The sequence below is a fragment of the Pangasianodon hypophthalmus genome, chromosome 4 (assembly GCF_027358585.1).
Source record: "Pangasianodon hypophthalmus isolate fPanHyp1 chromosome 4, fPanHyp1.pri, whole genome shotgun sequence".
NCBI classification, from domain to species: domain Eukaryota; kingdom Metazoa; phylum Chordata; class Actinopteri; order Siluriformes; family Pangasiidae; genus Pangasianodon; species Pangasianodon hypophthalmus.
This window is the reverse complement of record NC_069713.1, coordinates 25,795,184-25,917,079: the sequence shown is the minus strand read 5'-3', so window position 1 is coordinate 25,917,079 and position 121,896 is coordinate 25,795,184. Positions and strand designations below refer to the sequence as shown.

General features: G+C 37.4%; 1 protein-coding gene across 1 annotated transcript; it reads left to right on the top strand.

Annotated features, from left to right (window-relative positions):
- The first annotated feature begins 202 nt into the window (after positions 1–202).
- On the top strand, positions 203–116,985 carry brinp2 (bone morphogenetic protein/retinoic acid inducible neural-specific 2). The gene is made up of 8 exons (XM_026937242.3): positions 203–861; positions 46,475–46,793; positions 63,377–63,567; positions 66,752–66,933; positions 73,295–73,400; positions 79,396–79,632; positions 105,782–106,004; positions 110,760–116,985. Exons 2-8 carry the CDS (start codon positions 46,525–46,527, stop codon positions 111,871–111,873), a joined length of 2,322 nt encoding a protein of 773 aa, XP_026793043.2. The 5' UTR covers positions 203–861; positions 46,475–46,524; the 3' UTR covers positions 111,874–116,985.
- Positions 116,986–121,896: the final 4,911 nt, after the last annotated feature.

The following is a 121,896-nucleotide window of genomic DNA, read 5'->3' as shown; positions in this document are numbered from 1 at the left end:
GCACATTTGCAGCCTACAAAAATTTGACTAAAGCGTTTGGGAGAAAGCTGTTTCTCACTTTCATTAGGCAGCTTTGCCTTCAGCGCTAAACTCTGTGCTCTGCGCTCTCTCTCCCTCTCTGCGTATGAACCCACCCATCATGCTGCTCGACCAATCACAGCGCAGTGGGCGGGGCCTCATCTCAGGCTCGCACGGAGCGCTTTGAAAAGAAAGAGCTGCTTTCCCGCTTTGCTGGCGGAGCTGCGCGCGCCTGTGGAGCTCGAGCGCGGCTGGACTGTGCGCTGCTTGTGTAAGGTTTCTGTTCAGTCTGAAGGATTGACGCGCCGGAAGCGCTGAGCCTCTTCCTCTCTCCGGTGTGACACAGACTGAGGCATGAGGAGGTCAGGGCTTTTCCTCAGCAGGAGGCAGCTCTCTGAGAGGTGGGGAATGGACGCGCGCTGAGGAGAGTCAAGCTCCCTGTGGATTTAGTATTTTTTCCGCCTGCTCTCGTGCGGATGTTTTTTCCCCCCGCGTGCGATCTTGGCGCTCTCACCTGCACTTCTAAGGAAAACTTTAACGATTGCAAGTAAACAGCGCCTCATTAAAGCGTCCTGTGGAACTGCACGTGAGCTTGACGGGTTTAAGGACCGCGTCTCGTTATTGCGCAATCCGAGGAGCAGAGCATGTGTGATCATGACCGGATTACCTTTTCTTCAGCTGACCTTTCTCTCAGCCCGCAGAGGATGCTGATGACGAGCTGCTGAAGAAGACAGCATTCATCCCAGTAAACTCGCCTACTTACTCCAGGAGTGGGACAAGATCTCCACCTGCCATTCCAAGCTGAAGGAAAAGGCGCAGACCAGAGCCAGGAGTGCAGTTTGGGTATGCATGCTTCTTCTAAACATGGATGCTCTAGATCAGTGAGCAACAACCTTCTTCCAGAGTTTATTACCACAATCCAACTCACTGCTCCAGATACTCAGTCTTCATGATTAGCTGGATCAGGTAAAATGGATTAGGGTCCGAACTCTCTAGGAACCTGCCTGATGATTGCTGGTAGCCTTTAGTGTGGTATAAATTATGGATGTAAATCCTTGGCTGGGTTTATCTTCCACCAAAAAAATTATTTGTTCCATTTCACATTATATTAGTCACTATACATCTGCAAACGAACTCTACAGGGTGATAAATCTCCAATAATGGGGTTAGGCATTCCTGCCCTAGATCTCAACACCCACCCAAATTCCCATTCTTGTATATCTGATTCAGCTAATTAGTATATCTAAAAGATCTTAGTGTGTAGGATTAGGAAGTCAAGGCTGGAGATCTTGGCTATCTCAGGCCATCTGTCCATTTATCAGCAGGAGGGAGGATCTCCTGAAGCTGAGTTGGTGACCGCTGACCTAGATCTTGGATCTCAACCCTAAACACATCTGATTAAACAAATCGGTGCATCCTAACGAGTGCACTTGATTAGGCGAAGGTGTCAGATTTAAACATGAATGTAGCTCGGTAAAGGATTAAGTGCCCTTGGTATAGTTTATATCCAGCACATGCATTGTGTGTGATTCAGCTCTATGTAAGTAGTATCTTCAGGAGCTGATTAAAGTTTGCGACATGTTTACGTTTTTGCTTGCTGCTGTCTTGCCTTGTCTGCTCTTCTCTGCTGTTTGCTCCTGTAATATATAGTGAAGGGATAGCTGTTCAGGTGCATTGCTAAAAGATCCATCACAGTTGTTTAAAATCAGATTGTGGTTATTAGGATGTGGTGATTCATTTGTTTTTAGCTGTTGAGATGTTAGTGACAGTAATGTGTATGTGCATTTCCAACCCACCACCCTCACAAGGTTGCAGAGGTATTCTCCTTCACTCTTTGTGCCCCCTTGGAGCACTTGTGGGTCAGCCAGCCACAGTTCATACAGAGTTTAATTATGATCTGCTAATCGTAATTTGTACCGTGGTGTGACAAGATGCGTTTATGTTGCGAACACAGAGGCTTGTCTAATCACTTTTCATGACTGGCGTATCAGCGGTCTAGGGGGCATTTTTTTTTTTGCCAGCGTCTTATTAAGATAGATTTGGTTTCAACCACTAAGGCATCCTCAGGCTAAATCGAGACCTCGCCTCTGAGGAGTAATTCTCCTTGCTATGAGGATTGCTCTCAACACAAGGAGAGCCTCTGGCTTGGCTTTCTAAACATTTTTTCCGTCATGTTTTTATTTTGGAGGCTATATAGACGAGGGCACTTGAGCACAGGCAATGCAAAGCTGCCTCACAGATCCTTCAGCTCTCAGAGTAAAACATCCTTGTTGTGAGGCTTGGCCAAAAGCCCAGGCATTGCCAGGAAGGAGAGAATAAGCAATGTGTGGATGTGTCTCTTCTCTCTTCTTCTCTCCCCTTGGTTTTTCCTTCATTCATCAGGGGCCACGGGCATCGCAGCACCATAGGAGGGGTTAAACCAAGCACTCTGTAGGATCACACATGTATATTAATCTTCTTTACTCAGTTCTGGCTGAGACAGACAAGGAACAGATTGACATTTCAATCGAAAGAGGAGTGGGTGTTTAAAGCTCTTTTATCTTCTCTGAAAAATAAAGCGGCTTGCTTATTATTTAATCCGGTGTGGGATTGCATAAGCTGCTCACTGTTCTCTCTTTTGCTCTTTCTTGCTGCGATTAAACCATAGATTTCAATGTGATTCATTTTAGAAAGCAGCTACTTGGTGAAATGGCGTTTGCCATGGCTTCAGAACCTGCCACATCAGGCTTTCTCTTCATGGTCAAATAATAATCAAATCTCTGCAGGCAGATAGTTTGTAAAACAGTTTGTCTAATGTATTTAACTAGATGTGGAAAGGGAGCCTGATCTAGGATCAAGGTTACTTTTCAAATCCTCATGGATAAATTGTTTAGACCTAGACCAAATGAGTACACCTATCACAGTTTTATTCAGAGAGATACTTGCCAATTTTTTTGCACTTCTTTCTTTAGCCTACAGAGGGAGCATGGGACAAATGGTGGCACGTGCATTACCGTGCAGCAGCAGTGCATTATTATTCCCAGCCCTTTTACAGAGCCCATATACCACAGCAAGCCTACATGAAAAACGATAAGAACAGCTTCCCGGATAAGGTGGCTAAACATGGCCAAATGATTATCTGTTTCACGTATTGATCTGGATATCAGAGAGCTCTACGGAGAGCTCTATTTGCCATCCAAATGTGCAATTGATTTCCAACACTATTGCCAGAGGAGATTCAGTCCACGTAAGATGATATGCTGCATATTCTCACATTTGTGCTGGGAACTCCTGGCACACTTTAATGAGATTCAGCTCTGTGATTCAATACTGTATGAAAGTGAATGCAGAAGTGCATGGAAGAATACAGGACAGTGTTTCCTGCACCTGAGGGCATGCTGCTGCTGGTGGTGTGTATGTCATGTGGGTGTCCAGGTATTGCTCTGTGAAGATTTGAGTGAAATGTTGATCATATCCAGTAGATCCCAGCAGAGATGGAAACACAATTTCTGGAAGGACCCACTGCAAATAAAATCATTTAGTATTTTTACCTGTTTACTGGTGGATAATATGTGAAATATGCAAATATGCAATACTACACACTCCCATTTAGAGGGAAGAAATGGAAGGACCCAGGACTATTGCTTAATAAAATTATAGCATTTTTATAAATTCAGCTATGCAAAACTATGCCAGGTAGAAAACATCATTGCTTTGAGCCACAGCATTCAGGTCATTAAATTGACTCTAACAGCAGAAAACAGGAGTTTATTGAACCATGAATGTGGCCAGAGGTCTTGCACTGGACTGCATGCACAGAAATAAGAAACAATATGATTATGGAGAATAAGCACAGGGCGTGTAGAATGGTGTGTGCTATTAAAATGGTATATGAAAAAAATATTATTATTATTCCACATTTGCACTGTTTGGAAAATTAATTACAGGGTAAAGGGCCAAAAACTCATAACAGCACCATCACTGCAAACTGCAATTCCCATGATCCTCAGCTGACCTTTTTTTTTTCTTTACTTTTTTTTTTTAATGTTGCATGCTGCCACTGGCTGCAAGCATGAGCCAGATATTACACATGTATTAGTTCTTACCACAACCAGCTCATGAATAATAAATATAAAATCTGCATTTGGGTTAAGTAAGAAATAAGTGAAATAGAAAAAATAATCAACATAAAAATAGTTTAATATATTGTGACCAACGAGGCATACGCTTGGCACATAAAGTTAACCTGAAAAACTTTTTACATTTTAATGTGATGTTTCATGATGTTTTTAATACAATGTGTGTCTATATGAAGAGATTCCTATTATTTTTAATTCTCAATACACCTGATCTGTCTTATTTATTCATTTTATTTGGATAAACATGACATGAGATATGATGAGCTGAGCTCATCCAGACGTTGGGGAGCAACTGCAGCACCTAGCTCTGAAAACTGCTTCTGCCTTGCTCACGTGAGATTGTCATGGTGTACGTCATCATGGTGTGCTGTTGTTGCCAATTCAAGAACCAAAAAAAAAAAAAATCTAACAGGAATGCGTTGTACCAAGCCAGGGCTGTGTGACTTTGTGAATGACAAGGTTGAGGGCTGAGGATTATAGGAACTGTAGTCTGCAATTTGTGACATACATACACACGCTAAGTGCACAACCCTAACTAAATACACACAAAATGACAGAGATATGAATGGTCACATACACATAGAGTCCTTGGGTGAATTCTGCACATTCTGCACATTCCATTGTATAGGCTGTTCAAAATCATCTAAATACAAAGATTTTATTCTCTGAGTCTTGCTCAATGCTATTGCTTTGTAGCTATTGTTCAAAGAAAGGATTTGTTTGACCATTTGCATGCTTAATTAAATAAACCTCAAGCCTTGGGCAGCTTGTCAATGTGAGCTGCTCCGAACTTACTTTAGTGAGCCATGGCCAGTGTGTGTGTGTGTGTGTGTGTGTGTGTGTGTGTTGATGGCACTTCCACAGTTATGGAAAATATGTACAAATGTATTATCATTGAGGTTAAAAAACAAAAAAAAGCCAGTGGGGTAGAAATAATCTGTTCTAATGTCTGTCGAAGCAGATGAATGACAAAACAAGACACCCAAAGCAGAATAAAGGGGAAAAAAGGACTGTGCTTTGAGAATAAATTCCACATCCAAAAGTACAGCATAAAATAACATTTAAATAATGTTCCTGTTAATTTCAAAGTAAACTTTTGACTTTTTCTTTGGAAGTAAATGATACTTTCCTTGGGAAGCTCATTTAATTAGTCCCCAGTAGGTGTGCAAAGGGTCATTAATGGCTGCACATGTCTAATAGAATTTTTCTTTTCATAAGGGCCACTTCCACTTACTCTAGAAAAAGGAAATAAATTAAGATCAATTAGCATGAGCTGTTTGTCTACCAAGCGAGAGCCAAATTACTGAACAGGAAGATTAAATTAAAGGCTTCGTGTTGGTTATCGTATAGTGTATTAAGCCATTCATTAGATAAGCTTGAGTAGCCTACAATCTAATTTCAAGGGGGGATTCCTGTTCACTTAATAGAGGGAACAGTTAATTCAAATGGATTGAATAATTCCCTGTCCAAACCTGAATAAACGCACTACAATAAAAATACACATCAATTAAGTACTCTCTTCAGCTGATGTACTTGACGAGGAGTAATTCTAGCCCAGCTCAGCTGATCTCACTCTTAACCCCTGCATTCCAGCTTTATTATTTATGAGAGAAATGACTGAATGCAGTTCATATAGATGTCATAATTCATAAACTGTCATACCTCTTAATTCTTGAATCTGCCAGAACCTTAGTCATAAGCCACGACCTTTGTGGAAAATCGGCTCTTATCAAATTAATAAAGAAATAATTATATTCACAATATAATAAACTCTAATATTGATCACCAAAAACAGTTTGATCATTTGATCAGAAATAAAACCAAAAAACTAATTAAAAAGTGTGAAATATATTGTGTAATATGTTGTTAATAAATCTACATTTTATATAAACTAAATAATTCCACTTTTCATATACAGCAGACTGATAACAGACTTCCTATAATTTGCACATTCATTTAAATTGAAAAATACATTAATCATATATATTAGATAAAATAAGTATTAGATAGGCTGTATACTGCTATGCATATGAGATGCATGCAGTTATTGCATTTTAATTTATAATTGTATGCATACATATTGTTGTATAAATCTACATTTGAGGACGATCGACTAAACCTGAGGAAAAAAGAAAAAACAAATATCAGCATGTATCTATTGGACACTTTCTATTTGTGTATAGCCTTCCAGTTACTGAAATGAAGTGTTGTATAATTTTCACTGACAATTAACATAAATCATAGCTTTAAGTGTTCTTCATACAGACATGCTACACCACTCTACACATCTCAAGGGGGCAATATTTTGAGTAATCATGAAGGATTTGACCTTGGGGTTAAGGCTAGCATTTTAGTCAAGTTAATAATAAAAGGCCATATGAGGAATGCAGCGTAAAAGGCAGTGCAACATGCTGACTGAACCCTTTACAAAATTTCAAACCCATCTGAGACTACTGCAACATCATCCACTCCCCAGTCATAACCAACTGATAGAGCAGGCAGTAGCACAGTGAGTCTGACCCTGCATCATCCGTACTACAGTAGCACACACAGTATTACATATATTACAATATACTGTCTTTAAAATATATATTTCATATACATCATGAGAATGTATTTCAGTATATTCATTACCATACTGACATGTATTAAAGTGGATTTTTCCATATCACCATATATTTATAATTTATAAGGGTGTGGCTTTTAGCTATAACAGGAATATTCAACTAAAATTGGTAACAATCAATCAATCAATCAATCAATAAATAAATAAATAAACAAACAAACTCCTTGCTTATAAAAGTCCAGGACTGAATGACAAAAGCTTTTAATGCGGACCCATTAATGATTTATACAGTACACATTCAGATGTATACTTTTTAAAAACAAGCCATGGCATCAGTTTGTTAATCAGACTAGAAAGGGTAAATAAAATAATAATAATAAAAAAAGTCTGTGGAAAAAACTCCACTTTTCTGGGCTGTTGTCCCTGGCGCTGTATCTAATTTCTTGTCTGATGAGCTTCCTTCAGCTGAATAATTTACATAAATGCATGTGATCAGATAAGCCTCAGCAGAGGATCTGCTACAGAACACTGGCTCATATGTAGAAAACTAGAGTTCATAAACTATGCCTTTTTTCTTTTTATACATTTATCGGCTCTGCTACTATATATATAGTTTTTCATCTATTTGGTTTGATCCAAAACCTGACCAAACCTGTGCTGTATTCTTGAAAAAATATGACTACAGTGTACAGTGCATTAAGCAAATAATCTAAAATTGAGTAATGTTAATTATATAACAATTATATAACGTTACAGAAATAAATCTAACATTAAATAGATATAACATTAAATACTTATATGGGTACAGATAGAAGTCAGAAATGAATGCTATTTTCAGGTGTAACAAATGTCTTGCAATAGGAAAATACTTCTAAAATACTTCACCTGACAAGCAATTCTCTTAATAATGCGCTTAACAAGTTAATAATTGCACTTCTGCTACATTTAATGTCCCTTTTTTAAACAATGTGAAGTTGTAAGCAGGTGTGATCATAATACCAAAAACTGTGATATAGTTATATGGTTATCATACCTGCTGTTCATGCTGTTCGTTAATATACTACAAAATATATTTTCCCTCTGCTTTGTTGCTATAATTGCTGAAGCATGTCTGTGCCACGGAAGGTAAATTCAATGAGGCTGAGTTCCATGTTAAGCTCTTTTCCTGTGCAGATGTGACAGTGTGATGTCTGGTATGTGCTGCCATTTTCACTCGCTGATGGTGTATTACACATCATTGCATGAAGCCTCCTTGCCAGCTGCGGTCAAGGGGCCGAGGGGAAATGATTCATTTGACTGGAGGCTGGGATCAAAGGCCCAGAGCTAACTCAATGCGATGAGCAGCCGATATCAAGAGGGGTCTACACCAATCGAGTCAAGCAGCAGGGCATTTTCCCCGGATTTTAATTGGCTCCTGGGCACCGGGTGGCCTTTACACACTTCACACAACTTGAGATGGAAGCCATTACACATGGTGACAGGGTTACCACCTCCACTGCTGATGATTTGCTCACTATAGTGTTGTATATGGGCAAACACAGATAGATAGTACTTTCTTTTTCTGGAGTGGTACAAATGCTGGATGTCCATTATTTTGCTAGTAATGACAGTTATGCACTCTATGCCTTTGTGTTTAATTAGATTAATCTCCCTTACAAAATGTATTCATTTATTTTAGCAAAGCCAAGTGTGTCACAATTATTGGCACCCCAGATTCTTGTTCTTAAATTCTGATCAAAATGTAACTGAAGCATTGGAACATGCATGAAGAGGCAGAAAGCAAGTGCATAAACTGTCATTTATTATGGGAAAACCAATAATCGCCGCCGTAGTCAGGAGGGATGGTCAGAACACAGACAGGCAATGCAAAAATGGGATAATCCATGATGGAAATGAAAACAGAAATAAGGTCAAAACTGAGAGACAGGAAACAGGACAAGTAGGCTTAGAAACACACATTAACTGAACAAGACTTCACAAAGACACACACACACAAAGAAGGGTATAAATAAGAAGATTAATCAGGAGACTAAACTGAAAAGGAGATACGGAAATGATGAAACGGGTGGAGACGAGACCAGGAAGTGAAAACAAAGAAAGTCACAATAAAAGTCCAAGCAGTGCACATTGTGCTGGGAAATGTGCCATGCACTGAGGGGATTTATGACAAGCTTGTTCCCATTTATATTTTAACTTAATTAAAGTTAAAAAAAAGGTTAAGGAACTCTTAAGCAGTTATCCATGACTTCCTGCTAGACTGGGGGATAAATATGAGGTAAAACAGAGGCCAAATTCCCTTAGTCATTTACCAAGAAAATAAGCAAATGAAATCAGAAAACTGAAAACTGTGTTGACCTTCATAAATCAGGCACCAACAACAGCACAGGCCTGAAAATGCCCATATCCAATGTTAGGGTAGAAATTAAGATGTTTAAAACAACTACAGCAGTAATGAGCCTGCCTGGAATAGAATGCAAGTGCATTTTGCTCCCACGCACAGTGAGTTGGTTAGACAGGCAAATATTTTCCCAGGGATCACAGGGTGGTCTGCAGAAGAGAGTAGCATTCGAGATCAGTAAATCTCCAAATATACAATCAAACACCACCCAAATAGCAAATAAATTTGGTTTAAGGCATACCAGAAAAATGCAGTGGGGCAGTTTTACCACTAAATTTTTTTTTCCCCCCCAAAAGGCTGTGGAAACCTTGTTAGGATACATGGCACCATGGACTACATGAAGTACCAGGGGATTTTAAATGAAAATCTGGCTGCCAAGAGGCTACCCATGGACCATGGATGGATCATCCAGGATACTGATCCAAAACATACATCCATACATCAATACAAAAATGGTTCAGTGACCACAGAATCTAGCTTTTAACATGACTATCCTTGTCCTCTGACCTGAAGCCCAGTTTTTTTTTTGATGAGAATGAAACTTCACTTAAAGGTTAGATTTAATATGAGATATGAGAAATACGGGATGATGTGTACCACAAAGAGTTTTTTTTTTTTTTACCCACCTTTACCAAAGTTCCCAATAATTCTGGACCTAGCTGTGCATACATAAGGTACAAAAGATGACAAACAGGTCCAATTTAGTAGCGTTTTTCCTGGAAGGTATAGCACATGCAATGCAAATATTTATTCATTATTGTCCTGCAAAATTAGTGGACCTGCAAGTGATCAGCCACATAAATCTAGACATTCCTCTGTCTCAAACAGCCTTATCGAGCATGTGAAGTATGACATTACATTGGTACACATTCATTTTGGATACTTTGCATGTGGAACCTTAAGATATTTGTACTCTTAAATCTGCTATCTTCTTCAGAGGTCCATTTCATTTTTTAATCTGACTCTTTTTATTCTTCAGTTCATTAGTAGCAGCATGATCAGCACAAGTGCCCGATAGCTATACTTTACAGCACAAGCAGAAGAAAACAGCATATTACTTTGCCAGGTTTTGCCCCATTCTTTCTGATGAAGTAAGAGAAGATGGAGGGATATGATTAGCCAATTCCCATCCAAGTAAGTTATGCCTTTTTGCTTTTGGCACTATGAAACTTATAACCAATCAAGTGGCTTCCATCTCTCTGAAGATGATTATTGCACTGTTACACATTTGCAATTCTTTTGACTAGACAAGAAGCTAGAGTTATGAACAAGATGGGAACCATGCATTTATAGATGCAATCATGGCCTCTATAAATCCATAGTTATATAAATATTTATTTTCAGAATGGTAACCATCATTTCTGAAAGAATGAATGGTACACGACTTGTCATTTTGGAAACACAGCCAATGGCTGAATTTACATACGCTGTTAAAATAACTTTCAAGAAGATTTCTGTAAATGTAAGTAAAGAAAGTAAAAAGACAGCAATTCTCATAAGATTCTTGTGAAAATAAGAAAAGTATTTCTGGGATTAAACTGAAATTGACTGCTCAAATAACTTCCAAACACATACTGGCTCACACAAAGGAAAAAGGAAATAAATGAAATCAAACAAAGTAGAGTATAAACACAAGGATTTAATGGTACAGAAATGCATTTCCACTAAATATATTCGCTTGTCAGATGCTTTTATCTTAAGAGGCTTGTGAGGGAGAATATAACCCAGTCATACATAAAAGCTAAGTCGTTGAGGGTTAAGAACCAAGGGTTCTGTATAAGCCCTGATAAAGCAGGCAAATTGTTTATACTCGGATATAGAAAGTAATTCTGTTAGTTGTAGAAACAATTATAGTACTTGAAGGGAAGAATAAATTTAATGCTCCTTTTTAGCTTAAATAAAGAATAAAACATGACAGGATGTGCTGTTATAGGAAAATAATCAATGACAGGATGGTGTGATTCAGTCCAACCAATTAATTTTTTAAAAAATTTATTTAAAAAATGACACATTTATAGTTACGTTTAATGCTATTGGCTGTCTATGAAAAGTTAGTTTCGTTTTTTTTTTTTTTCGGTTTGGATTTAACAAACATATACATTCACTCCCTCACCAGCCTCTCTTTTTGTGCTCTCTCTTAAGATAATCATTAGAAAAATGCAGTCTTTCACATAACAGGGAAACCTTAAAGCACAAAGATCTCTGTTCCCAGACTTTCCCATGTTGGAAAATTTAAAGTTACAGCGTTACCTCAGAGTACCACATTTATTATTAAATTATGTGAGCGTCCACCATACAAGTCCACCATACAAGTCCCTGTGAATGAGTTGTTACTATTGACACAATAATATGTGATAAGAATAATGTATAATAAATGCATTTAATTTGCCCTGCAGTTGACACTACATCATAGCTGTCACATTAGACTGTGACAGCTGATCATACAATGCACTAATTATCCTAATTAGCAATTGCCACCGCCCTTTCTGTCTGTGGTCTGGATTTTAAAAAGGGCAAACATGACAGGCACATTATGGTTTGTTTTATCAGATTTCTGTAAAATGACGCAAAGGAGATCCTGAAATGTCAGGCCCTGTATTATTTTGACTACATCTTTTTACATCATTCATTTCTACTTCATTTCTACTCTTATGAGTGTTGTGTCCTTACGGAAATAAAGGTCAATAAATGTATCTAAGAATTTGGCATTTGATTAAAGTCTGGGAAACCAAGTTAATTAATCCCCCAGGACATACTGACATATTTCTTATTTCAGAATATTGTTTTCCAGTGTTTCACACAGATTTGCAAGATCATGGGGTATTTTACATCCATTTTACATACATACATTTTGGATATGATGGATATAACCAATATAATAGATATTAGACATATTTACTACGTGTCTTTATCACCTGCATCAGCTCAAATGTGTACTGTAGTGTGGTATTTACACCTCTCTCTCTCTCTCTCTCTCTCTCTCTCTCACCCCACACTCTCAGCTCTTTCACCTGTAATTTGGACTGACAAAACCACTTACAAATGTTTAGATTTATTTCCATAATTTTATTCTATATTTACATTGCAATTTCACATATAATTAATATTTACATAACAATAATCAGAATTACTACTGCTACATTTCCTTTGTTTTTTTTTTAAACTTATTAAGACATTTATTAGGAGCATTGTGCTGCAGTTGGTAGCATTTCCACCTTGAAGCTGCAGGGTGCCTGGTTTGATCTTGAGCACTGGGTTACTATGTGGAGTTTTTTATGTGATCCCTTTGTCCCTCTGCGCTTCCTCTCACCTTCCAAAACATGCCAATAGGCGTATTGGCTATACTAAATTGGCCTGTGTGTAAATGAGTGTGTGAATGTGTTTATTGAAGGTGCCCTGGGCTGGCATCTCCAGGGTGTATTCCAGTCTCGTGCCTGTTGTTCCAAGGATAGGCTCCAGATCTACCAGTATAAAGGTGAATAAATGAAAAACAGTCACTCACTTTCAGCAACTGCTTTATCCTGGTCAGGGTTGCAGTGGCTCTGGAGCATAGCCGAGGAACAGTGGGTATGGAATACACCCTGGATATGATGCTAGTCTATCACAAGGCACAATGCACACACAAATTCACACAAAAACCTGGAACAAACTTATGTGAACATAAGGAAAACATGAAACTGCACATATTTCCGCACAGACAGTAACCCAAGCTCAGGAAAAAAAAAAAATTGTTATGCATTTCTGTGTTGAATCAGAGTGTTCCACCTTCAGTAAAATTCATTAAACATATGGTGTTCCATACAATTCCTTGCCATATATGCTTGATAAATATGCATGCCATCTAATTGTATTTAATAAGATTAAACTAGCAAACTGACTGCCAAGCACAGGTGCTACATTTACACCGATGCAGAAAAAACTTAAAAAACGCAGAAATCATAGGGATTACAACCGTTATGTTATCTAGGTCATGTTGGACATTAGGTACCTTGTTTTCTTGGAATGTATTAATAAATATACACTCACCAGCCACTTTAACAGGAACACCTGTACCCCTGCTCATTCATTCAGTTATCCAGTCAGCCAATCATACGGAAGCAGCACAATGCAGATACAGGTCTTCAGTTAACCTTCACATCAAATATCAGAATGGTATGGTTCTTGGTGCCAGATGGGCTGGTTTGCATATTTCAGAAACGGTTGATATCCTTGGATTTTCATGCATTGCAGCAAAAAACAGTCTAGCAGTGAGAGGCGGTTCTGCGGGTGGAAATGCCTTGTTGATGAGAGAGGACAGAGGAGAATGGCCAGACTGGTTTGAGTTGACAGAAAGTCTATAGTAACTCAAATAAGCATTCTTTACCACTGTGGTGAGCGGAAAAGCATTTCAGAAAGCACAACACATCAAACCTCGAGGAGGATGGGCTACAACAACAGAAATCCACATCAGGTTTCACTCTTGTCAACTAAACCAAAAATCTGAGGCTATCATGGGCTCAGACTCACTGAGACTGGACATTTGAAGACTGGAAAAAGACCAGGTGATTTTTTTCTAAGCTTCAACTGTCCACTTTTGGTGAGTCTGTGCCCATGATAGCCTCAGATTCCTGTTCTTGGCTGACAGGAGTGGAACCTGATGTGGTCTTCTGCTGTTGTAGCCCATCCGCCTCAAGGTTAGATTTTTTTCTGCATGCTGAGATGCTTTTCTGCTCACCACTGTTGTAAAGAGTGATTATTTGTGTTACTGTATCCTTCCTGGCAGCTCAAACCAGTCTGGCAATTTTCCTCTGACCTCTCTTATCAACAAGGCATTTCCACCAACAGAACTGTCACTCACTCAGTGCTTTTTTTTTTTGCACCATTCTGTGCATTCTAGAGACTATTGTGTGTGAAATTCCCAGGAGCTCAGCAGTTTATGAAATACTCATACCAGCCCATCTGGTACGAACATCCATGCCACGATTAAAGTCACAGAAATCACAATTTTTCTTCATTCTGATGTCTCTTGACCTGTATCTGCATGATATTTTTTGGATTGTTCTGCTGCCACATGATTAGCTGATTAGATAACTGCATGAATGTGCAGGTATACAGGTGTTGCTAACAAAGTGGACGGTAAGTGTATATTTACATAAGCCAAAGATACACGGGCAGCAGTCAATACCCCTGGGTGCCCCCCTCAAATACTACCTATATGTAGGAAATGTGGTTTGTTAGCTTTTTTTCCCCACAGTGTAAATAGTGTTCTTGACTAGTGTAAAAATAATGCAGGCATGTTAATTTTATGAACCATATCCATTAAAAATGCACTGATTGCACTGCCTTTTGAGATGCATATCATGTTTATATTATCATATGGTGAGTAAATCAACAAGACTAATCAACAAGACTAAGACATGGCTTAAATGAGACAAGGCAGGCAGGACATTTAACAAATCCCCTTATGGACTTGCTGAAAAGATGTTAAATTTAAATATGTTTACCTACAACTACCTCCAGACAATGTCCTCAGGATATTGGCTTTAAACATTACCTTTTCCTGGGCTGAGACTCCCATGACCTTCTTTCTGGAACACAGAGAGAGCCTTCTCAATTGAGTTCAGTTTAATTCAGATCAATTCAGTTTTATTTATATGGTGCTTTTAACAATGGACATTGTCCTAAAGCAGCTTTACAGAAATCGGGATATGGATTGAGGTTTACCCCTAATGAGCAAGCGAGAGGCGATGGTGGCAAGGAAAATCTCCCTGAGATGAAATGAGGAAGAAACCTTGAAAGAAACCATACTCAAAAGGGAACCCATTCTCTTCTCTGTGATACCTGATAGTGCAATTATAATCATTACTCTTTCATAACTTTATACTATAGGGTGAGTGCGAAGTGTGTTAAAGGGTAATCAGCACGAGCATCAGGGTAACTTTCGATTTCTTTAGAATTTTAGCTTTAAGCCTGTAAAATCCAAGTGTTATCCTCTGTGTAATTTATGAGACTTTAGCATTATCTGTGTTTAGCATGCCATCTTTAGGCTATCCAAGTGAGAACATCCACAGTCATCTTTAGGGTATCCATGGGGTACTATCCACAGTAATCTCATAGCAAACTTTAGGCTAGCCAAGTGGGGCCATGCTCAGCAACAGGTGAAAGAGGCTCCAGGCAGAAGTAGAGCATCACGATGGATCAGGCAGGTCCATAGGGCAGGCATCTCATCAGGCAGCAGTAGTAATGCGTAGCTTGACAGATAGAGGGAGAGAAAGAGAGAGAACACAGATTATTAGGTATGCTCTTGTCATGTAGTGGCTTAAGAGGATAAGAGGTACATTGAGTGCAGAGTGCAAGCAGGGACTCCGACAGGACTAGCTATGACAGCATAGCTAAAAGCTAACATAGGCATTAGAGCACACTGCGACAGGAAGTGGCCAGCCACTCCACCATCAACAAACCTAAGTTGAAAGCGTGAAAGTGAGGCGAGGGGAGCATCCAAACATCAAACCCTCCAGATCTGCACATTTATTTAAGAGAAAAGCTATTTACAAAAGGCCTGAATAAACACACACACTGGAGATTTTCAGTCTAGACTTAAATACTGAGACTGTGTCTGAAGCCTGAACACTAATTGGGCCTTCGTAAGAAAAAGCTCTGCCCCCTGCTGTGGGCTTCATTATTCTAGATACCAACAAAGGGCCTGCACCTTTTGAACGAATCAAGGGTGATGGATTATAAAAGACCGAAAGTTATATTAATGGGTCATTAGTAATATTTAATATTTTACTGCAAAATTTTACTGGGAGCCAGTGCAGTGTGGTTAAGATAGGGGTCAATATGGTCAAATTTTCTGATTCCACTAACTCCTCTAGCTGCTGCATTCTGGACTAACTGTAGCTTATGCACCTGCTGGAACATCCAGAGGCATCGCCATAGTCCAACCTAGAGGTACTACAAACAGCATGAGCTCATTTTTTTTTGCATCATGTAATGACATCTTATTTCTTATCTTAGCAGTATTTCTGAGATGAAAAAGGCTACCCTATTTATATTATCTACATGAGTTTCAAATGAGAGACTGGAGTCAATAATCACAACGAGGTCTTTCACTGCTGCGTATGACTGTAACAGAATTACTACATAATCAGAAAGCTTTCTTCTACTAATTAATTTGCTAATTAAGTAAATTAAGTTACTTAATGTAATAATTAAGTAGGAGGAAGTTACTGAGCATCCAGTGTCTAATGTCCTTTACACATTCCTCAACTTTATTAAGCTGGTGTCTGTCATCTGGCTGTGCTGAAACATACAGCTGTGTGACATCAGCATAGCAGTGGAAACAAATACCATGTTTATGAATAATTGTACCCCAAGGTAACATATATAGAAAGAAAAGCAGTGGGCCTAAAACAGAGCTTTGTGGAACAGCAAACTTTTAAATTTACATCTACAAACTGATAATGATCAGTCAAATAAGACCTGAGCCAGGAGAGAACCATTCCCTTAAGTCCCAACAACATGTTCTAGTCTATGCAGAAGAATATTCTGATCAATTCTATCAAAAGCTACACTAAGGTCAAGCAACACAAGCAAGGAGATCACAAACCTGATCGGATACCAGTAGTAGGTCATTTACCACTTTAACCAATGCTATCTCAGTACTGTGAGGCCTAAATTCTGACTGAATGATTTTATGAATGTTATTCCTATGAAAGTATGTGCGTAACTGTTGAGTTAAAACCTTTCGAAAACAAAATGTACCCAAATGAGTGATGTTCATGAAATTATGAGTTGACTGGAATGGAAACTGTTCACTGATTAGATGCCCATCAGCCCAGACTTAACCTATGCCTCTGATTATTAAAAGAATTCTTTTACCTTTTCCAGTATATAGTATAGTTTATAGTATATTACTTTATAGTATATTGCTATTATAGTAGTTAAATACTGCTTGAAATCTCAAGGCTGCATGCAGTCTTATTACAGTGAAATTCTACTTCCCTGATCCTCAATCTTGTATAATGAATGTCACCCAGGACAAAATTTAAATTCAACCCTGAGTAAAGACCTTCTTCAAATGAAAAGTTGAATTATTGTGGAGGAAAAAAAAACAACATTATGTTGGTTAATATTTTTGTACAATTTGTGCTTGCAGGGATATTTCTGAAAAGATATCTTCACATCCATGGATAGATCAATGTTCAACTCGATTCAGAATTCCACTGATAGAAGTGGACAGTGCTGTGGAGAAATAGAGCTCAGTGAGAAGGTATACATTTGGTGTATAAGTATAGGACCCCTCTCTCTACATATTTCACTCTGGCAGTCAGACAGTAATGGTCTACATGAGAATTGACCCATTCGGCAGGTCTGCTTTTTTCGGGTGTTATAAAGAATGTGCGCTGTCTTCATTTTTTTTGTGTGTAAGGCTCAGCTAAATGACTCATAGTTCCTCTTGTGCAATAGCTACAGGCGTAAATCAGCCCAAGCGGCATTAACTAGAATGTGAACAAGATTAAATGACTTTGGCAACTGGCGTGTCATTCATCTTTATAGAATTGGCCCTTGGTACAGACACTCCAGTCCACTGTCACTTTTTCTTTCAGCCTTTAAAAGAGTCAGCCATTAAACAAGTCTTCTTAAGAGCAGGTCTCCTGGACAGTGAAATGTAGAGAATGTGCAGCCTTTTTTTTTTTTTTTTTTGTACGAAATTTAATATTTTAGGTAGTTCACAGGTAGTATAGCCCTGTAACTCTGGGTTTTGTCTGGGTGAAGAGTTATTTTGAGATATAGGTAATAAAAATTTAGACATTCCAGCTAAAAAAAATCCAGTGTACTGCAATCTACGTTTACATCACAATGCTCACATTTCAAGATTTCTTTAAATTTTTACTATTATCATTCTAACACATTTAGATAGTGGATTTATGAACAGACGACAAACATAGACTGTACTTTCTTATTTTGTGACCTCAAATACTGTTTGGTTTTATGATGTTCTGTCAGCTGATTAAGCAAATCCTCGATCTCAATAATTGACTAACTAATAATCATACATGCTTTTCAGTGCATTTTATTTTTCTGAGTGTGTCCTGCAAGAATTAAAATGCAAGAGGTAACTGAAGGTATCTGAAAAGCAACAAGATATTTTACCTTACCTTTTGTTGTAAATTATTTAAAGTATTGTAGTACATAAATATAATTAATAAACAGTACATGTCCCTGTCACTGGGGTTGTGCCATCAAGGGTAATCTTAACATCAGCAACCAAAAGGAAGCTTTTTGGCTCTTCTATTTTTCAAAATTGTGGGGGCATTTTTTACAAAACAAACAAACAAACAAACAAACAAAATCATTTTCCACATGGAGAAAGCCAAAACTGACAGATGTTCCTATGCTTGTGGGGACATTTGGTCCCCACCAAGATAGAAAAATGTGTTCACACACACAGCTTCCAAAGCCTGAAGTCTGCTATCTGACATAGTCCACGTTAGACAGAAGGGTTTATGTTATTACGCATATTGCATGTAGCTAACTAATGTCAGTAATTTTTAATGATAATGGTATCTGACATTAGATGGAATATTATCTTCCCACTGTGCTAAATACTTTCTAATATGCCAGAATGTTTACACAGTGTGTAACATGAAGAACATGAAGAACATGAATAAAAACCATTTCTATTTTATACACATACATTTATCTACTCTTACTGAGCATTCATACAACATCCATTATAGTTTTTCCTCCTAAATAGAGCATGGATATTGATTGACCACAGCTGCCTTACATATCCTGGATGATGATTGTCTGGCTAATAGCACCCAACCTTATATGTAAACTTTTATGTACCACTTTCCCCAACATTGGTATTCTCACTTTCTTTCTTAGTGCATTAATTTTAGACCCTTCAGAAAGTTCTTGCTGTTTTTCTGGAGCTTCAGTGGGCAGTGGAGATGAACGTCATTCATCATTGTGAAATTTTAAACACAAACCTTGGAAAGGTCACAGCGTTGTTTGAGATTAGTAGAGAGAGAAAGGTCACTGAGATCCCACTTTTCCTCTAGATAAGAGAGGGCATAATACTATATCTTTCTTTTATTAATGTGGGTAATAACATGGAATGCCTTGCTTTTGTTCTGCCCTCAGCGATAGAGAAGCTGCTCCTTTGTTACAGTGATTTTCTGAACAATGTAGCTTTAATCAGAAACAAATGAGTTTTAGAGACAACTTTTGGAGATATATTTAGTGACAGGGGTTAATTTGATGCATATGCGACAATGAAAGGCAGAAGAACATGATGCATGATGTACAAAGCCAATCTTACACAAATTGTGTGTAACACAAAAGAGTGATTTTGTGAGAATGAAGAGATACTGTGTTGGATGACAAACTACATAAGATTTATAGCTTGTGTGAGATTGCAATCATGAAGACTTATATCTCTATGGGTGTGTAAGGGTATATGAATATCTGCAGAACTATTTTAGGCACCAGTATTCGAATACTGAAATCACTATTCAGGTATTATGCCCTGCGAACACATGAAGACAGTGAGAAAATATGAAAAAGAAAAGGTGCACACTGGGACTGAAAAAAAGTCTAGGCAGTGGGTGGTTTTCACTCTCATGTGGGTGGAAGCATCTGGTCAGACATGAAGCTCACAGGGAAAGAGAGGTTGTGTATTTTTCAAGTTTGTCTAATTCAACTCCATTAAAAGTCTAGCAGATTAGCATATTTTACACCAGAAGTGACAGCACGTTGCAACCTCTTTGTGTAAATCAAGCACTGCTCTCACCAAGAGTTTCATTTTTTTCAACTTTCATATTGTTTTCAGTCATTGATTCAGTAAATACAGTGTGTAATTATCTGTACTGGCCATTAAATAATTATAAACATGTTGTTCCTCTTTTGGCTGCTCCTGTTAGGGGTCGCCACTGCAGATCATTGGTCCGCACGTTTGATTTTTGCATAGTTTTTAAGCCAGATGCCCTTCCTGATGCAACCCTCCCCAGTTTTATCCAGGCTTGGGACCGGCATTGAGAATGCACTTTTGCACTAAGGTTGGTTCCCTGGCTGGGAATCAAACCCAGGCTGTGTCGGTGTGAGCGCTGTGGCCTAACCACTAGTCGCCCAGGGACCCAGATAATTATAAACATGTAATGCATATAAATGTGATCACAGAAGTTCTGTTGGTCTGATGAGATTTTCAATCCTAAACTCTGTGGCAGTTATAACTTTCAAGAAGTTTGAATTTTAACCTATGCCAAAGCACGTACTGCTAAATTACAATTATTAAATTGTATGCTGGAATATTTAGCTGTGATTAATAAGGGTGGCCTTCGCTAAAGGCTTTGGCTTATGATTAATATTTCTGTTCATTATTTCAGTATACACTCACAGTCCACTTTATTAGCAACAGCTGTACAACTGCACATTCATGCAGTTATCTAATTAGCCAATAATGTGGGAGCAATGCAATGCCAAAAATCTTGCAGATTCAGGTCAAGAGCTTCAGTTAATGTTCACATCAAACATCAGAATGTGGAAAAAGTGTGATCTCTGTGACATTAACTGTGACATGGATGTTGGTGCCAGTATTTCATAAACTGCTGATCTCCTGGGAAGAGGACACACAACAGTCTCTAGAGTTTACACAGAATGGTGCGAAAAACAAAAAATCATCCTGTGAGCAGAAGGTCTGCAGGCTGAAACACCATGTTGATGAGTGAGATCAGATGAGAATGACCAGACTGGTCTGAGCTGACAGGAAGTCTATAATAACTCAAATAAGCACTTTTTTCTCAACCATGGTAAGCAGAAAAGCATCTCAGAATGCACAACACATCAAACCTTGAGGTGGATGAGCTACAACAGCAGAAGACCACATCAGATTCTACTCCTGTCAGCCAAGACCAGAAATCTGAGGCATCTGAAATCATGGGCTCAGACTCACTGAGACTGGACATCTTCAACTGTCCATATTCGATGAACCTGTGTGCATGATAGCCTCAGATTCCTGCTCTTGGTTGACAGGAGTAGAACCTGATGTGGTCTTCTGCTGTTGTAGCCCATCCATTTGTTGTGCATGCTGAGATGCTTTTCTGCTCACCATTGTTGTGAAGAGTGATTATTTGTGTTACTGTATCCTTCCTGGCAGCTTGAACCAATCTGGCCATTTTCCTCTGACTTCTCTCATCAACAAGGTGTTTCCACCCACAGAACTATCGCTCACTAAGTGTGTTTTGTTTTTCACAAAATTCTGTGTAAACTCTAGAGACTGTTGTGTGTGAAAATCCCAGGAGTTTAGCAGTTTATGAAATACTCAAACCAGCCCATTTGGTACCATCAACCCTGCTATTGTCAGTGTCACAGAGATCACACTTTTCCTTCAGGCTGATGCTTGATGTGGACATTAACTGAAGCTTTTGACTTGTATCTACATGATTTTTTGCATAGTGCTGCTGCCACATGATTTGCTGATTGGAGAACTGCATGAATGTGCAGTTGTACAGGTGTTCCTAATAAAGTGGAGGGTGAGTGTATTACATCTGTCAAACACATAAACATGTATACTGCCACTGAGAGCAGTGGGGAAAAAATGTGACTACACATGAAATAGACTTTCCTCCTCTCTCCTAGTAGTTAACCAAAAAATTGTTCATTAATGCTTCAATATTAAAATTAGGTCGATTTTTGAGCTATTTGTTTGTGATGTGAGTGCTGGTGTATTGTACACATATTTGCCAGATTCGGCACACCACTCACTGGCCATCAGCATCACAATTTACCAGGAAATGCTCCCAAACACCAGATCTTAGATTTGAGGGAATCTTTCAGTTACTGCTTGCTCCTTGAACGTAGGTGCTAATATGCTAGTTGGTAGTAGCCTATTATTCTAGCAGGTTGGCTTGTGAAAAATAGCAAGCTTAGCAGCAGCGTTTTATTTTTTACAAGCCCCCTATAGCCTCGTCTGATTGTGTTTTCAGAGGAGGGAGTGTGAGCTTGATTAAGTTTAAATCTTTATTGCACCTCTTTTAATATAAGCAGTATTTTATGATGAATAAGCAACTTTATGATGCTGAATATATTATTTGATATGCAGATGTATAAAATTGAGAGCCTCATATCAAAACCATATGGTCTATCATGCGAACGTATCAAATGTATCACACGAATATGGAATAATAGACCATACACTTCTATTATCTATTTAAGTAATACAGGCGTGACTAAAAGTCCCCTGCCGGGAAAAGGGATGATGCTTAAGCATACCAGTTTATGTATATGTAAGAACATTGTCACATCAGTTTATCAGTTTCAACCATTTTAAATTTTCCACATCATTATAACTCAGTGTTCATTACCATGTACTGTGTTGATATGAATTTGTATCTGGGAAATCTCACTGGTATCAAATATGCACTGAAAGATTGTGATAGAGTGAAGTGCTCATTCAAACAATAAAAATGATTAATCAAATAATAAAAAAAGATCAACAGATTTTCTCTTTTTTAAGGTTCATTGTCCTTCAGGAAATTCTATTAGAGTCTCTCAATTGGAGACCAGCCACCCATGACACTACTTTCCTTTCATCAGCTTCTCAAGGCTCCTAACAAAAATCATTGCACGCTAACAAATAGCACAGTGGCCAACAGTCCCTTTTGGACATTCCACATGGGATATGGTGTCTCACACACACATCTAAAAACACACATAAACAACAACTCTCCTGTTCCCACCGGTCCATCAGTCTCAGCCTGAGACGCATGAGTGGGTTTAGTGTTTGGCTAAGTGAGAGAGACTGATGAAGTGGCCTGATATTGATGTATGGACTTCTCCATTGCTCTGTGGTACTCTGTCAGCAGCATCACTCCCCCGCCCCACGCCGAGTCGATTCACTTTACCTGATCAGTGCTGAACATGCTCTTTCACCCTGCATAATTAAAGGCTCTCACTTCAATACACCATTTACGGCTTGTAAATTCACCAGGTTGCCTCTGGAACTCCCACAGTGCTTCAGCCATTCAAGCATGGCATTGCTGTTTGTCTGGGCCGGATGCTTCATACAGCCTTGCTGAAAATGCTGAATACCAAAATCAGTACATAACGCTCTTGCTGTGGCTCCTTTCTGTCCACGTAACAGCTATGCTTTGACCTGCCCATCTGCTCAGACACCTTGATCTTTTTTCATATTTGTCAAATTTGTTCCTAAATGTGAACCATAATCTTTTATAGGTGAGGGATCGAGATAGAGACAGAGATTGATGGCAGTGCAGAGTTTGTTGATGGATGTTTTGGCTTATCTAAGAAGCGTCTGGTAGCCTTGGCCTGATCCACCAGTTGGCATGTGGGACATGGCGGCCTAGGCAGAGCTGATGAAATGTGTATCTGAGAGTCAATCCACCCAGTGCCAACTTAAATGCATAGAAGAGATGCCAGCATGCCAGTGCAGCTCCAACTCCACCTCACACCTCAGCAGCGACATCGACAGCTCGACAGAATGCATAATAACCTGTCATATTTTGAAAAAAAAAAGGTATTCATGCAGTTTTAATGAACTTTTATATTTTCTTCTTCTCATTGCTCACCATGCTGTTTTTAAAAGCTCAAACCCAACGGCTTTTAATATAAAACAGAAAAGCAAATACGGAAGAAAGTTTAGGTAATGTGATTACCGTTAGCCAGTGAGGTTATATAAAAATGCAAGATGATGCAAAGGAGAGCAAGCTTGTGGCATTAACACACCAGGATCTTGCTGCTAAGAGTGTTATGGACAGGATGCATTGGTGAATAATGACTGCCCTGCTTCTATCTGCAAGCCAGGAACTCTCTGATGTGTCAGCATTCCTACCTAAAGTGCTCCTTAATGACCCTGCTATATTAGTCCAAATAGCCATCTACAAATGAGTGCCATAGTCAACTGCCAGCTTGTTGGCAGCACACAACTCCATTTTCTTCCAAATGGAAATTTGATTTATTCTCAAGATCATTTGGCATTAACACTAAAGATTGCCAAGATGAGGTAATATTTGTATTAGTAGGCAATATATTTGGTAATATATTGAAAAGTAATATATTCAGCCCTGGAATTATATTGGACTTAAATTGTAAAATACACATTTTCTTTTTTTTTCTTACCCAGAAACCATAGGGGATGCCAACTTTTGCAGTATGTATATGTAAAAATCTGTATTTTATATGAAAAATCCACTTGCATGCATTTACGTAAATTATTTAGAAAGGAAAGCGTTTCCACAGTCTTTAATAGATTTTTGAAGTGGTTTGTTAGTTGACTATGAATGTTTAAAGAAAAACTAGTATGCGTTTATTCTCCGCTTCCAGTTTAAAACAGATGTCTTGTCCCTGGTGTTAGTCAGAAATGATCACATGAAGCACCACTATGATACAAAACATAACCACTTCAAATCGGTGTGCATTATTTATAGCTATGAACTAATCACTAATGGTTCAGTATTAAAAGGTTACTATTGTCGACATTCACTCATGCCTGTGCAGTTCTCTGGACCTTGCTATACATGGAATTTTATGTAACTGGATCTTTACAAATTTTTGTTGAATACCCCTGATATACAGTACAGCATCATTTATAAGACAGTACTTCACTGATGTCTTAGGAAACACCAGAGATACTATACAGTATGCAGTTAAAAAAATTCTTTAATTTTTTACAAAGCTGTGAAAATGTCATTTAATACATTAACTGCTCATTAAATACATTACAATATGGTTAGTATATACAGTATGTCTGATTTAATGCAGTATGATATTGTCAGTTTTTGTGAAACAGTTCAGCAAGGGTTCCATTAGTACATATTTACCCATCAAAAGGGAACAGGAACACACACACACACACACACACACCAGTGAGGTGTGAAACAATCCATGTGCATTAATTCCATGGCCTCATTAGCATGTGGAGAGAAAAAGTACACCACTCACAGCCTTTCACTGTGGAGAGGAGTGAAAATGGCCTGAACTTGTGCAGCCAAAACGAAGCCAAAAACCAGAAATGTGCATTTTAACATGTGCCTACAATTTTTAACGTCTGCATCCAACTTCTGTTATACGTGCTAGGAATATAGAGATATGTTGCATGGCCTTTATAATGTTTTATGTATTTTTAATGTAAAGCTTACCTAAATCTGCAGCATAATGGAGGTGTTTCATGTGGACAGACTTGAAAGCATGTTTTCTTTATGTATAAAGGATAGATTTCACTGTCTTTTGAAGATCATAGAAATAGCCATCTGTAGAGCGTGCAAACACGACAAATAAATGGTAAATGAAAAGCAGCGAGCCTTCGCTTTGTCATGGAAGAGAGCAAGCTCTTAAGTGCTTTGGCAAATTATGTTCTTATGTTCTGTTGAAGTCCAAATTACTCCTTTTAAATGTTTACTAAAAGCATAACAAAAAACAAAAAGTGCATTATCTGCATAAATCAATATCTCTCATGAGCATGAAAAATTATTTTAAAAGAAATCCCTGATTATTACTTGACCCAAGAAAACATGAAGTATAAGATAAGAAGAAAAGATGAAGTGAGTGGTCTCTGTAAATATAAAACTAGAAGGTAGTTTTAATAGCTGCCACATGTCTTCTGTCTATTACTAACACTCCTTCCTGCCATCAGGAAAATCGGTTTAACTGCTTAGAAAAGAGCTAGCAGAATGGAAGTTTTGTTTTGGGCTTTGACTGAACAAACCTGTACACAAACAAGCAAATGAGGAACTCTGAGTTTTTCTATCAGCATAGTGACACCTGGTCACCTCAAAGAGAGCAAAACAAAGCACACACACGTTTTCGCTTGCGTTTGTTTTGGTTGCAGGTCCCTCTGGAGAATTTGCACAGGTCATAGATTGGTGCATGAGTGGTGTTGACATAGCAGTGTTGCCCTGCGGATTCTTCTAGTGTTCCCCTGACACTTAAACACTACAGCTGTTTCCTTTTTCCGTTCTCTGGCTGTGATTTCCCTCATGGTTTTTAATGCAGGCTCCTGCTCTCACATATACCTCTACTTACATGTACTTACACACAAGATCGAAACCTTTCTGTGTGAATGGCAGGTTAGTAAGTCTAGGTTTTAGAGCAATCAGCTGCACTCACATTGCCATTAAATGGCCTCCATAAATGAAAGAATGTAAAAGGGAAACATTTTTACTCCATCAGTGGGAAATTCTCTGATGGATTTGTTAACTAATCCTGTGTCAAGTTGGTGTGGGTTATCTTATTCATTAATTCTGAGAAATAGTAGTGTTGGGAACAGAATGCAAGCTGGAGTTGAGTGTGATGGAAAGATGAAGCATTTAATGTTAGGCCTAAATACTGCCTGTATAAAAATAATCAAAAAAATAATAATAATATGGCATAATACCCCATGTCCCCTGTGCAGTCTACTTTCAGTTTGCAGTGCTGAGCAAAAGTCAGATATTAAAAGTTCCTTCAATGCCTGAGAACTTGCAGGAGAACAAATGAGTTCTGGCACCCTGTAAAATCCCTGGTATGTTTAACCATCAATATTGATTGATCGTTCCTAGTTTTTCTGGCGTTGTTTTTAATTATGATTAAAAATATGGAAGAAAAACACAGTGGGGTTCAAAAGCCAGAGAGCACTAATGAAAATGCTTCCTGCATTCTTTTCTAATTTAATACAACAATTTTTATATTTATTGACAACTTGAGTGAAAAGTAGAATCTTTTAAATGCTTACATGAATTTCAGAGTTTCTTAGTATTACTGGAGTATTTGATATGGCTCCTTTTGCGCTTTAATGACAGTGTACACTCAAGCTGACATGGACTCCATGAGTTTGTATAAAAGCTTATGATCCATTTTAGATCAAATGCATTGGAGTGTTGTCTGAACACATGCTTCAATAGCAGAGACTGGGCGTGAGGAAAATCTGACCTTCTGTACAAAGCAGTTGACATGGTCAGTATCACACATCTGCCTGCATTTAAATAGGGACCTAGTGCAGAATCTTGAATAGTAAATAAATATATATGATCATTTACTTTGTTTTAAATATTTCTAAAATCTTGTTTATTTCCAATTTCCAAAAAAATTTCAGATTTCCAATGTGGTCTCCCACTTTGGACCACATTGTGCATTTATCATTCTGAATATACCGTGTTTTGACACTAACAGTTAAAATATATTTACTGTATATTAACACACATAACAACTAAACAAAGCAGGATTTGTAATATTACCTCTGCATATATCCCATCATTGCTGAAACCCCTGCATCAACTTGTGTTCATTCCTAATGGCAAAATTCTCTTTGCTCCTACATTAGTAATCAGCAACTCTATTTCATCATCACAGATTTTTTTTTTTTCACTTAGAAAGTATCTTTTGCCATTTCGTCTTAACAAGAGAGCAGAGGTTTCTAGGTGTGTGTTTCAGACCCACATCATGATTATCAGTGTGAAATCTACTGTACTTTTTTTTTATAGGTAACATTAAACCATTCATAATAAGCTTTACTAATCAGCTCTTTCACCAAGATCCAAAAAAGTTTTTGTACTATTATACTGTACATGTTATGAATAAAGAATAGCTGTTAGAATAATTTGCTGTTGCATAATAATAAATGTGTGTGCACAATGAGATGGCCGCTGGTGAAATAATTATTCTCATGTAAACAAAGTGCCCAACTTCTGACAGGACATCGGTTTATAAGTTCCCTTTTTTGTAACCATGGAACTCGCAACAATGCAAGAAAGTACAAATAGCTGGTAACTTTTCACATATGCAAATTCCAAATCTATAGTGTCTGTGGGTGAAGACTAGGCAGTGCGAGAGGCACAAAGGGAAGCTAATTACAGTGCTCCAGTCCTATGAAAGTCTGGTTTCATATATCAGTACCCATAATAACCCTTTCCCAGCATAAAAAAACAGGAAGTAAGATGGCAAATTGAACCAATCATGTTACTTGACATGCAGCCTCAAGTGCAGATAGCTTCCACACCTGATGTGGATCGTGGCATGGGTCTGTAAAAGTGAGCCCCAGACCACCGTGTTTCAACAGGACCAGGGTATGAAAACAACCCTGTCAAGTCCTTCTTGGACAATACCACATATTAAGAGTTCATGCAATAATTGAGACAACTCGCTTAGTTTCATGTCATGTATATTAACCTATTTTTTGATTTATCAGCCTTATTTTTTTCTTTGTATGTACACCACGTTTTATTAGGTTGTATACATGAGCACCCAAACCTCTGAAGGTGTTGCTTGTCTGTGCATTAAATCAAAGTAATCCTCAATTTTTTCCATATTGAACTGAAAATTGCAATAGTTACGTCAGACGTAATATTTTGGAAAGCCATGTGAACACGGGAAGAGCATGTAAAACTCTAAACACACGCACAAACAAAAAAAAAAACAGGATCGAACCAGTGACCCTGGAGCTGTGACAGTGTTGCCCACTATGCCACTCCAATGCTGAAAAATAATTGTATAAAATAAGTGTTACACATAATGTGAAAAATAATCCATGCAAACATAATAACAATCTCTTTCTTTAATTAATAGTCTTATCTCTCATGCTATGCAAAGATGCAATAGAAACAAATCGTTATCCTTGGGGAAAAAAATAGCCTCAGAAGTCAGGTAATGGATGTTAAGAGCACAATAAAGCACAATCACAACAATTATAAAAAAGTTTCAGAAGTCAGGAATTTGCCAGGAAGAGGATGCATGGCTATATCAGTATCCAGATATGAAGCCTACTCAAAATCTGTGGTCTGAATTAAAGAGGACAGTCCACATGGGCAAATGTAAAAATATAACGCTTAAAATGTTCTTCAAGAAACTGCCAGAAGGAGTGAGTGGTCCAAAATCCCTCTTCCTTGTCTCCAACCTTGTTAGATGAGGAACCGTTATCAAATATTGTTTATGGGATGCCGATAATGTTGAAATCAGAAACAGATGGTACTACTTAAGAACTTTTTGTTTAGAAAGAATATTGTGTAAAAATAATCCTACTGAGTGCCCCATATCATTAAATCTTCCTCTGTGGCTTCAAGTAAGATAATAAGTTTATCTTTTATATTAATTCAAACCTTTGACATTGTTAACCTCTCATACCAGATTACATTGCATATTTCCTGATAGAACGATATAAAGTACAATTACGCACACACAGCACAAACGTGTACACAAGTGACCATGCTCCTTTGCATTTACCGTCAGGGGCATTACTGTTTCCTCATTGTGAGCCCCATAAGGGTTAAACTGATAGAATTGTCCTTGCTTTATTTATGAAAGATGCATAATATTATGAGAGTCTCGATGCATATGGGAAATTAACAATTAACTTATATATATATATATATATATATATATATATATATATATATATATATATATATATATATATATATATATATATTAGGGATGGGCATTTTGGTCATTTTGTCTACTCAAGTACTCGTTGAGTACTATGTGGACGAAGTACTCGAGTACTATATGTAACATGGACATCTTTTGCTTCTGCAACGCATCTGGTTGTTGTTTTAGTGTCTCAGTTGTTCAATATTACATCAATATTATTGACCAGTGCTGTGACGCAGAGTTGCCAAGTTGAAAACAGTTACTTTAAATAACCAGCCATAAACACTTTTAAAAGGTGTGAAGCACACCAAAAGAACCTACGTTCTGTTGCGCTCCATCTGGTGTGTGTGCTTGTCCATCATGTTGAGTGTCTAGGTTGTAACCTTATATCATTAAAACCATGATCGTGCAGTGTTTTCTCCCTTAAAATGGATCAATCAATCATTGATGTCTCTTCCGAGTACTTGAGCCCATCCCTAATATATATATATGTATATATATATATATATATATATATATATTCAGATATGCTTTAAGAATGATTTAAGAATGAATGAAATCATTCAGGACCCTGTTGCAGGGTTGAGTTGGACTTTAACAGGAAACATGGCTAGCACATCACACACAACGCTGTTGCCAAACTGGGAGCCAAAGTTGGGAGAGACGACTCTGTGTGTATTTACAAAGAAATGGCAATCATGTAGAGAATGTTTTATAAATAACTTTACAGTTTGCTAAAAAGTGTTAATTTCCCCTATGTATGGAGACTTTTGGGACACTCTGTATAAAGCAAATTATGTGCCTTAGTACTGTTTGTTCCTTGGGCTGCTCTTGTCGCTCAGATCTGGCAACCCTGGTTAAAGCACATATCCTATATCATGAACACATACAATATATTTCATATCTAGCATAGAAATTCAAAAATTCAGACAGGACTTTTTGATATTTTTAATGAAATTTTATAACGGTTACAGGAATCACAATAAAAATGCAATACGATGTAATTACACACTTTTTTGTTCTAGTAAGAAGTAGCTTTTTCTTTGTACAACACTGTCTTTTCATTAGGGTTAATCCAATTGAGGATTTAATGGCATGGAGGACATAATGGATTTAATCAGCTGCCCTCCACACTGTTTACTTGTTCTAACACAAGAGTCTTTATTATTAAAACATTTGTCTCTTTGGTACTGACCTTGCATGCTTTAGTCCCTAACTGTGTGCCAGCTTTATGGTTGACCTTTGCCACCATTTTACAGCAGGTTTTAAATGGCAGTGCACCTCATGTAGATTTCATGCAGCAGTTGTTCCCAAGTGCAGTTTGCATAACGAGCTATAGCCTTAGTAAATTGAATATTAATGTCAGAAACATCACAGCACATTTTGTGGTTGCACAAGTCATGCTTTTTGCTATGCCTCCTCATGTACATACATCTGTGTAGAACCCGGGCGGTTGTGGGTGGGAAGGAGGACTCGAGAGACAGGCAACTTTGTACAAAGGTTTGTGCTTCTTTTATATTTAATTTGTTCTGCGAGCGATTTTCAGCATTTTCTCACTCACGGACACACATGCACAAACACTGAGTTCAGCTCCACTCTCTCTCTAGTTATCAGCCTCCCTACAAAAACAAAAACCACGCATAAGTAAATTCGCCTTGATTACATACAGGTGAGAATCATCACACGTTACCTGGCAGTTCAACCTGCCTCCTCTCCGTCTGCAGCTGTCGCTCGACCATGCCACTGTTGCCAGTATGTATTAGCATAAAATTCTGTGACAGCGAAAACAAAAACAAATACAGGCCAGTATTTGCTGTAACTTATATTTGCAGCATGGTGGTACAGCAGGTAGTGTTGTCACAGTCTAGTGTCCTCAGTTCCATCCTGAGCTCCAGTGATTGTCTGAGTTTTGCATGTTCTCCCTTATCTGTGTGGGTTTCCTCCTCAAAAAAACATGCCAGTAGGATGATTGCCTAAGATAAATTGCCCCTAGGTGTGAATGATTGTGTAAATGTGTGTGCGTGGTGCCCTGCGATGGAGTGGCACTTCATCTAGAAGCTATTCTTGCGTCTCACCCACTGTTCCTGGGATAGGCTCTGAATCCACTGCAACCTCGATCAGGATAAAGTGCTTAAAGAAAGTGAGTCTAAGTTCTGTTGGTCACTAAAAATCAATATAAAATCTCTAAGTGAAATTTAATGGTATGGCATTACAAAAACTTTACTGTGCTCACTGCACGCACTTTATTTTTATTAAATGAATGAAAGGTTCATTCAAACTGATTCAACTGGAAATCACAGCAAAACACCTAACCACACCTCTTAATAACATATGTTTTTATTTTTTTAATATTTGCTCTACTTTGCACTATGTTGTAACCTGCACTAATGGTCATGAAGATAATAAAAATAAAAATAAACAATACCATGACTTTATGCCTTGTGTGTTCCCTGTGATCACGGAAATAGAGCCCATACACTCATACTTGTTGTAATATCCTAATTTGGCAGCAGAATGAATGTGATAACAGTTTTGGGCTACTTCCTGTGAGGATTATCCACAGTCAGCTCAGGGAGTTGTCCAACTAGACTGCATTACTTAATAAATTGCACAACAAGCAAAATAGGAGTGAGAATATGATGAGTTCCTCATGCCTCATTCCCTGCTTTCTGGCAGGTTGTGCAAAGTAATAAGGGCCCTAAGCTCCAGCAGCCATCCTAATAACAAGCTCGAGGTTATTATTCACTGACTTGTGCTTCACCTCAGCCTGCTAACCTTGAACTACCTGTGTGTTATATTTCTGTGCAGAGCTGCTGGGTGAATGAGCCTATAGCCTCAAGGCCAGAAGAATAGCACAAATTAATATGACACATGCACACACAAACACACACACAAACACCATACCCCAGTGTAATTTCTTGCCATAGAGACTAGACAAACAACCCAAAAGAACGTAAAAGGCAAAACTCTAGGGGGTCTCAGACGTCATCAGTTTAGCAGGGTAACAGGAGCCTGAATAATAGAACTGAACATTTTACTCCCTGATGTTTTATCCTTTGGTCCTATGCTGGTTGGCATTCTTGCCATAAACTCTGTAGCTGATGAGTTGTTTATGCCAGATTTCAGACATAGTGCCCCTGTTATTCAGACATTGTATGTATTTTTTTTTAAACTATAAAAGCATGGCATGGCTGTATATAGGTGGAAGTACTGAGCATGACTCATAGCTAGTCACAGCTTTATATTATAGCATTTTTACTGCACTAAGCATGCTATATTTAGCTACCAATCCATAAAACTCAGTGGTCTTAGCTCTAATAGTGATTAAAACCAACCTTTTATATATAGTAATGCTCTCAGCTCTCAGTAGTAACTTGTAACCAGTAACTCATTTGATTTAAGTATAGTATAAGTATACTCATGCTTTTTACATGAAGTACTGAATGGAAAGCAACATCCACATCCTACTGAATACGAGACGAATCCTTCAAAGGGAATCCTGCAGAGCGACACAGAATTCAAGTCCCATCTTGTGCCCTCATTAATATGAAGCCGTCTTACTCATAAGATGAATATAATTATGATTTGCTGTCTAAACAATGTAAAGAATGTCTACACTAATAATACATTGATATTGGTTTTATTGCAGTTCCAGACCCTAAAACCAGTTCCTTCTACCAGTAAAATTCTCTCCTGTAAAGATAAACTACTATACAGTAAACAGGCTTTACTGTGATATTAAAGTTTTATTTAAGCTGATGTTGGAATCTACAGTTGATGTAGTTGATTGACCTTGGCATTGATGCTGCAGTACTGTTTTACCTAAAACACTAAAAGCCCAATGAATGAGTTCAAAGGTCAGATTCTTTCCAAGAATGGTGTGAAGAGAAGTTTCGTAGGCGCTGGAGAATAATGGACCTCAAGCTGGATTTATTGACTGTTAGAGAACCTCTCTGGCCTGGGCTTTTTCACCATGCCACATCTGTCCTGACTCATTACCACATTTCCAAAGACACTTGAGCAGTCACACTTTGCCTGCCAATACCTATTATTAGGACACTGACTCACCGGTACGAACACATGAATTCATGGAGACACACCTGACTGTAAGCAGAGGTGGAAACTACTTGAGTAATTGTAATTCATTACTATACTTAAGTATTATTTTGGCATATTTATACGTTAGTTGAGTATTATTGAAATTGAATACTTGTAATCTTACTTAATTACATTACCAAGAAAAAACACAACTTACTTTTTACTTCTTACATTATTATTTAGAGATACTTGTTACAAATCACAGTGTTTTCTTCTTCTCTCATCCAGCCAATGACTGTATGTTATATGTTTTTATATGTATATATGTTATATGTATGTGTTTATTCCCAGGATTTCAAGTGCAGAATCTCTTTGTACATTCCTGTAAAAAACTAAATATTTAATCATCTCATTTATATTATTCCTTTCTTTTCTTAGCATGTTGACTGAGACTGTTAGGGAAAAATGATTAATTTAGCACTTGAAAGTTTAAGGTATCCAAAATACTTCCAAATAAAGCCAACTGAACTGTTCTGGGAAATATGAGGGAAGAACATGCAGTACTTAAATTATACTGCCAATGTGTGAGGAGGATTAGGCTCTGCACACAAATATGACTCTATTATGAAGTGTGGTGGCAGTGTATCATGAAATATTTGCTTTTTTTAAAAAAAAATATACCATCTTAAGAGAGCCTATATGCTTTTTATGAGAAGAAGTAGTATCCACAGGCATAATAGTTAACAATGGGTCAGTCATCAGATCACAAACCATGACTAACTGTAGAACTGACTCCTAACACTGTACTAACAAAACGAAAAAAGGAAATGTTTTTTCTAATTCATCTAGATTATTTATGTTACATAGTGTAATGAAATGGCCCAAATAGTGTCAGCATTGACTATACCAACACTGGCTACCTTATACACACATGATAGCACAACTCAAGCAGGTAGCTGTTAACCAGATGGCATTGCTTGTAAACTAGAGATGTACTGCATGAGTCAGTAGGTACCTTCTCTCAGCTCCATTTTTTTTTGTGTGTGTGTGTGTCTGTGTGTGAATGCAGGTTGTACAGGGTCAGGTTGAGGGTCTGCCTTTGTGTTATAACCAGGTATTGATCCTGCCTTCTTTCGGTACATCTTTCCCTTTCGCTCTCCTGCTCCTCACATCATTAAGAATTCTAAAGCAGTCGAGGTTTGGAGAACAAAAGGCTGGTACGGAGCAGTAAAAGTTTACTTGCTATCATAGAAAAATCCAGATGTGATCTATTTGTACGGTTAACTGTTTGTGCTAAGAGAACAAAAAATATGTAAAAAACAGATAAATGTATTTGGTCCAATTTATAAATGCGTTTAATATAAACATGCTGTACAGTTGTCTTATGACATTACACAAGATTAATTCAAGATTAGTCAATGAAGCTGACTGTCTGTTTAATCCAAATACATTATTCAAATTGAGCAGACAATGCTTCCTAAATGAATATGAATACAAATATGCTATTTGTATTTATTTATTTATGGAAATCTTACCAGTGTCAGAGATCAGGATCTCGCAGGATTTTCCAAAAAAAAAAAAAAAATTGTAAAACATTGTAAAAATTGTTCACTGCATGTGCTCTTGCATATTCATTCTCTGTCGTTCTGAAAAGAAAATGTTATTATATAGGCGTCATAACGAAATGCTGTTATTTTGACTGGCAGAAGCTCCGTAGTACACACTGATAGTGTGTTTAGCAAACTTTCTGATCTTTCGGCAATGTTACAAGCACAAAAACTGAAGTAAATTTGATATAATCTAATATTATTAGATGGATATTGTCTACTGTAGCCTAAATAACAGTTTCTTGATTTGGGAAAGACATTAATGCTTGGAAAACCAGTTAGCTTGCTTACTCAGTCACATTAGATAGAAGATAAAAGCTTGCCAGAAGGTTCCACAAGGTGCTTGGGTGAGGAGGTGAATGAAGTAATGTTCTGCAAATTGCTGTTTTTTGGTTTAATTTGTAAATGAACAGTTACTTCTTTCTCCAACAGCCCTGTTTTCAGTGTTTGCTTCCAGTGCATGGTGGTAGGCTTCACATAAAACAAACAACAACAAGAACAACAAGAACAAAAGTTCCAGTACAGATCATGCTCACTTCTAGTAGAAAAATTTGAGTATGAAAACAGATACAAATATTTGGAACACTAAACAGATACAGATAAAGATAATGGCATTGTGTTACACCCCTACTATCTATCTATCTATCTTATCTATCTATCTATCTATCTATCTATCGTTGCCTGTCTGTCTATCAGTCTGTGGATGTGGCAGTTTCGGGGCAGGGTGTTAAGCTTATTTGTGGCACAACACGTCAGGAGTACACACAGCTCCAACAGCTTGTGTGGATGAGAACGGATCTGAGAGCAGATGTCAGAAGCAGTGTGTGCAGAGGGGAAATAATCTGAAGGGAAAATTCAATACTTTTCACTGAGGCTGGTGAAGTGTGTGGAGTTTTGTTTGAACAACTCGAAACTAAACCATAAGACAAAATAAAAATCAGCATATATTAGAACACACAGGACAGCATTGTAATAATTAAGCAATACTGCATGAGCAAGAGTGCTGATATACTGAATATCGGCATGGCTGTCATTTGGCTGTAGGCACATGGCCGCATTTCAGACATTTTAGACACAACATGGACAATTTTTTTTGTTTATTTTTGCTCTGTCAACGAAAATGGTTCCTGAAGAAGCCACAGCTGGATAGAGCATTGTGTTTTGCCATGCAACGCACAGACTGACTGACAGCCAACAAGTGTATTAAGGGTTTCAATTCTATAACAAACTGTTGCTAGAATTGGAATTGTACGTAGTGAACACAGACAAGCGGAGTGACACAAACAGTGAAATTTCCCAGTACAGTTATACTAAATATAAGCACTCTTGGAACGCCACTTGACCAGTCAAATTAGTGGACCGGAACTAACTGTTGTTTAAACATGATTTAGTGTTAAATTGTAGGAAGATTGCTCCTGATTTAAGATTGAGGTAAATATAGTGTAAATGTTACGAATTTAAAAAAAAAATGTGTCAAAGTTATGAATGTTTAAGTGTCACACACACAACCAAACAAGAAAATAATCAAATTTGTATCCACTTATAACTAACTATTTCCTATGACTGCCCATGAATTCATCATGATCCCAGGCTGACACCTTTACTCTTAAAGGCAGATAGATGAAGTCCTCATATACACGTGTCAAAGCAGCTGGTACTTGAGATAATTGGAGACTGATACAAGGCAACTATAGGAACAGGACTGAAGTGAGTTTCTTGTGTAGAAAGTATGTGTGTGTGTGTGTGTGTGTGTGTGTTTCAGAGCCTCATTCCCTCATTAGAAGTGTGAGCGTTCCATAGGTGTGCGGGAGTCGTGTTTGCACAGGGCTCCAGCTTGTTCCTCAATTACCAAATGAGTTTACACAGTGTTTGACAAAGCCTGGCTCCAAGTCCAAATAATTTACGGAGCAGTATGAATCAAACAAGAATTTTCTGAGATCCTTCCATCGTTCTCTTTCCTTAATGAAATGGTATGTAATATTGATCTTACGCCTCACAATTTATAAAAAATGTAGAAGAATTCTAGACTTCAACTGCATGTAAAAATGGCCTTTACAGCATTAAGTGTCACTATTATTGAGTGTATCGAGTATTATCACATGATCAGTTTATGTATAAATGAGTAAAAAGTCACAAGTGTTTCTTTTTAGTTCAACCACCAATTAGGATTTTGCTCGATCTTGAAAATTATTTATATCATTAAAAAGTACAAAAACAAAAGGGCATGCTGTTATATAGATTATGTGATAAAAAGTTGATTAACATCACATCCTGAAGCATTTTATTCCAGCAGTTTGTACTACAGCAGTTAGTCAACGCTAATAGTTTCTTATTTATTAAAGAACACCTCATACTTGTTATCCATTTGTAGTTTCGTTTAATCTTGTGTGTTCACTGGTGGACTAGTGGCTCGCGTGTGGCGCTCTCATTGCTGTGGTCCAGGTTCGATTCCTGGTCAAGGTACCAACCTCAGCCACTGGAGGGTTACACGAGCCAGTGCACTCTCAGTGCTGGTCCCAGTGTGATCTGCTGTGGAGACCCCAAACAAGAGCAGCTGAAAGGGGGAAAATTTTCTTTTAATTTTGTGTAGTGTCTGGGAAGCAAGTTAATTCCAATTGTCACTTACATTCTAACAAGCTCTAAGCTCATAAGACAAACAGCTTGTCATATTACTGAGAAACAGCAAGGCACACTGTCCTGAAGACTTTCCTGTTTCCAAAAACGTAACGTTTACCTTACAGCTTTACTTCTGACTGTTACAATGCGCTAACACTGGACATGCCTTACAAAAAAAAACTAAACATCTCCTCACTTCACCATTTCAACAGTTACACATGTGGATTAGGCTTTACTATAGAAATGATTAGAAATTAGAATAAACGCATTAAAATAAACCTGTGATTTGTTATACAGCAGCACTACTGTCAGATCTCTTGTTAAAGAAAATGAACACCTTCTAAATAATCATGATTATGAATTCAACATTGCTGTGGTATAATTACAGTTATTACACACCTTGTTAAACAAAACATGCAAAACATCATGAACAGACTGACATAATCACTGAAAATAAAGTTGAATAATAAGTTGATCGTACCACACCATACTCACACTGTGTGAAAAAAAAACTTTTGCCCTATAGGCTATACAGATCAGTAAAGCTGAATATTCTCAGCATATGCTCTTTTATGGGAAATCTAACCTCTCCACTTTTTCACTTTTCATGGGATTACATGCATGTATTACGATCATTATTTCTTCTTGCAGTTATGGTGACAGCAGATGGGTTGAAGGCGAGGTCACTGGGCTTTCACAGCTTTTTTGCCAAGCGAAGAATGATTGCTTATTATAAAATAAAATCATCGATAATTTTTTACACGTAAAATGAGGAAAATGAAGTTTCATTGAATGTTTGTGCATTTAGTAATCAGAGTATTATGTGTATAAGTCAATATTGTGGTAAGATCGTGTAAGGAAGATTGCATCGTTAATGTTTAAGAGATTTCACCCCAGCATGGCTAGAACAGCTGGACAGCAGAGCACTAAGAGATCATTTATACTTTGATAGAGAGATATCTGTCTCACATCATAAAGCAGCTGGATTGTGTGAATCTACCCTCATTCTATGTCAACCAGGTCAGCTTCGACAGATAGCCTTCTCCTATTTAACATTCAGCAACATCTGGCTTGTGCTTTGCTGATTAAATTAAAGAACATGCACACACATATACACACACACACACACACACACACAACTCACGCAACTTCAGCAGATAGGTGTAGATGAGTCGAATGTGATTGCTTTCACTTTAATGTGCATTCACGCCTCTGTAATTGTATTAGCAGATTAACTAGCCATGCTTATATGTTTTAATTAAATGCTTCTTTTCTAACTCACTTATTGGATCATGCTTTCTCTATTTATAAGGTTAGATCTGATAAAATTTATTGATCCTGAAGAAAATCTTCAACTTGCTGAAGACACTACAAACGAAATGATGAAAAGATGTGGTAGATGGATATTTTTGCTGGAAAATAATATTTAATTATCTTCTCAGGGTGAAAGTGCATATAAAATATTGGCACTGCGAGGTTGGCCATGTATAATGCTGGCCCTTATTAAAACTTTGGCTCTGAAGCTGGTTCTCGTGTTCTACTTTGCTGCTTCCAATCTATATCATTCTGACATGTCCATGTGCTGTAACAGTGTGATGCAAGGTTTTAGGATAGGATTCATTCCTTCTTACCTGCATTTCTTCTTATGAGAACAAAAGGATCTCACGCCCCCAGGCCACCCTCTTCCTGCTTCCTTCTGTGCAATATGTGTGAAATGTGGTACTGCTAAGACAGCCAGCCACTGTAAATTTGATTCCTTAAAATAAGATTTGGTCAGAACAGTTGTCAGAGTGGCACAGCTCTAACGCTGCCTACTGTATCAACGGAAATCCAAACAGATGTTTGGAGCCCTGTGGCAGGGGAGGAAAGCTCATAATTATTCTCAAAGTGGTGGGAACGTATATGCTGAAGAGATTATCTCCAGTTTAATGTCTTTGCAACAAAGTGGAAGAATGCTCCTGGTATCACCGTCATAGTCCACAGCAGGGGTCAGAAGAGAAGCTGTCTCAAATTAAAAGCTAACATTTTCTGGAACACAGGAGCAAAAGGAGACTTTTTAAAACCAAAATGTATGCTTTCATTTTATTTCTAATCTCACTATTAGCCTTTTAGTGCAATATAACCCATTACATGCTCTGGTGGCTCCGCCCCTTCTGCTACAGTACATAGATCAGGCTGTGAGCCTGTGTTCATACCCGCAGTGATTGTTTACTGCATGTCACTCAAATTGCATTATATGGATGCTAGGTTGCGTTCCCATCTTTAGTTTCTGCCGGTTGTCATGGTTTTATTAGTAGAGCCAGAATGTATTCGAATTTGACAAATCAGATGTCTTTTTGCTAAATATAGAAAATCTGTAGGAAAATGCTTGTTTATAAATTGTATTCATGCACTGCACTGTCTATATTCTCAGAATAAGTCTAAAACTCTAGCTTTCCTACTTGACATGCCTAAACAGTTTGCACCTGAAATAGAATGGTGCTGTGCAATTTTGGGTAAATCAAACACATCCAGCTAGTAGTGTGGCAAGTCTCACTAAGTGTCTTAGGAACTCTGAGTAGGAACAAATATGTGAGAGTGAGGGATAAAAAAAAGGAAGCAAACCACCATTTCTCACTCCTATTGGTGGTCACCAAATTGCTTAAGCTTTGCTTAAATTTGTCACAGATGCAAATAATGGCCCTGTCCCAAATGGTGCACTCGCAGCCTTGTGGTCTTCATTTGTGTCTGCCAAGTAGGTAGAGAAGGCCGCAGGGTGTCCCATTTCTCATTTTAGGCTTCTAAAGTGTGCTCATCAGTGCCCTCTATGCACCCTTATTGCGCCATTTAGCGATGCCTGCAATGAAGTAGACTCAGCAGCAGTCTCTGAACCCTTTGCCATTATTAGTGAATGCCAATGGCCAAAAATATCTTCAGTCCTTATATGTTATTCCTTATTAATTTAACTTGTCATTAGGCAGCATTGGAGTAGTATCTTATGTGAAACAGATGATGATTTAACCAAGTGTGATCAGTTACCTAATTTATGTTTAAAGCCTACACATTGATTTAAGTGGAGCTACTGTGTGCAATCACCTGATTTTGCCATGGAACATCATTTGAATTTGTCAGTATGATCTTATGTGATTGTTTTTTTAGTGGGAATGAGGAAATTATTTTGAGCGTCATTTGTCTCCAAATGGAAAATGAGGTTTAAAAAGTAATTGGTCATCATAGCAACCACTATCTCTATATATGTTATAATCATCACAAGCATTTGAGTGTAATTTTGTGACTCTTCACGAGCAATCGTAAAAGCATCTCACTGAACACAAGCAAAATGTAATGAAATCTTGAGGACCGTCCTAAATGTTCACTTTTACAGACCTGAAAACTGAAACTGTTCATGACAATCCTTTTCATACACAGTTTGTTTATTTCGTTCAATTTAGTGACACTAAATTCAGATGGTAACATATGTATTTAGACCCCTAATAAAAATTTAATTCTCAAATCTGATTGGACAGAAGGTGTTGCTTATTTTTCTTTAATCAGCTCTGAGAGTAGTGCCAGCTACAAGAGGTTTATATTAAGGCACATGTTCTAATACATTATCATTTCTATAGTAACAACTTACACAGGTACTTGTATGCTAGAAGCTCCACATAAATGGGTTAAAATTGGTGTGTAACTGTTATGTGGAGTTTTCGGTGAGGAGAGAGTAATTTAGCATTCTTGGAAGGAGTCTCCAGTGTCGCTGTTTTGTAACAGTTAGGTAAAACTGCATTTTTTTTTAAATTAATTTTGAGAGAGAGAGAAAAAAAGCGAGGCTGGTGAAGGAATGATGCTATAGCTATTCTAACAAAATATAATTGTTACGTGGACACTAAATATAATACTGTGAAATATATACACAGTGTATATATATATATATATATATATATATATATATATATATATATATATATATATAAATATATATATATATATACAGAGTACTGTGCAAAATTCTTAGGCACATGCAAAAAAAAATGCTGTAGGGCAAAGATGCCTTCGAAAATAATGAAATTAAATGTTTCTACATTAAAAAAATACTATAAAGAGCAGTAAACAGTAATAAATGAAACAAAGTCAATATTTTTATTGTGATGACCCTTTACTTTAAAAAAATAAATTGTGTAGTCTCAGGTACGTCTTGTGCAGGTTTATAAGGGAATAAGCTGTAAGTGTTACTGAGCATCTTGCAGAAGCAGCCACAGTTCTTCTGGAGACTTTGACTGTCACACTCGCTTCTTATTTTTGCAGCAAAACCCAGCAGCCTTCTTTATGTTTTTTGTCTGAAAAGTGTCTCTTATGTAATCTGCTGCTTTCTTTACTGACATACAAACATTTTTCTGTAACATTTTATTTTGAGCTGGAAAATGAATGTTTGGAAATCTAAAATGTTTTTGTACTGTGTGTATATATATATATATGTATATATATATATATATATATATATATAGCAAAGATTTTAAAGACTAAGCGGTAAAAAAGTGTCTTTACACACACACATATATATATATATATATATATATATATATATATATATATATGTGTGTGTGTGTGTGTGTGTAAAGACACTTTTTTACCGCTTAGTCTTTAAAATCTTTGCTAATTTGGCAAAGCTAGATTTTTTTTGTGAGAAACATGCAACGCAGATCATTAGGAACTGTAGAATATTCTCAGCTGATGGTTTGATGTGTTTGCGTTTACATCTTCATGTGCTTTGCAGACTTGTTCAACTAATCTCAGACTAAAATGCATTTTATTTATTACATTGCAAACCCAGTAGATATGTTGCACATCCTTTCCTGGGAGACGTGGAAACCAGAAAAACAACCTCAGCAGGATCTGAAAACATGTTGTTAGTCTAAAGAATTTATACTTTCTGCCATTCCAGAATTAATGAGAAACCATTTTGTTGAGGAATTTACCAGATATATCAGTCAAACTGACTCTGAAATAGATGTCAATTTAAGGAGCTGTTAATAACAAAATTGATGACTGGATTATGATCTGTCTGCAGTTTTCCAGGAGGTAAACATGTTAAAGACTCTGTAAAATATATGTGTGTTCAGGAAATGCTGTGAGAGATTTGCCCACTAACATGGAGTTTAAAAACATGCTGACAGATAAGTCCTTGACAATTCACTTCTTGACTCTGCACAGATTCCCCTCTCCACATGGCATTTGCTCCAGATGGGTAATTCTACATCACTAAGGATAAAATTAGATACAAATGCACCACACTACAGAGACTTTGAACCCCGTTAAGCACTAAGATAATCCTTCAGAGCTCCAGAGCACACAGGCCGTCCACCGATCTCGCAAACCTCCTGATGAGTGTTATCTGATCAATTAGTTCCAGTGCCATTATACCGCACTAAAGCCTTCAGGTGAAGTGAACATCTTGCAGAAGCCCAGCTGGCTGTCTTAAGCTCACCTCTAAAGCGCTTTTAAAGGGGGAGAGCATAAATGGATGCTACGTGTAGTCTAGAGACATATACCATTGCATGTCCCAATTATGCACTAATAAATTCGAAGCAATCCTGTCTTATTCCCAGATTTCCTCCGGGGTGCTGAGGGTAAATATAAAGACACCTGAATTATGCAAGTTGAGCATGTAAATGTCACAGCTAAATTCAGCACTTCTTCCATTGTTTCATTGGCATTTTCAATATGTTTTATGTATTTTATAATTAGTCAGGATCCCCGGAGGCTTTGGAGGTACGAGCCAGAGCATCAGTCTACGATGTCAGTGCTCAAGCACAGGGCTTCATTTGAAAGGCAAATTTGAATCAAGATTGGAAGAATTCTGCCAAGATATTGTAGTACAAAAAACGTCCGTAAATTACTTCACTTCACTCCTTCTCCTTCCAAAAGATAAAGGAAAGCGCTCAATTAGTGCTCATGGCACGAATTTTGGAAGCTGCCTGGATTTGCACCCTAGTTAACACTCAGTGGAATTAGCATCAGTCTTGCCTTTTTTTTCTTTTTGAGATGGCAGACAACACGCAGAGCTGAGATAAAGTAATGCCAGCAGGAGTGAAGTCATTGGAATGGGGTGCGATAGATTGATAGATAGATGGAAAGAGAGAGAAAGAAAGAAAGATTATTTGGCTTGAAAAGAGCTGGTTTGGCAACTGTTAGGCAACCATCTTCTATGCTCCTCAGCAGTTGAATGCAATTTGCTTCTTTTCCAGCATAATGAGCCGCGAAAGAGGAAGAGCTCTGAACTCAACCTCGTAGCATTACTGTGTGTATCTCATAGATCTCTCATAGGTTCTCTCTCATTCCCTGCCTTACTTATCATGCATCCAAAGCAAGCGTTAGAAACCTTTTGTGTGAAAGAATACTATATGAAGCTTAGTTACGGTGTGCTCACATTGCGGCGGCACATTCATTTTGTATAGAGACAGATGAAAATTCTATGCAGAGGATTGTGGGAGCAAGAGTGGTGGAAAACAGGCAATGAGAGCAGAAATAAATGTAAACATTTGTGAACTTTATGAAAATGAAATCCAAATGTCACGGGGCAACAGCCGGTCAAATTATTTCATGTGATTTCATGTGTGAGTCACGCCCACAATCACAGTCAAGCTGCACTAATCAGACTGAAGAAACTAGCAGTGCAATAGAAACTATCCCCCAAAAATATAGGCACAGTGACTGAACAGCAGCTTTTATACCGGTTTAAATGTTTAATCTATTCAGCACTTTGAGTGGGAGATAAATACATTGGTTGAGGAAGGTACATCGGTACATTCGGAATTTAATCAACATTAAGAAAAATTATCAAAGTTATCCAAAGGGTTCATAATGATTTATCCTACAACTCTGCATGCACTATACTCTGGACAGCTAAATGTGCTTGTTTTTAGTCACACGCTCCCAAAGCGCAACTGAATCTACTGTTATGATCACTGAATAAAGGTTCTGAACAACAAAGACGAATTCAACCTTGTCCTTTGATTAAATCCTAAGATCCAGCATGTGTGGAAATTTTTTAATCTACAAAACATATGCTCCCTTGCATCATAAATGTGTATCAATACTCTTTATCTAGTAAATTAGGACCATATCTGGCAGTGGTGTTGGAATGATATTAACATCATTTTCTCTTAACGACTGAGAAAGGCACTTTGTTAGCAGTGGCTCTGTTTTAGTTTGACAAATAGGGTGGCATTTAGGGAACCTGGAGCAGCATTGCAGGATTTGATCAATGTTATCAGCACAGTAATGTAGTTCATCATGGACACTCTCTCTCTCAAACATACACACATACCCTCTCTCTCTCTCTCTCTCTCTCTCTCTCTCTCTCTCGCTCTCTCTCTTCAGTTCCTCTGTGTTCACTATTGCCCTGTCTGAATTTACTGCAGTACAAACTGAAGATACTTTGTGTGTATTAGTTGCACACCACACAATTTAATTTCATAAAAGCTCTGTTCAGAGAAGTAAGGTTCTGTACAGCAGAAACTAATCTGTAAATGTATTTCTCATTAAATCACTGTATTGTGAAGTAACTACTGCTTACTCTTCAACTGTTACTCTAAAAAGGTAATTCATTCTCCCTGTTGAAACAGTGCTTTTATTACAGAGCCATGGAGGCAGTGGACGAAACAGAACAATAGTATAAAGGGAATAGAAGAGGTCTGAAGGAGGATTGGAATGAAATATGTAAGGGAGAATGGGAGGAGAAATAGAATAGTGACGAATTACATTAGTGAGAAGATTGCTGGGCACAAAGCAAAGAGAGGGAGTAGAGGAAAGAAAGGGAGGAGAAGGATATTCTACAGAGGAATGAGGGTATTTAAATTTCCTGTATTAGTACTACCAGTGAGAGAGTGGAAATACGATGTTCTTACATAAACATAAACATCATCTCTGGATATCCACTGGCCTCAGGCAGCTTTATGAATTGTGCCTGGATAGACTATTTTGAGTAAATAGAGCAAATGACATATGCATTATACATGGAAGGTTATTAGTGGGTTACAAAGCATGCCTTGGATTTGGATCCCGACTTGCCACTTGCACACTAATTGCTTTTTTTTTTTCTAAGCTCACAGTAGTGTCTTGCTCTACTTCCAAATGAAAGCAAGGTAGTTCATACATCATTAAGAATCCATGTGCACATCTGGTCCCAGTGAAATTAATTTTCATTGTAAATTTGGTAAAGATGAGGAAACATTGTCAGGGAATATTGATGGTCCCAGAAACCCCCCCAGGATACTACGTGCATCAGTGCATTGGCATTAGTAAGTTCTCTCCCAGATCCCATGTTGCAATGCTGAATCTACCACTCACCTATTAATATTTGGCCCATGATAGACCCTTCGACTTTCGGACTTGTTTATTTTTTCCCTCCAGTGAACTATTGAATAATTGAGTGTTTACTCTGCCTCACAAACTCTTCTGCAAAAGTCCTCTTCTGCAAAATACACACAGCCATTCATATTACAAAGTTGTATGAAACATACACAAACAAAAAGATGAATTCAGAACCACTGCCTTATTCTCCTGTAATTCCTTAATAGATGTTTTATTAGAGCAAGAGTATGTTTCCTTTTGCTCCTTAACATTTCATTGTCTTAGTTTAAAATAATATTTTGAATAATAAATATCAGGAATGTAAAAAAATTGCTTTTCATGAATAAGGAAAGAGACCCAGTTCTTGCTAATGTACTCAGATTTTTTTGACCTGGCAGTGATCCATCTGACATCACCTGTTTCCTTCCTCTGGTTCCAGGTCAGGCGGGATTGGCAGAAGAATGCTGGTCCCAGGCATCCGGTGGCAGGATGGCGTCGTGTTGGCAGAGCGCTCTGGGTGTTAGATGGTTCCTCTTGATGCTCGTGTGGCGCTGGGCACCTCTGGGTGCTCTGAGCTGGCTCCTTGCCTCAGCCGAGCGCCCTGAGCCTTTGTCTTCCTCCTCTCTGCCTGGCAAGGCAAGTCCGGCTCAGCTGGACTGGCTCCTGTCTGACAAGGGTCCTTTCCACCGGTGCCCGGAGTACACTGAGTTCAAGGAGCGCTTTCAGCAGGGCTTCTCAACACGCTACAAGATCTACAGGTAAGGTGTAGTTCTGCCATGGTTGAAACTGGAACAAAAAAAGTTTTCCATGTTGAAAACAGCACAAAAGATTTTTCAAGCAGAACAAAACACGAGCTGTAAAATCTGCTTTACGAGTTCAACTTTTTAAAATAATTTAATAATACTACCATGAATACGTTCTGCAGGGGTAGTGAAATGCGATTTTTAAAATCTTGGCTGGGCTTGATATTTGCATTAGTTAGGCCTACGTAAGAAATCCCTTTACTGACTTATGTGGTGCATCATGGAGAAACAATATATCTCCTGTGTTCTGTGTATGTGTATATGCATAGAATGACATTAAAAATGGATTTGGATTTATTTGCCAAGGAAGAAACATTTTTCTGCAGAAGTCTGTTTGAAAGAAAAATAAATTACAAACTATATGAAGTGTAACTGCTACATACAGATGAGAAAAACGGACATTAATTTAATTAGAAAGGTGTTGGCCACCATGAGCCATCAGAATAGCTTTATTGCACCTTGGCATTGATTCTATAAATCTCTGGAGCTGTACTGAAGGGATAACCATTCTTTTAAAATGTATTCACTCAGTTTGTCTTATGGTGATGGTGCTGGAGAGCACTGTTTAACACCTTGCTCCAAAAATCTCCCATAGGTGTTTAATAGGGTTGAGATCTTGTGACTGTGAATGCCATAGAATATGATTTATACTCATCATACCATACACTGAGTTCTCAGACCATACTCCTGGTTTTCATCTTGGAACAGGCCACGCCTAACAGGATAGAAATGTTTCATCATAGCATATTCATTACAGTGACTAAGGGGACAAGTGGATCCAAACCATGCCAGCAAAATGCTGCCCACAGCGTGTTGTGACCGTCCAAGGTTGTGGCATCTGTAGCATAAAAAGTAGCATACAAATATAAAGACAGGTGCAAACACATGACATAAATGGGCCAGACCTCACACAGCTTCTCCTTCATGTTCTGCACTAACACAAGTGACATTCACATTTATTTTCATGGTTTTCACAGCACCAGAGTGAATCATGCTAGTGTGTGCTCTATGCAAAAATAATGGTTATATAATCTTAATTTGGCCAATCATCAGATTGCTAATGGGTGAAATGCATGATAATATATTATGGAATATTTTACTGGATGAAAGATACATTTGATAAGTCAATAAAATGAGTAGTTTGGCTGATTAAAGCTTTTTTTTCTGTCACATCTATATTAGTGACACCAAATTGACAGCAAATCACATTATTTAAATTCTGAGTGTTATCTGCAATACAGCTCTGCTGAACGCAGTGTAAACCTAAAATACCTAAAATATAAATTCTCTGGAGGATAAAACATCTGGAAAATAAATGTTTTGAATACTGAAACATTATGTTCTATATACAGTTTCAAGCCTAAATGACAATATAAAAAATCTGTTTGAAAAAAATCTGTAAGTATTTAAAAAAAAAAAAAAAATGTTTCAGTGGTTCAGATTCACACTTCTTTATAATATCCCAGAAATAAGGATATCAGGTGTCAGGTGCCTGCAGATACCAATATACCTGGACTTCCTCTCTATTCGGTTATTACAGTGCACTGATGTGTGCACTATGTGGCATAAAAGCTATTCCTTTTTCATTCTTGGTTCTTTATTACACTTTTCTTTCTTGGTCTTAATATAACAATAGGGTATATATTAAAATATAAATAGGGTCTATATAAAATATAGATGAAAACCTAATACATGTTTTTTTTTTTTTTTTCAAAGCCAAACTATGAGTTATACATAAAGCAATAGAGCACCACAGTACCTACACTTCTTAATCAATTTTTTTGAAGGCAGGACACAAGTGCATAAACTCAGCATATGTTTTATTAAGGGCAGTCCAAGTATCATTGTAGTGCGCTTCAGAGCACAGGTAGACAACACGAAAACAGGACAACACATGTTCTTAAATACGAAAAACAGAGGGAGGTCAAAACCAGGAAGTCATAGAATTAAAAACAAGGCTTAGACCTAATAACGCAGGTGCACAATAAGACTTTGCAATGAGATTAAGACACAATGAGACATAAATAGACAAAATAATGAAGGTATAAACTCCAAACAGGTGCACACATTAGATAATAGACCAATGATAGGACAGGAGCAGACTAGAACCCAAATAAAGAAACATGACAAAACAGAAACAAAAGCACACGGAGTAAAAAGAATCACACGTCTGCTGAGAGAGGGAATTCATGCCATAATTAGTCTCATATTCACGGATTTATATATTGGATATTGAGTATATTGAGTACATATTGTTTCAGGTATATGTTTATGATACTGTTACAGGATCACATACATGATGGTTACAATACAAATGTTTTAAAGTAACAAAAACTGTGTGAATAGAAACTCCAAAATAAAGTGTAGATCACTGCAAACCAATGGAAGATTAATATAAAAACATATTATTTTGCTTACTGGCAAATGTTTGTAAGATGTGTATGTGTCAGTTATTAAAAGTAATGTTACATGTAATATTACATTATAGCGTATGTATAGTTTTTCAGGTTTTTGGAATATCTTTAAAGTGACAGTGACAAGCTGTTTTCTTGACAAGATATTTTCCTGTCAGCGACATGAACACTGGACATGGACACTTCTGACACAGTTTTCACCTTTGGTAGTTCATGGAATATTAGCATATACTGTGTTAATGGTATTGATGGTGTGAGTAAATGAATGAATTGAAGTATGTTTTAAAGGAATTTAAATATAAATATTTAAAAATATTTAAAAATATATTTAAATGTAAAATTGATCACCTATAAATGTTGACTTGCATGTGACTTTACTACATGGACAGTAAATATGCAATACACAGTTATTTGACTTTAATTAACACTGAACCTTGCACAATTAATAATCATAGTGTAATACAACACATCTCTAAATACCATGTAAGATGAATTATGAATGAGGTATATGGGCACCTTACCAAGAAAGTGTTACCCATATTTTTCCACTTACCACAATGCTCTGGTTCAGTTTCATTTTATATTAACTTTGCCTATTCTGTTGTCCTTCAGTGTAATTATACGACAGGAAAAAAAAACAAAAACAAAAAAACAAATGCACTCCATTTCTGCTGACAGCATTCTCCACATATGAATTACCCTCAAAAGGTACTAATTAAGTAAGGAATAAAACAGGATGGGGAATACTGTTATAGGAAAATTATCAATGACAGAGTGACGCAGCCCAAGGGGTTGTGGAGTTACTGTTACCATCGTGAAGTTACTTATTTTCCAATAAAACAAATTAACATTTGTTTTAATGTCATGAAGTTTTATTCCTTGATCATGCCAAAGATTCAAAATTTTAATTTATTGTACTATTTAATGTTATGGAATTTCCACGATACAAGTTCCTAATAACTGACATCATATCAGTTCCCTCTCTTTTTTTGTCTTTCTTGAAATTAATAAGACAAAAAATGTGACAGAGAAACTAGAAAGCACAAAATTCTCTGCCACGAAGACCCCGTGGCAAAAAATGTACTGAATGATACACAGTCCTGATACTGGAGACTCCTTCATTAACTATTACATAAATGTCTCCTTAGAGGAAACTTAACCATATCAACAGTTATATGATTTTTAATTTTTTTTTTTTTTTTGTTAAATAACAACACGCTGTTAAATGTCTGTTATATCGACAACAGGTGGTGAGGGTTATACACAAGTTCATGGCATGTGGACAGTAGAATGTGGAAAGTACAGTGGGGTCCAAAATTTAAAATTGGAGATAAACAGAATGTTTAGAATTTTGAAATATTTAAACCAAAGAAACCAAAAGTTCAATATCTTGAATATTTAATATTCAAGATTCTGTGCTATTTCTAAGTCCCTGTTAAAAAGTAAGCAGATTTGTGATATTGACCATGTTAACTGCTTTGTACAGAGGTCAGAGTTTCCTCAGGCCTAATCTCTGCTCCTGAAGCTGTGTTCAGACGGCACTCTGATGGATTTGATCTAAAGATTGGCACTACTTGTGGAGTCCATGCAGGCTCGAGTGCACACGGTCATTAAAGCATGCATAAACAAACAAACAAACAAACGACTAATTAAATAACTGAAAACTATAATGTTTTTGGATCATTTGTTTAATTTAGGACTAAGATGAATATCTGAAATATATGAAAACTTCCTAGTGGAACTGTATATATACCATATGTGTGTATATTTTATCTTTTTTTTTGCTAATGTTTTCACTAATAGTCAGTCAATATTATTATTATAGGAGAGTTTTAAATATTTTTTTTTATTCTTAGAGGCTGCACTGTTTTTGCATTCCTTTCTGATTATTTTGGACAGATGATATTTATATTTAATATTTGTTTTTAAGGCTGATGCATCGATTGGCACGCTGTACCATGTTAAGTCATGATGAGAGAACAGTGAATGTTTTTTTCTCCTTCACTGTGGCTGACAGCAGTTCCGTGGGTGGATTTTGGCTTTTTTAGGCTGTTTCTTCTGCCCCATACCTGTGTGTGGTTGACTCTGATCAGCGCCTCAGCATTTGCCTGCAGAAAACTGCAGAGAATACCCCTGCTGATGCATGATGCGTTTGCAGAGAGCAAAACAAGGTCTTTTCGTAGCTGTTTGAAAGGTTGTCTTGCAAGTTGTCCTAAGGACCAAAGTGTGCATTTGTTCTTGCAAAGGCAGTGTGAATTTGTGCGTGCATGTGCTATGTGGTTCAGTGGAGGTACATCAACATCACTCAACTGACTGGGCCAAACATGGAGGTTTTTACCCCACAACTTGCTGTTTCAGATGCCCTGGCCTTTAAATTTGATAACAGATCTCTTTCTAAAAGCACAAGTGGAGAGAGAGAGAGAGAGAGAGAGAGAGAACAGGATGCCTCCTATGAGTCTGCATTTTTTATTGTGTATCTCAACACAATAAAAAAACACTACAACGCTACACCTATAAGAACGCTTAATGATCTGAATTTAAGTACAAATGTATTAAACAGATACTTTTATCCAAAGTCATAAAAGTTCACTGGGACACATACAATCTAAGCATATAGCATTATTGATATACTAACTTGTCTGCATATACTTGGTGAAAAGTGCAACTACAGCTGTTAAGTATGTTTTCAGTTTACATTTATATGTATTAGTATACAGTATGGTACAATAATATGGTTATGAAATGTATTTCTGAGTGTGCTAAGCTTCAGATTCTTCACCCATGTGATACAGAGCATCGTATAACTTTTCCAGCTACAAGCTTCAGGATCTTGAAGGTTATGATCTGATTGGCTCGCTACTCTTTATACATAAAGAATTTATACTGTGAGCTGGTTTCCAGCAGGACAGCAAACAACACAATGCGATTTTTGGAGCAAGATATGTCACTGGATGCAAAACGTTTTCACAGAGTTGTGTGTGAAGCACTTAGTGGTGAGTAAACAAGACAAACAGAAGGGATTACCAGAGGGTTATGGGAAAAGGTCTGTGGTTGGCCATCTGCCATGTCAGTCAAATATCACTGTACAGCATTTGGGGCTACCATTTAAATGCCCCATTTAATTACCTGGCATGACAGTAAAAAAAACAATGATGAAATGATTTGCTTTATGTTATTGAGTGATGAAATGCTAGCTCGAGCCTAGATCACGAATTCTGACAATGCCACAGCAAGGACAGTCTTACTTTTCAATCAAAAACAATGAAACGAATATGTTCTGGAGAAATCACTGCTAGATTGGAAGCCTTTTTTGTGAAGAAGAATGAGCTAGATTTTAGATTGAGCCATACATTCAAGTCAAGATGTCATTGTCATTCTCACTTTCTAGTAAAGTAGTCATTAAGTGTACTAACTAGTATACTAATAACTAGTGTACTAATAACTCACAATATTATTCAGAGTGAATTAAAATATAATAATAAGTTAAGAAGAAATAAGTTCACTTACAAATATACTTTTTGTCCCAATTTTGTCCAAAGCATGTATAGAACTACTACACAGACAGTATTTAGTTTTAGTTTTTTTTGTATACTCTGATATAAATGCTAAATGCACATTACAAATGTAATAAATTATACTATTTTTTAAGCTAAGAGAAGAAGGCTCTAAACAGCATTCATGAAAAAACTCAAACTCATGACAAAGTCATGGAAAACAAGGTAAACAGGAAGCATTATATAGTTCAGTAAGCTGTAATGGCAGGCAAATTGGGCTAAAACATCTGACAGAGGTTAACTCAATTTAGACACACTGTGACTGGAAACAATGAAAACAGAACTTTTGCCTATTGACCTCCTGCTGGCATGAACTGAGGAACAGCTGCTTTTGCACAGTGGTCTGCTCTCTGACAGCATGTTTTAGGCTAATTAATATTTAATTTTGTCTTGAAAACAGGCTAAATAAATGCCAGCACAGGAGAAGTCAGTTCTTGTTATTTAGCTGCAGTCAGATTGGAATAGAGACACATGCAGTGCAGGGTTTCCGTTAGCTGGTAAATAACGATATTTGACTTGTAAAAACTCTGTGTGACCTGCAAATGCAAATCCTGCCAGACACAGTGTCCAGGAAAAATAATCAAATATTCACATAAAGGACATAGAAATTTCAAAGTAAATAAAGTGCATATAATTTCTAAGGTAAGATAAGTTATGTTGGTAAAGTATTTTTTTTCTACACCTCCTTTTATTAATGCATGTCTCTTTAAATGAATATAGACGATATATTTCTATGTACTTCTAGCCTCTAATTCATATAGCCACTGCTGTGGAATTGCTGCTTTCTAGTAAATCATAGCTACAGAGTTCAAAAAAACAAGACAGGGATTAAAATGGAATTCATATAGTTTGCTAAATGGTTGTCAGTTCTCTTTAATATCCATTTTATCTGAGAAAATCAGATAAAAGCAAAGTACACATCTTAGCTAAATAATGCTAACAGGCATTTGTTTAAAGGACAGACTCTCTGGTTGGTCTTATAGGCAGAACTTTCTCCTGACATGAACAGAAAATCCACATACTTTATTTAATTACAGAATTAACAGTTCCTGACACACAGTCATATACACTATATTCAAGTCAGTAATTAAATGTTCCTCTTACCCAGTCAGATACTGCTTTACTCAATTCCAAAGTTCAAATGTCCTCTTCCCTGTGGATCTCAAGGCAGCTGATACAGAGACCTATCAGCAAATATTCACTGTACAATCCTGCAGTTAAACAGACATTGGCAAAACAGTCGACTCTTAAAAGTTTCTTGCTAAAAGCAATTGATTCTGATTGGCCTAAGGAGACAGTGAGGGACGTGTTGAGGTCACAGAGGTCACAGAGACATATGATCCTGGTCCAGCTGCAAAGAAGCAGAAAACTTGTACATTTGAGAATATGTGTTACAAGGTAACGTTTGAGTGCGTCATAAAATACATTTCAGTCTAGTTAAAACAAAGACAAATAAAATATTATTAGCAGCAGGGTCATAAAGTAATATTTTTCATTAATAGAAAGTTTTCTTGTTCTCAGCTCTTTGTTGTTATCATAGGCCTGTTGACTATTTTATTTATGTTTATTTAAATGTTGACTGTGTGCAAAAAATGTTAATTAAATGTTAATTTTAATTGATGGTGTCATTCTTGTATAGGCCAAAATTTCAGTGTTTTTTGTATTTGTGCAGTAAACCTCCTGGACTCCGTGATGGCACCAAAAATACTGAATAGGGAGAGAGACAGTGTTGGCACTTTTTTATGTTTGTTGTTACGTGTTCTTCCTTTTTACTATTTTTTTATTTTTTTATTTAATAAGCCTTTTTATGGGGAAAAAGTAAGACAGGATGGTTATTAGACACATCAGTAAGGGCCATGGCGCCACAGAGTCCCTTAGGGGAAGTTTTGGAAGATGGATGAAGTCCCTTACGAGCCGTTACCTGTGGGCTGCCGCACTTTCAGTGACAACCAACGAGGGCCTAAAGGAGCAAGATTTAGTCCCCATGGGCATTGTAACCTAGTAACAGCTGGTTTCCAGGGGTAGTGTGCATCAGCAAGAAAATAACACCATGCCATATCTTAAGCTGTAATGGACAGGAAGGGAAAGAAAATACAAATTGGTCCTATGGAATTCGTGAGACGTAGCACAGGAACTGGGAGACCTTTGATAATGTGAATCATGATGACTGCAGCTTTTTTCTGTAAAACATGAGAGGCCAGAGTTTTAGATTATGGAAACATCAGCCAACCTTGGAGATGCATGAATTAAAATAGGATTTATTTTAAGTAGGTTTGTATGTGTGTGTGTGCGTGCGTGTGTGTTGTGCCTTTGTAAAAACTGGTGACTTGATGCAATTTGCCACTTCAGTCTCTCCTCTAAGACTGATTGAGATAACACTATTCAAGCTTCTAGTATCTAAAATCAGATTTCACATTCACTATTGATGTGTTCCTTTGTATGTGAGTTTTGCTGAGTTGCCTATTTTTTATTTTGCATTGTTTTGGATTTTTGCTGAAAGCAGGATTTTGTCATTCCTTATTTATTTAGCATTGAATACTTAGTGAACTCTTGTTTTTTTCTTTTTCTTTTAAATACAGTGCAGTGGCTCGAGAGGGGGACGAGACTTCGTTTCTCAGCGGTGCTTTCAAAAACAACTCACACTAACTCTGAAATCTTGTATTAAACAGAAGGCAGGGAAAAAGATTAAATTGGCTTCTGATGCATGGATCCAGTACACAGATGAGAGGTGACAGATCAGAAAGCATATGGACTACAAAGGCTTATTTATAAAGTAGACTGAACAGGGTGAGACAGTCTGTGTTCAAAATACTCCAGCAGCAGTCTGCTCAACATATGCTGTTGCCGTTGTTCACTTTTCATGTTTTTTTTAACAATCCATTTTTTAAAAATATATTAACTTTTTTTTTTTCTCACTTTCTCATATTTAGCACGCAGTGGGCATCGGTGCTGTCTGTGCTAGTTAAAAAATTGAGTTGTAGGTTTAATTAGCATGCTAGTATTGGTGTTCTGCTTTACTTACAGCTTTAATCATTGTTGGGGAGGGAAATTAGCAAGCTTTCTGAATCTAAAAGCTAATTTAATGTGACTGGCTACAAAATAACCATTGTAGTGAAAGTTTTACTTCTACCTTTAAACGCATTTTATCATTAAAAGTACATTTTTCAGATTGACAACACAAAGCCATTGTTATAGACAATGATTAGCATTAGCATTGTGAAATAATGACAGCTAACTATTAGCTTTTCGGTAGTTTGTACCATAAATGTTACAAACATAATGTTATTAGCATGCTAGCTAACACATGAGAGAGTAGAATAAACTGCTATTATTTAGCCTTAGCTAATTTTTCTCATGTTCACTGGTTCCATGGTGAAAGGGCCAGATTTACCATCCGTCAGTAAAATCAGAGTGTGATTTGAGGCAGATGTCTTCTTCCTCTTGTGTATCTTTCTTGTCCTTTCAGACTTTAAGTATATTTAAGAGCTTATACTCTTCTATTGTAACTTAAGTGAAGAATTTGAAACTGTACCTATTGAGTAGCTGAGAGTTTAGGACCCGGAAGCAGAACACAGATGTGAGGACAGAGGGTTAAACAGGTTTTATTAAAGGAAAGTGAGGGTTGGGACGTGTGAGGAAGGCAGGATGGCGGGTGGGCGGGCAGAGACTTGGACCTGGAGCACAGGGAAAAAAACAGGGTTACATTAGGTAAAGACATGAGGCAGCAAAGAGCTGAGCAAAAACGTGAAAAGGGCCTTATCACTGATACCGCACTGGTAGCCAGAACGATCTGGCGAGGAGTGACTGGAGAGCCGGGGTTTTTAAGGGCTGCATGCTGATGAAATGGTGAGGAGCAGGTGCATTCGCTGATTAATTAGGAAGAGGCACGCCAGGCCCAGAGACACACACATAACAGGAAGAGAGGGAGAGAAAAACACAGGAAACACGAGAAAGGGGAAAAAAACAGGAAAACACAAGGGAATGGGGAAAACAGAGGAGCCTAGCCCGGACCATGACAGTAGCAGACTACTTACACAGATGTATATTGCACCTTTACTTGTGTAAAGAATTTAGGGACTTTAATCACCTCTGAAACTAAAGGGGTGTCGAGACACGATTTACATTTGCTATGTGTATTGTTTCTCTTAAGTAATGAACATAAACTAAACCAAAACTGACTTCACACCAAATAGATTATACTGTATAACCTGTTTAAAAAAAAATCACTTTCTTCCCTAACATCCTATCTAACTAATATGCAACAGAAAACTACGTATTTAAACAGAAATACTTTACCACTAGGAATACTTCACCGCTGTTTACCATGTGTCTATTCACAAGTGTCTGTCTGTTATATACAGGCTATATCAAAGAGAATTAAAGCAATCTAAATCCAAACGGGCAAAGCACAAATGAAGTGAAGAACAGGCAGAGGGTCATACACAGACAATAATATGAAGTGATTTGTGAAATACAGCACAACACAGGCTACACGATACAAAGGCAATGGTCTGTATAGGATTGGAGTATGACGAGTCATCAAATAGAGATCCAATGACAAACCAAGGCACACTGCAATGGGATAAACCTGAAAGACAAGACACACCTCCTATGCAGACATACAGCACATGGAACAGACAGAAAAAATATGATGAAGGTTGTAACAAATGTAGTTTCCGGTTTCCAGTTGTTGCTTTTTCAGACTTTCATTCAGACGCAATATTATTTAAATTATTTTTTTTAATTAATTAATGATGAGAGGTAACAGATAACAGCATATGGACTACAAAGGCTTATTTAAAAATTAGACTGAACAGGGTGAGACTGTCTGTGTTCAAAATACTGCTCAACATATGCTGTTGGCATTTTTCACTTTTTATGGTTTTATAATGCATTTCTTTTTTTATAAATATATATTTCCTTTTTTTTAATGTAAAATATGTCATGGGCCTGGCTAGGTAGCCAGGCAGTGAAAGCAGTAGCACCAGGCATTAGTGCTGTCTGTGCTAGTTAATATTACTCTAAAAAAATTAATTATTTAATTAATTATTACTAGCCACATATTATTCTAAAGCAGTATATAACCAGTGTTTCTTGACATTTCCATCTGAGAGCTATCTGCTTTGAAGTGGTAAAGCATTGATCAGTTCTAGATTACGCACCAGCACCTTGTCAGTGAAACTGTGCTAAATATAGAGCTACACTGTGTGAGGTGGAGTGGTGCACAGGACCGTTTTTAAATCTTGCTCTTATCTGCTTCCATAGTCATCTCCATTTGTAGTGGTCCACAATGATTTCGAATAAACTCAGTATGTCCAATTCTCTGAAATATTAACAATTAAACTATTATTAATTAGTGTTTTTCTTTGTAATGAACCAAAAAAAAAACAAACCAATTGCTTTGCTGAGAGCTTCCAGGAAAATGAGTTATTCAGGGGTTCTTTAAGGGCTTCTCTGGATAGTTCTGTGTTCGTAGCTTCCTAAAAGGGTTATACTTGGAACCTCTTCTAAACACACAGGAAATACAGCGTCGCACAACGAAACTTTAAGGGTTCTCTGAAAGGGAAAAGCATAGAACTCTTTAGCATTTAAGATTACTCCTTTTTTCTAAGAGTGCAGGCTCAATAATTATAATTGATGGTGAATGTATATTTCCAATGTAGTTTACATCACCTGAGATATTCAAAAATATATGATATCTGTAACAAAACAGTTTTTGTGAAAATTGGTTGAAGATAAACTGAGGAAGAGCTGATTTTACCTGGGTAAGCTGGCATGTCTCTATAAACTTGAATTGGTTCGCAGTAGAATCTGACCCCTTCCAATACAGCATACATGGTGATGTACTGTATCATAGCTACTTTTTCTTTTTCTTATGCTTGATAAGGTAAATAAACGGTAACACCATTGCCGATAACACAAGGACATCCAGTTCCAGCTTCTCTGTATTTCCTAAGGGCTGTTTTTGATATTTAGCTTGTTTAAATGACATCTGATTGTTCTCTGTTCAAAAGCGAAACCCCACTGGACCAAAACACATAAGAAGTAATGGGGAAAATGACGGCATAATGAGTGGATTTGGGTTTACCCTAGTCAGGATAAGAAAATGGTTTGCAATAAGATGGTAGAGGCAATTAATGATTTGTACCCTCTCATGTGAGACACAATGGCATGTGCTATCAAAATGTCAGACACAGTTTGCCACGTTTAAAAAAAACACAAAAGCCACAGACAAATGAAATAGTTTATTATTTCTGTGTATAACAACTGGCTATATTACAATCTATACACGTTTTTATCAATATTGATTTTGCCCCAGGTGGAGGAGATATTGATGGAGATATGTGATTACATATTAATTCTATGATTTGAAAAGGGTAACGTCTTTCTATGCTTTGTGCGTGCAGTTGCAGTTTTGATATGCTGAAGAGCGAGGCTCACATCTTCAGAGGTGTTGTCACATCTGCAAGCACTCCTAAATACTTACCCATTTAAGAGTAATCTTTATGTTGATCTTAATTTTTGTACATTTCTCTTGTTCGTAGCCCTAAGTATAGGAGTAAATTTACGCCGGGGTGTTATGCAAGAGTAGTGCTTCACATGATAAGATAACAGAGTGTATGAGTAAATTGCATCTCGGTCATTAACGGTGATGTTTACTATAACATGCTGTTTTTTTAATTGATGGGTTTGATGAGTTAGAGGATGCAAGTAAATGACTATGATGCCAATTAGAGCCATACCCCTGAAAAATCAAGGGAATTTACAGCCATGCCCCCTGACTATGATGGAGTTTAGAGCCATGATCCATATGATGGAATTTATCGCCATGCCCCCTGACTATGATGGAATTTATCGCCATGCCCCCTGACTATGATGGAATTTCGAGCCACGCCCCCTGACTATGATGGAATTTCGAGCCATGCCCCCTGACTATGTTGGAATTTCGAGCAACACCCCTTAAAAACAATAGTATTTAGAGCCATGCCCATTGACATAATGGCATTTGTGTGCCTTTAAGACTGATTTTTTGATGAAATAATTGTTTAATACATATATGAAAATCATTTACTGTTAGATTTTGACTTTCATACACAAAAAGTCACCACAATGCAGGAATCAAAATAATTTTTTTCTGGTGAACCATAAAAACGTATTTTTTTAAATATGCTGTGAGAAGATGCATGTTCACGTCATGTCTGAAGAATCTGTGTTTTTATTATGTTCTTCTCATTGCACACCACAGAGGTACTAAAGCAGAAAATCTTATTAAGGCACTCAACGCCAAAAACTCCCAGCAAGCAATTAATGAGATTCAGTTTAAATCCAGTGAAGACGTGGCGTCTCGGCTATTCAGCTTGATGCAAAGGCAATGGGAGGAATGCTCTGAGCTTTTGGCACACGGCACAATAGTTTATCCCATTTACAAGAAACATTCTAATTACAGTAAAAGAAAGAAAGAGATGCTTATAAAATCCTGCAACTTTGCAGCTGGAGAATTTAAGGTTCTCCTAGAGGGAACATTTTTGAGAAGGCACGGATGTCACTAGGCTCATATTTTCTTGCTGAGCACAAACACTGTGAGAATGCTCTGTAGAGAAGAAATAGTGTCTAATTATTTGTTATTCCTGAACTTGCACATGGTTGTGATGACAGCTGAATTCAAGATGCCAGTAAAAAATAACCCCAATTATATGTTCTTTGTGATGGTCTGGGTCCTTGTTTTGTGTGATTTTTAATAATTGGTAGGTTTTGACAAGAATTCAGTGTTTTTAGGAGGGGGAGAATAGCTACGTGTTTGACTGACAGCTTAACACATGCAAGACTGAAGACCCAGTTTCTATCCGACGGAGTGCAATGTTGCAGATCAGCAGTTCTGTCTTACAAACTCATTCTCTCTGTATTTCTCAGGTGGATGTGAGCAGCACACAAACCCATCAGAAGTGAAACCCCTCAGCTTAATGTTATTTTTGAATTGCTGCTTGAGCATCTTCAGTTGCACAACAACACTGAATCATACCCTAAATAACTGCAGTGCTAGACTGAAAATCTAAATGTAACTGACTACAATCTTCTCCAGTTAATAATTCTGGACTTACATATATGTGTGATATTCAAGACAAAGAGATGCCATTTTGCTTGCATAAAGGAGATGTATTTAAAAGTGCACATTCACTTTCGACCTGTTAGACATTACAATAATGCTGTAATGCATTTTAACAGTACTGTTTTATATCCTTACAATGTTCTATTATGGAACAATATTCATTGAGGACAAATATGTAGTGCTGAGAGTATTTACAGTAAATGTATTGAAAATGCAGTGCATCCTGGAATGTTTATCTGAAACATCAGGACATCTAATCCTAGTGCTTTATTTCAGTCAGAAGTCACTGAGACTCATCATGCACCTTCAGAGTGTTCTGTCAGCTATTTATTAATTAATTAATTTATTTATTGATGCAAATTAACTAGAAATAACTACGGTTCTTTCTTTTTTAATATGCTGTTTATTACAAAAAAAAAAAAAAATCTAAATTATTTAGCTAAGTTAGCTAGATATCTTTTTTGATCCCCCAGTAAGAGTTTCAGATCATTCTCCTACAAACTGTTCACATTATCTATGATTTCATGAAGCTGGTGTACTGGAAAGCAGAAGGAGGACTGTTTGAGCTAATAGTGTGTCTAAGAGCCACTGAGTGTCCTCCCACTTGCCTGTTCTAATAATATTCTTGTTTTAGCTTCAGGTTACAGGTAAGGAATAAAAACACAACAGGGTATGCTGTTATTTAACAGCATTTAACAGCATTTCTCAAAGTGTTTTATTCCTGTTATATGACATCAATTTTCCAATGATTACATTTTTTATTAATTAAAGATCAACACATACTTTTTTAGTTATTTATACTTACATTTACTGTTGTGGAATGTCTGTGAAACGAGTTAGTTCCTGTTATCACTTACATTGTATAAATAGTCTTCCCCTCACCAGCTGCTCTTTTTTTTCTCTGTCTTAAATTTAAGACAGTAAATAAGACAATTTGTCATGTTACAGAGAAACCGGAAAGTGCAAAGTCCTCTATCCTGAACACTTACTGAATGATACATAGCTCTGACACCTGAGACTCCTTTATTGATTATTAAATATAAAATCTCCTCACAGAAAGCTTAGCCAGATCAATTCTTATATGTTTTTCTTTGGTAAACAACAGCACTTTTTCCCCACACATTCTCCATTCAAGTTCCAGCAAAGGAGCTGGTACTACAGATATGATAATGTATCAGAACCTGTGATTTGCCTTGCTGTGGCGACTGTCAGAGCTGCGCTTACAGAAAATTAATCAACATCTTCTGACTAATCAGATTTGAGATTTCAGCAGCACTGTGGTCAGCACTGTGTAATGTGGAACAAGCCAGTCCAAGTCTTGCAATCGAAATCCAAAGAGCCCATTTATAGAATTTTACAGTAGACACCATGAATGTAAATTAAATTTAAATAATCGTAGTTTTGCCTCATTTTAACTATACATTTATACTGTAAATTAAAATAAAACATCCTATAAAATTTTAGTAGCAGTAGCCAATAAACACCTTTTGGTTTACAGTCGTATAAAGTATAGTACTATATTTCTAGTAATGGATGCAGTAAACAAATCTTATTTCACTGTAATTCCATTGTACAGTGATTTATTGTAATTTCACATTATTCTACTGGGCTGTTAGTATTTTACTGTAAAATGTACAATAAATATTTGTACATTAAAGTGTAGTTAATATATTTGGATTAACATTTTAAGCATCATTTTAAGCATCATTTTAAAGTGTTGAGGTTCTCTTTTGCCCAGGTTCTTATGAGGGTACTTTAGATGCCCTGTACTTTATCTGAGGTTCTCTCTACCAGCCGAGCTCAAAGTGCAATCAGTTGGTGCTAAAACCCTTTAATTAAGACCATCGATCATCATTAGCTTATGCATGGCTAGCAGGCTTGCTTGCTAATTAACTCTTTGAGATCAGAAAGAACAGCCCTAAATACACTGTTCTGTTTCTTTAGCTAATACTTTAAAGGCAGCTGATCTTGCAGTCTGTGTGTACAGCAGATTTGTTCTTCCTGAAGGCAATTCCAGTATGTTGCTTACAGATGCTGCATTGTGAATTTTCTATATTAGAATAAATTTCAACAAGCAGCAAGTCTATACCTGGAGATACTGATATAGTAAAATATGGGTGGAAATGAGAAAGCACAATGTATAGATGCAGAGAGTAAAACCTGCTATCAGAGTAATTCTTGTAAACTGTAAGGCTTTTTAGGAGCTGTATTATGCTCACCCCACTTTAAATTCAAAGGTGTCAATATTCAGCTCCATGTTTTTGATGCATATTTATGTGAGGTTAGCCTGTTTTCTGCTGATATTCACGTTTTTGCTTCTACATATTTGCACACATACACACTACACTAATACTTGGCAGCATTTTCCCAAAATCAGAATGCAAATTGAATCCCAATCCTCAACACAGCTAAATTTAAGCTGAGTCCTGTATGTTTTTTTCTGTTTGTTTTCCCCTCATGCAGGGAATTCAGTCACTGGAAAGTGAACAGCTTGGCCACAGAGAAGAGAGATTTCTTCAAGGCTCCACTGCCTCTGTCTCCTGAATTCCTACGCAACCTCAGGCTACTTGGAAGGAGGCCGACTCTCCAGCAGATCCATGAAAACCTGATCAAGAAATACGGCACTCACTTCTTAGTATCAGCTACACTTGGGGGTAAGTTGTCAATATGAGAAATCTCTATAAATGTATGGATCCACATTCTGTGACAGGTTCTTGTTGAAATTTAATTTGATAATCAATAAGTAATATTAAAGGTATTAGTGCAGTTTCTATCTGTCCCTGTTATGATTTTCTCCTCCATTAGAAAGCAGTAGAAAGTACAGTTTGTGTTACACGTAATCTGTATTCTATAAACATCATTTATGGTCTTGAATGAAAAATGATTGGTAAATACAGGTTAAATCTATAGCAACAAAGTGTTTTTTTTTTTACTTAAAAGGATTATGAAGCTTTAAAGGTTTCGTGTAGAACTCTACAACTGAGTGTTTCTCAGAGGGAACCCTTAAATATCCAAAGAACTCTTGAGGAACAGTTTTTTCTATAGACCAGTATCTTGAGCTTTATTTTAAAGTGTTTGCCAGTAGATTTCCCCAAAAACACAATAAAATTGAATGGATTGATTTCAGAGGGAATAGTTATAATGAGTTACATATGAAGTAATGCCATGCCTTTACAAATAAATATCCAGTTAGATATGAAGTGTATATTGACTTTGACAGAGAGAGCTAGGAGAGATTGACAGAGAGCTAGGGCACATCTTCCTATCTGGTTTGGTGCAAAGTGTGAAATTAATATAATATGAATTCATCTCTTTGAATCAGATATTGCTGATTCCCTTTGGAGACTCCCCATTTATATTGGCCTTTTCCAGTGTCCCCCCTGGTATGTTTGACACCACTTTACTCAGCATCAGAAGAAACTCTACACTCCTTTTTCCTGACATTCCATTACTCAACTGAACAGATGGGTCCTAAGACTGGTTTCTAGCAGTGATATTAACTGAACCTTGCCTTTCTAAGATGTGGATGCTAATTATGATGCCACTTATTGCTAGGTGTGTGCAATGAAGCTACAGTGACAAGGGAGACTAATGCAGTGGCAAAGCTATAGTGAATGCTGGTAATTAACCAGTCAAGCAGGAGTGGAAATGAGGATAGGACTGCTCACTGCATACGAATGACATTGCAGTAGTGCTCATGTTCCAATCTGAGAGAAAGAAAGACACTCAAAGTATTCTGCTGGTGGTGTCTACTGAATTTGATCTATGTTCTTCTGTTATAATGTAATAATTCCTAATTCCTAAATCCAAACTAGTGTGCTGTGCATATGGTCCAGTGGATACACACTCCTACTCTCTCTGTATACTTTTAATAACTGGTAAACTGAAATATAATGTTTTAAGGTTTTAAGTAGTATACTTCTCAGCCATTTTAAAATTATTGGTACATTTGATGTCTGTGGGATATGTTATCGATTGCATTTTTTCACCAATCTATGTATCTGATTCTTATTGATGTAAATCATGAACATATTTCACCAAATAACTTGAGTACAGCTTGAAATATTTTGAAATATTGAGATTATCCTGCCCAAAAACATTAAAATGATCTTAAATATAAATTATTTTCCCTAAACAACTGGGAAAAATGTATGGCTATTAGGCATTTATTGCAAATATAATAATACCACTTATTGTGAAATTGCATAATTTGTGTGTCCGTGAAATCATAATTCCCAATTAGAAAATCTCTATAAAGAATAATTTTCTGTATATTATATGAGCTGCACCACATTCTGGCATTACTTGAGGAAAAATGAACTGAAGGTATGTCCACACTTTCCTCTCTAAATCTCAAAGGCTGGGTTTGAGTCAGGTGTTGATTTAATAATGATTTAAAATTGATTGAATTTTGAAAATTTTGAAACATTTTTTAAAAACAAAAATCAGTGTATTTTTTTATGGAAAGTTTCCAAGTGTATACGTAGGTCCAAAATCTAAAAAAAGTGTAAATTATTTCAACTTATTATTTCAACCAATTAAGGGTAACATAGTGAACAAAGGGTAATATAGTTGTGACTATATGTCACTAGTTATTATTATTTCTTATGAACTTCTGAAGCAGTAGTTCTCAACTCAGTCCTGGGAATCCACTTCCTTATACAGTTTCGGTATTTCTCAACTTACACAACCTCACAAACACATCTCACAAAGGGCTTACTAATTATCTCCTGAGCTGAATCGGGGTGTTCTGAAATAGAGAGAATGTTGAGAACAGAGAGCTGCACAGGAATGGTGACAGCAATAGAACAGCAGTGTTCTGCAGGCAATCAGGAAAATGGATACAAAATGAAAAATATTCCCGTGGTAACAGCGGAAATGGGGCTAGGCTTTACATTTTTCTCAACGGTAATGAAATGCATATTAACACCATAGGAATGGTGTTTGAAAAAAAAAAAAAGCCATAAATCCAAAATGCAAGAATTAGCACCAAGCATAAATTTCACATTCATATTTTATACAAGATTATCACAGAAAAACAGTACCATTATTCTGTAAGAAAGACTTTAGCAATAGATAGACATGCAGTTATATTTTATAATTATACTGTATATCGTATAGCTTTAATATTAGACTAAAATACTTGTTTTTACAGCACATGAATAAATGATATTGTTCACAGCTGTTTCATTAACAGAAACACTGAAAATCCCAATATGTAAATAAACAGTTAAAATGTCTCAGTGATAGGAAAGCATTTAAAATAAATACAGTTTATCCATTCATTATGCAGTTTAATACCTTTTAAAGAATGTAAAGTTTAAATCATAAATAAAGGCATTCATTTTATTTTGTGGAAAATTGGAAAAATGCCCAATATACAGTTGGGGAAAATGGGTGTTTAAAAATGAAGCCTGGATGTATAAGTATAAAAAGCTTGTTTTCCACTTATGCTGTAAAAAAATCCAAACTCACTTCACATATTTCTTCAATTGCATCTGCCAGCACACCTGAGCCAGGTGATCAAGGGCTGCAGAGTGCTTTTTACCTGGCTCAGGTGGGATGGGAACTGAAATAGACCAAAATGTTGGCTAACTGAATTGGAAAATTCTACTGCACTGTATTCCATATTTGATGTGCTGACAGTCTGAGTTTGAGCTGCTTATCCTCCATTCGGATCTCGTAGAGGTGCATTGGACAGCTCACAGCTCCCAAAACTAGTTTTCTAGCCAGAGTAGGATATGCTGTCACTTCACATTGTCTTGTGACAATGTGAAACCTCCTGCCTCTTCCAGCTTTTCTATATCACACTGGGCTCTGTGTGGATCTCTTTTGAAGGCGAGGAGTCTCTCACCATCTTCCTGGACAAACAGAAGCTCAGCAAGAAGTCTGAGGTCAACGGCAACAGCTCGACGGTGTCTCTGGAAATCCTGCACCAGCTGGCTGCATCTTATTTCACTGATAGAGAGAGCACGCTCAGGAGGCTTCACCACCTACAGATTGCCACCTCAGCCATCAAGGTATAAGAGAACAGTTTCATCTACTCAGTCTCACTCATCTCTCATAAATATCCACCATTGAACATAATACTAGCTGTATTTTTAACTGATCTTGCCATGTGACATTGCTAGAATATCTGAAATATTGTGTGGTTTTTTTTAGTGCTTGTATTTGTGCATAGATACAAATTGCAGAACATACTGAGTGTGGTTTTAGATAGATATATTAAGTTATAAGCAGTAGGTTTGCTTGTCAGAGTAATTCTCCAGCAATTAAATTCTCTTAACCTGTCTTTTAGGAAGTGGTGTATGGCATGAACTTTGGTTTAAACCACAGCTGAATGAGAGTACATAGATTACTGCATGTTGAGTCAGAGTCAACGTTCTCAGGCTAAAAGTCCTGTTTACATGACACGTCATCATCCTGGCATGAAGCAGCACCACCTGCCAGATGTGTTTATGGTAGGGAAGCTAATGAGACGTTACAAGGCCATCAAGCCTACTCTGCAACACTTTTTTTTTTTATTAGTACTCATTGTGCAAATCAGACTGATGAATTGGGCACCAAAGCAAAAGTGGGTCTTAACAGGCCCATCAATAATCCCATAAGGAACGATCAATCCCACTCTCCTTCCCCAAAATAGGAGTGTGATGGCACGCACAGATGCTGCTTTTAGAGACTTCCCAGCCTCTCCACATAATAAGGCACTTATTATGAAATATATATAGAAAGCATCACCGAGACACGTATCATATATGTGTCCTGTGTTCTGTTCACTGAGAAATGTTACAGTGAAGAGCAGACTGTGGCATATGCACATGCTGGATAGTTTTAGGAACTTAAAAAAATCCTAGTTCTACCTATTATTATTAAATGAAAACCTATGGTGTTAAACTTGTCTGTGCAGTACATTTAGTCATTATGGAGAATGGGTTAAGAACTACGATTTGAGTATAATTCATCTTTTTGCCATGTAGTTCTGCTCCTGGTTCTGCTTCAATAATGTTGGCCTAATAATATAATTACACATGAAGGCACCTCCAAATATATTCATTTGTCAAAATGACATATTATTAATAGTCACCTCTACATAGGACATAGTTGACATTCTTTCTGAGCTCTGACCTGGAACATGGAAAAGTTGTAGTAAAAAAAAAAACAAAAAAAAAAACATGAGCTCAAGAGTTATATTATGGGAGCCATGAAACGCTCAAGGGCATTTTACATGTCTGTTTAGTCTCCCTTTCCCCGATGGGTAAAGTGACAAAAATAGCACATGCATTACACAGTTGCAGCACTCTGCTGTAACGCAGACCAGTTCACTATATCTTGTCATGAAAACTGGGTGATCATGAGTGGGTCCCCAGAGCAAGCACAATCATTTTAACTAGGGGAGAAAGGGGACCCTTCACCTCATCTGTCTGGAGATGGCTGTAGATAGCCAGTGCTGCCAAGAGAAGTGGCAATGGTGTCTAAGTAATGTCAGCTGTCAAGTCCAATGAAGTGCGGAGAGTCCGTGCTTAAAATCCTGTCACACTCGGCAGACTCCTAAACATCGGAATTCAAGCTTATGCAGCGTACTCAAAGTCCTTAGCTAAACGTCCCTTCAGCACAGGCAGTTTTGATAAATGAGCCTCTCCCATATGCATTTTGCCTGTGACTCATTCCACAGCCAGCTCAGCTTATTGCTCCTGGGGGAGCACGCTGCATTCTCACTACCTTTGACCATGCAGCTGGGCCTGATGGGTTTGGTGAGAATCTGCAAAACTGGAAATGACAATAGTGCTACAATACTGTGCTGTTCAGTTACAGGGTTGTGTTTTAGATTTAGGAGGTACTATAAAGGGGTATTTAAAGGGTACATGTATGAAAATAACAGCATTATTCTTTTACATGAAAAAGGTACTGAAGATGGATTTTTTTTTTTTTTTTTTTTTTTTTACTCTGGGTGTTAAATTGGTTTCAGAATGAGTCCAATAGTATTACAGTAAATACAACAATTCTAACAAAATAGCATGTTTCGTGGTGTGCATGATGCAAAGATAATATTGTTTGGCTCAGCTTGGCCTTATTTGAAACTGAGATATTTGCTTGATGGTTTTTTTTTTCCCCAGCCTTTCTTTCAGCCAAACAGTGAAAGAATAGAGATGAACATTGACTACCACTTCTTCAAAGACCTTGGCTCCAAAACAACCTCTATTTGTTTTGTCCATTCATATTACAGAAAATTTTTAATACAAACCAAACCAACCAGCCCAAGATGAGTCATGACATTATAATAATTATATCAAAGAAAAGAAAATTGGGGGGTACACAACTGTGTGCTTCAGGCAAATTCATTTAACATTCTATAATTTGTTTTTTCAATTGTTTTTTCCTGTATTTTATTGTTTTGTAGTTGCATGAACTTATAAATTCATGGTTTATATTATATATTTATTATATTATATATTTTTTGTTATTAGACTGTCTAATTAACTAGCAGGTTTGCTAGCTAGATGAAGTACCATAACAACCTACTTTGCATTGACTTATTGCACTTACTGATTAAAGACATAGGACTTATTGATTAAAAAGGCAAAAATAGTCAGAATGACTTCAAGTAATACGTTATAATAGTGACTGTTATTCATGGGCAGGACTATACAGAAGTATTTTTTGAAGTTCAGGGAGCATGGTTTCATAACGTGGAAGATAGCACAGTTCCCTGTGACAGAGCCCGAGTGTGTCTTTCCCTGTGTACAGTATACAGGGTAGATTAAACCATATCAGACCATACATGAGTAGTTACACCTTGTGCAGTGAGCTTTGTTGATATTCATCATACTGTTCATTGAGTTCATAAGGATTTATTGTGTTATTACAGCCACTGTATGTGTTTCTGAATTATGTGTTTTTCTATGTATTTCTGTGTTTATTGTACACTGCTTTGTGGACTGGGGAAACACTATATGTGAGATTGTAGTAGGGGCTGTGGTAATATTCAGAATTTGTCATTTTATTATTTAAGGCATGATATACCATCAGCCAACCTTGCCATATTAAAAACATTAATAGGCATGAGAAATAAACGGCTACTGTCACCTTTATGACAGTTCCTTTAAAAAACATTGCATGCTAGCAATAACTTGCTAATAATATGGAGAAACCAACCCCATGCTTTATAAAACCAGATCTCCCTTTCTTTATCTCTTCCTGCAGTAAACCTCCAGAATTTCAGTGCTTGTTACCTTGATATGCTCCAAGCATAGCTAGGGAGCTAATAGCTTTCAGGCAGAAACAGGAAAAAATGTGTGATCCTGATTAATCCTGGTTCTCACCATAGCAGCTGGTAGCCAATAAAATGTGATTAAACAAAATAAGGGATATTCATATATAAGTTCAATATAGAGCAACTGCAATGGTGATTTAGTTTATGAACATCATTGTAGTGCAAAACAATGTTATTTGAAATGTATATAATCAGCTGAGAAGGTTTGTTTTGCATAAATAAAATACTTAAAAAATGTTTTTTTTAAAAAAATATATATATATTTCAGAATGGATGATCAGATGATTTCACAGAAATAGAATTGAAAATGAATCGAATTTTTACTTCTGGAGTCTCGCTGTTCTGCTCTTGAATATGAAAAATATTCTAAAAGTTTTCATGGGCACCAATACACTGTGGAGACGCAAGGACTGAAAGTTCAGCACATGCATCATTCAGTGCTCTGCAGAAATTCTTCTTGAAACTAACTAATTCATATGAATCATTTGCTATGTTTTCTGTTCATTTCACAAGACCTTGAATATGTCTTAGCAGGACAACATGAAACATGAATGAGGTGAATACTGAAAAGTATAATTTTTTTATATATAGTGTATATATAGTGATACAGCTGGCTCACAGTGAGTGGTAAATTACAAGACATTCCTGATTATTTGGAGCAAACCACAAGATCTTCATTTATTACAGACTTGAGAATGATACTAATGATGAATAGCATTATGAATAGCATTGCAGTTTTATTAATTGATCAGTAGGGAAATTATGCAAAAGTAGTGTCAAATATTTTGAAATAAAAAGCAGTACTCTTTTTTTCACACTAAGAAAAAGTCTTAAGTGCTGCATTGAATTTCAAAATATTCTACAAGGGAAGTCTATCTTCAGAGTTTTAAATTCAACCTTGTGCTGTTGGTATTCGATTCACTAGAAAATGAGGTCTTGGGTTAAGACTCACACTTAGATACTGTTCAATTGGCAGACATTTTTATCAAAAGAAATGTACAAGTAAGTCAGATTATGAGCCAGTCATAGAGCTGAGGGGAAAGGGCCAGCAGTGGAAATTCTCACTCCAAGAATGTATTGTTTTTTATAAATAGCAGTCCTAGGATTTGAGCTTAGGTTGCTTCAAGCACCTTACCTAAGATCTATATGATCCATTATTTTCTGGACTTAGTTCACTTGAGCTGCAAGCAACATGTACCACACCATATTTATCTCACATATAGTAAATGAAACACTGAAAGGTAAGGACAGTGTGAGACAGCATAACACGAGATAATTCCTGTTAATTGCCATGAATCCCACAAGATGGTGCAGTTACTGCTTAATACACTTTCATCGGTAGCTGTTGATAAATCCTCGACTTTTGACTCACCTTCAACTATTGTAGATGATTCCACATGGACACTCTGAAGATCGCATTTCCTAAAATCCCAGATCACCCTTTCTCCAAAGGAAAATCTGTACATTTGTGCCTAAGAACTGCTGCTGTAGTCATAAAGACTGCCTTATTCTAGGACACATTCACAAAATACTCGAAAAACACAGTTAGTAATGATTTTTAATCTGGTGTCCCCCAGAAGAAGATGGGTTCCCTTTTCAGTCTGGTTCATGAGTTATTGAGATATTGAGTTATTATCATGTTGTTGAGTTGTTATCATGCAGTTACTGTTAGTTGTTATAGTAACTACATGATAACATTGGAGATATTTCGTAATGTTGAAAAGCTCTAATACTTCATGAGGCTTCAGGCTCATGTTTTAGAAACCAGAATAAAGCTCCATGATGTTCATTATATTGGTGAAGCAGCTTGAATGCAGAAGACAAGAGTAGGATTGTATATTTTGATAGGATTGAGGTAATGAGAGTAGTTTTCAACACAGAAGTAGTTTTATTAAGATGCAGGGACTGTGTAATACTGTCTCTTGGATGCTAATCTTTGAATATTAGCATCCAAGAAGGTAATTTAGGGTATTATGAGATTTATATCCGCTTTGTTAAAATAAATGCGAGACTTACCTACACAGTGTATGTATTCTTAAGCTATATGTATATATATATATATTTGCTTGACACAGAAAGCAGTTGGTATCCTAACAGCATTGATTTTATAGATTTTTCTGTATATAAGTTGATTATTTCAATGTAATGTTAGTTTTCCATTTTACTTGAACTGATTTCAGTTGCTTTAATTGGTTTCAGATTCAGATCTATTCACTATCTATATTGATTTCAAAACCTGAAAAGATATCTTTAATCCCATTTTGGATGGATATATTGCACACTGTATTTTAGAATGAAACATATATATCTATACATGTAGACCTTGGAAGACCTGGGTATTAATGTTATGATGCCCATCCAGGAAATATCCCTGTCTTGTGCTTAGTGTTCCCAGGATAGGCTCTGGATCCCTCATGACCCTGACCAGGATAAAGTGCTTACTGAAGATGAACGAATGAATAAATTTGTTAATGTAAAGTATATGAGGGTTCTGAGAGTATATTAGGCAGAATACTCTTAAAGCACCAACAGGTTTATAAATTTACTTGGCAGAAGAAGAAGAAGAAGAAGAAGAAGATTGGCATGATGTTTTGTGAAGTCACTGTGCCTACGTCCTTAATTTCAGTCAATGAGTACTTCTGTTCTCTTCCATTCTCTGGGTGGAGGCTGTGCCTGTCAAAGCCAATAAAATGAAAGACAAGCATGTGGAGAATACAATGATAAATGGTGTTATCTCTTTATTTCAGCCAGAGATTAGAGTCACAAAGGGAGAGAGAGAGAGACAGAGAGAGAGAGAGATTTTGCGAATGACAGAGTCATCTGTTTAATAAGGACTGAGCTCATACTGTGACAGTTGCACATAGATGTTAATATTACATTAATGAAATGTTCAGGTTGTCTTTTTTTGCTCATTTAAATGAAAGCCTGGTAAAATGGCCATTTGTGATGGGCTGCGATATGCCAAATTGAGATTTGCTATTTATTCTAGATGACTTTGGTTTGTTTTTGACAACAGCCATGTGCCTCACTGCTTTCTCCCATTAAAGAGCAACAAACAGGTGCGTGATTTCAGCAGTAATAAGGCGGTAAAATATCCCCTTGTTTCCTAGGTAACAGAGACCAGAACAGGGCCTCTGGGATGCAGTAACTACGACAGCCTGGATTCTGTCAGCTCAGTGCTGGTGCACAGCCCAGAGAATAAAATCCATCTGAAAGGTATGACAACTTTTTTGCTTACCTGTGTAGCTGTGTGATTACACCATCACAGCAGCTGTAACTTTATAACAAAGACCTTGATGCGTCCTTGGTAAGATTTGCAGCCATTTAAACTTAGGATGTTGGAAATATAAGATTTCTTATAATGCGAATGAATGAATAAATAATCTTTCTTCATGTGACCTTGAGGTACAGTAAAAAGTTTTTCTTTCTTTCGTTCTTTCTTTCTTTTTTATGCAATATTTATTAAAAAATTGGTGTATTTATACTTATCATGACAACTGTCATCAACATCATCCCTAATTCGTAATGGAGTAAAATAACACTATTTACAGGATTTTAATTCTGCAGTATTGATGTAACAACTGTAATGTTCTTGACAGCAATAGTGCCATATGTCAGAAAAACATGGAGTAACACTGCTTTGCAGCTGATATGTGCTAATTTAGCAATTAAGTGATTTAATCCTGGGTAGATTCATGATACTTCTACACTGGCTAAATTTAATATAGAAACCACGAAAATAATTACAAATTTTAATTATTCAACTGAAAGCAATGAAGTGTCAAAAGCAAAAGTCCATTATTCCGAAAGCAGAGCCTTTAAATCGACTAATGCGTGACATTAATAAGATCGCAGTTCAGGCCTGTGTCATTGGCTTTAGTCTTCTAACCTGTCTTTATGATTGTGTGTAAGAAATAACAGGCATGGGAGTTAGTGGGAAAGTGGAACATAAATAATAACATGAGCTATAGTGACAAAAGGTGGTCAGGGACCCTGGTTTAATTGGGTACTTTATTACTGTTCTCTCAGTACTGCTTTACCAGTGTAGTAAGAGACCAGTGTAATCCTTTCATTTTAATTTAGATTGATTGAACAGAGAACATATGACTTGAAAAATAATTTTTTTACAAAGCATTCAAGCATCATGAAAGGCGAACTGTGAATTAAGGTATTGCTTTTAGATTCACATTTAGGAAGAGTAACTGGGAGTTGGTCTATAAATTTGGCATTCATATGACTGTGTAACAAAAAATAGTTTCATTTATGCCTATTTCATTTATATTTTAAAAGAGAAACACCCACATAGTCATGGCATTTGTGTAAAGATAAGGGAACCATATTTGTGATGAAAAATAAAATTACATCTAGCATTTATTTCAACAAAAAGCCTCCCTAAAATGTCTGCACACCCTCTTGAGTTAAAATTGTTCTGTGCCATTTCAGTGAACTTCAATAAGACATGTAATAAAACATTAGTACCATCATACCTGTGAAGCCATTTAGTTGTAAATATTGTTTTGTGCTACTAGTTTATTTAAAAAAAAAGAATTAATCTGTGTCTTGCATGTTACTCACTAGCCCTGTTTCCATCACTAATGATGCCCATGTTATAAAAGGAAAGTGTTCCATATCATGACATCGTGTTATTGGGAGTGTGTCACAGGGATCTTTTTTTGCACCATCCCATTCTGCACTCACTCCATTCTTTCGTAGTTTTACAAAAATCTATCTTCTGCTTTTCATTCTATTTTTTTCTCTGTTCTTTGTTATAAATTCATAGGAATCCATGTAGTCTTATAATTAATAAACACAATTGAATAACTAGAATCATCATTTACAATAATTAATACAAGAAAATGCCAAATAAATTCTTGTTCATGATGAACTATTTAATTTAGATTTTTTTAAAAAGCTTTGTCACAAATAATCACAAATAACATTTGGTTTGTAACGTGCAGTCAGAGGCAGGACTGATATACTCAGCGTATACCCTATTAAGGGTAATCCACAAATTGTTGTCAAGATTCATAGCGAGAGTCAGAGCACCAGTAGTCAACGTTAAACATGGATTATCCTTATTATAGAAATGGGAAACAAGCAAAAGTTGGAAAACCAGAAATAATGAACAGGGAAACAGCATTCATAATCGCACATTAACAGTCAACAAGACTTAGCAGAAATGGACAAAGAAATGGAAGGGTGTAAAAAGACAAACTAATGGCTGGACTGAGGACAGGTGTACACATTGAGGAACAGGCCAATGAAGGGACAGCGGCGGAGGTAGGACTAGAAAATAAAACAGAAGCGTGTGTCAAAATGAAGGCAGTGCTCACTGTACTGGGAAACACACTGTATGCTGAGGGGATTCATGACATGGTCTGGCAGTCTGATGTGAGACAATGACATTTTTTCTTACGGTTAATTTCTGAAGAGGTATATCACCAAGTACTTTATGAAATTATGTTTGTGGAAAGTGCCAGCTACATTATCTGTAACATATAGCTAGTGTCTCTGTGCCACGTTGCACTGTATGTAAGTATACTGGCTCAAACATCACGTTCTTTAAAGTTTCTCCAGTAACTATAATATAATTAGAGTGTATTCCACTAAGACATCTCACGCAAAGACCATTAGTGTTGCTAGTAAAGGATAATTTGTCCGTCCGTCCATCCATCCACTCACCCATCCATCATTTTTTTGTTTTAAAATAATGTTTGAGCATAATTAATATCATTTATTCAAACAATTTTAATAAAAAAATAAGCCGTCCAATTCCTGAATATAACAGAACATTTTTATTCTTGTGTGCCGCCACCAAGTTCACCAAAATTATTTCCAATCTATTCATGCTTCTTAGATCCACGGAGTTTTGGATCAGATTCAGTGTTTATATTCTGTGTTTTCTCCTTTTTTTAATAACAAGCTTAATTGGCTATGAAGCAGCAAGATCAGAGAAATGCATTCAGGTGTATAAAGAGTGGTCTTTAAATGGTTCTTTAATGTACACGACTGTCTGAAAAATGGCTCTGAATAAATGACATATGGATGGAGCTGATGAAGCAAGCTAAAATTGCTGTGACCCCAAGAGGTTATTTTTACATTTACTTTTAAATAACAATAGGGGTGAAGATATCACAATCCACTAGATATCACAATCCACTTTTCGAAGAAGACTATGAAAGCAGGAATATAGATGCCGTACCACAAGATGCAAACCACTCATCAGCAGTGTGAATCAGAAAGCCAGACTGGAATAATCAATGAAATACTGTGATACTTTTGCTCACCTAAACATTTTGATGGTCTGCCACCAAAGGTGCCATGTTCTAAGTTGAACACATCTAGATGTAAATATCGGGAAATGAAAACTGAAATTCTGATCTATCATCTCATATTCATCTTTTCATCTCCAACCCAAATGTCTTCAGTGTATAGCAAAAACAAAAGTGGCAACTATATACATGCTCACAGTGAATAAATCACCTGACATTCAGAAGTTTCTCATTTCATACATACTGCACATATTGACTAAATCCCAGTTTGATTTCATATTAAATTCACCAAACAGAGAAAATTTCTGATTGCTGAAGGAATTGATGAGAAATGACAAATTTCATTTTCATTTCATTTTTATTTCAATTTCATTTCAGTATTTAAAAACACTAAATCAGCAGTATTTAAAGGACTATTTTTCCTGGCTATACTGCAACATTTTTTTAATTACTTATTTTCAATAAAAGATTTAAAACCTTTGATTTAAAACCTAATGACTAAATTCCTCTGCTTGGATTTTAAAAGTCTCATGTAGCATTAATTATTTAGGCTTTAATTAAATTACACTGCAGCATGTAAATCTGTGTATTTTCCATCTAATTGTCGAGAGGGGAAAAAACGATGTACCTGTGGGAGAAAAAAGCTGATGTTCATATCTGGCTAAGGTTTTTATAAATGCTCTACACTTTCAGATGAAGTGAGGGGTTATCTGAAGGCAAGCATTTACACTAACCTAAATTTCCCTCAATACCCCAGTGACAGATGTGTCACCACACTGACCAAAGCACAAAAAAGAAAGATAGTAATGGCAGCGAAAGGGAAGCCAGTGTCGGTGCTAATTATACACGTGGCCTGTGCCAGTACTTGCCACTTTCTTGAGTTTGACATTTAAAAGTCAGCCCACTTAATACTGCTACCTCCTGAAGCAATCTCCCCACTGACAAAAGCCATGTAACTACTTTAATAAGCTGAGGCAGGGGCATGTCTAAAGCAGAGAGAGAAAAGTGGCTGGATGGAAAATGCCTGAGGCCTCTATTTCTGTCAATTCATCAGTTCTTTAAATTTCTGAAGACTTTTCTGATTATTTTATTATTTTAAGGCTATTTTAGCATTTTCCTGACCATCGATAGTCATATCATAGTAACAGAAGTGAACTAAGGGGATAACCATAACCAGAACTTTGGATACAATAGATATAATTTAGTCTGTAGATATTACTGAAGACCGCAATAAACCTTTGAGGGGAAAAAAATGTATCACTCTGTTTCTCTCCATGAAAAGGCTGAGATTGAGGAGGAGAGGGCACAAGAGCTGTTATTTAGCCTTATCCGGAATGAAAGCCATCCAAGTCGCTGTCTTTTGTGTGCCTCCTCACACTGTTGGCTCCGCACCCACCATAAGCCAGGCCTTGAGAGGAAGACTGCATCTAATTACGCCTCTTGTTTTCCTGCAATTCGGAGAATAAATACTGGAGAAACGTGTCTCATAAATATTCATACCGGGAGAGAGAATTTGAAAAGCTGAGAGAAAAAGGAATTGATTCTCTCTTGATGGGTGTCAGATCTGGTGAAGCTGAGAAGAGCTTTTCTCAGATAATATAATTAGCAGTTGCTCAACACCCGCAGCTGGGCTGTAAAATGTGGATCGATCTCACCAGCAGATGGATAGCGAACGTATTCATTATCGAATGATTGTATGCGGTGTTCGTCAGTACGTATTGATTACGAATGCTTAATTGACTACATTGTTGCCAGAAAAACAAAAGCAACAACAAAAGTGTTTTAAAAACATATTATATATACAATCCACCCACCATAGTAGGCACCATTGAGTCATATAGGATGGGCTATTCCCAGCAAATCATCAGTAATTAATTTGTCTGCATAAATATCAATACTCACGTTGTCTCCCATCAAAAGATCAGAATAGGATATGGTCGCAGAATGTCACATCGATTCTCTGTCTGCAAAGCACCCCTGCTTCATGACAGCGATATAAGGCTGGATGACCTTGCCGTAGAGATTGTTAGTCTTTATCCATCCCATTACCCAATTATAGAGCTGGCATGGCAGTCCTCTGTCCTAAATAGAAATGTGCAAGCAAACACGGCCAGACGTCTGACCCACTTTACATTCCATCCGCTTTCTGCTTCCCACCCAATCTATAGAAGATAATGCAGGAGAATGAGCTTGGGCTTATTGCATTGTTCTGAACATGGCCTTAAAATAAAAAACATATTACTTTCGGGGTGTATAAGGAAGTTGAAAGGAGAAGGGAAAGGAAGGAAATGGAAAAAATGTTCCATGAATTTAATTTGTGTGGCCTTGTGTTGCCTAACACAGTTTTTGACACTTCATTGGACCAGTGCAGGAAAATATCATGTTAATTCTCAGTAAACTGCATGCGTGTCAGCATTGTGCTCTGTTGGCGATGTAGAAGGTTTCCAAAATTAAAGCTGGTGTGACTAGGGTGGTAGTTTGGCCTAAGTTACTTTATTTATTTAAATCATGTATACATTGTGCTGTCTTAACAATTCTCAGACTTCAATTATCAGAAGAAAAGCTTCTGCCTTCCACTTAAGGAAATGATGTTCAGCATCCATTCAGCTTTCGTTCCAGCACATTTACTGTCAAATAGACAGCTGTTGTCGCTATTATTACACAATTATAATGGCTCTCATGAGGTTTGGTATTTTTTAAAGTAGAAAAGATATGCTTAATTATTTGTCTGTATATTTGCTGTTGCTTAATTACTTCCTGCTATTCTGAAAGTAACTACTGTAGAATAATGGATTAACAACAGTTTTGAAGTAAAAACCCTAACATTACTTTGTGCATGGTAGTAGCCATATGGTCTTTGAAAAGATTAAAAGATTTAAAATGCCGATATAGATTCTCTGTATTATGTGGCACTAAGAAAACCCTCTATTTAAACTCAGGTTTACAAGATGTTCTCCCTGACTTCCTGCGTAACCGCTTCGTGGAGGCAGCGCTCAGCTATGTGGCGTGCAATTCCGAGGGCGAGCTCTTGTGCCGCAACAATGACTGCTGGTGTCGATGTTCCGCCAAGTTCCCTGACTGCAACTGCCCCTTCTTGGATATCAGAGCCATGGAAGAGAGTCTTCGGAAGAGCAGGGAGGCCTGGATCACCTTGAACAATGAGTTTACTGAGTCAGGTAAGGATTTTGCTACACTGTTTTGTCTGCTGCTAACAATAAGTCAGTGTTAGAATTTTGTCAGAAGCAATTAGTAGCACAAAGATCACAGTACAGCAAGGTGTTCTTTGAAAGACACTTAACCTGAAACATGAACATTACATTGCTTTTGGGAAACTGAGACCAAGCTTCTAAAACATGGCCGCAGGAAGACTTTCAAGGCTTTTTGTAAACAGTGAGGAGAGCACTGACACTGTAGTAGAGCACTCAAAGTGTTTTTGGCTGTGAGGTAGAAGTGCATTTGACAAAGCTGAGTCTTCTGCAGCAGTGTTTGGTGACAGCGGATTGATATGGGTGCTGTGTTCCCAATCTCTCTTTCTCAGTTTTTCCTCACCAGGTCTCTCACACTTTGTAAATGGAACATCTGTCAGCATTCTGTGTCACTCCACAGAGCATATCACAAAATGAGCTTGTATAGCAAAATTCGGTTTAATTACTTTGGGCCACATTCAGGGATAGCAGCTTAAGATAAAAAGTTATGTCAATATTTACAAGAGGAAAGTTCTTCATCTTCTGACTATGCTGAATTTCTGGGTGGCTCATTCAGATTATTGAATTATATGCAGGCAGTTCATGCCTCTGAGGTTGTGCAGAGCTCTCATGATGGGAATTTTTATTGTATCTAGACTGCCATCATTATACACAAGTGCTTGCTTTTAAGCAAAAAGAAAATCAGGGGATAGAAAATGCAGACTTTGTATATATATAAAATGTAGCATAAAAGAAAGAGACAATAGAAAATACAGTTTAGACCAGGGGTTTCCAAACTAGGTGTCTCGACCCCATGCAAGGAGGCTTGATTTACAAGTGGAGAGAGACTCTCAGTCTCCTTTTTGTTGTATTCAACCTCCTTTTCTGTTTTACAAATTCATTTTAGAAATGCTGCTCTAACTATGAAAACAAACTATGTGTGCTAATATATTATATTTTGATATATTTTGGTTATATTTTGATATGTTACTGTGAGTCAAATGAAGAGGGTACATGCTATTTTAGTCTTTTTCTCTATCCTGACAGGGAGCACTAGCATAGAAGTTCGGCAAAAAAAAGGACAAATTTCCCTGTCCTTTTACCTCCTCTAAACAAACTAGCATTGTGCCTCAAATCACATACTTATGTACTATTCTAGACTGTTATTAAATACTAACAGTACTAACCAGGTTTATAATTAGTGTGTGAATTTTTAAAACCTCCCATGGAGCCTTCAGAACGTTTAAAGTCAATACGCACAGGCCAGTGTGTTGGCTCAGGTTAGTTGGCTCCTTTGATTTTATATTTTTATTTATCAGGGCCTATCAGGGGTTGTCTGGTTCTCGCCTTCTATAAACAACCTGGTGGAAAAAAAAATAAGTACACCCTTCCTACTTCCACAGTCATTAAGAGAGTAATTAACAGCCAGGTGTTACTAATGAAATACAAATGATTAGTTAATTATCAAGAGGTTTGACTATCTCCATAAAAGCAGAGCTTATGAAAAAAGTTAGAGAAAAAAATTAGAGAAAAACCAAGAGCTACCTCATGTGACCTACAGGCCTCTTTAAGCACATTAAGTGTTTATGTTCATGGCAGCACAATCAGAAGAAGACTGAACAGGTATGGATTTCATGGAAGGGTGGCTAGGAAGAAGCCCCACCTTAGGTTTGCAAAATTGCAGCTGAACAAACCACAAAGGTTCTGGAACAATATCCTTTGGACTGATGAGACCAGGGTGGAGTTGCTTGGTCATCATGACCAGCGCTATGTTTGGAGAAAACCAAACACAGCACATCACCACATCACCTCATACCAACTGTCAAGCATGGTGGTGGAGGGGCGATGATTTGGGATTGTTTTACAGTCAATGATCTACACTTTATACCGGAATATTCTTGACACAAATGTGAGGCCATCAGTCCAGCAGCTTAGGCTGGGCTGAAATTGGTCCATGGAACAGGACAATGATCCCAAGCCCACCAGCAAATCGACATGTGAATGGTTAAAGAAGAAAAAAATCAAGGTATTGGAATGGCCAAGTCAAAATCCAGACCTCAACCCCATTGAGATACTGTGGCGGGATCTTAAGAGAACTGTGCCTAAACAAATGCCCTCAAACATCAATGAACTGAAGCAATGCTGTAAATAAGAGTGGGCCAGTATTTCTCGAGGTGAGAGACTGATAAACAATGTGAGAGACTGATAAACTCCTGCAGAAAAATGTTACTTCAAGTTATTGTTGCTAAAGGAGGTTCTACATGTTACTGAATTATAGGGTGCATTTATTTTCCCACCTGGTTTCTGAATGTTGGTTTTCTTTTTTGGAAAAAAAGGAATGCATATTGAAATCTGTTGTGTTTTTTTTTTTTTTTTTTTTTTTTTGTCACCTGAGGTTATTTGTTAGTTTACAGAAGTTGGCGAGGACCACACAATTGTTATTTAGGTCCTGATAACTAAAAACATAGAACTGAAGGAGGGTGTACTGTCTGTTTCCCATGACTGTAACCTTTGACTTTTTTCACTGCTCTGTTTGGGCCTGATCAATCTGATAATGTCATTGGCTTGAAAGGAGATAGACAGAAAGAGTGATGGCGAACAGGCGAAAAGAAACAAGAACCCGAGCATCTGTTCTCCCCACCCCCAAGCATTTCCTCATCCAAAGAGTGATCCAATCAAAGAGATAAGCCCAGGCTATGTCTGAAAGCCCTTCCCTACACTGTGATGGACCATAAATGAAAGTAGCCCAAATTCGTTTAACTGCAGCACTGCATTCCTCCAAATGCATATCTCCTTTCAGCAGGTGAAGTGCTGGGCTTGAGAGAAAAGCTTTTTCATACATTTTTATTTGCTTCCTGTCAGAGAAGTCAACTCCCATTATCAAAAGATAGCTAGAAAGATAATTTTCTAGATTGCAGATTCCCTACCTGATATGCTAGTGGTTAAAGCACTGAAAACCATCACCATCTTCAGAAAAATTGTTTTTGATTGGCTGGTAGGTGTCCACTCTCTCCTTATATGGGGTTCCATCTAAAGATATAACAAGTCTCAGTTCAGTCACAGTTAATCACCATTCTGAATCAACAATTTTGATGCTTATGTAAGCATGCAAAAACTGTAACCATGACAGCAAGCATAAATAATGCTTTAGACTAGGATTGTGTTTATGCTTCACTCTTGCCTTTGCTATCACACCTCTAAGCAATAATACAAAAAAATCTATAACAATATATCTATTTCACTATCAAATTTCAGCATCACTGGAATTATTGGATTTAATTTTTCTGAACTGTCTGCTTACCCTGAGCACCATGCACCATAAATAAAAAAAAACAAAAGATGCATCACATCTAAACATCTAAATGTTTGCTATTTTTATAAAATTCATGTTTAATTAAGCTTGTAAGTGTCCATGGTATAACAGAATCAGTGGTACAAGTCTATACTATTAATTGTATTAACAATTAATACATTTACTGTACAATTGTACTATTATAAGAGAATAATTATTTGATTAATTGATTGATTAATTAATATAAACAGTGTTAAAAATGGTGCGTAGATTGACAGTTGATACATACTGCTAGCTCTCTCATGTGCTGCATTTAAATTGCATGCAAAGTTCAATTAAATCATATTCAATTTTACCCCAATGGTGGTGATTTTACTGTGTATACATTTAAGGGGAATTGCTTGGGATAGTAAGACAGCACTAAAAATGTGATAGGTGAGCATGCCACATTTCCCACAGGTAAGAATTACACCCTTGTAATTGTGCCACCAAGTGATTTTAGCACCTCCTTTTATAATGATTGATTCGATTTACACCTGTAAATTTAGCCTTAAAAGCTCAAGTGTTCTCCAGCATAAAGATCACCTGACCCTGCCTCTCCAACCCCCTGATATGCGGGATGTTAATTTTCGCATCCATTCAATTATGGTAATTAACAACATGCTTTCAAGTAAAAGAGAGTTGTTTGTTACATGGTACCAACCACACACAGTTCTGGCACAGGTTTACCTTCAGAGACCTGCCAACAGAAATGCTCAAATTTATAGCTCCATTACTCAATAAAGCTTGTGCTCAGATATGGTGCCTTTGTCATTTGAAAGTGATATATTGCTGACACCCAGCAAATTTATCTTTTTCCCAGAAATTGATTATGTTAATTCTGCGAAGGACACACACATACTAATCAAGAGTTATTGTTTCTCGTTTAAAGCAAGAATTAATTTCTTACATCTCATTTCAAGTATTTCCGCAGAAGTAGACTAGTTTCATACAATGTATGAGTATAGTACACAAAAGGATTTAATAATATTTTAACAAAATTAGAAGTTGGAAAATAATGCTTAAGTATTTCAAGTTTGATGAAATTATGTAGTAGTTCTGTACTTTACAAAGTATACTTTACAAAGTTCTATAGTTTATACAAAGTTCCCAAACAAAGTCTCCTTATTTGCTTGTGCAATCTGATAAATTGCACTTGCAGTTAGTGGTTGTTTTGTGGGCGATTTTGAAAAGTTAATTGCATAAATGGTCTCATACAAAGGAGGTGAAGAAAACATTTAGATATTGTTTTTGCATGTGCTATTACTTTTTGATAGCTATAGCGAGTTCTGAGAATAGGCTTCCATAATTTGAATATCCACCCTTCGGTTGAAATAATTTGCACACACAATTGCTGTCCTCAGAATCACTTTCAGGCATAATAGATCACATTGCAGGTGCTAAATTAATCTATTTGCATTAACACCACCCCAAATTGCATATTCATTAAGGCCACCCTGCAAAATTGATGCGTTATTTTGTTTATATAAAAGACATAATCTTCAGGAGACCCTGTTAGAAAATCTCATTTTTTGCAGGTGTTATCAAGGTGTTGTTTTTGCACATGCAAACGTTTAGTAAATCAGGGCCTTAGAGTATTGGCATAGACATTTCTCAAAAGCGTATGCAATGTTTGATGTATCATTGAGTTTTATCACTTTATATGGCTTAACCTTGTGTCTTTGAAGTTGTGATTGATTTTCGTGTGGCCAATAAAATTCTTAGCAAACCTTTACACTGGGCTTGCGGTACAGCTTCAGTACCAATTAGGGAAATGCATACTGGTCATTTCAACAGCTCAGATACTTGACAGAGAAAATGAGAGAGTACAGAGGTGTGGACTTTTCTTTGTAGCTTCATGATAGAACCATTTCGCTTCTTAGTGTTGAAATGATGCCAGAAGTGTAGACCTTTCAAACGCCAGATCACAGCAGCTCAAAATCCATTTTGAGGGAGACACTGCAGTTTCTTTTATGTATGAATAAGCAAATCATTGTGACATCCATTATGTACATAATGCAACGAGCCCACTTTTCAGGGAATGCATAAGTAATAAGCCCCTACTAAGCTCTATAAGTTCTATCACCGGCCTCATTAGTGCATCACAGAAGATACATTGGCTTTATGTTATCTGCATGAATAATGTGCAACGTAGCACTTAGTAGTTCTTAATAGCCCTCTGGTCACCTATCTATACTCATATTACCCTGGAAGACTTCAGAAGTGACAGAACTAGCCAAAACAAGTTGCAAAACTAATCTAATCTAACCAAACATTTCATCCTGTGTCATGCTTAATAAACCATTTGGAAATTAATGACAATGCAGTGAGGATTTGCACTCAGTGAAGAGCTTCTTTGTTATTTCCTGTAAAATGAGACAGGTGAATATTGCAGGTAAAGAAACACTGCATTTAAAATCAAAGGTTGAGATGACAAACCACATGTATGAGACCTAGTACAATTCTTGAAAAATTGCTCATGTTTGAACAGAAGATGATACATTAGAAGTTATTATGTTTTAATGGGAATCTGTCCTGTGACACACTGCCATGTTAAGGAAGCTGAGTTAAAATATTAGCAACAAATGAAGGAAAGTCAACAACGTATCTGGAAATTCAAGCAATTCAGAAATAATGGAGTGCCATCTGCAATACTGGGTGCCAACCTGGGTTAAACATTAAAGGAGCAAACAATACAATAATATGCAATAATTTAATTTTTGTCTAATCTGGTCTTATTCAACAACCTACCACTAACAATACATATTGTTTGTGTTCAGAGATGAAAGTGAGATGCAGTAGGATATTAGACTGCAGGATCTCTATAAAAGCAAGCCATTTTTAAACTCTCAGTTAAATACCACAATTGATTTGAGATGGTATGGATGATAATAACAAAGCATCATATAACTAGAGCTGAGTCTGTCTTAGATGATATTAAACAAGCAACATGACTAAAGGCTGATTTGAGAATTTTACATTGAAAGGTCTGTTTCTGGAAGAAAGGGGATTGGTTCAAAGTGACCAATTAGAGCAATGGAAAAATGCATCTTATTTCCACCCCCAAAGTCTCAAAAATCAACTTGACTCAATCACATGCACCCTCACAAACACTGTACCACCCGCTCAGATCAGGCTCCCTTGTGCTCTCAATTAATGATACGGTTTAAATAGGTATGTATATAGAGACATTATCACTGCATGTTGTACAGTTATAACTAATTATTTTTAAGTTGTCTTGCCATAATTTTTGCGCTGATAGTGAACTTATTTCAGGGACCTTATTGAAATGTATATGTTTTTGGATTATTTTGCCACATGCAGCTTTTCTTTACTTTGTTTGGGATTACCTGCCCCTGGCCACCCTAACAGCCCCCTCCAATCCCCCAACTATAGCTTTGGAGGAGTGAGTGAGCCAATGCCCTCACCCCCCCCTTGCAGTACTCTATTGAGGACTCATTGAGGATAAAAATTGAGAGCCCTCCTTGGACATAGTCTCACCTGCAAGAGCAGATCAGTTTATAGTTGTATTAATGTACCACAGCATCAGTATCTTTGGCAGTTATGCATGGTTCAGCCAGAGCATGACAGCTTTGAATTCTGGTCCCCAACACAGGCACCTTGCCGCCATGCCTGGCCATAGTGATGGCCAGCAAAAAATTTACTTAAGTGAAAGCCACTTTATATCCTTTCACTTTGTTGGTTTCTATGAAACTTTGCACAAACTGCCTAGCACCAAGTCCTACTGTGGGAGCATTGCTGTGCCACAGTAACCCAGTAAGATACAGGCTTACTCTGATATGGCACATCTGCTATGTGATTGCAGTGGCTGCTCTCCAAGACAGGTGTGCATCAGCCCATTTCCAGAACTTGCTTATTCAGTTCAGCATCGTTTATCGTTTTATGCTTCCTTTGTGGTCGATGTAAAACATCAACCTGGGGGTTGCTGCTGCAATCATCCACACCAAGCACAGAAGATTTGTACATGGGAGATATGTGGTAGCACTTGTGGTTTATTCCCTGCCTTGATACTTGAGGAGGCTCTGTCTTTTATCTCATAATTAAAGATATAACATAAGCATGCTCATAAGCATGCAAGAAATGGCATGAGAGTCATGGCATGAGAGTCAAGTTCATGTCAAAGAACTGCATAGCCTGCACAGCCAAAGTGCCTTTTAGCCCCAGAGCATCAACATATTTTATTAAGGAGCCCCATCTGCCTGATCAATTGCTGCATAGCAGCCAGTCATCTAGATAAGGAAGTGCACACAAACCCTGGTATTGCAGCCTGGGAAGCCTGGGATCATCCTGGAAAGAACTCTGAATTTGTATGTCACTCCATTATGTGGAAATAGAGAAATCATATGTGTTCTACAACCACGGAAATATGCATCTTTCAAGATTATTTGTTCAATGCTTTTTGTTCACATCTCGTATATGCAACACATAGAATGACTGCTGTTTTAAGACTCTTTAAGAAGATTTTTTTTAATCAGAAAATATCTGGAAAATAATCTGGCCAGGGACTCTGACTTGTAAGCAATACCATGTGCAAAATATGCTCAGTAACACTGATCTGATGTTATCAATCTTAATTGCTTTACTTGCAGAGCAGTAAACCCAGTTACAATAAAGCTCATTGTGAATTGTGGATTTTCAGACAGGATACCGGAATTCTCTAGTCAGTCTTTGTCTATGGTCAGTCTTTGTCCTGACTTGAACCAGGTGTTTGCATCCTGATCCGCTGCTGCATTAAAAGTGTATTGGGTACTGCGTATTTTAACCAAGGAGAAGCAGTCGTCCAGTGATTCCTGTATCTGTGCACCAAAGACCTGCCTAAACACCAGTGGTGCAAGGTGTTTTACCAGCTTTTGGAATTTAAGCCAGCTAAACGTGCAATAGCCCATGCCTTGTATGGCTTCCATAGCTTGGAGTGCTGCCTGTAAGATCTCTGTACCTATTGAATCTCCTGTTGTGGCTTTATCTCCATTAGGGCAATTAGAGCATATGTGTCAAAGTTTTGACATATTGACATATTTCAGTTGTGCACAGTTTGGATTTGTGCCAAATGTTTTATCTGTTTTAACCACTAGCAAGGCCACTGTCCTCTTTACTGATGGCATTGATTTCACCCCAATGGTTTCCAGAACTGCCATTGCAGCCATTTTGTGTTATATCTTATACCAGGTTGCAGATTCCTTGTGCTCGATAAGATAAGATAAGAAAGAAAACAATAAAATAGATCAGTGTGTATGTACATATGCTAGAGTTCTATTTGTATATATACATGTACAATATCCTTGGTATTTATATACATGTGCAATATCTGTGGAATGACAATTATCTGTTGATTGTGTGTGTTTGTGAGACTCAGTCAGTGGAGTAGGAGGTACTGGGTACTGTTGCATTGTGGAGTCTGATGGCTGATGGCACAAAAGAGCCCCCCAGACATCTTGAGGCATGTGGCTGGATGAATCTGTGGCAGAACATCCTGCTCTGTCCTTTCCTATGTCCTTTCCTCAGTGTTGTCTGACCAGTCTAGTTTATTGTTGAGTTGCACCCCTAGGAACTTGTAGGTGTCCACTATCTCCACACCCTCCCTCTTATGGTGACAGAGGTGGGGGGGCCTCTTGATGAGCCGGAAGTCCACCACCAGCTCCTTGGTTTTCCCGATGTTGAGCTGAAGGTGGTTGTTGTCACATGAAGCTTTCGATACGGTCTCAGTACTCCTCCTTATCATCAGTGATACAGCCGACAGTGGAGGAGTCTGACAAGCAGCCTTGCAGCCTTACATACTGTGGCCTGTTGGTGAGGTAGTCTGTAATCCAGGCCCCAAGGTCCTGGTCCACCTGCATCACAGAGCACTTCTCAGCCAGCTATAGAAAAGCAGTGTAGCAGGAAATGAAGCAGCCACCTGATGTAGCAGAGCCTACCAGGAAAAGGAAGCTGAGCTCCTCTATGACATGATCAAAAGAACGACAGCTGCTCGGCCTAGTGGAGGGGAGAGAATAAGAACCCATATGGTTCTTATGGTTCCATGTGTTGGAATGCAGAGTAGAGGAGCTGTCAGAGGGCATGGGCCATATACAAGAGCTGTTAGCTACAATGCAACAGCACTGTGCAGTGCATAGCTTGGTGAAGCTTAGTACAGGTGCCTGATGCAATGGCTGCATCTCATTCTCTAAGCTTGCTGCCTACACAAGCTTAGTGGAGTGCTGATAGACTGACAATAAAACATTCTGAAGATCAGACTTTAACCCTAGAACACAGTACAGCACCACTTAAATCCATCACGTCAGCACCAATGCCATCTTGGCAGAACTAAAGCTTGAGCCTCCATCTAAGCAATGAATCAAATGCCTGATCCATTTAAAGGTGTATCAGCCCAAGGAAGTGCTGGGCTATTCCACAATGTACTATAAAGGAGCTTATATATGTGATAGTGGGGGTGGGGATATGAGGCGGGGGTGGTGGTGGTGATACTCCCACACCCAGGAAGACAGAACCACCACCATGCCCTCTCCACCTACAAGAGCATGGGAAAACTCCACTATTTCTGGAAAGAAAGTGCCCTGACTATCTGAAACATAAGGAAGCAGAACTGCTATAATTTTATTGCCAATTGTTTATCCTACTGTTCACAGTAGAAGAGTAGAATAAAAATACAATGGGATATTTGCACAAACACTTCTGGATTCTTCTTAGGACAGCTCCTCCATTTCCAGTTCTTTCACTACACTTGCAATAGCAGTATTTACTGTTAGGGTCTGCAAGCATTCTTGAAGATGAATGTCCATGGCATTAAGAACACTTGCAAAGCCCCTTCTACCAAGCTTGAGAAAGGCTTCAAACTATATGCTTCCTCATACATGCACATCTTTGAGGGTAAGACAATATCTATTAAGGAACATGCCTACAAACAAACACCAAGCTAATGTTAGCCACACAGTTCACTGCAATGTAGCTATTGCCAGTAGGGTGTCTTCAGTTGAAACGGGATACTGACTATGATATTGGTCACATCATTATTATTTTTTTTTTACATTATAACCCATACTCTATAAAGGTAAATTAGCTAACGCAAGTTAGCCACATTGTCAGCCACATGTAAAAGTACTAATCTGTTTGCTAATTGAAAAAGTGGTAGTATATTTACTAATTGAATAATAATAATAATAATAATAATAATAATAATACTGTATAATGTTTCTGGTCATGCATTTCTTATTATTAGTGGTGTTTGAATACTGTGGCCGTTCTGATTTTGATGTGTTGATATGAAGGACAAGTTGCTGTCTCACTGTACTGACTAACTAGCACTGTACTGTACTGGAAACCTGTACAGGTGCCACACAGGTTTAAAACGGAATGCATCACCAATGCTCATAGCCTGAATGCAAGTAGCCCAAACTTCCTTGCTTCCTTTTTTCCAGAGAGTTCAAGCACTGCAAATGTGAAACTTTCTTGTCTGTAAATGCAGACACAAATATAACATATCAGTTAAGAGTTTCACTTCTCAGTTACTGGAATTTTAAGAAGTGTGGAAGTCACTTTTCACTTGTGCTTGGCGTAAGTGCATAACACAAGGGGAGTGGTAATTAGGTGTTAAAGAATGATCTAATGATGATAAAATGGTAATATAAAGTAATGAGGAGGAATTATGACGAGCAGATGTAGGCTAATAAGAAGAATGATAATAAAGGAGATTTTAGTCGTTGTTACTTGTCCTTGGCAAGTACAATAAAGTCACCTGCACTGTTAAAATATTACTAAGGCTTTGTTTTCAGCAGTTGCAAATCAAATTATCCACTAAACAATTTAACAGTATTACACAGCGCCACAGTGATTTTAATGCCTTTTTTTATATATATATATTTCCTCCAGCATGTAATACAGCATTTTCTGCTAAGGGGTGCAAAGAAAATAGCGAAGTAGGAAGTGAAGTGTTCATGGTGCTACAACTATATCTGACAAAGAAAGCACAGTAAACACTACTCCCAACTTTCAGCATGTGGCTGTTGAAAACTGCAAATCCTATTCAGTTAGGTTTAGAGAGACTAGAAGAGTGAATGTGTTTATTCAGCCACAGCTCTGCTTAATTCTAAGCAGGGATTATATAAAAAGACTATGATCTACAGAAAAAGACATTTTTGTAGACTATGATAGCTTTCCTGCATAAATCATGTCAATACTCAAACAAAAGCAAAATCACATCTTGAATGAATTATTAAACATTTGTCTTCCCCTGGTTTGTTGAAGTGATTAATAGGTTTTAATAGTTCAGTTTTCAGGACCATTTAAGGTGCTGGCAGGATATGCAGCTCAGTGACACATTCTGTATTTTGAAAACATCAGTACATTTTAATGTTTATTGTTATCAGAATGTCAGAATTATATCTCAAATGATTATTATTATTATTCAAATGTGCTGCACAATGACTGGATAATAAGACCTTGATCCATTCCTGTTCTCTCAAAGTTTTCATGATTGTTGGTTTATTTTGCTCTTTGATTCTCTAAATTGTCCCTGAGTTCTTGTTGAACTTGTTGTGCTGGCACATCGTGTGCTGAACAGAATGTCCATAACATCAGGTTTTTAAAGGCTTTTTTGTTTACACTATACATCCTATATCTCACAAACTGATCTAACAGTGTCCAGAAAATTTGTAAGTTTATGTCTCCTATTAGGGGTAAACACCTCTCAAGCATACAATCTTAGCCCATGTTTCTGAAATGATGCACGTTTCCAAAACACCACTGTCATTTCCCACTGAGACTGCTCCACAGACCCCCTGCAGATTTGCTTCAAGGGAAAGTTCCCTCATATCATTTTGGTAACTTCAATAACTCCAGGAACATTTTTCAGCAAGCCTCTGAATTCAAATATGGAAACAGATATTGTTTTTTGACTGGAGGAGATGTTGGCACGACTGAGAGGCAGATGGACTGAAACACATTCAGGCAAAGAGTGAAATGTCATTCTTGTCAGTCCTCTGATGGGATTGGGTGTTTGTCCTTGTGATCGTCGAACCCTGAATCTCAATGGCCTCATGGGACCTAAAAACTACAAAATGACTCTTTTTGAGGACAGAGCACTTTGTCTTAGTCTACCACCGGACTCTGAATGGCACCTCTCTGCACTCCAAGGTGCCCTGGTGGAGAGCAGGATGACACCTTATTACTATACCCCTCAAACCTCCCTTGTCATTACAGTATGTGCTGTAGTCAGGTGCACAGCTGGACTGGGATTAGAACGTAACTCTTCCATATGGCTTAGCAAAGCAACTACGATCCACTATATAAGCAGAAAGGGAGAATATGAGTCAGAAAAGATCACACACACACACACAAACAAAGTAGAATAAACAATGCTGGGAAACTGTACACATGACTACATTAAGTGCCATGAAAAGTGTAAGACAAGAACAAGTACAGCACAGTCAACTAAATAGACAGGAAAACATAACTAAAAAATTATGTGCATATGTGCAGAATTGGTGTCTAAAGGTGTCTAAATCAGACATTACTCTTTTCGAAATAAAAGACACACCATGCTACCAACAGTGACTGCAGGAGACCTTGTCCTTCACCATCATGTTTATTTTGGGAATGACAAACACCTGTCAATAAACCAGCAAAGTGATATACAGAATGGGAATAAGTTGAAACTGAGCTGGAATGCATAAATTGTATTTTCAGCATAGCAGATATTGTCACCACATTTTTTAACATGTCACTTTGGGGCTACATGACACCCAGGGCTATAGATAGCTGAGCTCTTCCCTTCTGTTGTCAAATGTGGGAAAGAACAAGGGATTTTGGCTGTCTCTACATGCCCACAGAGTACAGGATGTATCAACTCAGTAATTTGAGTTGGGTCAGACGGCTTCAGGTCACAGCTCCTTGTGAGATCACCCACATACCACTAAACAAATGCCCTCATATAAAGGCTACCAGCAGCAATATTCTACAGACCTCCAGTCAAAGCTTTGGACACACTAGATTGAATATATATTTTCTTAACATTAATGCAATTGTATAAATGAATTACTGAATCAAAATGTATTTTAATAAGTAGAATTTACTTAAAATTAAATCGTTTCCCCAAAAAAGTAGTTTTCTTTTAGAATTTAGGAGAAGCAGTGAGGAGCTTGGCCTATTTGGGAGCCTCCTGGGTGAAGCGCCCTCATGAAACTGATTGAAAAGTTGCCAGGAGTGTGCAAAGCTTCATCAGGAATACTGTTAAGAATTTATGATATAACACATTTTTTAAATATAACACATTCTGAGAAATCTCTGTATTCTGAAATCTGAATGTCTTGTTGATACAAGTTTTGATGCTTGCTGCAGTGTGTACCACTGCATGTAACACATGTACCACGTGTAGTCTCCTAACACCCAGTGTTTATTATAACTGTCTTTTAACAAACACTTAATATTGACTCTAACTCTGCTTTCAGTAGTTAAGAGAAAACATTCTTTTTATTTATATTAGTGATTTTTTTTTTTATATTAGTGAAAATCCCATAATTTTAAGTAAGTATTTTTAAGTATTTATAGCAAACAGTGTCTTACTGAGGGGTAGATGGCTTTATTTTCATTTAAATTAACTTAATTCGATTCAATTACAGTGAATTAAGTATGTTTCTTCTCTTGTTTTATTATCCTTGATATTTTACATTATACCAAAAATGAAACAAATAAGTGCCACATAATGTGCCAAACTCTTATAAAGCATTTTTACTTTACCACTGTAAAACGCTCCCAATGTTTCATTGCAGTAAATTAAACAAGACATGGGCATGTCAGAGAAGTCCTCACTTGAGATGCCCAATCAATAGGAGCCATTCATTACCCCAGGATCTGCAATGAGCTTTGAGATATAAGCTCATATCAATAGCTGTGTGCTCGACCAATAGTGGACAAAGATTGAGTAAACAACACAGGAAATCATCTCATTTCTTTAAAATCTTCCCACATCCAAAAGAAAAGAGGTACCTGTTTTTCAGTTTGCATATGAACATAGCCAGCCCAGAGTTACCAGTGTCACAGCTAATATACACAAACTCAATAAGTGTGTGATTGGTAGGGACAAATATTGCTCTTTCAAGACCAAGTGTCGATGCAGCTGAGTTAGTACACACGACAAGGTCACAAGCCACTCTGAGCTAAGCAAATACAATCTGTTTGGCCTTGGACAAAATAACTAACGGCACTAGAAAAGTTCTTTCACTTAAAGCAGGTACAGTCTGTACAAAATCTGGAATCTGCACATGTGAGGTATCTATAAGACATACATATACACATTTATATCTCTGTACATGGATTTTGGTTTTGGTTTGGGTAAATCATCTAAAAATGTTAAGTGAGGCTTAAACTCAGTTCTGCAATGACTCTTAAAATACAATTTCAGGAAATATAACTAAAACAAGAAATGTCTCTTAAAACATAGGGTTATCTTAGGATAATATAAAAGAGTAAAAAGCCTTATTGATGCAGTGTACATGTAGAGAAATCCAGTATATAGCTGATGTATTGAGTATGATAAATTAAACATGTAATCAGACAAGAACTATCAAGCAACCTGAAATGTATTCAGATATCAGCTACCAATTGGTAACTTACATAACCTCAATCAGTGTATGCAATGGAAACAAAGACTGCAGAGTACACAAAACCTAAGTTAAAATAAAGCTCTATGATCTCTATCTGGAGATAAAGCTGCTAAGACATGATGTGGCTTTTTGTTTAATCAAATCTTGGATGGGAAAGCATGCCCTCCCTTCGATTTCTCTACATGTACACTGCTTCGATAGAAAAGTTACATTGACATACACTCCATAAGGTCCATAAGTAATTGAACAATGGCACAATTTTTGCAATTTTGCCTCCGTACACCACCACAGTGGATTTGAAATGAAGCAATCAGGATGTGATTGAAGTGTAGAGTTTCAGCTTTAATTCAAGGTGTTTAACAAAAATATTGCATTAACTGTTTAGGAATTACAGCAGTTTGTTCATAGTACCTCCATTTTCATAGGCTCAAAAGTAATTGGACAATTGACTGATAAGCAGTTTAATGACCAGATGTGGCCTGTTTCCTCATTATTTCATGACAGATTAAAGAGATAAAAGGTCTGGAGTTGATTCCAAAAGTTGAATTTGCATTTGGTAGCTGTTCATGGGAGCTCTCACTATGTGGTCCAAAAAGGTGTCTATGCAAGTGAAGGAGGCCATCATTAGGCTGCAAAAACAAAACAGACCTGTCAGAGAATTAGCAGAAACATTAGGAGTGGGCAAATCAACAATTTGGTACATTCTTAAAAAGAAGGAATGCACTGGCGAGCTCAACAACATCAAAAGGCCTGGAAGACCACGGAAGACAACTAAAGTGGATGATCACAGAATTCTTTCCTTGGGGAAAAAAAAACCGCTTCACAACATCTAGCCAATTTAAGAACACTCTCAATAATAATAATAACCTTTATTTAACCAGATAAGTCAATTGAGAACCAGTTCTCATTTACAATGACGACCTGGCCAAGAGGCAACATAAAAAGCAGGTACAACAATAAAGACATTATACAATTACAAATAACACAATTATAAACAGTGACATAAAAACAAACAAATAACTAAAAACAAGTACAATGATCCTGTACTATTGACTGAATTAAATTTTTAAAGGAAGTAAGCGAAATGAATGAACTAAGCTTTAAGGTCTGCTGCAGATGATTCCAGTCATCGGCAGCAGAAAACTGAAAAGAGGAACGACCAAAAGAGGTACGAACTTTAGGTATGCAGAAATTAATAAAACTACTAGAGCGCAAATTATGACTTGTATTATGAATATTAAGAAGTGACTGTAAATATAGCGGAGTTTTCCCAATAAGAGTTTTGTAAATAAACAAAAACCAGTGAATTTGTATACAAGAATGAAGAGAAGACCAGTTCAATAAAGAATACAAGTGACAATGGTGAGTGTTAAATGAAGCTCCAGTAACAAAGCGGATTGCAGCGTGGTAAATAACATCCAGTTTATGAAGAAGAGTTTTTGAAGCAAACCTATAAACTACATCACCATAATCCAGAATTGGGAGCACTGTCATTTTAACCAGAAGCTGTTTTGAAGAATGCGTAAAAGAAGATTTGTTACGATAAAGAAAACCAATACGAGTTTTAACCTTTGTGAGCAGTACATTTATGTGTACTCAAGGAGGTAGGTGTATCATTGTCATAGTCTACAATCAAGAGACGCCTTCATGAATGTAAATACAGATGGATAACCTCAAGATACAAACCACAGGTAACACTCAAGAACAGATAGGCCAGATTTGACTTTGCTTAAAAAACCCTCTAAAAAGTCAAGATGCAAGATAAACTTGTACCAGAATGCTGGGAAGAGAAGAGTATGGAGAAAGAAAGGAAGGGCTCATGATCCAAAGCCACCACCACATCATCTGTCAAACATCTGGAGGCAGTGTTATGGCATGGGCATGTATGACTGCCAATGGAACTGGGGCACTGGTGTTTATTGATGAGGTGACTGCAGATAGAAGTAGTAGGATGAATTCTGAAGTGTACAGAGCTATACTTTCTGCTCAGATTCAGTCAAATGCTGCAAAGCTGATAGGACAGCGCTTCACACTGCAGATGGATAATGACCAAAAATGTACCACGAAAACAACCCAAGAGCTTGGAAATGGAATGTAAGTAAAGATCAGTCACCTGACCTCAACACAATTGAGGAAGCTTTTCAAATAATGAAGACAAAACTGAAGGCAGAAAGTCCCACAAATAAGCAGCAACTGGAGGTGGGTGCAGTAAAGGCGTTTTAAAGGCGTGGGTTCCATGGGTTCCAGACTTCAGGCAGTCTTTGACTGCAAAGCATTTGCATCCAAGTATTAAAAATAATGCTAATATTTATGATTGTTAGTTTGTCCAATTACTTTTGAGCCTGTGAAAATGGAGGGAATCTGTAAAAAAATGGCTATAACTCCAATGGTTAATGCAATATTTTTGTTAAACCCCTTGAATTAAAGCTGTACTTCAATTACATCTTGACTGCTTCAGAGGCAAAATTACGGAAATTGTGTCACTGTCCAAATACATATCGACCTGACTGTAGATAGCAATCCTTTTTGTCACTCAGTACTATGAATGTTTTTCTTCACTGAGAAGTTTGGACAGTGCTCCTTATTCCCCACTGTGATTTAGGGTTTGCTGCAAGGCTTTTTACTGATGTGAGATATTTTGTAATTGCTAGTGCATCACTGTGGCTTGCCGGAAGGAGACTTCTATTCGTCTGCCCTGCTGAATTATGTATTTGCTAAGATCAATATGTAGAAGTGAAAATTGACATGTACATGAGGGTTTTCTCTAAAGTTGTGTGCATGATTGTCTGTAAAGAGGCTCTGAGAGGTCCATTGTGTGTTATTACTGACAGATTTAAACAGGTGAGCTGCAGATAAAAGGCAAAACTCTAATGTGCTGCTCTGAAATGGAACTTCAAAGGGAAATGCAAATTTAAGCACATGCTAATGGATGGCAATAATGCCTTAATGGAGTTGAATTCAGAGATTTGTGAATTATTTTCTGCTTGAAGCATTGTTAAGATATAGCTGATACAGTTGAGCTTGTACTCTGGACAGATAATGATTTATCAATCATATGAGTACATGGTGTGTTGCTGAAGTCAAAAAGAAAGTTTTCTTGACTTTAATTTGCTTTACAGTCAAACTACAGTAGTGTCAACAAACCAAGGACTACATTAGGTCGCATCACATCATTTCAAATATCTTTGTAATTCACTTAAAGTTATGTATTTATTCAAATAGTTGGTGTTGTGTAATAAGAGAAAATTATATAAATGGCACAAGTCAAAGCAGTTTTTTCTCACGGTGGACAGAATAAAACCAATACAGTCCCATCAAACTATCACAAGCCTTTTCGGTTGTGGTACTGTACATAAAACTATGTTCACAATGACTTTTTAGGCATTCTCACAGTGGTATGGTCGTGAGAACCCAGTACCAACCTCAAGAGTAGGTTTGTTTTGGTTTCTGGCTTCCCTTTGAGTCTGGTTTCACCTAAGGTTTGTTCAGGTTGTCCCAAAGAGTTTTTCCTTGTCACTTTCATCTCTGGCTTGCTCATTAGGGATTTAAATCTACATTGAGATTTCAGTAAAAGCTGCTTTGTGACATTGTCTTTTGTTAAAACCTTTTCATCAAAAAACAAACAGTTATGCATTTATATTGTGGGTGCATTGAGTTTACTGAATGTATTTTGTGCCAAGACCTGTGAACAAACTAGAGATGTAACTGAATATAAATACTTACTGTTAATACCTTCAGTATAATACATAATATTCTATTATTATATTAAATACTTAATAATTGATTTTGAATAACATGTTCTAAACAGATAAGTTTAGGAGATTCACTATTAATTTTTTTTAATCGTATTAGTAGTATTGTATTTTTTCTATTGTCAGTTGTTTGCTGCAGTAACCAACCTAAACATTGCCTTACTGAGTTCCAAATTAAAACCATATTTCTTTGCAAACTGGCCTGAAATTTAGAAAAGAAGTGCATTTATTTGTAGAGCCACTTCTCCATAAAGCCAGTGCAGACCACATATCTCTGATGGGGTCTCCAAAAATAAACATTTCATTAAAAATTTTGTACATTCATTGTATGTCTTAGTTGTTTCTAAGTGAACATTCTCCATCCATTATTAAAATAAAATCTTCCTGGAAAACCATCCAGGCATTATAAGAAAAGGACCCCATTTAGCAGCAGCACTGCGTCCCAACTTGGTAGTTGATTCTGAGAGCGTGTCCATTGAAATTTTTTGAACTTTCTGGAGTGTAACAAACCCAAAAGCAAAAATAAATCTGCTAAAATATTATTAGTTTGATATTGTTGTCAACTATAATCAACAGATTTGGGAAAGATCTTGTTTTGAAAGACTTTCTAGTTTTCTATCTTACTCAGTCATTTTATATAGAAAGCTTGCCAGAAAGGTCCAGAGGCCATCTAGCTGAGACTAATTATGAACTCGAGTGATGTACAGTATCTGAGGAACTTAGGTAGCTGTTTGTTATATTTTGAGAATTGAAAAATTACTTTTATTTACAGCTGCTGTGGGGTTTCTTTTTCAGTGTATTGCAGGGTTTCACATTTGAAAACAACAACAACAACAACAACAAAAATACCCTTCTTCTCTAGACCACGCCCACTTCCAGTTCCGAATACAGATACAGATATTTGAAGCACTAAACACATACAGATACAAATAGTGGAACTGTGTTACACCCTTAGAACACACTGATAGAGTGCTGAGTTATTGATTTGTAAGACTGGAGAGTACAGTTCTGGATGCTAACAACTGTGATTATTTTCTCCTCCATCTTCCTCATCATTGGCATGAATGACTCAAGTCTCACCCAGACCATCTTCTACTGGCTGATACGTGGCCTCATCACATCAGCCTGGTAGAGCGCAAAATACATACATTTTTCATAAAATAATTCTCTGCCTATGAACATACATACAAGATGTACTGAAACATTTTCTAATGGATGCTGGGGAACTTTTAAAACGTGTAACGAAGTATAATTTTTACACATTGACATGCATTGGTGTGTGTTGTCAATCACATGTTGTCCAACAAATAGGTGATCAGGAGAGCTGACGGAATTACTTGTTAACTACTTTACTTAAGTCATGGTCTCACTAAATTAGACTGCAGGTCTTCTGACATTTTACTGTATGTGTCCTCTATACTATTGTGACAACTGAACCTGAGAAAAATAATAATACTGCTATTTCCATATTGAAGTTATGCATTTTTCATAAGGATGAATCACTTTGGAAAACAATGTCATAAAAGATGATCTGGATTTGTTCTTGTGTCAGTGCACGTACATTATTGCACTGTTGTAGAACATCGGTCTAACATTCTGAGTTGGCAAGAGGCAGCTGTGGCCTAAAAGAAGTCTGGGCATGAATGATTGAAGAAGCGCATTACATTAGTCAGAACACAGTGTTGTAGACATATAACACGCTCCAAGTTGCTCAAGATTTACTGGCATATCATGTTATGTGCATTCAGTGCCCTTTTACTTCATATCCAGTAAAGCACTATTCTTGAACTTCTCAATACACATAGAAAATAGTTAAGCCTCATCTTTCTTTGACAGAAATTCACATCATCTTTCTTTTTAATGATGTGAAAAATGATTTGTGCATCCCATACCTATAGAGATCTTGCAAGCCACCCACCTTGTGCTTATTTTAAGTAAACCTCATTTAAGTCAACCTCATTCATCCAGTCGCCCCATTTCAGTTCAGTGCAGCTCCCAGTGCATTTACAACCTGTAGCATGGCACATAGCTATGCTGCACATAATAGACCATTATAAAATGCATGCATCACCCTAATGGCTGGTAATGTAAAATCTTAAAATGAGTTCAATGAGTAGCATCATTCTTCTAGAGATATGTAAAATCTAAGGTAGAAAAAAATGCTGCATATTTGTGAAGTCTCTTTTTTCGTGGTGGACATCGTAAGCCCTTTAAAGAATGCTATAAAAAGTATGCATATAAATTAGATTGTAAAGAGATGGCGTTATGAAAATAATCAATATAATTATAATCAAACAAAATTTGTGTGACTCTGTCTGAATGCAAGGATTATGCCAACAGTTTACAGTTTGGGAGACGTTTTTAGAAAAAGATGAGGTTTTACGTCTCTGGATCTGCTTTGACAGATGGGAAACTGTGTTTTACTTGGGCTTATTCTCTTTTATGAGGTTTTGGAGGCTAAGGCCTTTAGAGCTTTTCTAGGTCTTGTTAAAAGGACACACCAGAGTGCAATAGAGCAAGCTGATTGCATGACACTTCCAACAGCATGGACATGGTTTATGGTTCAGTGTATACGGTTACTATCACAGGGAACATGTGCAATAATTTAGGTTTGGACTTGATGATTTGAGGTTTCAGTAATAGAAAATGCTTTGATACAGGACGAAATATCGTACTTCAAATAATCCTCATATTCAGTGCATGTCAAAATTTAATATTTCATATTTCCATCATTAAACTGTTTTTAACAATCACATTTATGTTACAAAGTTTCTATTCAGGTCCAATTAACCAGCTGATATAAAAACTGATTTGAGTCATATGATCCGTATTCTCCATCTCGTAGGTAGGTTTGCTTCCGTAACTATTAGCTACATTGCTAATAATTAAGAGGGACATATATTGGATACTGTACTATATATTCTAAAAGTGTAGGGTTAAGTATCTAACCTCACTGTAGTTGGACTCTCAGTGTAATGGCATTACCACAGTATAGTTCATAAATACAGAAGATACTGTATGTTTAATTTTCATTTAATGTCTTATGTTTTATAATCAATTAAAAGGATTGGTGTCCTCACCAATGAACAAAGATATTCTTACCACTCAAAGAGTGACAAAATGAGTGACAGGTCATGAACCATGGCAAAGTCAAATGGAGGATAGTATGGATGAGGATGGGTTCCCTTTTGAGCCTGGTTCCTCTCAAGGTTTCTTCCTCATATCGTCTCAGGGAGTTTTTCCTTGCCACTGTCGCCTCTGGCTTGCTCATTAGGGATAAATTCACATATTTGCAATATATTTTTTGTGAAGCTGCTTTGTGACAATGTCCATTGTTAAACGTGCTATACAAATAAAATTGAATTGAATTGAATATGGCAGTGAACAACAATGCATATATAGGTAGTGTAACACACAGTTCAAGTCAGAAATCATTTTAAGTCTGGCTTAAAATGATTTCTGACTCTGCAAATCTTTTTGCACCATTTTGCAAGGAAGAGACCTGCCAGATCTACATTAGCATTCAGAAAGCACCTGGCCTCAGATAACTCAAACTGTCTGCCAATCCAGTCATCTGATTAATGGAGAAAAATTCCTTCAGCTTGTCAGAGAAAAGGCATCACATTTTGGTGAACACCAGGAAATAAGTTTCATGTCAGTCTCATCATGGCCTGGGACTGAAAATCCAAGCCTCAGATCTCTTCAGCCCAGAATTATCTCTGATTTTATGGTTAACATTCCAGGAAATCATTCTCTATGATGCAGGAAGGAATATATCAGCGTTTGGGAATTGCCTGACCTTGGATTGATCATCCACTGGTCCAGTTGTCTGAATAGAAGTGAGAAAAATCCTTGAAGATGTAATTTACATAAATTGTTAATAGCCCAAACTTCTGTGTACTAATGTAAATACATTTCATGATCATTTCATTTCCTGACAGAAAAATCTAGGAGTGGTGATGTTCCTGACATAGATTTTTTTTATGACTTACATACTGATTAGTGCAGCAAAGGAACTTCTTGATCTGATGCAGATTAGATCTACAATGGTGTTTAAGAAGGACCAGGCAAAATTTTGTCCAATTGAGGCAGGAAATGGCCTAATCACAGCTCTGGCAGCCACCAGCTTCTCCAGATAGCTCATAATTCTGCAGCTCGCAGCTTCCCATTCCCCTGACCAATCTGTGATTAATGCCTTCTCCACAGGGAGCAGAACAACTCCTGCAGCTCCAAACTCAAACTCCAATTTGAGACAAAAAAGACATATAGAGGCCAGCGGCTACGTCTCTCATCCTGCTGCACATAGCATATAAGTCTTTCCAATCCGCCCATGAAGAAAATAAAAAGTCTTGTTAATATAAATTATATCACAACACTGATCAGTCAGAAGCAAAAAGAAACTATGAGGAAGGCCAACAGCCTCCATTTTCATATCCATAATCAGTTTCATCTCATTAAGATTTAAACACACCTGATGAGCTTTTATTTTTATTCAGCACACAGGACTATTTGTTGATGACGGACTGGAAACCACCTCAGAGTTTCATCCACTCCTGATTTTTCATGGTAAAACAGACGGCATTGGTGATGATAATTACGTTTTATCTCTATTTAGATGCAAAGCAGTTCATTACAGGTATAATGAACTTGAGAATCCCATTTGCCTCAGATGAAAAAGCATATGACCAAATTATAATAGGTAATTCAAATTGGAAAGCCTGATATGTTTATCCAGTTGCAGCATGATGTGATATAACTTTATGTTGTTCTGGGTTTCATTTGAATAGTTTGCATACATCTCACTGATATCCTGAAGATAATTATCCAGATAAATCAGGCCTTTTCTTGCATGCATAATAAAGTCAGCATCATGAAGTCAGATCACTGAGGTGAAAGGTGTACAGTGCAGTACGTGAATAAATCTATAACAAATATTACACAGTTATTTTTTGTGTGTTTTTGAAGTGTTTTTTGGAGTGGCCATTTTTGCAACTCTAAAAAAGAGGACCAACTCTTTATGAAAAAAGTAGCGCATTTATAATAAAACAGTTTTTTTCCCCATCACACTACATATCAATGGCATTATTTGGCATTCCAGAGCATCTATAGTTGCCCTCTCTGAATTTTTTTCATACCACTGATAGTGCTTCCTGCTATTACACTACTGTCTGCTCCTCTAAAGTGCTATGTTCAGACAGAATTGTTTCATATGGCGGGATTACAGTTTCTTGGCATTCCTTTTGTATCTTTTGTTCAGGGTTTGTGCAGGTTTCAAAGTCTTATTTCTGTATTTTGTGTTGCAGCATATCAGGGAGACAGTAGTTACGAATAATATGTGATTTTAAAAAAAGGATGCATTTTTCAATAAATGAGAAATAAGAAAATGGCTAATAACATTCCACATTCAGCCTGTTTTTTTTTGCCCTTTTGGGGTAGTCTGTAAAAAGGGTAGGTTAATTGCTGCTGTGTATTGGCCACTGACCCCCTCATTATAGAGGTGTAATTCTGTACTGACCCTCACATCAGCAAGGGAGAGTGGGCCTTGCTTTTCTACAGGGTTGGTTTGAACACTGGGCAACTATTCAGATATCAGGATGCAGGTGTGCACTGCGTTTGTATAATGAGCAGCACTATGTGAGTCTTTGGAGAGAAAGAGAATTTTGTCTTCAGGGCAGTAGTGCTAAAACATCCAGAGCTCATATACAGATGTCCTTTACTCCCGTATTTGGAGCCCTGCAATGCAAAGCCCATGTCTGGCATCTAATTGAACATAATTAGACTGCTGCAGCTCTTATTTCTCCTCCTGTTTATGGTCATTTGGAATACTCATTTGCTGCAGTGAATGAGGATATGCAGTGTCTGTGATTGAAAATAGCCTTTTATTGGTAACATTTTGAAAGAGCTCAATTGTTCATGAATTTGAACACAAAGTTGTAACCGCCAGAAAAAGAGGTGGATAGGCAGAGCACATTCTCTAAGTGTGCCATGAATACTAATGAGCCTTCTTCAGCAGCAGGACAACCTGGAAAGAGAGATGAAGGGGAGAGGAGGGCAGGATAAGAAAGAGAGGACAAGTCACTAAGGAGAAGAGAAGTAAGAGATGAGATCTATCAGCCAGAGCAGCAAAAGGAAAAACACAGACCACATCAAGTCAAAAACACAAACAGAGAGACAGAGACAGGCGTGCTTTCATGGCTGGCTTTCCTTTCTAGGCATAGTAGACAGCCAAGTCTGGGCGCTACTGAACACAACGGAATTTGTTTCATTAGATAACATTTCTATACAGTGGACTGATTTATAGCGGTATACTATACTTCTGTACATTTTAACATTAGCACTTCCAACTGCTTTTTATGCAAATTAAGCAATAAGCCTCATAGTGAGACACTGATGAATGAGACATTGTCACTTGTTAGATAATATAGTTTCCTAATAACATATACAGTATGTGTGTATTTAAATGATGAGAGTAATGTGCATATGTGTGAGAGATGACAGTTCAGTGTTCAGATAAAGCAAGTAAGGGTATAAAATGGAACAAAAAGTGCCAAAGATAATTATTAGAAAGTTGATTCTGATGAAGGTCACATTGATGTGTCTGAGACAGACTGAGAGAGAGAGAGAGAGCACAGCTGGTCATGGATGAGTAGAGCAGTGGGTAAACTGAGCTCAAACGACTCTCTGAGCCAAACCCAATGTTATCCAACACTGATTCAGTGTTATTGGTGGGAGCCTATGGGCTTGCCGTCTTACATGGGATCATTGCACATTATAATTGCCTGGGACAGCAGGGTGCTCAGCAGAACCCAAGCTATATGTCCAATAGCCTGAAGAAGTCCCCAGGAGCTCGCCCATTTCTCACTGTCCACATCTGCACAAGTGTCTTTATTTCAGTCATTTCCAAGGACTGCCAGTGTCAGCTCAACCACTTCTCGAAGTTAAAATGGGCATTAGGATAATTTGAATTTGATGTTGTCCCTGAAGTGTGGTGTTTCATGCTTGTTCAGCAGTTTCAGGCGAGCAAATAGGACTGGTGTCTGTGTTCAACAGCTATCGTTATTACACTTCGTCCAGGGAACAATGATCCTTCACATCTTATTGTCTCTATTTGCCATCGGAAGCCCAGAAAAGGGACACAAACTGAGAAATGATATACTGATTGCTGTTTTCTACAACATTCTCACTCCACACCTTTTGAGCCAATGACTGCGCATTTCCTTGAGATGTTCAGGTTGTTATCTGAAATGTCACTTCTCCTTCACCCATGCTTCACAGCCAATTACTCAGAATCAAAGCTCTTATGATTCACTTGTAACATCAGCTAATTCCTACTGGTTATTTTCACTAATCAGTGTTCAGTGTTTCATGTCCAGAATGCCTAGTTTTTTTATATTGTGGACAGGTTGTTATAATATGATTTGTTTCCTTGTTTGTTTTTTCAGATGAGTTTAAGGCCTTTCTGAAGAAGCTGCCCACCGATCGCTTTTTGAACACATCATCTATCCTGAAGTTCTGGAGTTTGGACACAGCCTTGCAGAGACGCCACACTCAGCTGGAGACCAGCACTAAACTGATCTTTGGCAAAGACAACAAAATTGTGCGGAAACTCTTCACCCTCAGCAAGCGCTGTCCCAAACAGCCAAAGATCAGCCTGCCCAGAGAAAGGTAAAGTGCCTTTTCCATCTAACATATAGATCAGATCTGATCAGATCTGATCAGATAAGATAAGATAGTTCTTTAAGAAGGCATAAAAAGACTAAAAGGGCATTAGTCACCCTTAGCAGGATTTGGGATGGGGTTGGTGTAGGGGTAAATGCGCTTACAGCTCCTAGGAACATACCGTTGTGCAGTCTGCTCTTGTGTGAATATTCCTGTAACACTTTCCAAAAGGTAGAGGAATAAAGAGATGAACTGGATGGGTTATGCCTCCTGCACTGTTACTAGTCTTCCTGTACAGGTGGTCAGCATAGCTGTCATCCATGTTCGGCAGCTTTGTTCCGATATCCTCCTGGGTGGTTTTCATCACTCTGTACAAGTCTCTTTGGTTGGCAGCAGTGCAGTCCTCCATAGGAAGAGCAGTCTCTTTTCTGCCTTTTGCACTAGGTGAAAACCACAATGTAACAGATCCTCTGTGATGTAGACCCACAGGAACATGGAACATTCTACTCTTTCCACGTCCTCTACGTATACGTAAAGGCAGGAGTGCTCCTCGACTTCCTCAACTCAGCAGTCATCTCCCATCTTTTTTGGTGTTGTTTTCTAGACACCACTCTGCCTGGTTTTGCCCTGTAGGCTGTCTTGTTGTTTTTGATATCCTCCCACTATGGTGATGTCCTCTGCGAATTTGACTGTGCTGTTAGAAGAGTGGATCAGGATGCACTCACGTGTGAACAGAATGTAGAGAGGGGTGTTGAAGACACAGCCCTGCGGTGCTTGTGTTCAAGTGTCTCATCTGTCACAGATTGGACATTGTCGGATTCGTTGGTTAAGAAATCCAGGGCCCAAGTGCAGAGTGCAGAGTGAAGTTCCCAGGCATAAGTTGCTGAATTTTTTAGCAAGTGATTTGTAGTAGTTAGAGCTGAAATTAAATTCCAAAAATCTTCACAATTGCCAGGTTTCCACTGTAAATAAATAGAGAATTTATTCTTAATAACTTATCTTGTTAAAATAAAGATGAAATAAGTTAAAGATTCTCACATGTGTTTTGATGCTCCAGATATGTCAGGCTGTGTGAAGTGCAGACTAGTCCACATCATCTGTGTATCTGCTTGCTCAGAGAGGGTGATGGCTTTGATACAGTATCTGTCTTAATATCAGACTTTCAAAGACGTTTCATTGTTGACTTTTTGCCACAAGGAATGGTTGTGGATCTCAGGCAAGTGGGGAATACAAATTGCTATATATGTTGGTAAACATCTGAAATGCAACCCTGGACTAGCTGTTTGTTGAAGCTAATCCCATACAGAGTGGACTGTACTTCATGGCATTGCAAGGCAAGTGTTTGCTAGCCCTTCTGCACACTAATTGTGCCAGCCCTTCCAATTTGGTTGTCTAAGCGAACATCAGGGAGGTAAATATCATTATTAGGATTGAGTGTGGTCTTCTGTAGTCCATTATGGCTTTGCATCCCAGATGCTGTGGGCAGCCTTAAAAGCCATGTCCCTTGACCTGAGCAAAAACTGTATTTGGGTGTTCAACCATAGTTTCCAAGGGTGAAATATTTTGATAGTCTTTTATGCAAATGATCATATATGAAAGGACAGACAAAGTGTGTTCCTCTAGCTCTGCTCATATTCTTGTAGAATTTAGTTAGGAGTTTCTTAAGGTTTGTGTAATCCCCTGCTACTCTTACAACAACTTCTAGGTGTGCAGTCAACTGATCATGTGGATTATCCAAAGCTAACTTGACATTAGTTTGTGGAGGCACATACACAGCTGTGATAATGATGGTTGTAAATTCCCTTGTAGGGATTAGGTTATACATTTCAGCATTAAAATCTCCAAATCTAGAGAACTGTGCTTTTGAACTGTGTCTATAGATGTTCACCATCCTTTGTCAATATAAATACAGAAAAGCAGATCAGGATGTTTAATACTGTATAAGGTGTAATTTTGCTCTATTATTAATACATTATTTTAACTTTATTAATATGGAAAGATTGTTTGATGGTAGATTGTCCTACTGCTGTCTGACATCCACCTGAAATCCATGAGCATGTCACACTTACCAGATTAATTGTACAGATCAGGATAACAACTGTGATTTTTATTTCGTATATTTCCCCATCTCACAATGTGCTTCTGAATCATTTTTAGATGAGAGTGTAACCTACATCAAGAGCAGCACACAGGCTTCGATTTTGCCCTGTGTTTCAGACCGCAGTCAAGCTAGCCATGGTAGAAACCAGACTGCAAGTACACAAAGCAGTTTAAAGGTTACTACCATTAAGTTGGAGGAAAAAATGACTACCGCTCATCGGTTTTATTTAAACACAGTGAGATGCAAGCTTGCGCACACTGCACTCCAAAAACTGACATCTTACCAAGTGTAAATATCTTGAATATGGTCAAATCTATCTAGTATTTCCTAAAATAAGATTACAATAAATCAAATATAAGATTATTAAACCTATTACAAGACATTTTTACTCATTTCAAGCTTGAAATACAGTAGTCTTGTTCTATTGGAAGATAATTTTGCTTCTTTACAGAAATAAATGGTTAAAAGGAGCAAAATTATCTGCCAATAGAACAGGACTATTTCAACCTTGATGTGAGTGAAAATGTCTAGAAATAGATTTAATAATCTTATGTTTGATTTATTGTAATCTTATTTTAGGAAGTACTAGATAGATTTGACCATATTCAAGATATTTACACTTGGTAAGATGTCATTTTTTCGAGTGCAGTGTGGTTTTATATTTGGTTTATGGTAATCTTGTAATAGGAAATAATAGATACATTTGACTATATTCAAGATATTTTCACTTGCTAAAATGTCTTTTTTTGCAGTGCCTTTGGTTCTGCTGTGAATTCTGGATAGTGTGAAAATGTTGAGCAGTTCACGCAGGCAAAATGAAATCCCCGGGCCTTGGCCCATGGGCCTGGTGTTTCATACATGTGGTCTAAAACGTTTAAGCAGAAAACATGAAAAGTTACATGCCATTTATGTTGTGAGCCTTAGCAAACTCGTGTGTGTAATATTCAGCATGACTAAAAATAAATTGAAATAAATTATCAATAATTTAATTACAGCATTTGAATGTTGATAATTTACTGAATTCTGTACCTCAAGTGTAAATATTGAAACTTCAGCCTCAGTTAACAACTGTGAACAACCATTAATTAAGATGTTAGTGCATGTCGGTCATTGTGGCATTCTTTTTGCTTATAGATGGTATGAACATTGGTTGAAGTGGGTGTTGATTATTTGGCTTATTTGGCTTATTATAGAAAAAAGATCAGTTAATATAATGTTAAATTATGGTGTATTAATGCTGAAGTTCATACATAATACATAACATAATTCCAGTTAACCTTTATCAATAGAATTACCAAAACAGCTAAACTGGACAGTGGACAAATTTATTTTACTGCACGTAATATGTTTCATATTGATCACGTATTAGAAGCATCAGAACTCTAATTCAGAAGCATGTTTAATGTTTAAAGAATTTTATTTGTTATTTGATGCTGTGTGGGCAGCGATGTGGGCAGTAATAGTATGGAGCTGCAGCTGAAATCACAGAGAACACAGAAAAGAGGGAATGAGAATGGCTAGACAGAGATGTGAGATACGTGAGACGGCAAAGAAGATGTAAGAGACAGAGCTGTTTAGCTTCTCTAAACCAGACTGAGAAGACCTTTGTGCAGTGTGGTTAGTGTGTGTGTGTGCACTGTAATGAAGTGCTCGAAGAGAGTGGCAGGTCGTAGTTAACGTACTCTATTGTGAAGACTTTCACTCTGCTCTGACAAGCCACATGCCATTTTGTGCCACCACTCTAATAAAATGCAGCTCCCATGGACACAAACAGCGAAAAGACCTTGGCATATGTGTCCCTCTGAATTCTAATCAAAATGTGTTTGGAGAGAATACATATAAATCAGTTTAGTCAGCTTTGGATCTGAGGCAGCTCAAATAAATGACATGTCACTTAGCCAAATGTTCCCTTGAACTGATTTCATTATATATAAACATACTCAAACAGAAAGCTTTTGTCTGCCTTTGTCACTCATTTGTTATATTAAAAGGCAGTATATTCAGCACAGGACGTGGAGAAGGAATATGTCCAGTTCTCCTGGTTGAGTGTGCTTCAAATTTGAGCACCTAGTTGCTATTTAAAAATATCTAATTGTTTAAAATGCCATCACAGTTATGCTGTGTGTTACATTAGAAGGCATGTATGACTAATGTAAGGCACTCAGCAATCCAGACGACGAGAACTGCCTTAGGAAAAGGAGCCACTAGAGGATAGAGAGGGTTTTAATTTATGAGTGTGAGGAACTTGGTGTTCCTCAATTTTTGTGATGTAAGTAGGATGGTAATGGATGAATCTGGCGAGTCAAATGCATTTATCATACTGACATGACCCTCGCTAAATAGGATGAAGAAAAAGGAAACTAAAACACAGTCTATTGCTTGCCTTTTACTTTTTCTCTTGGTTTAGTATTAGGGCAGTTCCCGGGCACTTGTTTAATAATCCTACCAATCAATGGACATGAGAAGTGATTACCTCATTTAGTGGAATGAAAATACAGCCAGTGTTAATCCTCTATAAACTTTCAGGCAGTTTACCAAACATTATTTTCATACCCTCACAGAGCTTATGTAATTTTCTTGCATTAAGCAACGCAGTCAATTGTGCATTTCTAATTATTTTCAGATTGTTTCTATGCTAATGGTTGTCCTCTCTCCTGCAGGACATTGGGTTTCTGGTTGAACAGAGTTCAGTCTCTCCTGTACTGCAACGAACATGGAATCCTGGGCTCCTTCTCAGAGGAAGTGCATTACTGCTTGTGTCCTACAGAACAGGGCAGCTCCTGCCAGGGCACAGTTCCTTGTGAGGTGGGTGAGGGCACACTGTGTTCCTTGTGTGCTCCAGACAATGTCACCCGATGTGGCACATGCATGCCTGGTAGCTTCCTGCAGCTGGGCTCATGCCGGCCAGCCGTGGCCATCTCACTGGACCACTATGTGAACTTTGACTTGGACATGGTGGATGCAGAGGCACACCACTTGCTGCAGCGTCTTGACGGGCGCCTGGAGGTGCGTGCAATCTACATCAGCAACGATGTGCGCTTGGGAAGCTGGTTCAACCCAGCGTGGCGCAAGCGCATGCTGCTTACACTCAAGAGCAACAAGAACAAGTCAAACCTGGTGCATATGCTCATGGGAATCTCTTTCCAGATCTGCACCACACAAAACAGCACGCTGGAGCCTGTGCCTGCCATCTACGTCAACCCGTTTGGGGGAAGCCATTCAGAGAGCTGGTTCATGCCCGTCAAGCAGAACAACTTCCCTGACTGGCAGCGAACTAAACTGGACTCAGCACTGCCATGCCACAATTGGACGCTGATGCTGGGCACCAAATGGAAGTCCTTCTTCGAGACAGTGCATGTCTACTTGCGCAGCCGTATCCTCACAGATGACCCGGGTGTCAACGAGACTCTCTTCTATGAGCCTTTGGAAATGGACTCTGCTAACCTGGGGTATATGAAGATCAACAGCCTGAGGGTGTTCGGTTATAGCATGCACTTCGACGCCGATGGTGTCAAGGAGCTGATCTCACAGTTGGACTACCCGTACACACAGGGCACGCAGGACACTGCCTTTCTGGCACTGATGGAGATCCGCGACCGTGTAAATCGGCTCTCGCCACCCACTGAGCGCCCGCTCGACCTCTTCTCCTGCCTACTCCGCCACCGGCTCAAGCTCTCAGCCAGTGAGGTGGCACGTGTCCGCGACTCGCTTCAAAGCTTCAGTGCCAAGTTGCCCAGCTCCTCCAAACCTGAACTTTCCCAGCTGTGCAGCTAGCTCAGATAATTCTCTCCTGCCTGTGTGTGTGTGTGTATGTGTGTGTGAATTGCAAATGAGAAAGAGGAAGAATTCAGCCAGCTGTGCAAGCTAGCTCACATGATTTTCTCCTGCACTTTCCTCTACTATTTTATCTGACTTCTGAAATCTTGTATTGAAAGATGTATATACTGTATTTAACAATGGACTGAGATGCCCTTAATGGAATCTTTGTATTCAGAAATGCGCTTGACTGGAACATCAAGGCATGGATGGTAAGTTTGTTTATACGTCTTTTTGAAGCTAGCTTGGATAATACTCTCCAGCCTGGGTTTGTGTGAATATGAATGAGCAAGAGAGAAAAGAACACGGCCAGCTATGCGGCTAGCTTGTGTGATACTCTCTTGCTTAGGCATGTTTGTTTTTATCAGAATGTGAATGAGAAAGGCAGGGAGAGAGGTAAAAACATTATTTTGGAAATGAGTGTCCATGTTCTTGTGGGTTTGCTTTTCTAAGCCTGCCACCTCTGAGCAGCAAAATTGAACCAACTGTAAGTTGTGATTGACATGGGAGTAGCGAGTGCGCATACATCTGAATGTTAAGCAAATTTAACACAGACTGAATCAAGTTGTGCTTTTGAGCAAAGCTTGAAGAGAGACAGAACTGCATCCTAGCCTTTTCTGTGGAACAATGTAAAAACATGACATGTCTGCTCTTTTTCTATGTGTTCGGAGATGTTTAGTATTATTTGGTGACTCTATTTGAAAAAGGGCATAGCTGATGAGGATTACATTCTTATAAATTTATGGTGAAAATTGGTTATACAGTAATAGCGATCAAGACACAGGTTTACTTTACTTTTCTATTTTTATCTGATGTCCTAAATCATGTATTGCGAGATGTTTCTCTGTATTTATTACTGGATTGAGATGCCCTTAACAGACGCTTCATATTGAGAGATATGACAAAAAAACAACAACAAAAAAAAAACCCAAAAGGTTAACATCAAGGCAAACAAAATGGCAAACTGTCTTATTTAAATGTTCCAGTCTTTCAGATGTTGATCTTATAATAACATTACATTGTTTTGCAAAGGTTTGTGGGCAGCTTTGTAAATATTGCTCTGTCATTAATACTCATTCAGGATGTGAAAGCTGCACATTGCTCTATTAAATATAAATGGCTCATCACTCTTATGAATTGAATGAATTTGTACTTTTTGGAACAGGCAAAGACCAAAAACATTTCTTACCCGACAAAAACACGTATCTATTGCCTTATGAAGTGGAGTTTGTGTTCGGATATTAAAGCACACTTGGTCAGCTGTGTCGTTATTTCAAAAATGTGTTGCTCCTTTTGCCTAAGTTCTTGCTCTTTTCTTCTTTATTCTTTTTCAGCTCTGATTTTAATTACAGTAACTAATATTCTGTAAAAAAAAAAAAAAAATCCAATTTATAATTGACATACTCTGTGAGAAATATATGTATCTGCTCTGTACAAAACCATAAATCTCTGTTTAAAAACCTCCTTTAATGTTCGTCATAACATTTCCGCATTTTCTCATACACTAATTAACTACACTCAGTGACATACATTTGAATTCCTTCAAGCATCTGTGAAACTAAAAGCAATCAAGCATGAGGCTATTTAATATTTTTATGGTCATTTTGCATTAAAATTCATATCCCATCTCATCCATAACACAAATATATGGCATAATAGAGCACTGAGTGTTTGTGTGGACAAGTGTTAATTTTGCAAGACCATGTCCTGAGATCCATCTGTAAATGATCTACAAATCATGTCATTTATCAACACCTTGTTTTGATTTTGCCCTTAGCTGTGGAAATCCTGTCAGCATATATTGTACATCAATGCCTGAAATTACCAGCTTGTCATATAAATAGCAGCATTTATTAGGTGAGGAGGCAATTTGCTAGATTGTCACAAAGGCCGGCAAAAATCTCTGTCTGTCTCAACAGACAGCTCTAAGTCACTGAGCAGCCTGAGTAGAAAAGAAGTATATGTGTAGGATGGAGTTTGCAGCAATAGACTGTTCATCTTTATTATCTAGCTCTTGCTCTTTGGCTAATCATCGAGGTGAGGGAGAGCGGCGATCAATCATGAAGGTCTTGCCTAAACTATGGTTGCTCTCTAAAGGAGAAATGAACGTGGTGAATATTCCAGTGATTGGTTATTTATGATGGTTGTATTGCCTTGAGCATGAGGTCGCTTATGCATTGGATTTATGAAATATACAACTGTGCAAGATTTAGATCCTGGATTTACTTTCCCTCCTGAGAAACATGTCCCATCTAATTATGCCAGCTGCATACATAGCAGCCAGAATTACCTGTATAAGATCCCTAAGTGCTTTACTCAAGATTCATATCAGAAAACCATGTCCCAAGTTCAAGAGCTCTGATGTGGAACGCTGTTTTAGAATTGGTTATTAAAAAAATGTTTTAATCTAAATTCATTTAAATGCCAAGTAGCGGGATTTTTTTTCCCCGTTCCCTAATGGCATCCAAGATTTTCTTTGCTATGTGGTCAGTGTTTATTTTTATGGCTATTCATAGACACCCAAGACCCTGTTTGTTTTGTTTTTTATTGTATGTTCATGTTTCATTTAATAAATGTTTTGTTTGGTTGTTTGAGTAGACATTTATTATCTTGTTTGTTCATTTTTATTGGTTGTTTGTCCATTTATTTATTTACTTATGAACTACAATCAAGCTATCCAACTAGTCCATGCCAAGTTCAAGCATCTCTTAACTGCAAATGTTTCATTTCTGCATGTGTTCAGAAGGTTTCCATAACCATGCTGAACAAATGATTTAGGAGAGAGCACTATTTAACATGTTCCACAGCTCTTGCAATACAAAATTACATTCACTATTGCCTAACAGAGGTTTATCCATCAATACTGCTCTCAAGTTTGGCTTAGTTCTTAACAGCACAGACTATCAACACCAGAGTATATCACATGTCCTTATTTTAACAGAGGTTGTCATCATCCTGGATTTCTGAGAAGTAACTCCCCTTCAACAGGCTTCACTTAAGTACTATTAGCAGGAATAGGGTTTAGGCCTCACAGTTTTCAACTGGTGATATTACAGTTATTGCAATTAAACAGACATGAATTGCTTTGTTGAATTTAAAGGTAGCATTTAGGCAGTAAAGTTGAGATTATTATTCATTTTCAACCTGGAAGTATAGCAATTGTTCCCCTACTAGTCAAACAGCCTTCCCAACAGTTTTCCTTCCAGGTGGCGTGTACTATATTGCTCGATCCACACAGCACAGGCTTGAAGTTTTGAAACTTTAAGTCTTCCTTGATTTGTCCCTCTTGGAAAAACCTTAAAAATTCTATGTAGAACCCTACAACAGTGTTTCCATATCAGGTAGAGTTCAAAAGTTTGGGAAGCTTAGTACCTTTAACTATTCAAAGTACATGGGATAAAATGCTCTCCTTCATATTTCTTTCTTATTGAGATGAAAATTGCAAATTTACTACTGCTATTATTATTTTGTTTTACTGTAGATGAAAGTCTTAAAAATGAAATATGAAAGCCGCAGTAAGGTGCTGCTGGAGAAGCTGGAGAATTTAGTGCAGTCCCTGACGTGATTAGTCCATACATGTGGATCTATTACTGTGGTTTGAAAAGTGCCATCATTTGACACAGAGCAGGAGTCTTCAACTGGCAGGCTGCAGTCTGGATACAGACCCAACAAAGTACTTCAGCAGATTCAACTGGGCAGAAAACACTATAGCAGAATTGATCAACTTACAAAAAACTGGCCATAGTTCAGCAACTCTAATTTTGTAAACATGAACCATCACTGCTTCAGTTGTAGCTTATTGCAGTGAATTACACACATCTATGTTAATTATTTAGCTGAAGGCAGCTTATCAAGTTTTCACAGACTTTCATAATTAAAAAAATATATATTTAATCGCTCTGGTCTGCTGAATAGTGAACGTAGCTGTTTAAAAAAAAATAAAAACAATGTTTAAAGACAACTGGACAGAGAAATATGTGTTTATTCTCCAGTTCAAGTTCAGAACTGATGTCTGTTCAGAGTCTGTTGTGCTAGTCAGAAGTGTTAATGTAAAGTGCCAGTGCAAAACAAAACATAACCACTTCAAATTGATGTCTTATTTATAGCCATGAACTACCACTAAAAGCTAACTGATATCACCATTCTGTCAAGTGCAGAGGTAGCTCTGTGGTTAAGATGTTGGCCTACTGATTGGAAGGTCATGAGTTCATTCCCCAGCACCACCAAGCTGCCACTGCTGGGCCCTTGAGCAAGGCCCTTAACCTCAACTGCTCTGTTGTATAAAAAAATTTTTAAAAAATGAGATAAATGTAAGTCGCTCTGGATAAGGGCGTCTGTCAAATGTCATGTTAGTTTCCTTTCTGGAACTTTAAAAGGAATTTTATGTAATTGGACCTTCACAAACTTTAGGATTGTGGTTTTCTCTTGGTGATTGGTCAGAAACTACCCTCATACTGCAGCACTTCCTGACTGGGCCTTTATGTGACTGTAGGTTGGTCTTCATTAAATCAATGTAAAACACCACTTTACATTGCAGACATTTTCCATATCCTCACATTCCATAATTTATATCCTGCATATCTTTTCATGGCAACACACAAATCACAACCTATACTTAACTTTAGGGTGTCTTATCATGGTTTCGAAATGCCTTCAACCTCTATGGATTGTCACGCTGGGATTTAACACATTGTCGCTTACAAATAGCTGTCAGTGTCCAGAACCAAAGTACTGAATGTAAATACTCACTGTTTGAGTCCATTCATTCAATATCCAGATACAATATCGCTCGATTAAGAGCATGAGTTATCAGCATGCAATCCAGCACACAGGATTCTTTTTTGCTGATATGAGTTTGGTTTGTTCATTTTCATATGTATAATGTACTAGATGCAGATACCTGATCCAGACAGACTGGCCGTGAAATGAAACACTGAACTTTGTACTCTTACTGTTCGATCAAAGTTTCTCTCAGTGTTTTAACAGGATGTAAATGTTCTTATATTAAATAATAAAAAGTGATGGAAATCTTTTACCCTGCAATGTCTGTAATAAATATACTGTTATTGATATGTGTGAAACATTTTTATACTGTCATAAGACATAAGAAAAACATTTTTGTACTGTCATACATGTCTTACATTTTATTTGAAGTCGAATGGTATGTAATAATCTAACGTTCTACAGAATGTCTTACTCACTGCTGTGCAGAGTTCTCTGCGTCAAAACCAGGAACATATTTTACCAACTATTTTAGTTCCTCTTTACATTCTAGTGGCTTTTTGTTATAACACTTTTTTTTTTTTGAAAATTGCAGAATGAATAGCCATTCAAGTTGTCTTCAGAGGCATGAAGATAACATTTCACAGCCTTGTTCTATACACGGGGGTGCTGTATCATCAAGATCCAATTCTGTAATATTAGTTTCCAGTCTACTTTGAAGACATGACACTTCTGAAGAAAAACAAAACCTCATCATATTGAGAAAGCTTCACAGTTACGGAGCACACAGTCGATAAGCAATCTGGCAGATTAGGTTCAAAATATAGAGGACACTTTTTTCACAAAGTGGCATAAAAGATAAATGGTTATGGCTATTAAATGTGGTAGTGCATACTCAAAATACTCAAAAATCTCAGTGGAAATCAAATAAAAAAAATCCTACTCTGTTGGAATCACAGAGGAGGATAAATAAGCACTCAGTTAGAAATTACTCAGTAGCTTCTTACACTATATGGTGTAAAAGTATATGGACACCTAACCATCACATTCATATGTGCTTGTTGAACATCCCATTCCAGATTTAGTCACCGTTTGTTATTATAATGACCTCCACTCTTCTGTAAAGGCTTTATGCTATATTTTGGAGCATGGCTGTGGGAATTTGTGATCATTCTGCCACAATAGCATTAGTGAAGTCAGGTATTGATGTTGATTGAGGAGGTCTGGGGCTCAGTTGGTGTTCCAATAGATCTCAAAGGTGTTCAGAGGTGTTGAGGTCAGGGTTCTGTGCAGGACACACGAGTTCTTCCACTCCAACCTTAACACACCATATATTTATAAACCTCACTTTGTGCACAGGGGCATTGTCATGCTGGAACATGTTTGGGCCCCTTAATTCCAGTGGAGCAAAATCTTAAAACTACAGCATACAAAAACATTCTAAACATGTATGCTTCCAACAGTTTGGGGAAGAACCACATGTGGGTGTGATGGTCAGGTGTCCACATTCTTTTGGCCCTATAGTGTAGTTTTCAGATAGCTAGTGTTTTAATATGCATTTACATGCTACATAGCTAACTAGATAACCCAACATTGCTGTACCATTGCCACGTAACACTTATAGAAGTCCTCTAGTATTGAATTAGTTTTTTGGATAATAAAATATAACAAAGTATTAACATGTCAGAAGCTGATCCCTATTATAACCCAAACGTTGTGCTAGTACTAGCTGTCACTGTGCACTTAACATCCTAGTCAACAGTGAATAATGATAACAAATTTGGAAGAATTTAAAGAAGCCAACTCAACTGACAAGTGCCAAAAAAGTTACAGTTAGGCCACAGGGTTCTTACAATGTTTTCTTGTGATATATAAATAATAAGTCTGGGAAAAAATAAATTATATTTATATATTTATATATATATATATATATATATATATATATATATATATATATATATATATATATATATATATATATATATATATGATTTATTATATATTATATATTAATATATTTAAATATATATTTTACCAAAATTACATGGCAATGTTTTTATTTAGGTTATTTCTAACCTTCCTTGTGGCTCTCCTTGCAAAAATCATGTGTAAGGAGCCACTTTAACAAATGCAGTGGTAAATTTAGTCAGTCTGCCTAAAGACATCTAGACCCTTGCTAGCTAAGTGTGATTTGATTGTTATGCCATAGTGAAATAGACATAAGCCTGATCAATTTGTTTGTGATCAAATGCCAGCTGTCAAAATGTCTGTGATGCTCCTGTACCATCATATCATCATCAAAACAGAAGAAAGTTTACACATTCTGTATAGACTTCAGCAGACAAAGTTTTAAAATGTTTAAATGATCTAATAAAAAGACATTAATAACAAAAACCTGACTCAACAGAGGTGATTGAATTAATTTGCCATTATTTCTTTCAATTATTTCAATGATTTAATTATTTCAAATATTCAAAAAAAGTGAAGAGCCGGTGATGGTGTTTAAATGCCACAAGTGAATTACCTCAGGTGATGAGCCAGACTGCATTACAAAAATAACGTCTTAGCAAGTGAACATATCTTCAAATAGTCAAATAGTCAAATTTATTTAGTATTTCCCATTATAAGATTGCAATAAAATAAAAATTAAGCTTATTAAACTTATTGCTAGATATTTTTTACTCATTTCAAGCTCGAAATAGTCTTATTCTGTTGGTGGATAACTTTGCTTATTTCACCTGTTTATTCTAGAATAAATTGGCCAATAGAATAAGTCTCATAATGAGAATCTCATAATGAGAAATATATGATAACATTTCCTTTATTCAAGATATCACTTGCTATGATATATTTTTTTCTGCAGTGTAATCAAAGTGAGAAAGCATTTCCCATTATAAACTTATAATTCCTTAAAATTGGCAGTAATTTTCCTTCCATAAGTAGATTAGTTTAGAAATCTATTGGAATAGAAACATATTTCGGTTCAGGAAAGCCTGGATTTGTAGTGATATTATAGTATACGGTAATATATATATATATATATATATATATATATATATATATATATATATACACGTGTGTATGTGTGTGCGTGCATGAGTGTCACCATGCCTTCATAATGCATTGTGCATAGCCCAAGATAAATAGAGGGAGATCTTAAAAAGCACATTTTGTTAAAGAGTTGATTCGCTGACAGGGTTAGGTTAGGGTTAGGGCTAGGGTTAGGTTAGGGTTAGGGTTAGGGTTTAGGTTAGGGATAGGTTAGGGTTAGGGTAGGCATTAGGGTTAGGGTTAGGGCTAAGTTTAGATTAGGGTTAGGGTTAGGGTAGGGTTAAGAGTTAGGGTTAGGGTTAGGGTTAGGTTAGGTTAGGTTAGGTTAGGTTAGGGTTGGGTTAGGGTTAGGGTTAGGTTAGGGTTAGGGTTATGGTTAGGGGATAGGGTAGGGTTAGGGTTAGGGTTAGGGTTAGGGCTAGGGCTAGGGTTAGATTAGGTTTAGGGTTGGGGTTAGGGTTAGGGCTAGGGTTAGGTTAGGGTTAGGGTTAGGGCTAGGGTTAGGGTTAAGGCTAGGGTTAGGTTAGGGTTAGGGTTAGGGTTTAGGTTAGGGATAGGTTAGGGTTAGGGTTAGGGTTAGGGTTAGGGTTAGGTTAGGGTTAGGGTTGGGTTAGGGTTAGGGTTAGGGTTAGGGTTATGGTTAGGGGATAGGGTAGGGTTAGGGTTAGGGTTAGCGTTAGGGTTAGGGTTACGGTTAGGGGATAGGATAGGGTTAGGGTTAGGGTTAGGGTTAGGGGTTAGGGTTAGGGGTTAGAGTTAAGGTTAGGGTTAGGGTTATGGTTAGAGGATAGGGTTAGGGTTAGAGTTAGCGTTAGGGTTACGGTTAGGGGATAGGATAGGGTAGGGTTAGGGTTAGGGTTAGGTTAGGGAAAGATCAAGTCCTCATATGTTGAGTGTATGCTCTTTAGTGCACAGGCTCACTTTGTTCTATTCTAGAGTTAAAAAGAACGAGGCCAGACCCGTTTTCTTATACAAATACAAAAAAATTTTTTTATATATATAAATTGGATCCCTGGGTAAGGGTGATCCTTAAAACAGTGCAAATTTAAAATCCCCAAATGGTAAATGAGTAAATAAAAAATATAAATTAAAAAACATAAAATATATAAATAAATAAAATAAAAAGAAAGGATGCTTTTTTAAAATATGATTAAGAAAATAAAATCAATAAAGTTAAAATGAGAGAGCTAAATAAAAATACCCACTAAGTTCAAAAGGAACAGTGACCTGGAAAGGGACCAGGAGTCCCCGTAAAGAAAGTAAAAATGGAGGGGGGGGGGAAAGACAACATTATTTAAATAAAACAAGGAACCTAAGGGACCGGATAGGGCGTGCAGTTTTTCCCAAGTCAGATCCACACCCCATATCCGGCTGAGTGATCAAAGCACAGGATCCCGGGTGAAAGCTCCATTCAATGTCTGCACACTCCCATGTCCACATACAGCTCACATTTACCTGTAGATGTATCCATCTCATGGGGCAGATTTGGGAGTTAAGTTTATATCCTTGGAGCCAGGGTACCCACTCCAGTAGAAGAGCAGGGAAACAAAAGAGGGTCAAGATAGAGAAGGGGGAAGATTAGGGTTAGGGTAGGAATAAGGCTTGGGGTTAGGGTAGGGGGTTAGCAGTTAGGGTTAGGTGTTAGAATTGGGGTTCAAGATGGGAGATTGAGGTTGGGGTAGGGAGGGGGAAGGGAAAAGGGTTAGAATTGGGCTTGAAGTGAAGGTCATGGTTCGGGTTAGGATTAGGGTTAAATAGGGTTATGGGGTTGGGGTTAGGGTTGGGGTTCAGGGTAGGACGTTGGGGTTCGGGTTAGGATTAGGGTCAGGGTAGGAGGGTGGGGTTCGGGTTAGGGTTAGGTAGGGTTAAGGGTTAGGGTTCGGGTTCCGGGTAGGAGGTTGAGGTTAGGGTTAGGGTTAGGGTTCATGGTAGGAGGCTGAGGTTAGGGTAAGGGTCAGGGTAGGAGGTTGAGGTTAGGGTTAGGGTTAGGGTTAGGGTCAGGGTAGGGGTTAGGATCAGGGTAGAAGGTTGAGGTTAGGGTTAGGGTTAGGGTAGAAGGTTGAGGTTAGGGTTAGGGTCAGGGTAGAAGGTTGCGGTTAGGGTTAGGGTTAGGGTCAGGGTAGAAGGTTGCGGTTAGGGTTAGGGTTAGGGTTAGGGGGTCAGGGTTAGGGTTAGGGGGTTAGGGTTAGGGTTAGGGTTAGGGGTTAG

Excerpts from the sequence above, each read along its gene's own strand:
- brinp2 (XM_026937242.3), top strand. The coding sequence starts at position 46,525 with ATGGCGTCGTGTTGGCAGAGCGCTCTGGGTGTTAGATGGTTCCTCTTG. Across the intron at positions 66,934-73,294 it reads TTGCCACCTCAGCCATCAAG|GTAACAGAGACCAGAACAGG; the intron begins GTATAAGAGAAC and ends CTTGTTTCCTAG. Across the intron at positions 73,401-79,395 it reads GAATAAAATCCATCTGAAAG|GTTTACAAGATGTTCTCCCT; the intron begins GTATGACAACTT and ends ATTTAAACTCAG.